At 37.5% G+C, this 106,144-nt stretch overlaps 2 protein-coding genes and 1 long non-coding RNA gene across 3 annotated transcripts; 1 reads left to right on the forward strand and 2 right to left on the reverse strand.

Annotated features, from left to right (window-relative positions):
* Positions 1-29,579: 29,579 nt before the first annotated feature.
* On the reverse strand, positions 29,580-92,151 carry LOC113635638. The gene is made up of 3 exons (XR_007138377.1): positions 91,937-92,151; positions 87,317-87,375; positions 29,580-30,993 (listed from the first exon to the last, which is right to left on the reverse strand). It is a non-coding gene; the product is annotated as an uncharacterized LOC113635638 (long non-coding RNA).
* On the reverse strand, positions 47,028-51,045 carry zic6 (zic family member 6). Its single transcript, XM_027135181.2, has 2 exons — positions 49,690-51,045; positions 47,028-48,339 (listed from the first exon to the last, which is right to left on the reverse strand). The coding sequence occupies exons 1-2, from the start codon at positions 50,648-50,650 to the stop codon at positions 47,750-47,752; spliced, it is 1,551 nt and encodes a 516-aa protein (XP_026990982.2). The 5' UTR covers positions 50,651-51,045; the 3' UTR covers positions 47,028-47,749.
* zic3 (zic family member 3 heterotaxy 1 (odd-paired homolog, Drosophila)) lies at positions 57,331-62,964 on the forward strand. Its single transcript, XM_027135182.2, has 3 exons — positions 57,331-58,624; positions 59,578-59,741; positions 60,142-62,964. Exons 1-3 carry the CDS (start codon positions 57,640-57,642, stop codon positions 60,322-60,324), a joined length of 1,332 nt encoding a protein of 443 aa, XP_026990983.1. The 5' UTR covers positions 57,331-57,639; the 3' UTR covers positions 60,325-62,964.
* Positions 92,152-106,144: the final 13,993 nt, after the last annotated feature.

Genomic DNA, 106,144 nt, shown 5'->3' on the forward strand with positions numbered 1-106,144 from the left:
TTTAATCTGTTTGCCTCTAATAATCACTTGCACATTTGTAGTTGCCATACTGTAATCTCAGCAGTCCCATAAATGAATTCTGTTTAATTAAATTTTATTTCTAGAGCACTTGGGCAAAGGATATCACAAAGCACCTTTATAGAAATATATACATTCAGGGTATAAATGTGTGTATTAATGTATAAATGTAACATTATCTTGCATTATCTTAAATGTAAAATTATCTTGCATTTACTTACATATAGTAAATGCACATTAGAAAGCATTTAGAATGAACATGCGGTGAGGTTGCTGACATCAAACCAGTCAGCAGTAAGGCTTTTTAATTCTCCAATTTCCCACTGGCCTTTCACTCAGACCGCAATACTGTTGTACTGGACATGAGAAGCAGCCTCAGCTGGGACAAGCTGTATTCATCAGGCCTGGAATATCAAGTCTTTATTGCAAGACTTTCAGAATAATAATTCCCCTGTGTGTCAGCAGGAAAAGCCAAATAAAGCCTGTTTGTTTCCCCATTACCCCCCTAACAATGGTCTTCAGCTTCTGTGCATTACTACAACAATGGTGTGAGCTAAAAGTACTGCATTACTGCATTAAAAACACTGCATATACTGCATTAATAAAAGGAAGTCATAATAGGAAGTCATTCATCAGCAAAGTGTAAGAACCTAAAAATGAAATTGACTCTAATCTTGTGTGTGAGATTCTGTATGCAGTGCCAATTTAGAAACATCCACAAAACTGAGGTGAATTAAAACTTTAATTTTACTGAAACTCAAATTAACATTCACCTCAGAGAAAAAAATAAGCTCATGTTGTCTATTAAAGACTTTCAAGAGATTCCTCCCTGCTCTGATTTAAACATCAAGGCTAACCTACCTTTTTCATGAATAAGGAGTTTATCAGTACGAGCCATGCTCAGAGCAGCACCTGAGGATTCAAACTCACACACAACCACATACTTTATTTCAGAAGTTTTATTCTTATGCCCATGATGGCATGTGACATCTGCTGGAGCACAGTAGGCACACACCCAACAGCAGTTACTGTACGTGTCTGGTAATTTTATGCGAGCAATTTCCAGCACAAGAGGGGGATCTGGATGAAATGGACTGTAAACTGAATACCAGAGCTCTGTTTCTGCTGGGTGCTGTGAACATGATGGCCATAGATGACACCATTTTGTAACCTAATGAGGTAGCAAATTAAATGTCTTATACAGCAGAAGAGTTGTTCTTTAATACTTGAATTATTTCTTCTTTGTCTTTGTCTGTGAATTTTATATTTACCAAGCAGCCATTAATAAATTGTCAGCATCTAAAGCAGCGAGAATCTGTGCATTCATTGTACTTGTGTGCAAACATTCAGCAAAATGATGTGTTTGCATGTGTGTGCACACATATTTTGCATTTTCAAAGGCTTTATAAAGATGAGTGGATTTATCTAAAAAAAAAAAAACTGCTAACCTACATGGTCTGTGAAATATCAGGAATGTTTAGCAGTCAGTTCAGGTTCAGGAGTGCACGGCAATGTCCCACAGCCAGCCCACCTGCTGCTGGCTGATCGATCAGCGCTGTAGGATTCCTTTTCAATAGCTCAGGATTGGTCCCTGCTTCTACCCAGTGTGGATGAAGGTCACGTCCCACTTGATCAAACCCCTTCTGTTTATGCTTTACACATGCTAACCCGAAAAGCAGTGTCATGGACCACCAGCTACGACTAATCTCAGTGTCCTTCTAATAGATGTGTGTATTCCACAATACAGCATCTGAACGAATGCTTCCTAATTCTTTTCTCCCAGAAATCACATAGCTTGTTCTCACTTGTCATTGTTTAGAGGAACAAACATTTTTTTTTTTCTTTTTAATAAAGCAGATAAGCATCTGTGTAGGAGCTTGTTTTCTGCAATAGAACATTTCCACCTTATCTCACATGTCTTTATGTGACATGTACATTCACTAAGACATTATCTCTGTTTGCTATGTTGTAAATGAAACTGCCTGCATAGCAGCAGCAGAGCATTACTCTTTGTCTAGACCCCTATTTCTCTCTCTCGCTATCTCTCTTCCATATTCTCTGTTGTGTCAGTGGTTTTACCATAAACTATATTACATGACTACAACTATTGGTAACACGGTACGATATTACCACAAAAATTACACATATATACATATACAAAGTATTTTAATAGCTTCCGTCTTCTACAGCAGCAACAAGCTGTATGTGTTGCACTCCTAAAGCGGTATTTAAACGGCAATTAAATGTGGAAAAACTAGAAGAGCGGAAGGGGGAATGCCCAAAATGGCAGTAAACAAGGGAAATGACACTTGACAACTTGTAATTTATGGATGGCATTTCAAAGGAAAGAAATTCACTGTTTTACAAGGAGAGGAGGGAGTACGCAAAAGCTAGCACTAAAGAAAACTATTCATAGAATGTAAGCGCATCAAAGCCATGCAGAAGAGAGAGAGGGACTATGGGAGGGAGAGACAAACAGAGAGAGGAGAGAGAGAGAGAGAGAGAGAGAGAGAGAGAGAGAGAGAGAGAGAGAGAGAGAGAGAGAGAGAGAGAGAGAGAGAGAGAGAGAGAGAGCAATGCTACTTCAAAGTCTGGGCGCAGTCAGCATTGTGCACAGAAAGCACTGCACATGATGTTAGAACTGAGTGAAGGGAGCCCCCTGGAAGCTTGTGGCCTTTCTCTTCATCTAATCTCACAGAATGCCAAATTACAATCAGCAGTTCACTGAAAAGCCACCATCACACACAATGGAGCAGAGTGAGAACAGGGGCACTCTCGCATAACACTCAAATCGACTAATAACACCACCTGCTTGTTTACTGCTGCTCTGAATACATGATGTGAAAGAAACGCATACAAATAAATCCTAACTCCTGAATCAGGTATTAAAAGAAGTTTACCAGTCAATGATCCTGTTTAAACCTATTGACTTTGATACATCTGTGGTTGAAATGTAATTAGAGGGTAAGTGAGTCAATTAAAACAAGCTTCCAAGATGCCATCAAAAAGACAATAAGCTCAGCCATTTTTGACTAAAAGAAATAGTGAAATAGTGAAGTTTGATGTCAGTCAGATGTATGGAAAGGATTGTGGATGTTCTGCGAATGTTTAGAAATGTGCTCAATAAATAAGAAGTGGTGCCAGCTCAGAGGACTGGGACAAAAGTGTATATGTTCCAAGGTTTATCTATGAAATTATAATTTTGGAAAGTATTATAAGGGGATATAAAATTGGTGGAACCCTGAGACACTAATCTGGTAATGCAACAAACAAGTATTTTATACTTTGCCTTAACTTTGTTTGATTCTTTCATAATATAATAGAATCTTCATAGGAAATTGTTGGAATTACAAACCCTCTTATTTTTTGTCTTACAAATCAAATTTACAAATCAGAGTTAAAACAATTTGACTAAACAAATTTACATTAGAAAGGGGAAACTCCACTGCAAAACTCCAACACCCAAAGTGTCTCCATTTTGATTTGGAGCTGGGATCTGACGTTACCATGGAGACATGGTGCAGGCTCCGTCCCTCTTCCCAGCTGTTGGGAGGTTTTGTGTTCGTAAAGGCCCAAGCGCACATTGAAGCTTTGCTCCCGTGCTGTTCCCTTTTCAGATGCCAGAATAGTGTCTCAACTAATCCGTGAAAGTTGCGCGGCTCAAAACCCCCGGCCAAGCCTTTTCCCACTGAATCAGGGAACCCGGGGGTCTGAGCTGCGCTTCACACTCGATTGGTTGTCACTGTCGAAGGCTCGTCCCCCTCACTGTGTTGCTCAGGCACAGGCTAATCGACTTCTCTCTGTCATAATTACTCGTACTCAGGCTAGGTCTGATGCAGCTGCATCGTCCCTTTGCCCACAAACCTGCACACTGCTGGCACCGATGTCCCTCAAGGTCTGGCATTGGCTCCTGGAGAAGCCATGCTTTGGATGGTCCTGCCCTGGAGCACTGGCAGTGCCAAAGGACAGAGGGAGGTGCCCAATTCTCATTTCAAACCCATCCCCCAACAACCTTCTATCTTCCCCTGCCCACACCCCAACTCATACTGCGCATATAAACACCAGAGATGATGAGGCTATTTTAGTGGAATATATAGTGTAACTAGAAAGGCACAGCTGCTGCAACCATCCTTAGCACAGACACAAAGCAAAAATACTGTGAAGCAACTGACCTTCTAAGAATATAATCATACAAAAAAAGAGATTGTGGCTCATATAATTTACCTGCATAGTTAAAAGGAAAATGGTTTCTTTATTACTGAGATTTTCTCTTTTGACATATATCTGATGTTTTACAAAGCATTTTGTTCTCATGCGTGATTGGCCACACATAAACTGTGTATGAATTCCTTTTCCAGATTTGGGCAAGATCAAACAACTCCTTTGAGGAACATCTTCATTTCCATTCAGCTGGCAGATTAGAGGACCATATCAATATTGAGATGGCCTCTTGAATTGCACTGCCACTACACCACAGCTTTTCAAAGGAAGATCTTGCAGATCACAGTGCAACTCAGAGGATGTCGGGCTTAAGGGGAGCGGGGATCATGTCACTAACACCAAGCATACACAGTGTTTATTAGAACCTCGCTTTTGTCTAACGTCTTAGCTTCATTTTTCTTGCGCTCTCCACATCAGTTGGCAAAATTGTTCTTGCCATTTGTAAGAGCCCATACTTTCACATATTTAAAAAAAGGCACAGATAAAAAGATATTTCTTCACATCTTCAGACATGGGTAGGGTGAGTAGAAAGAGAAGAGAAAAAAGAAGTGCCAGAAGGGGGCACACTGCTCTCTCTGTGCTTGGAGCTTTGGTGATTGATGACTTTTCAATGTGCCCTCTGCCTTTTTCATTCCTCTTTCCACTAGTACTCGGTGAAAAACATTAAAGCAAGAAAACACAGTGCTTCAAATTACCTTGTTAAAGTAAAAGTAAAATGTCTGATTTTTAGAAGCATAAGTTAGTAACAGTATGAAATAGTTAGAAGTTAAAAGTTCATTTGGAATGGTGTATGGACGGAGGAAAAATGTGTCAAATTAAGGTAGCAGGCAGAAAGACCCCCTGAAAGTAGGAATAAAAAGTGTAAATTTACCCTTTCAATTCTACATCTCAATCCATAATCCTGCCCCAAAAAAAGCCAGTGGAGAATTGCCTGCCACTCCCATGTCATTCTCCACCGGTGCTGGCTCAGCCTGAGTAGGTTTATAGTATTCAGATTGGTGAATTATTTGTCGAAGGGATATGGTGCTCAACTTCAGCCAGGTTTTCACAAGTTGCAAAAGGATGAAATGAAGGCACTATTTTATTTTATTTTATTCTATTTTATTCTATTTTTATTTATTTATTTATTTATTTATTTATTTATTTATTTATTTTGGGTAACGAAAGCCAGTAGCAAAATAAAGTGAGAACCAAAATAAAGGGCACTGAAAAATGGAGAGTACATGGCAATGCACGGTCAAGGTAAGTGCCTATGTGTGTGATATAATTGTTAAATAAAATGTTGTGTACTTGAGTCATTGCAGGTTGATAAAGCTGGGTCAAACTGGGCAGCTGAGCAAATATGTCTGTTTAGCTGGTGGGTGTGTATCTGTGAGAAACAGACACCTACCTACATTTCCACCAAGGATGACAGGCTTTTTTTATCAGAAGAAATTGCTATACCATTTATCAGTAGTGTACCACATGTACGATGTACAGCGAAGGAAAACAAATACAAATGATGCAATTCATTTATCAATATATTTTTTTTAAATCATAAATCCTTAAGGAAAAAAGTGTGCAACCATATGAATTTGACATTCTCTTATCCTCAGGGAACTTCAGAGATAGCTTACACCCCCGAGAAAAATACATTTCAAATGTTCTGATTGGCTTTCATATATTGTAATTAAGAAGACATTACATTTATGCAATTTGCCTTTCAAAGGGGATTTGAAAATGATTTAAAGTCTTTGAAGTCTTTCCAAAAATAAAGCAAACTACCATTTCTTAGTATTCAAACAGCAGAAGCTGTTGAAATGTGTCTTTATATCATTGCTTTGTTGAATGGCTACAAAACTGGCTGCTAAACCTTGCACATCTAACCATAAATCAAGTGTGCAATCTGATCAATTTTGATATAATGTGCTGGGTTTATACTGAATTTTGAATCAGTTTCGGTCAGGTTTGTATAATTTCTCCCAGTTGCACTTGGACATGTGAGGGAGCAGGTGTTTCTAAAGCTCATATTAAGCCCATGTTGTGTGCTTTTACAGGAAAGTGTGCCTGTACGTGTCTGCCTGTGTGTACGAGTGTGCAAAAGTAAACAGGGGGGTGGACTATTCCTCAATATAATGTCTAAAACATTTCAAAAGGAGTGAAGAAAGCAGTGGCACACACACTTATGAAGCTACCAAAGCTTATAACTGTGCATATGAAACGGAGTGTATTATATAGTTTAAAAAAGAGGAGCATTTTTGTGGACTGCGGATAGATTTGAATTCACATTTTAAAAAGTTATTTTACAGAGGAACACACACACACACACACACACACACACACACGTTATAGAATCACTGATATTTTCAGGTAAAGGATTTAGATTTAGAATTTAGTGATGCATCATATAGGATAAGGATGCATCATATTAGCAAGACTGTAAATCAGAAAAGCTCATCAGGTGATACTGCTGGTTTTTATTACTAATCAATAAGCTGGTTATGCAAAGTTTCTCTTATTTGTGTTTTTTTGTTTTTAGATTCATGCACACACCATATTGGCATCGGAAGAGAAAAACACGATGAAAGCATAAATGAAGTTCATCAAATGTTGACACTCGGTTCATGGTTCTTTATTAATCTAAATAGTTTACAAATGAAACCAAACAAATGTACAGATAACACATTACCAACATCTGTAGCTATTCATTTAAGCTTCTTTATTTGCAAGATGAGACTTTGCTCTTGAAATATTTAATAGTATTCATGGAAAGGTGAGAGCTGCATATCCTCCCTCATTATTCCTTTCTTTACTCCCAGCGAGTAAGGTTAACTTTGGGAAAATCGTGTGACAGTCATGTGTAATTGGAAATGAAAGAGTAGGGAAGGGAACTTTCTCTCCAGCACTTTTCACAGTGCTCTCAGGTTTGGAGAACTTGACAAGACAGACAGAAACTCCAGCAGAGTTAGAGCTCACTTTTAGCACTTCATACATAACTACAAATGGTCTATTAACATCATATGGCATTTGGTATGTTGCGTTCCCTCATTGTCATAAGCCTGTTTCAATGAAGAATTATCTTGAGCTGTCAGGTTTTCAGCACTAATTAGTGGTACTGATAAAACATCACATTTTAAATGAAGGCAGAAATCACAAGCAAAATAGTGTCTTTTTCAAGCAGAGTTTGATTTCCCCAGTACTATGAAACATGTAAAACAGATGGTTCATTTTTATTCACCCTTCTCTGCTTCTCTTCTCTCAATCACTGCCACCTCTAAATGTACGAGCATGATTACTTTTCTCAAGAAAACTAAAGAAGCCTTAAGGAATGTGAAACTTTTGTTAACAATCTCTCAAAATGAAATAGCTAATGCTTCGCTAACCTTTAAAGATCCACAGAAAACTTTAGAAAAAAGTCATCAGCAACGAATGACAGTGGAATTATCAAAAACTTAAACTTATATTTATTGCATAGCGCTTATCATAACAAGCTATTTGTTCGCTGTGACAAAAAGTCTATAGTTATGGATTTGCAATAAAAAATAATATTATTTTATGTAGGTTTTTTCCAGTACAAATAATTTTAAGAAAATGCTGCAACATTATGAATTTATAACCAAAATTAAAATGTTTTTTTATGAAAGTAAATAAAAAGATCTTATTGGTTCTTTTTTATTTGAAGGTTGCAGTATTTCTGTTATTAGCACTGCACAGGATACATGTTGGCATGTTTCTCTAGATTATAGTAATTTATAGAAATTGGAATTTATTTTGTACTTCATATGAAATTGACACTTAGTATAATGAGTTAGTATAAAATTAGTATACATAGTATATGCATAAACAGTCTGTATTTTATTGTCTATTGTATAAGAACCAGAAATAACAATTAGAATTTGTGTGATAACAGAAAAATAAATGAATGTAAAGTTTAATTGTGTTTACAAATTTAAAGGTAAATTGCCTTTTGTGGTACCATTTATGCCAGACAAATATCCAAAATATTCATTTATTTCAAACAAAATATAAACAAAAAATTATACAGATGTGTGTGTGTGTGTGTGTGTGTGTGTGTGTGTGTGTGTGTGTGTGTGTGTGTGTGTGTGTGTGTGTGTGTGTGTGTGTGTGTGTGTGTGTGTGTGTGTGTGTGTGTGTGTGTGTCTGTGTGTCTGTGTGTCTGTGTGTGTCTGTGTGTGACAAAATAATCAATATGTTCTATGCAAAAGTACCATGTTGGTAATAAAGTATTTATCGAAAAACATGCTATTATAAATATTTCTGTATTATTTTATATATTTTTTTTAGTCATATTTAAAAAGTAGAACAGTACAAAACAAAAAATGCAAATATTAACAGACTAATTTATTCTGTTTTATGTAGCCTAATAATTTAGCCTAATAATTTAGCCTAATAATTTATCTATGTAATACACTTATAGTAAGAAAACTATGTCACTATAATATAATAAATGCTTTTTCTCATGCCACAGATGAGGAATCACCTTTTTAACCATTTTGACCAGGTTTCGTATTTTCTCACATCAGACTCCGTTCACTCCACTCACTTAAATTTGTGCTAAACACATTCAATTTTTTATTCATTTTCTGTTAAGATACTGTGTGCAATAGTGATATGTTAGGATATGAACAAGTTAAACAGAGGAGACTTGAGATCTGCTGACATGTAGGTCTGTTTGTGGAGGCACTGCAAGGACTATTGCTGTCTAATTGCAAAAGAAGCAAAACACTACACATTTATTAATTATGCATGTAGAGAAGCAAAGATAAGGAAGCAAAGGGGGGAAAGGTAGATTATTTCTGTGATATTTCTGTTTAGTCTCTGGTAAAGAAAATACATCCTTTTTATTGATTGATTTTATTTTTTATTACTTTTCTTATCCTTTACTTACATTTGTTCAGATTCTCTGACTGAAGCCTTTGACCTGGCCTTTACAGAAAGCAGGTCATCATTATATAACCAGGAAGTAGCCTGCCAACATCCTGGAGCTTGTTTACGGTGACATCTTGTTGCCAGGGTGATGGGGTCCTGCCAGACAGCGTCTTCATTAGCAATCACGCATGGCTGAATCTGATACTCTGCTCAGTCATCCAGGGCTACAATTTCAACCTGATCTCACACAAAACTTGTTGGAACTGCAGTGAGTACAGGACACTTTACCGGAGTTAAGGTAAATTTATTTGGTGTTTTTTCAAGACTCAAAACCAAATTCACTATCATGACTTCAATAAGGTAAAGCATTTGTATTAAAGGCAAAATTGTGGAATAATTTAAGTGATGTTTAATGATTCAGTTTGTCTTTGAGAACGCAAAACAAGTTTAATGGCATTTCTATTGAGTTTTTGTTGCTGTTTTTTTTTTTTTTAATTTACAGCATTTGGCTTTTAATGAACTTTTTACTTAAATATTGGATGGCATACAAAAGTAATAATCAGGGGAATAATAGGAAAGAAAATTGGTATTATTTTGCTGGGAAGATTTTTGTTCTGTGTAAATGCACATATTGATGCATGTTAAAGTTCAATTAAGTTTTGAACTGTATACTAAAATAAAAATATTTTCATCCCACAGATAAATGACTGGGAAGTGAGGTTTAGCTCTTAAATAAGATAAATGACTGTTAGTGAGCTCTTGCATCTGTTGCCAAGAGGTTTTGTGTTTTAATAAATTGTGAAAGCATGTACAAAAATACCCCTGTGAAATTGGTCTGAAAAATTCCTGGCAAAATCTCCGAGCCAAGTGAACATCACAGTCTACAAGCCACTTGTCTGGGCACTGAAAAATCAGAGCAAATTACAAAATGTTCAATTATATGTTCAGTGTCATGGAGTGAAATGACCACAGCTTATTTTTGGTAAATAACAGTATACAGAATTATCAAAATTTGAAACGTGCTGAGACTAGCCACACTGATGGCTTTTTAATCTGAAGAATTCTGCAAACACCCACGTTTCCTCCAGGGAAAGCAGCAGGAGGCGCTGTGATGCTGTTAGCCTTCTAATAATGAAGCAGCAGCTAAAACAAACATGGATGATGGGGGAAGGGTCAGTATGGTGGCTTGTGCACATTAATGCAAGATTAACATCAAATGAGCAATGGAAGTCCATGGCAATGATATCAAATACACGGCCCCTACCTGTGAGGACTAGTAAAGAAGAGGGGTTCTGGCTTCAGTCTACAGTAATATGCATGATATAATTATACTAAATATCAATGGAAGCCATTGTGCTATATTACATGAAGTGCCATGAAAAGTGCTACATAAGGCTGTTTCAGTGAAGCTGTGAAAGCACATCCACCACGGTTGTTTTTAGCTATCATTGTTCCTTAAGTGTAGAAGTGGTAGCCTGAATCAGCCAGAAAATGCACAAGCTATGATTGTACTGGCCATAGCGTAGCTTGCTATTCCAGTTCAAATTCCTAATGCATTTGTTACTCTATCATTTATATTGGAAATTCTTGATATTTCCTGGCTGAGGATTTTAAAAACAAATTCAAAACAAAAAAATCTTTATGACAATTTTGCTAAGCAAGAGGAAGTTCTGCATTCCCATGTGCTGTGTCCTAAATTAATGTGTTTCAAGGCTTCATGTGCTTACTATTGCTCTGCCCTTGGATTTTTTTTTATTATTTTTTCCAAATATAGCAACTTCAAAAACAGCATCTATAAACTGATATAATGTGAAATTACACCACACTTTCTACTGTAGCGGATAAACAAATTCATCAGTAACAGTTCTGAGCATGTTATAAGATTAAATTAGTTTGTTTAATATCTATTTAGACAGAAAACGATGAGTGCCATCTCTTAAATCATTTTTAATAAGCAAGCAGTTCAGTAAGTAATACTATCAGTAAGTCTGATATACAAAGGTCAGTGTGCAAGTCATTAATATCTTGCTCACGTCATTAGCTTTTTTTTTAGTTTAGTTTAGTTTAGTTTAGTTTAGTTTAGTTTAGTTTAGTTTAGTTTAGTTTAGTTAACTTCCTGATGTTTTAATTTGTCACCTCCAGAGTATATAAGAACAAGACATCCACAGAATTTGTGAACTTGAACAGTATGAATTGTTTGTGCATTGAATACTTGGTAAAATTCCAGGTAGGTCTACCCTGCTGAGGCAATGGGACACATTACAACAAACTGAATGGCTGTTGGACATGCTTAACTAAAAATTAATAAAAAAGAAACACGAGCCAAAATCGCCGAAGCAGCCTCCGCATTGCACTGATCTCCTCTATAAAGACATCTGCTGATGACACACTTTGGAAAGGCCTGTTCATGCGGAGGCTGGCGAACAAATCGCTCTAACGAGATTGGGCTACATGACGGCCTGCTGTAAGAGACCGACGCGGGGTCCCACACAACCTGCCACTGAGCGGGACGCCACAAAGCTGCCTGGGCCTGTCACAAACATGTCTGCAACCCTTTTTGAAACTACACAGCCCACACAGTCAGGGTGGCAGAATACCATTAAGGCCTGAAATCCAGTCTACATGCTCTTCTCTTTCTGGCAACCACCGACTCATCAAGCTCTTCCAATGTGGCACAAACTGAATTAGCTGTTTTGCTCTTGTCCAGATTATACAAAAATACAGTGTATTTTTTATATTTTCTAGTAATACTTGGTGGGCTGCGGAGTAATATGGTAAGTAAAATGCTGACATGACTATCTCTGGCACATGTTGCTGTTTGAGCATCAGCATGTGTACTCGCAGGGTTTGCTTCAGGTGGCTAATATGTAAAACTGCTACAAGTTTCCCTGAGGGGTAGCATAGGGCATACCAGGTTACCAGGTAGAGTGGCAGACCCTTGGCCAGGACATAAACAATACATTGTACATATGGCAAGATTGCAAAAAGAGCCACAAACCACACAATAATCTGTTGCACTACAGCATCATAAATCTGCCACATATACAGTCAGTATCATTGCTTTTAACCAACAGTGATCCATGCCCTGTATTACATGACTTATTAAGGATTATAAGTCGGATGGGCCTTGTCCAGGACCTCAGCAGTGGGTCGCTATCAATTATGGACTGAGGTTTATTTTATATTTTTTTATCATTCAAGTATTTAATATCCACTGGCTTCACTACAGTATAAAAATAGGAAAAAATAGTTTTTTGTTAAAATATTTAATATCTGTATATTTGTATTATGCCTAAAAAATAATATATAAATGATATAATGGCCATTTAATACAGAAATGCAACTATTCATTGTCATCATCATGACCTTTATTTAATTACATTACTAAAAAGACTAAAAACACAATTGCAATCCACCAAGAACCCATTCGTGTAAATCGTGAGCCTCTATCGTGGCCAATTGAATTCAAAGTCATTAAAATGTGGGGACACAAAATCTGGGGAAAAACACTCAGAATCTTTTGCCAATACAGAAACTGCTGAAATCGGGAGAGCTGCAAAGAATGTCAGTATTCACATCACTGCATGAATTCCGTTTGACTACACATTTGATTTGTATAACTTTATAGCAGTATAATGCTAAATTGTTGGATAACTGCATAGATGCTTCAACTCCATATATTTCTCTTGACAGGAGGAGACGGGATTAAATGATGAATAGACAGATGAAAAGACAATAATGATAGCTGAGATTTCTAAAGCTGAGTGTTTGACAATACACGAGGGTAGAATATACCTTTGAATCATCACTAATTTGGAATATAATTTTCTTTAAATTTGAAAGATATTTTCTGTGGCTAATTGTTAAATTACTACATGAACATTTGCACCTCATCAACATGTGTTTAGTCATGGCAGATGCTATTGTTCGCTTTGCTTGTTTTAAGAAATGTGAGAATAAAAGCTGTGCAAATATTTTCTGTTTTGTCACAATAGTTGAGAATGCATGTTGCCATCAGACAGTGTTTAATAAATGTACTCCATGTGCGATCTTCTTAAGTTTGCCCTCTCCTTCTGACCTCTCACCCCTCCTTCTCTGTTTCATTGCTCTCTAGGTCAGAGACTGTGTGGAAATACAGATGCTTACACAATGCCGCAGCCCAGAGAGCACACACCCAGGCACAGGTGAGCCTGGCCTTGTGTGCTCCCCACCAGGCTTCTATCTCACTGTAGTTCAAGCATGGTCCAAGGGTCAGGCATAGAGCCCAGCATGCGCCTGATCTTGGTCACACAGGTCCAAACACCCCTGAGATGGGTTTGCAGACTGCCATGCTTGAAGACGTTTGATCTTGCTCTAAGAGAGGCTCCATTGCTGTGCCTTTAATTAACTCCAGCAGCTGCCACTTCCTGGTTCGAGGACCCCGCCACACTGCTCACAGGCAATAATCTTTTGCAGGTGACTGTCAGCTGCACATCAAAAGTCAGGATGGGCTAGCCTTAGTTCTCAGGTATTTCAGTTCATAATAGAGATGGCTGTCACTTCTGTAGGCTCTTTTTGGCTGTACATGGCAGATGCACTGAAGCTGAGCTAACACAGGCCAGTTGCAGTGTGGCTACCAGACACTGCTGTGATTCACAGTTCCATCTCTACGACCAGAGTGTTCCCAGCTTTCAACCAAGAAGGTGTCAAATTATGCAAAAGTATGTCTCCCATCTCCTGTCATAAGCTGATGATGTTGGCTCATGTTCTGTAATGCTTTTGCAAAAAAAAAAAAACAGGTCTGAGTTTGGGCAAAGTAAATGAAAATATTTTTGTTTCCAATAAAGATATTTTCCTTCTATATCCTCTCTGGCTATTATGACAAATATATAGACTGATTGAAATTCATTTATCAGTCACCTTTATCACTGCTAGACAGTAGATCACAATAGGTTAAGTCTGTCATACATGCAAAAAAATGAGACTTCATGGTCTACATAGGCATATAATACTCTACACTCATTAAATTATTGGGAGCCAGATTCACTTTAGCGAACACACACTATAGCTCTTTGAGTTTGCCAGGGCTAAAATGTGTGCAGTACTTTAAAAGCCCTGCCTGGCATATTAAGCGCATTTTAATACAACTCTTTTGAGGTTCCTGGTAGGATGCACATAAATTCCTTGCCTTTAAGTCCCCACACCTCCAAGTGATCTCATCAGATAGCCGATGGTGCATTAGACCAGGCCTGAACAGAGCAGGCACTGGTGGGAAGGGGAGGGAAATGTAAGGCAAATTAAACCAGCAGTCAGAACAGGCCATTCTTTCCTTAAAGACATGAATCCTTGAGATGTGGATGGTTGGCAGTGCTTTGATGTGGAAAAGATGCCCAGTTTAAGGTTCAGAAATAGAAGATCTTGCAGGAGATTTAGTGGGATTCCCTTCAGTGATCGGCGGGTGAGGCGGCCTTTTCACAGGTCAATCTTGCATACCAAAAAGGCTTCATTATGCCTCCTACGCATACCTAATAAATGGAATTCAAATAACTGATGTTTCTATGGAGTTCAGCAATTAAAAAATGCATCTGCTGAATGCAGAAGAGATAAAGGCCATAAAGGCTTCAAAGTGTATAACAATAGTCATTTTTCTTGACTAATCAAACACCTAGATGCACTGATGGACAGAAATTGCAAAGTATATCCAAAAGTAAAAAAAGTGATAAAAGTATCAATCCAAATACTAAAATAGGATTAAAAAGGCTATAGATTAAGGTGCATTATTACATTCATTAGTTGCCATTTAGCAAAAGGGTACTAGAATATAGCTATTGGTGTTCTGGTAAATGATTAAAAAAACTTTCATTATTGGTTTATTGGTATAACGGATGTCCCTCTGTATTGTCTCCTCAACATTTTTAGGACTGCGTGATGGCTGAAAAGATTTAAAGTCAATAGCGTAGCTGCTTACCTCAGGTAACAGACAGTAGATTTTTTTGACATGTCACAAGACTCAAATCTCCAATAAGGTTTAGAAAGGATAAAAACGACTGATTCATTGTTTTGAAAAATTACCTATTTCCCAAAATTTACTGGTAATTTTAATAATCTAAAAGCAAGAGGCAAGATGAAATACTGCAAATGATTAATGTTAGATGGCAGAAGCCAGCCTTAGGGCCCTGACACACCAAGTCAGTGTTGAAGAACTACTGAACACCTTTCACCTGATGGCTTCTGTCTTGCATACTGCAAAGACCATTGCTGATAGCTGGCATGTATAATCTATCTGTGTCTGTGTGAAAGGAAATAAGTCCTTACCAGGTGATGGCAGTAGTCAGTGATTGTAATCATTATCAAAGTATCAAAGAAAGAAAATAAGTGTGCTAAAAGGCATACAAAAGGCATCTGCATGCCATATAATATATAGCTAAGTAAAAATATGCTCACATCAGACAGGCTCATTGTGTATTTGCACTCACTTGAAATAATCGTTCATTCCTTTTGAATTTTTTTTCTCAGCTGCATGAATTTTAGCCACAAACTAACAAATTCTCAGCCTTGACCCTGGGGTACCCCATGTCCTGTACATTTTTGCATTAGCTCAGCCATAACATATCGGGTTAGGATCCCAACCCTTGTGCTTGACATGCTCAGTTCATGTTTAGTTTAACTGGTAAAGGTTTACTACTGCCAACAAGACTGTGTTTAATTAAACTGCACATACTACATTTAATTGCAAATGCCTGCAATGACATAACAATTGGTATAAATAAAAATATGGACATAAAATGAGTTTTAAAAATGTATTATTTTAGTTCAAACAATGTATTTCAAAGTTTCATATAGAAAATCAATTAAAAATAAAATCTGACTCTACAAGAAACAAGAAGGGAAAGCTAATAATACTAACAATGTAACATGGCAGAGGCCAGTCTTAGGGCCTTGAAACACCAAGCAACTTATTTCAACTTTTCAGTTAACATTTTTATAAGTTGCAGCACATGTTTTTTCGTATCTTTGTCTTGACTGAATCATGCACCATTTTCAAAATATCTTCTGGACAAGAGACTAATGCAGTTTAATGCACCGTTGCTTAATCATAGGCCACAAGAAGTGTTTGAATGTTGTTAACTAGGAAACTCAAATGTTTTATATCAAAGACAAACATCTGTGTCTAGCACATATGAAGTGAAATGCTTCAATGCTGTGGGACACTTAGCAGCTCTACTTCATATAGATAGTCGAGCAAAATTGCTTATGGGGCAAAGCAGCATAAGCGTAGAACATAGTTATGTGCATTATTTCAGTATTATAGTAACTTATTGATTGCTGTTCAGTATTCCAACAAGAAGTTAAGTGATTTTTTAAAACTGTGTTATTGCTAAATGGTGATTAGAAATACAGAAATCAACTATATACCTGTTTAGAAGAAGGGTGAGAACTTAAAATAAACTTAAAGTAAACGTTTCACCATGTCCACCATTGCCATTTCGGAGGTACCGTCAAAATTGAAGGTAAATATATTGAGAATGAAAAGTAAATTCAACAACAATAATCACACAGCGTGTTCATGTCCGTCAATATACAGAGGTAAACCTTATCGAGTTATGGCGTTTGGATCATTCTGTAAATCTTTAAGAACAAAATATTTGATCAGGATGCTGAACCTAATATTTTTGTTTTGTTTTGTTTTGATTTTTAGTTGACTGTTAAAGAGAAATATTAAAACAAATAATTGAAAATAATTTGTTAAACAGACAATTAGAGACTTAATAATAGTATATTTAAACTCACTTTACAACTAAAATTTATTATATATTAGATTCATCATATATTGTGTTACTGAAAATAAAGTACATGTTCAAAGGCAGTGGATTTCCTGTGCTTGAACAGAAGAGATTTACATAGTATTCAGATCTATACACAGATCTACATACAAGCTGGACAAATCAGTATGCACAAGCAAACGATATACAGAATGTTGAGGATTATAACACTGCAAGTCATACAGTTGCAAAAGCACTGCACATAATACAACAGTAGACAACATAGCATGCACAACATTTCTTGTTCTACTGGAAAGGAGTCCCATCTCCCCACTTCCAGCTCCACCTTTTTGGAGCATTTGATGGGTTTCGGGCACAGAGAGAGAGAGAGAGAGAGAGAGAGAGAGAGAGAGAGAGAGAGAGAGAGAGAGAGAGAGAGAGAGAGAGAGAGAGAGAGAGAGAGAGAGAGAGAGAGAGAGAGAGAGAGAGAGATCTGACCTGCTCAGAAGTAATGCCCCCACCCCCACTCATCTTTTTAAAGCCGGTCTTTTTTCTCCATCTCTTTGCAGTGGCTTTTGCACAGTGGTGGTGCAACTATGTGGATCACAGGTGGGGTGTCGGCCTCCATCGTATAATCTAGTTCACTAAGGATGGGATTTGGCGCTGTTATTTTTCTATTAGAGGGGAATTATGCTAAGCACTTAGAAGCCATCATGGCGTTGCTATGGCAGCCCCTACTTCCTGCAGGGTTGCGACCTTGAATGACTACCACCATTGCAAAGCCGGGTACCACACAGTTCCTTTGAGGATTAAAAATACAGCTTCATAGTTATGCAAAAGTGCTTACGATATGATTGGAGCTTTTGTAATGACAAGTTTATTAAGAAGATCTACTCACTATAATAATAATAATAATAATAATAATAATAATAATAATAATAATAATAATAATAATAATAATAAATTTTACTTCTAGTTGCTATTTTGTCATCTTGAAATATTTATTTTGTCTTGTTACTCATGCTTTGGCTGTTGCTATGACATATTGGCCTAACATATGCGTATTTCATTAGAAAATCCTTACAAACTGAGCAACTTACCTGTCTAGAAGCAGACAAAGGTTTTTTTAATTAGACGAATCTACTGACCGTGCTAATAAAATGTGACGTCATCATCAAGCTGTGCCGTGCAGATTCGGATTAGGAACTGTTTCCATGCACCACCTCACATTTTACCTTCAATACAAATTGCTCGTCTGCATAAAGAACAAAGCAATATTTTCCGTTATGTGATTATTTTCACCCTAAACTGTTCATCGACGTAACATAAACTGGAATAACATATCATCATTAAAATTAAACATTTGTATCCAAAATTAATTTATATGGAAAGGATTGTGAGCCTATAGTCTTTTGCCATCACATGTGCACAACACTGGAAAGTAATCAAGCTCAAAGAGAAGGCATAGGAATTTTTTATTTTTTATTTCTTGAGTTCTTTGTATATGCCTTTTTATGCCACTCTCTTTTTACTATAAACAGCATAACTGATTGTGCTTCTTAAAAAATCCAGCATGCACATGATTTTTAGAGTATCACAGCCTACATACAAAGTGCCACAATGCACAACAGGATCCGACTTTAAAGAAAGCAGCACTTTGAGATGGTTGGCCATCAGATTTGCAGGCTGTAGTCTGCGTATGGACGTGTAAATGACCCGTTGAAAGTCCTATAGAATGCTTTATTTAGTTTTAAATAATTCAATTGACATTCATTTATTATATATGCATTTGGAATTCACAGGAAAAATAAAAACCCAGATACTGTGACATTTGCATTTCCCAAATCATAAATCTTCAGTGTTCTTATTGTCCCCTAATGGAAACAAACAAACAAGCTACAAAGGTACAAGGAGATTTTCTCGAAATCATGCTTTCGTGTGATTTAATGAGGAAGGGATTTTGACGGTAGAGCACTGTGTCTGATTTCATATGAATGAAGTCGTAAGCAGAGCCGTAAGCGCTGACTCCGCCCCTTTACCCGACCTTAACCATGTTCAGCTTTGTGAGTCTTCCTGTGAATGAGAAAATGAAATGCAGTGTGAAACCGTGTGCAGCCTTCTCACAATTACTTCATAAGTTCTTAATTGTGTAAGGTAGGCCTAGTCCTTGGTAGCCTTGCCATTTTCTTTTTCACTTTTTTGGGGGGGAATAACATAACTACATAACATGATGTAGAACAGGAAATCCATAAAGCACTTAATATCCCCCCCCCCCCCAAAATACATTATTGTTGATGTGTACTCTATGTAATCATTATTCAAAGCTATTAATAATTACAATCTTTAAGGTGTCAAGAACAATTGTTCGTAACAATACAAATAAAGACACTAACATTACAGGTGCATTCGTTAATCAATAAGGAGAATGTTATAGCTTTACAGCCTTAGAGAAATTAAGTGCATTTTTTTACATACTGTCATAATTCCGCTTAGTTTTAAGGTGTGGGATAATCTTAAAAGATTATCAATTACAATCAGAGTTCTCTTTTAGGAAAGTGCACATGGTTGTGCCCCAATTGGTCTTCATTTCTACAAAATAATTATATGAGAGATTTATGCGACAGTTACTATTATATTATATTATATTATATTATATTATATTATATTATATTATATTATATTATATTATTAATTTCCCTGCTGGAATAGGACGGCAGTTGGAAGGGAATTTTATATTTTTTCTATCATCAGTCCATAAAAGCAATATGGCTCTAGCTTTGTTTGAAGCCCACAACTCTTCAAACAATGCAAACTTTTTTTGCAAAGTGGCAAACAAAAGTTGGACAGGTCTAACGTACATAGGTACATCGTATTCAAACCGTATACCTTTTATTAATGAATGTAATTCACTCAATCACTGAATTGTTTCAGTGTACAGATCTGTTAATATCCGGAATGTCCACGTTATAAATGGCCCCATCAATGTCTAATTGTTAAATTAAGAAAAGCCTTTATGGAAGTTAAAGGACGTTTAGAAAACATGTTTTTATTTTGTTCTGGTGAATATGCATATATGGAGAATATGGAAAAAATGAGCTGCACTTTATTTTCATGTGCAGGTTTTCATGGAATGCTGCAATGAACAGTTTCACATTCTATTTCGAAATTTGAGATTAAAAAAACCACTATAGTACTGGACTGTCTGAGAATGTCTCTCAGTGAAGAAACATAGAACAGTGTCGGACAGTTGTTGAAAAGATGACCGACTCAGTCTATTATAACTTATTTCAGTGCTCTGATGTAGGTTTTATGCGTCAGTTTCTCTGAAGTACCAATATAAACATGGCTTTTTTTTTTCTAGAGTTCAGCCTAATGCAAAAAGAATATTTATCGTTTGATAATTTGCACATTTGTAAAGTGTAAAATGTGTATGTTGTCTGCGTTTTGGGGTATTTATAAAAATTAGGCTGTTTTATAGGGGTAGGATTTATGATTTTATTATTATTAAAATGATTTAGCAATGACAGTGTAAATGCTATTTAAGTGAAAGTGGCTTTATTTGTAACGTGACACATTTTTTCCATTTTCCTCCAAAGAGTATTGTATATTATTCTTAAAAAGTGCAGCCCGTGTTGACCGTTTCTTTGCTGGTCCATATTCACAAACTGTAAAAGAGAAGTCGGAAAGAGTATGAAGTCGCCGTTTTCCTCCAGAGACTTTGCGCCATAATTCTGTAAATCAGTTATACAGACCTGTTATTAAGGTTGTCCATAGAAACAAGGCTCATCTCTGTATAGACTGCCAGAGAGTTCGCGTCTGATTCTGTTGAATGAATAAGATATTTGGAACAACTTGTCTCTGGACTGGTGTGTTTGGATCTCATTTCCCAGAGCAGATTACCTTCCTCCAGCAGGGTCGCCGTAAAAGGTTGGAACTTTTTCAAGGAGCAGAAAAGGGAAGAAGGGAAGCTCCGAAGCGAAATTTGGAAACGAAATTTGTCCAGGATGAAGTTGTAGGTGTAGAGTGCATAAAATCCTGTAAGGGGGCCAGAATTTCCGCTTGCGAACCTGCGCTCCAGGCGACGTCACACACTTCCCCATGACGTTATTTCGTTAGACCCACAGTCCTTAACGAGCACGGGATAAAAGAGCCTAACCACAGAGCACCACCTCCATCATTTAAACATCCCCAGCAAGGTGAAGTTTAGCGTCTTCTCAGACTTTAAACATTGATACTCTTGGATAGGTTAATTTAAGTGACGAAATATCTCACACATTAAACAGGGAAAATATTATTAATAGTCGACATTTATAAAAAAAAAATAAAAATAAAAAAAAAATCAAACGTGGACCTGAATAACAGCTATCCCCAGTGTTATTAAAATCTTTTATAATTCATAAAAAATTGTTTTAATAGTGTTCTGTTCGGGCGACATTAGTATTTAACGTGCCATTAGGGATAGTCCGTTATTGATGCTTTATATAATTAGACAAAGGTGACTAATACTCATGGAAATGAATTATTTCAGTAATTAAACAGTAAGAATTGCCACACGACTATCCGCGAAAACGTTAATAGCACATGTGCCGTTTACATCCATCGATAAAGTGAAATGATATTTATTTTTAACAGTGCTGATTTAAAAAAACTGCATTTATTTTCAGTACATTCGTTTGTAGGTTTTGTAGATGAGGACTTTTTGGAAGGAAAAAACAAAAAAACAAAACAAAACCAAAAAAAAAAACATTTTTCCCCCAAAGCAATTCAAACAGTGCTTTAAATATTTTCATGTTAAAATGTAACCACCTGTCTAAAAACATTTTCTGAAAACCTGCTATCCTGATCAACTGGATATGTGAATATAAACGTGCCCAAAGTTGTACAACAGAGACAAGAGTCATAAAGTCAGAAATAATATTCAAATTTTATTTGTCACGTTCACATTCATGCACAGTACATGGAGTGGAACTTTGATAGTAGAAATAGATTATGACGAACAATTTTAAATGAAATCAATGTTAATTTAGTTGACAACGTTACCATTTGCCATTAAAACATTAATTTTGAAAAGTTAAACTAATGTTTAATTACTTTTTTGTTCTTTTGCCAGTCATGTGTACGATATATATATATAATTATTAGATATTGCGGCCACAAAATTAATGATCGAACGAATGAATGAATGAATGAATGAATGAATGAATGAATACACTCAAATATTTGAAACAGCTGAGAAAAAATTATCAACTTTTAAAACAAGGAATTATATAGGATCTGTTCTCTCATTTAATACAGTGAAAATAATTTATTTACATTATATACGATGTTTAAAACATCTCTCATAGTAAAATATGACTAGTTAAATGATCTTTATTGATGTCGGTGTCAAATGCCTAATAGTCCTGTTTCTTGGAAGTTCATCAGGATGCAGGACGTTGTTGTTTTTATGTCAGGTGTTGTTGTTGTTGTTGTTGTTGTTGTTGTTGTTGTTGTTGTTGTTGTTGTTCAGTCTGATGCTAACACACAAAGATTCGGTTGAATGAGAAAATTACACAAAGTGAAGTGAAGTTTTTTAGTGTCACACGTGTTTGTGTAAATGTGTTTAAATGTGTTTAATTTCTTTCTTTCTGTAAAGTTATTTTTATAGTATAAAATACGCATTTCTAAATGCATTTGTTTTCATGAAGGTGTAATGCACATTTTGTGTACAACTTCAGTGCCAAGTACAGTTAATAAAATAAATTTCAACAATGAAAATGTTCTCTATTATTAGTAGCAGTAGTAGTAGTAGTAGCAGTAGTAGTAGTAGTAGCAGTAGTAGTAGTAGTAGTAGTAGTAGTAGTAGTAGTAGTAGTAGTAGTAGTAGTAGTAGTAGTAGTAGTAGTTGTTGTTGTGTAGAAGTTCATATGGTAAGAGCGTGTGTGCATATAAATCTCAACTAATAATGAGGAAAACGGTAGTGTTTCATTTTATTAGCTGAAATATCGATGTATTCCGTGTAGAGTTGATCAATGCATTGATGTAATGATGACTGAAGTATTCGCTGATAGAGGGCTCAATGTACGTTTGTACGTCACAGTGAATAAGTGAGTGTGTGCGTGTGTGCGTGCGTGTGTGTGTGTGTGTGTGTGTGTGTGTGTGTGTGTGTGTGTGTGTGTGTGTGTGTGTGTGTGTGTGTGTGTGTGTGTGTGTGTGTGATCCCAAACAGGCCCCTTTCACCTTAGGACGCGCCACTTGAGCTGTGGAGCAAAAGCAAGACCCTCCTTTACACCATGTAAACACGACCCTTTGCATTGTGTAAATTACTTGGATTAAAGCGCCTTTGTTGCTAGAACACTTACACCCTCAATGTACACACGGGCCCAATTCATGGCTTCTCCAAAGCCATTTGGCTTTAGCTTCCAGTGGCACATTTAAGGAAGTTACAACCATTCATGAGCCAGGCAGCACTGATGCTTTACATTTAACGAAGAAAGAGTTATTTTAGAGGTGCCAGAATGAGCTACTTTACTGGCTAATTCGCTTCATTGTCGTCTCCCTATCTTTACTCTAATGCCGAAGTTTGCCGAAGTTTATAATCGCAGTTGTTCAAGTGGGCACTTGGAATAGTCAGTAGGATAAAACGATTAATGGGAAAAGTAATTTAGCAAATATTATTTGTAGCACTTATTCAAGATCCTAAAACCAGGCTTTTTGATGCAAAGTTTTCTCATGCAAAAAATCTGATAAACTATAAACTAAATGATATGTATGATCTATTTGTCTTCTTTGACCATTCTGAATTTATATTGTAAAGTTAAAAACATAAACTATTTGTTGCTATTAAAAACATATATAGATTAGTTGAGCGTACCACTGAGAGAAATGTCTACAATACACTTTCACAGCCTATTTTACTTTAATTGTCATTTCTTGGGCTTTTACATCAATATTTGATCTAACATGATAAGCAATAAAATGTTTAGATTTGATGTGTTAATAAAAATGTTCGTTACAAAAGTCGTTCTGCTGAAATGAAATGGAAACATGAAATGAAACTGAGTTTATGAGACTAATTTTGGGAGAATAAATACAACAAATAAATACATTTTAGAAAGTAACAATCTTCAAAAAAAATCTTCGATTTTTTCTGCTTAAGAGAAATTAGATTTAAAAAGTCCATAGTATAGTAATAATTACAAATTATAATCAACAAATCTTACCAAATACAAATGTGCTGATACTTTTCTTGTGAAACTCTTTCTCATTTATTACGATTATTGTATCAGTCCACAGATAGCAGAGATTTCGCCATACACTTAAAATAAAGAAACACTTATTTTGACACTACTAAGAAGATAAAGTAAAATCGTTTGTGTTATAGAAACACGCTCGGGATTCTTAGTTATAGGGTTGGTTATAGAATTAAGGGCTCTAAAAAAGAAATATCCTACTTTGGATCTTGTTTTTAAACACTCGATACTTCATGGTAAGAATTTATTTACAGAAAGATAACAGAACATATAAGACCTCTGAAGTTTGTAAGAGTGCAGTTATAATGATCTTTGGAGCCGTAACACACATCTACTTTATCTCTTCCCAAAGCAGGTCCGTTAATGAGTAGCCTTTCCCATTTCTCTATTTACACCTACTTCAGTGCCAAAAGTCTGCGTTGTATTAATGCGCACAAACGCTCCCCATTCTGCGTCTTAGCGGCAAATTAAAGGATGAAGTTATCATTTCCGCAATACATATACGTAAATTTAGAGCTGTTTGAGTATAGATAAGTATAAAAAGAGCTGTATAGGCATTTATCTATTTATCTTTATCTATAGGCTATTGAGAGCTTTCACTTAAATTATAACCGTATAAACACACAGATGTCCACAAACGAAAGAAATAAGGATTGTATTTTAAAAATGCTTACGTTTCTTTAAGTAATCGAATCATATTTTCATTTCTAAAATAAAATCTATTTATTCAATCTGCAAGAAAATGAAGATTAATATGAAGTGAAAAAGCTTTTGTTTAAAGACGACACACTCCCAGATAGACAAGTTCCATTTAAACGTCGCACTTCAATTGATTGATTCATTCATTCATTTATTCATTCATTAGATATTTTTATTGATTAGTTTGACAACATATGTACCAGTGTTATAATATAGTTCGAATAAATAGCAAAAATGTATTTCTTATTTAATAATTTATTATAAAGTCATTTAATTTTTCTTCCTTATAATAATAACTAACGTCAAAGGTTTGCAAGAAATAACATGACTTAATATATGTGGCATAATCCTCCATGGGTCAAACAGGAAGATGACCCCCAAACTTGTTGAGGTAGTTTATTTATAAGGTTAGTGAATATTATGGATGTATGACACACCACACACCAATGAATAAAATATGAATTGATGGATTTTTATGTGCAGTAAATTGTGTTTCTTAATATGCATGGGAATAATACTGTCATCTGACACAGAAATTGGTATCCAGGTTAAATCAATGTCCATAGACCTATTTTATGTGCACACTAAGGTGTGTGTGTGTGTGTGTGTGTGTGTGTGTGTGTGTGTGTGTGTGTGTGTGTGTGTGTGTGTGTGTGTGTGTGTGTGTGTGTGTGTGCGTGCGTGCGTGCGTGCGTGCGTGCGTGCGTGTGTGTGCGTGCGTGTGTGTTTAAACATTTAACCTCTGAGCTAAAGTCTTCCTTCCTCCTCCTGCACACAGATATGTTAGCATTTTCTTCCATCCACCCACACTTTTGTCCTAAGAGGGCAATTAAGGAAACAAACGTATTTCCCCAGATTAGATGGCTGGCAGCTTTGCATGCTAATGTAATGCCAAGTCGTTACAAATAGTGAGTGCTCTAATTACAGGCACTGTTTTCAATCAGAAATTGCTCAATTTCCCAGGATGAGGCCTCTGTTGTAGGGGGAAAACTCCATAACAGAGGCATGAGACAGTGTGTGCATGTGTGTGTGTGTGTGTGTGTGTGTGTGTGTGTGTGTGTGTGTGTGTGTGTGTGTGTGTGTGTGTGTGTGTGTGTGTGTGTGTGTGTGTGTGTGTGTGTGTTAGAGAGAGATGGATGGATGAGGCCTCAACCTTCACTGAATCTAGTGAAGTATATAGCACTACAATTACCTCTTATTCACAGGCCAGCTACTTAAATGTATGACACATATGCAGCATGGCATTCCAAAATCAGATGGATTGCTTCAACCAAGCAATTTAATATAATTACTGTTCCATAGCCACAAATAATGAGAAAGCAGCTATTTCAAAAGAGGCAAGCTTTGTGTTGTTATATTATTGCCTTTTCTTCTTATCAAGGTAAAAGTAGTCATGAGACATGACAGGGAAGGTTGGATTGGTTCATTATGTGTCTTGGTTCTGCTTTCATCATATCCATTAAAGGTCAGTTGGCAGTGCCATAAAAGGCCATCAACAAGAACAATCTGTCTTATAGGTGTGCTGTAAAGGTAAAGAATTTTAACAAGTCAGACCAATCTTAGTTCATTGCCTTGTTTTATCTGTTGACTGAAAAACTGATGGTGTTGGGAATCAAATATTGTACACCTGCTATATGGAAAAAACTACACCAGAGCAGATGTATAAATAGCTTGTAAATAACAAGCCATTAAGCAGCACCATTAATAAACATGCATAGTAACAACATTTTTAATATAAATTTTCACACTGCTTGAACTACTACTACAAATAATTATTGGTATAATAATAATAATAATAATAATAATAATAATAATAATAATAATAATAATAATAATAATAATAATTCAGATAAACCTAGAATGGGGAAATTTCCTTCATTGTCGCTGGTCTGTGGCAATGCTACGGTACCGCTCGGTTTTTGAGGATCAACTTGCATAAATTATTAAATTGTTGTACCAGAGCGAACAGAGCACTGCAGCAAATTTCAAGATACAAATTTAAAAATGAGGAAGAAAAGCACTATAACGCAGATCTACTTTATACAGCCTGTTATGGTATTTCCAAAACTGTAAGGCTGTAAATAAGATATAAGATAAAATCACTTTCAGTGTGAGGAGCCTTGAATATGAATATGCAGAGATTGTACTTTTCCTATTTTTGTTAACAGAAGTGTGATACACATGTCTCAGCTGACCTTTTAATAGTATTACATATTCCCAGTTGACTCATTTATCAGTATGGCATGCACAAGCAGAAGGCTTGGTGCAGTTATTCACCCCAAGAGTGTGAAAATATATGTATGTGTATAATCTATGTATACCAGGAGAGTGCTAAGGTATGTGTGTGCTGTGTGTTGTGGTGTCAGTGGGCATAGCTGATCCAAACAGTTCAGTAAACACCAATGCAATATCACTGCCGCTATTAAAAAAGATATATACTGTATGAAAAGAAAGGCCCATATGTGGTTGACAGGGTAAAGATCTGGGCCTTTTATATCAACAGCTATCAGTAGTAACTTTACGCCAAATGATACTTAAAAAATTGCTAAGAGAAGAAAAAGCATGCATAGCAGAAGCTGACTTACCTTCACATGTAAATATTTGGCTTGCAGACATGTAAAAATATTTGAATAAACGAAATGTATGCAAACATATAATTTATGGATTGTATGTGCTTTATCAATAGCAGATTCTAAAACTATTTTATATTTATAAAAAAAAAATTGTCCAGTTTTTAGTGGATTTTACAGTTTTGAGTAATATTTGTTCTGATTTTTGCAACTCACCACATTACCTTACATGGCCCAGTGGTCTTTAGGTCTCCTACTTTAACAAGCCAATAAACCCTGCTATGGGTTACATAGAAGCTAATAAATAGTGTAAAAGTGGATAGGTATGCGTGTCTATGAGAGAGACAGAGAGAGACAGAGAGAGAGAGAGAGAGAGAGAGAGAGAGAGAGAGAGAGAGAGAGAGAGAGAGAGAGAGAGAGAGAGAGAGAGAGAGAGAGAGAGAGATGGGGAGAGAGAGTGTCAGCTTCCCTATCTTTGTCAGATGCTTCATTGCAAGAGTGGTGGCGCACACTCCTGAGCCTCCCTGGTTGGATTTCTTGGAATGTGTGAGAGGGAGGATTTTAGCGCCATGAGCCCAGCGCCAGAGAGCTGCAGACTTCATGCCATCTGTCTCCCCCTTCGCTCCTTCACTTGCCAAACTTGCCTTTTTTTCTTCTGCTCCCTCTCTTTCTCTCTGGTTGCATCCCCCTTTCATCCCCCTTCACAGAACTAAGATACATAGAGGGATCAAGCCATGGACTGGGGGCCTGGGCAGTAAAAGAATTTCATAAAGACAGGAGAAATCCCTTGGAGTTGTTCATTTTTATTAGTGGCTCAAGAAAGGATGTTTAATTAGACTGCATATATTGACAGCTGCATGAAAATAATTGCCTTTCTTTTCACCATATGACCAACATTTGGGAGAACAGGACTGCTGTATTAAAATGTGATGGCTAAATTATCTATTCTGTAAAAAGTAGCCAATTAATAAAACGGAAAAAAACATGAAAGGAATAAAACTCTGTGTGCTTATTCTCTCTTATAAAAGTAAAAATAATTTCAGTTCACATTAAAGAAAAAAATCCTTTCAACAAACTCAAACTTAACATCTGCAATACTTAAAATAAGCTGTCCTGACATAACAAGTGATGCAGACCAAAGAGTCAGAATCACTGCTCTCTGATTTCAAATCCTGTAAAAAAAAAAAAAAAAAAAACATTTTTATAATAAACATGGCACATGGAATAAATGCATGTGTGTGTTTGGTGGCACTTCATTAAAACCAGACTCAATCCCTTCTTCGGCTGAAGACCGGACAGATGGGCTTGACCTCTGACCTCACTATGCAGGCTGCCCAAGCCAAAGCCCATGCTACCCAGGTGCAAACTAAAGGGGAAAAGGAGGCAGCAGTGGCCTGGGTGGCCAAATGAGGGTCTTTGATTCCGACCTCTGGTCATTCTGCTCGGATAGCTTGTGCCATTGATCTGGCCTTCCACAGTGGGAAGGAGAGCCAGGTGCCCCAGTGCCGCTAGAGACGAAGTGCGAAGCTGGCGCAGGCCCGAAGGGGGCATGACCTCTCGGTGGAGCCAGATTGGATCGCTTGCATCATGGCAAGCACATAAGAGAGGATTCATTGGCTAGCAGGATAAGAGCCCTAAGCGCTATACAGAAAATGATGCTGCTTCAGTTATAAGATTAGTTTGGATAAATTTTGGTGCAATCCTATTATTTCTCAGACATTTTATTATAATGACAAGAAAAAAAGTATTTAATATAAGACTTATTGTATAAATATCTATGATTATATGATAAAATATAAATGCATACACAGAAAAAAGTAAACCGTTTCCAAAATTTCACATTGTTGCAAAATTAAAGGTTTACAACATTTCTTTATTCCATTTTCATCACAATTTTATTGTCTTGACAATTCACAGAGTAGATAAAGAATCTTTTAGTGTTTTCAAAAACAAGAAAATCACAAGAATTATGGCAAAAAAGATAGTAAGTGAACATTGTTGTTGATGTTAAATAAGAAATACAATTGTGGTGAACACTACAGTCACACAAAAATAGTTACAATCTCAGCTTCTTCTGTGTGGATCTTTATTCTTTTCTACACACAAACCCACCATATGCAAACACACACACACATGCACGCACGCACACACACACACATGCACGCACGCAAGCACGCACACACGCACACACACACACACACACACACACACACACACACACACACACAGAGGCACACACAGAGGCACACACACAAACACAAATTAAGCAGGGTGTGTAATCCTGATGCTCCCCCTGCTGCTGGTGCTAGAACATTGAGGGGCAGTAGGTTAGAAAGAGAATGTGTCAAATAGCAGGGTTGTTCTTCAGCCACTTTCTGAGTGCAAGGTTGAATTCTGGCATCACTGAAGTGCCTGTATGCTGTCTAATCTAAAGCCCAAAAACAAACCCCTGATGACCTGCTTAAGAGACTGAGGAAGAGGGAGAGAGAAAGAGGAAAAGTGAGTGAGAGAGTGTGTGAGAGAGAGAGAGAGAGAGAGAGAGAGAGAGAGAGAGAGAGAGAGAGAGAGAGAGATACGCAAAGCAGCATCCATGCAGTCAGAGGAAGCCACAGAGTGTTATTATTAATAAAGCATTAAAAAGGGAGCACTTCAAAGCCCAAAGGAGTCATGCTATCACACATGAAAGTAACATACTATGGCTTAATGTTTCCTAAGGCATGTTAGGGTGATGTGGCTTTGATTTAAAATGCATTGTGTGGCGAATGGATTTGTGTGAATGCAGAGAGGAAGTGCAAAGTGGGCATAGACCATAATTGACAATCTGACCTCACAAGCTCTTCAAAGCTTTGGCAGGTGCGGTTATTTGGTGCTTACTAATGGAGGAACTCCACAACAAATATATAGCACCTGTATGTTCAATGGTGCCTCAAATAGTTTTAACAGGCTTGGTTTTTTTGAAAGAACATATATACACTGATGTGGAGGAAACCTTCTGTTTTACACACAATATAGTGCCCTGTTTACCTTTTGTAATCATCATTAACAATAATTTGCTTACATAAGGTTTAGGTCTTAAAGTTATACTTACCTTATTTACTTTGATTTTGCTTGTAGACCATAAATTTGAAAACTCACAAAGTTCCACAAATTGTGATATAACTTGCATTTCTTTTAAAAGGCATCAATGTGTACATAGAATATTGTTAAGAAATGTTTTAAGACAGTGTGATGCTTAAAAATTACCTTTTATATTCTTCGAAATACTTCAGATATATAAAGAAATTTGGTTCAGCGCTTTTCCATAGAAGGATTAGAGGTAATAGAGAACCTACCTCAGCCTGATCAATTTCTCCTGAGTTTCTGACAGAAGATATCTTCATCGATCTTAACAAGTCTTAGTTAACTATAGAAATAGGGACTTCAGGCATACAAGGCCGCAGAATGTTGCAGTTTCTTTGTGGTAGGTACACAGTACAGAAAGGCCATCCCCTCTTAATTATGACAACTGATTGACAATAGCATAGTGCTTACCTTGCAGCTTGGAAAACAAGATGTTTCCAGACGGACTGGGGGTGGGCAGTTTGTCTCACTTCGCTTCCTCTGGCAAATGACACCCTTGGTGGTTCAAAAATGTTGGGGTCCCTGAACAGATTTCACAGTTTTATAAATAAAATGTGTGGCACAGACACAACGATGAGCACAATAAATCCCACTTTGAACCCAAAAGAGAGAATTGATGAATGCCACCCCACCCCCATGCCTTCTGTAGCATAATTGTTTTTAGAAATGTCACATATAGTCTAGCTATATTTAGAGAAGCCAAATCAATCATTTGTGTCAAATTCTGACCTTGTGCTTTAAGAATATGGAAAACAAATAATGCTTGGTAAACTGTAATCGATCAGTATGCATTTTCTATTGGTACTGGATATAGCAAGACATTTCAGTATCATTGCAAATTATGTTAATATAATTAATATCTGCTCATACAATAAGAGCACAAACTAAATGTATTAAACGTAAACAACTGGTTGAACAAAGTTAATCATTTATGTTACCTAAAAAACATACAAGACACAATCAATAAATACATTAGAATTTATTATTGGAACATGCTGTTTATATATATATATATATATATATATATTTAAAAAAACTTTACAAATCCTAGCATGTTTATTTCATTATAAATAACACATGCTAGGATTTGTAAAGTTATAAAATGAAAATATATTTTTTAAACAAATATGCAATAAAAGCCCCAGTTCTAAAACATAACATCTTAGTAAAGGCACTGTAAAGACTGAATGAAGTTTTTTGGTTTGTGTGATTAACAGGGGTGGATTTAGGAGGCAGATGAAGATGGGGTGTTTTGGGGGGCTTTGGGCAAAGCAAAGGGGGCTAAAAGGACACTGAATGAAAGAAAAATGTCAGTAGTGCCCACTCAGCTATTTTCCCAGTCAAGATCAAAGACTCCAGTGGACTGGCTGCACCGCGGGAAACTTGAAATATTCCCTGCCTTTGTTTGCTGTTGCTAGGAGACTTTTAGACGCAAAAAGTGTTTTCAGTAAGCTACAAGATCAAACAAAACATTTCAAATATAAATTTTAAAGCCTGCCATGTTTGAGGCCTAGTCTTGCAATTTACTGAGAATGTTCACTAGGGAAGAACTAAAGATAATGATCTTTCTATATCGTGATTCTGGCCATTGGCCGAAATGGGGATTTATCAGTTGTCGGTTTTTCTAGATTATAAGCTACAACAACTAATTGGAGAAAGTCCCATGTACTTCTTAGGTATTAAAATGCAAAGAAAACCTCTTTTTTCTTATAAGTTATTAGAATCCCAAAACCCACCCCCTTCGTCCCATTCCCAACACACACAAACATGCAGAGAGAAAGAAAGAGGGAGAGAGAGAGAGAGAGAGAGAGAGAGAGAGAGAGAGAGAGAGAGAGAAAGAGAGAGAGAGGCAGACAGACAGACAGACAGACAGACAGACAGACAGACAGACAGACAGACAGACAGACAGAATGATAGACAGACTTCTTTATTATAAATATGTTTAAGCAATAGTTCCAGTCAACAGTTATATGTATGTCACAGCGAAGTAATTAGCTTTTATTAGTGTAACACCCAAATAAATGTCAGAATGTATTGAGCAAGCAGTGCTAGTAATAAGCCTTGGGTATAACCACTAGCGTGGCAGCGTGGATTGGGATCAGAAAGCATATTCATGTATATTGCTTCCATACCCTGCTGACTTGATCTTATGGAAAATAAATTGCATGAATAATAAGCATAGGTGCTGAAATGATTTAACTTTTCTTGAATTAATTAAATCATTTAATTAGTATGTACATTTAAAATCCTATATTTAAACCATCACTTGGCCTTCATCAAAAGAAAATATTACAAAAATGATACACACTTGGGGGAGCACGGTGGCTTAGTGGTCAGCACGTTTGCCTCACACCTCCAGGGTTGGGGGTTCGATTCCTGCCTCCACCTTGTGTGTGTGGAGTTTGCATGTTCTCCCCGTGCCTCCGGGGTTTCCTCTACGTACTCCGGTTTCCTCCCCCAGTCCAAAGACATGCATGGTAGGTTGATTGGCATCTCTGGAAAATTGTCCGTAGTGTGTGAGTGTGTGAGTGAATGAGAGTGTGTGTCTGCCCTGCAATGGATTGGCACTCTGTCCAGGATGTGTCTTGCCTCGATGCCCGATGGCTCCTGAGATGGTGCAGGCTCCCCGTGACCCAAGAAGATCGGATAAGCGGTAGAAAATGAATGAATGAATGAATGAATGAATGAATGAATGAATGAATGAATGAATGAATGATACACACTTAGTCTGAATAGTTCTACACAAGACCATTAAAGGTTTTGTGTAGACCCCTATAATAGTGTTCCTCAGTTTGGAGGCTAGAAACACTAAATTATCTGGAGAACCTTTAAAAACACCTGAAGGATGTTTCTCTATATAAAAGTTTATGTCAAATTGCTTGGGCATGCATTTTGTGTGAAATGCAATACAGTAATAAGACATTTTGTAACACCTGGTTATCTGGATAACTTCATTAAATCACATAAACTAAAAACTACCAATAAAATCCTGAAGTGAACATTTTCACCAAAATAAAGTTTGTGTTTTTATCATTTAACCATCTTTCCCTAGAGATACTTCACAAGTTCAATCTATTGTCACAAATTCTGAATGACTGTAGCAGTTATCTGGTGTTCATCGAACAACAGTTAAATATGTAATTTGCATTGATTCCTGAACTGCCGTCTCGTTTAATCTGCGCTTCACTTTGAGGTATAAAATCCAGAGGTGCAGGTAATCTGGATGAGGGTATCAAATCTCTCTGTCAGTTGGGACAACAGATCTACTCAGGGTGGAATTTGCCAAGATGTTGTAGGACAATTGCCAACACTGTCATAGGTACCCTATCCAAGTAGAATGTTTGGCTTCACAGGGAAAACCACAGGCAACAAAAAAAAACAATGAATATTCTCCTTGTTAAACCTCTCCCAGATCTGGGTGCACACATTACTTTGCCAGGTATATATTACCAACAAGTGAGTTGCTCTCAGTGAGGGTAACAATGGGCTGGGGTGTTTTCATGCAAGGAAAGAGATTCATTATCCAACTATGGCATATCAATACAAACATGACAATGTTTCAAAACCAGGAAGAAGAATTTAAGGGCCAGAAAGAACGCAGTTTCAGTTGTTGGTACATTCCACAGCTCTTGCCCCCCTTATTGAAACAGGGATGGGTATCTTTATGTTTGTAGAGTTTAAGGTTCGGTCAGTTGATAACCCACTCATGTAAGGATTTTATTTTTAACAGGCCCATGGGAACAACTGCTGCTGCTATAGTCAGTGATTGTAATTTCTTCAACAGGGGTTAGTATTGCACATAAAGGCCTGTCTGGATCATCTGGAAATCATGAAAATGTCTGCTTCTCATGAGATAACAGGTTGAATAGCATTCCCAATTACTTTAACTTTACACCAATTAATTGTGTGTTTTTTTTCTATGTTAGGGCCTTTGCTGTGGCATTGAGCACCATAAGGTGTGTGAGGAAGGTGAACATGTATGATGTTATGTATTTACAAACATCACATGGGTCAGTCTTCACTCTAAAATTAGGATTTGCTATTGACTTCACCCCACACTCTGTACAAGAGATGTAAATGGTAGAAAATTCAATGATATTCAGCAGTGGGGAAATGTAGCCTAGAAGATTAATGGAAAAATGACCAAGTGGAGAAATTGGAGATCATTGTAAGAAATCTGACTCCATCCTAAGTATTGTATTCTCAGCACAGTGAAAAATGTAGTAGGCTAGCTATGAGAGAACTATGAGACAGTGGTATATGTCTAAAAAAATGTGAGCAAGTGGCAGGAGACCACATTACAGCCCATTGTATAAAATTGTACAGTAGTGGTATGGTTAACTTAGCAGGCTCAACAGTGAGCTACGGTATTATAATTAGGGAGACACACACATTAGCCATGCATAGCCACAACTCTGCTACTCAGGAGACTGCAGGACACTGCCACACTGCAGAGAATGAAGAGTAAATAGAGGTCAACCAACTACTGCTCCATGTTAATGAAGTGTAGTGGAGGAAGGAATCACTCAACTATGCTAGCAGCACTAGTTAACAGCTCACAAAATGGCAGGTTTGAGATCAGAGTGCGGAGAGAGATGTCAAAAGATACGAACTGAGAGCTGTAATGAGCAAAAAATAGTTTCTCACAATTTGCTGACAGTGTATTGGGAGACAGCTAACAAAGTTCACATGCAAACTGGATAACTCAACTTAAATGACGCTGTTTCTATATGACCTTCTTGGTTTCTCATTGCTTATGTCATGGTCTACAATGAGCATAGAGAGCATATATAGGATCTCAAATGACCATATGAAACATGGAACACCATGAAGGCCATCAATAACAAATAGAGAAAGTAGGGCACCAGAATGGCACTATCAAGAACAGAATGTCCCTCCAAAACTGACAAAAAGAAAAAGAAAAATCTGCCAAGACACCTAAAGCAACTTTAAATGAGCTGCAGGAATACCTGACAAGAACTAGTCATTCCCTGAATGTGACAACAATCTCTTGTATTTGTCATATAATTGAGTTAAATCAGAAAAACGTCCCTGAAAAAAAAGCCTGTGTAACAACCAAAAATGTTGTAAACGGTGTTATGGTCTAATAAGACCTAGGAATAACTATGGGACTGCTTCTCTTTAGCTCAGACCAGGGCTGTACTCAGGATAGAGTGAATCCTCGAAAACTCTAAATACCAATCTATCACAAAAGATTGCAGGCATCCATCAGACAGATAAAGATGAAGAAATAATATATCTTCTAACATCCAACCTGTTTTGCCCAGGCCCAGGTGGGTGCAGGTAGTGTAACGGTGTTGGAAAGGTTTTCTTGGCACTTTTTGGGCCAGTTAATACCAATTAATTATCATTTGAATGTCACATCCTTTTTAATTATTGTCGCTGATCATGTGTAGCCCTAAGTGGTCCAATCAATTTACCCATCTTCTAAAGGCAACTTTCAGCATGAGCATGCACCGTGTCACAAAGCAAAAGTCATCTCAAACTAGTTTCATGAACATCATAATGAGTTCTGTGTTATACAGTGGTCTTTCTAAAGTGGTCACCTTATCAATATTAGTAGTACAACAGGTAGTGCACCTGAAAAATCTGCAGGAAATATATTACATAATACAATCATATCAACCTCAAAGAAATATTGCAAACATCTAGTGAAGTCCATGTCACAAATAAATGATGCTGTATAGTGTTCCTTATAAAGTGTTCAATGAGTGTACATGCAATAGTCATGGTAAATTCTATGTCATACAAAGATGGATGAATTTATTCAACCTACCCTAGGAACACTGGGAATGAAGCAGGAATACACACTTGAAGAGACATCTGTCTATCAAAGGCACCATTCACACACACATTCACACTGTGGGTCAGTTTATTGCTTAATATTATTAGTATTAGTATTATAATTATTATTACTATTTACATACTATTTACAACAAACTGTGTAGTTAAAGATTTAACAACGTTTACACACACACACACACACACACACACACACACACACACACACACACACACACACACACACACACACATATATATATATATATATATATATATATATATATATATATATATATATATATATATGCTAATTCATCTAAGGCAAGTATTAGTATACACAGCATTACTCATTTAAAATAAGAGACATGCTACTTTATTTACTATTCACACTGTCATAATGATTTGAGAACACTTGGGTCTCATTTGGGTGTCCACACACATACATATAACCAAGAATCAAACTGTGACCTCTATATGTGAGTGTGAATGCAAAATCATCAACAGTAAGGGCCAAACCACATCTTTAAAAAAATGAATTGCTTTTGAATGTTATAAGGTTAGTTAACTGAAAAGGAAACAATGTTGTGAACACAAGAATGTCCAATCAAATGTGACTGTTCATGTCTGGGATGATTAAGATTATTATCACGATTGTGTAGCTGCTGCCTATTGTTCCAAAAAAGGGAGAGCCAGCTGGCACAGAATAGACGGACAAAAATACTCTCGCCAAGGGATTTCGGGACTGTCCACATCAATGCTGCTTTATAAATGAATAACAGTTGGATTTTTTTGCTGTTTCAGAATTCAGCTTTTGAACTAATATCAAGTTCCTGATTAATCAAATGAATGAACACACAATTATAACTGATCTTCAATCTTTTATTTTTACTTTGGTTTATATCCCAAATTATGTGCTACAGTATGCACAGTATGCAATTCTTAGTAAACGCCCCCATTTGTTTACTCCAAGTCTGTAGTCTCTTTTCACTCTAATTTTTGTCCCAGTTGCTGTACACACACTGCCACGGATGGGATCCCCCTGAGTGTGACATCACCTGCCTACACTTTTACTAAAGCAGCATCAACCTGAAGACCATCCCTGGCATGGGCACAACCCACAGGCACAACAAAGATGTTTCACAGGCAGGGCATCAGAGCGACAAACAGATAGGAAGTTTTAATGCTGAAAAATAACAACAAATAAGAATAAAACAAAGTTATGCAATCATTTAAAGCTCTAAGAATTATTCTACATTTTAACTTACCTAGGCTGCAAAATGGTGAAAAACTCCCAGTAACGCTGTTAGGCCATTTGTGCCACAATAAAACTTCTTGCTCTTTTCGACTGGAGCCACAATGGTTTACTTTCCCCGCATGTGACTGCTTTGTGAACTCTATAGGCAACCCCACGGTGACAATAAAATGCTTCGCTTCTTCTGCGTTCCGTGAAGGTTCAAGTGTTTATAACGTCGTGAGGAAAAAGGTAGTTGGGAAGGGAAAAGATTTAGTAATGGCAATTAAGAGATAGGATTCTTGACTGAAAGGTCCCAGAGGCCAGAGATACTCATTCTACGGGCGGCTACCCTAAAACAGTTTAAAAAGGGGTTTGTACCTTAGAAATAAGGTATATAGCCTATTAGGGATATCTGCCAAAGTCGTCCACACAAGCTTACTTTATGACATTGTTGATCTTTTAATTGGACAAACCGGGAACACTTTATTGCTCCATGTTAAGTAAAATGCTGTAATGACCCCATGACCAGTGCTCTAATTCAGTGTTTGAACATTAAATAAAAATACCTGAGTGAATGCTTTGTTGCTTGTAAAGTTTAAACGTGCTCAAAGCACCCAAGGACAGTGTGGCACAGTTTAGGGGCTAAATACATTTCCTGAAGTTGCATGTCTGATTAAACAAACAGGTCTGAATATTAATACTTTGCCGACTGGTGCACAAGAGACAAAGAGGTGTTTTTAAAAAATGATTCACCCTCTGTCAACTGGTCTAAAAACCGTCACATTTAACCGATGTTGCCGCCTTCATTAGTTTGGTGTGGAGGATGTGGTGTGAGATTCGCTTCTGTATGATATAAAGAGGCGAAAACTATGGAGGCAGAAGCGCCAGGCTGACGTCACGCGTCCAAGAGTCACCCGCCGTGTGCACGGCGTCTCCGCGTAAAGACTCACCGACAAAGAACGCAAAGGTTTCGGCCAACAATGTGGGTGGACAGGGCGTGAAACTACTATCATCTTCGGTTTTGAATGAAAGAAAGAAAACATAGATTGAACAAAAAGAGAGCCCCCTTCCATTTCAACTGCGTTGTTAGGACAACGGGAACCATCCCTCAGATGATTAGTTCCACTTCAAAAGAATTTACTTTCCAGCGCAGGATAAACGTCCCCCTTTTGTGTCGGGACACAGTTTTCAGAACGAAAAGAAGAATTGTCTGTTTGGTCGGTCTGTTTATTTTTGTTCACCATACAATTGTATTAAATAAACAGAAGAGTCGCCACAATGGCCTAGCAAATCATAAACATGTGGATAAATTGAAACTAAATAAAACACAAACACAAAACTTTGCAAATAGAGGCTTACATGTGTTAAGTCAAATATGACGGTGTTAAATCAAATAAGAGTTTTTAGAAGTGTGCAACAAACCAATTTGCCAAAATGACAGCCTGAGTTTAGAGCACATAGCAATCACAAAATTGAGCTCATGGTTGATTACAGGATAGTGTCCTCAGTAAGTGTTGTCCAAAGTATAACACCTTTCTGCCAGTCACAGACAGTGACACTGTTCATTTCCCACAGACTCATATTAATGTGCACTTTTTGGATGCCTTTACAAAAAACTAGTTTTGGCAGTTCAACCACAAGAGTGCACAACTCCTTAAACACCCTTTACAACCAAAGACATATAAATAACAAGACACTGCTGTCAATTAACTTTAATTTGTTGCTCTTTTTATTGAACAGAGGGTCATGCGTATAAACATACGGAAATATGGGACATCTGGCACGATTTTGCACTGATTGAAACAGTTGTGTGCAGAGAAGTTTTCCCGCCGAAGATTTTCAGAGACCAAAAGATGTGATATGATAAGTTATTTCAGCAGTTGTAGCAGGTGTAGTAAATATTACTAGGGCACTTCTGTGGAGGACTCCAATCTATTGAATATGTCATTTAATTTAAGTCAAACCAAGTTTTTTTTTTATATTGCAACAGTCTCTTGCCTATTAATCAGAGCAAAAAAATGTTTTATGCTCCTTGGGTTATAGATTCTAATCAATCTTGCAAGGTCCTGTCTTGAGTGGCGGACTAAATGAGGTGTAAAAGAGAAAATAAGGCGGGGGAGTATTCAAAGAGAAGCGCAGTGGATCCGAAATCACAAGTAGCACAGTCAATGATATATTGATGTATGTAAGAGGCCTTAAAAAGGTAATTCTAGAAGTGTGACTGTACAATGCGTTAATGATAATGTAATAACCCGAAGTAGTAGTTACTATCAGGATCAAATAAGCTGTCATGTTTACATTTGAGGAATACTCTGCTAGGAAATGTACATCTCAACTGTTACTAATAATAGAGAATCCAGTTGTATTCCTTACAGACAAGCACTGAAATGCAAAGCTAGGCACAGATCTGATATATAGGTCACTGGAAATTCTAAAAATAAGTATGTGAGAGGAACAAAAAGAGAATGGAAAAGAAAACAAAATACACAGTGTTTAATAAAGCTCTAAAGAATCTGTTAAGGAAATATTTTGGATGAATAATAGAATAGAAGCTTAATTTCCACTATTTGGTTTGATTGAAGGACAATATATCCATGCTGGAGTAGGCCTAATTACATCAAATATCATTTCAGTCCTATATTTGTCCTGCACAATGAGATCTTTAAAGGTACAAGCTAAAACGAGAAATAATACCTTATTTTAAGAATGCTTTCTTTCCAAAACAAATAGACTATACTGGTTAAGCTATTTTATATGTATTCCTATGATAATGGGGCATTTGGTCTTCATAATGGACTGCAATTCCTAACCATCTGCTTATTAAAATAGCCTAATTAACTAAACCCTACTGTATTGCACAAGGACTCCTCCCACATGAAATCATTCCACCAATCTGAACGAGGGACTGCAGTGTCTATATAATTGTCAAGTCAAAGCAGATTTCTACAGCATAGCACAATATTTTCATGAGACATGATGATTCTTTTGTTTCTTTTTTGACCTCCTTTCAATCATAGGTGCAATTGAACAACAATGTAATGTAATAGTGAAGATACTAAGCAGCACATTCACAACAACTGCAATTCAGAATTATGTTAATGCAGAACAAATGGTTGAATCTATAAATGGATAAATCTCTTATGGCGGCACTAAATATTTATTCTTATTCCAAGAAATACATTTTATCGATTAATGCAGCTAGGTTTGGTTCGGTCTCTTGAAAGCCAGGGATTTACTTAATTCTGCTAAGCTATTTAATGACTTATGTGTGCATGGCAATTGGGAAGAAATACACATGTCAGGTGAGCAACCAGTTCTGAACTGTGATCTACTAAAATAAGTGATAACTAAGGAACTAGATATTTTGCTTCACACTGCCAAATTGCCATGAGCAGGATTTATTAAGATTCAAAAATATAAGATTGTGGATTATTTAAGAGATGAAGGTAAATTCCAGTGATTTATCTTTCTCTAACAGAGCTCATATTACCTGTTCTGCTTTGAGTCTGAGTATAAATTAAATCCAATAATCAGGTTACCAAATGAAATAACTTCAATAGTTAACATTCTAGAAGGTTGCATATATGCCTGGTTTTGTTTTTTTTAGATATTATAAACTTTTATTTAGCAAATTGAACTGCAGTGGAAAGATGCCTTTGGAATAAGTACAAGAGGATTTGGTATATTTTATTCCTGCATTCAGCTGTGGTCTTCAGAGTGAAGGGTCAGCACCAAACTAAATCCAATTAAACCACATATCACAGAGAGCTTACACAGACTGTAATAGAAAGGGCCTAGAGATAAATTCTGAGTTTCACTTCACTCCTACAACATCCACATGAGTAGCTATCACAGTAGATTGTGGCCCCAGGTGGAAGTGTAATGCTAAAAGGTTAACAGTTAGACACACCTCAGCAATGTGCACTTTCCAGAACCACTGTAGGCCAGACACCCACACACACCTGCACACTCATATTCACCACAAACACACATGGCTGTGTAAAGTATACATGATTTCAGTCACTGCAAAAAGGAAGTCTGAAAGTGTTGACAGAGAAACTCAGAGGATTGATGAAAATCAACAGGGAAAGTGATTAGATGCCATCCTTCCTATCGATGTTGAGGTTTGATTACACAACCCGCTTTGGAAACATGTGGCATCACGCAAAATTAAGCACCCACAATTACACAGGATTTTGAAATGATCGGAGAAATCCCTGATTTAAACAAAATCTCAGAGACTGTGTTGAGGAGAGGAAAAATAAGAATTTCTTGACCTCCTTTGTTTAATTGAAACGTTGCTGTGCTTTATACATCTTCATCAAAGGTATTTTCTCATTCTTCTGTAAGTATTCTGCAGCATTCTAAATTATAAATAAACAGTTAATTGTAAATGTCTATAAGAAATATGCATGTAAATTACTCAGTTCCAGTGCAACCCCGTTCTTCCCCTCCACCCGTTTTAGCATGTTTAGCTGGCCTTCAGCAAGCATCAGGTCTGCCAGCATGCACTTGCCAAGGCATAGAGGACACTGAACTGTTCTTTAATGAAAACAATCTGGAGAAAAGATCAGAGAAAAGGATTTATGGCAGTGGTCACCCATCTGAAAGCATGGAATACTCAAAGTTAGCCCCTTTCTAACTGAGTGCATTCAAGTTAAAAGGATTTACATTGCTCATTGTATTCTTGTGTCGAATGTAAACTTAGCTGAGATTTCATACCCAACCTGTTGCAGCATAATGCCACAAGATCACATGTGTGAACAACAAGGTAGAAGAGCAAGCCGACTGCATAAAAACATGTCTTTTTGACATTTCCCCTTCAGACCCGAAAAGGCATGATCAAAACCTGTCATATACTGTATGTCTTATGTAAGGCACGGATATCAAACACTAGAAAATTTGGCACAGATTTCCACAAGAGTAAATAGGAAAGGTCAAAATGAACAGGAAAGGGAAATACAAAAGAAAAAGAAAACACAGATATTGCATTGTTTGACAATAGAGCTGAACATTTCCCCAAATGAATAGGCTACTTTTTAAATAATCTGCCTCTGGCTTAGCTACACAGGGTACTGGCACCAACACTAACTCAAGAAACTGACCTGCTGGTGAAAATGAGAAAAAATGTTATTAAGCCTGGGCTGAGGCACACTAAACAGCTCTCATCTGTCATTTTGCCTGTAAAATAGATACGATATCTACACAGACATTTTCCATTCACTCTTAAATTATGCAATGATTTACAAATAAATGGGTATACTGCTGATACATTATTTTAAATGTCTTAATCTAAATGTCTGTTGTGTTTTTCTGATAAAACCAGAGACATATGCAAGAATAATTACCTCACACAGATTACATGGCATTCAATGAGACAACACTTTAATCGAGTTGCAGTTCTCACTACTGTTCTACATTTCATCTCTTTGATGGGCTCATTACAATCTCACCTCTAAAATCAATTTGCCAGCATCACTAGCATCATTCTCATTACTCACAGTTAGCATCAGACGAATGCGAGATTTCAAAGCGGCACATAGCCTATTTGGAAATAGATAAATGAAAACTACACTAATGGTGTGGTTGTGCAGCAATTTGGGAAGTCTAAGCTTAGATGCAACTATATAAGGCATGAAAGGTCTCAAGTTTGGATGATGTGTTTGTATAAGTGTAAGACTAAGCGTGGGTGGGTGGACACACGTGCACATGAATTTGTGTGTGTGGTGTTTGTGTGTATGTGTGTGTGTGTGTGTGTGTGTGTGTGTGTGTGTGTGTGTGTGTGTGTGTGTGTGTGTGTGTGTGTGTGTGTGTGTGTGTGTGTGTGTGTGTGTGTGTGTGTGCACTTGTGATATTGTGATAAAGTGATATTGAAAATTATCTGGTGGAAAACAGGAAAGAACAAGGCAAGCTTTCAAGCGTAGACCATCAGAAAGTATGTGGGCTGTGGCTTAGAACTTCCACCTGCTACAGGACCACACTAAATAAACACACAGATTAAGGGGCGATGTGAGAGATGCAAAGATGGGAGTTATGTGAGTAGCCAGGAGTGCAAAGCGGCACAGAGATGTGAGAAGGGAATGTTGATCTCCATCAGAAAGGAGGTTAGGCAGTGATGGATAAAATAAATCTCCAGCCAGAGAGCACCAACACCAATAGCTTGACCTGGGAATGCTGGAGAGAAGCTGGAATCCAATTAAAATAGTACCCCATCAACCTATATAGCTACCACTCCCTCCTCAAGCTGATGCAACCTCACACAGCTTCTGATTGATGAATGCTTTTTTGATGCAGTTAAAAAGCAAAGGGCATAGAGATCTCTAAAGCTACTTGCACTTGAACTGTACGTATCAGTAATGATATATCACTGTCATGGTGACACTAAAACCTTTCCAAAACAACAGGGAGGATGCACCATGTTGTGTAGAGGGAAAGAACAGGTCGTAAGAGTCACTTGCTTATAATTTTGAAAATAGAGAATGGATGAATAAAAAAGGCAACCTGAGGTTTTAACATATAAAGATTTAGTCAAGTTAAAAATTACCTTACAAATGGAACAAGGTTGTGTTTGGGCAGCTATTCATGGGACATTGCAATAGATTTACCATTTGGAAGATACAAAGCAAACATTTCCAATAATGTATTCAATTATGTAAAGTGAGAAAGGATAAAACTCATTTGGGTTTGTACACACAGTGTATATGTTTCTGTAGCACCAGCAGGTTAGATCTATAACAGGTTAAGTTATTAATCTCAAGTCTAAATGTTTATCCAGCTCATTTTTACATATAGCAATACCAATATCTGCTGAAATCTTCAGGAAGTAAAAAAGCCAAGTTTAAAAAATGAAAACCAAAAGTCTGCCTCTACCTTGGTACTGTAGCATATTGGTGTGATAATATTATTAAACATATGTCCTAAATGCAGAAAAATCAACATTTTAATAGTTTAATGGTAGATTATTCATTAATTAAAAAAGAAAAATATAGTCTACATTGTTTTGATTAAAAAAAAATATTAAAGACTCTACCTTTACACCCATCATGATATTAGAATAGCTACAGTATGTGGAGTATACCAAATTACAACCATACAAACAAGCAATCCAATGAATTTTACTTCTCATCATAAAACAAAGATATATATTTATACAATATAGCTGCACTCTGAAAACACTGAAATGATTTTTAGCTTTATTACCAATCACGCTAGCCGCCCTTGAGGCTTTCACTGGCTAAAATAGTTTTCACTTTAAAGGCTGGGTGTCTGATCATGTAGGTGTTATTTTTATTTAACATTGTTTGAAAAATATAACAGCTATGAAGTATACAGAAGAGAAAACTCACAAGAATACAAACTCTATAATGTATAGTGTGCGTACTGTATGTCCCCTGAAAACACTCATGATCTCAAGAGATGGCCATTATGTCTGATGATAGAACTGGAAACAGATGGCTTCCATAATTTTTTTAACCTAATGTTATTAGTAAGACACACATATCAATGTAACTGAACTACGTAGGCAAATCAACTGGTAACTATTGCAAAGCACACTTTTAAGGAATTTTGTATTGGATTCAGTGTGCATATTTATGCCGACACGTGTATTGCTAGGGCAAAAAAAACATACAGATCTAGACATATTCTACTCTTATAGCTTGACTTATCTTAGGATTTTGTTAAATCTGAGTCTTAGTATTGAGTATTTTCATTTCAGTTGGCAAAATATATTTGTGGCTTCTGATCCAGAGTTGTGAATATTAGTGCTGAGTAAAGCTGCAGGGATCAGAATGCTGAATTGTCCTTGTGGATAAAAATGTGTACATAATGCATTAAAGGGAAAAAAAATTAATTAAAAAAAATATAAAAGAGATATCATTCTTCACCACCATCACAACATATATTAATAGTAATACAAATAAATAAATTATAAGTATAGGTATATATTTTGAACTAGAAGAATGGTGTACTATCTCTCTAGTTCCAGGTTTTACGCTGTTTAAACCATTTATATATTAAATCTGTCTCATTAATTCTTATGACAAACATATATGAAAGTTCAGATACAGGCTGAATTTATTTCCACAGGAAACCAATATTCTCTGTTTTGAGGTCTGCTATTAAATGCAACAGGGCTACTGTAATAAATAAAAAAAATGAAAATAAATCTTAAAAAAGCCTAAATTCTGCCATATCTAGGGTTCAAGATATAAATAAAAACTAGCATGTTCTTACACTTGCAAACGCGTAATTATTTACACAATTTTATTACTTGTATGATTAGAGTTAAGATCGTGTCAGGGCCTGAGTTATCATTCATACCTCTTGTTACAATCCAAAATGAAATCTATCCAATCAACCCATCCATTAGATTTCATACGGATTCCTCATTAATGGCTCATGACAGCATAAATAAATCAAAAAGTCAGAGTAAATAATATACTTGTAGTCAAGATCAGCAGAAACACTTGTCATGTCAGGAAAATAGGGTTAACAAACACTTATTGCCTCACCTCCAAAAACATGTGTACTAAAACATCTATGGACACTACATTCAATGTATGGTAATATTGAGTCCAGAACTTTAAACAGTCTACCTTAAACATAAATGCATTTGTGAGTAAAGGAATATTTGGAATCCAACTTTACAGCTACTCACCCCCTCTATTGTAGTATTATTGGACTACTTCCACAACAGCTGGTTCAAGCCATATGGCAGAACTCATTTTTTATCTTTTACAGAAAGTTAACATAAAAACACTGTTTCTACCAGTTAATACATTAATCATAGACATGTGACTTAAATTTGTACAAGAACAAATTATTTGAAACACTTTGTTAATTACTTAATGAATTCGGCATAGTCCATTAAACCAGCACACATTAAGCTCTAATGGCCAAGCTAGTAACTATTTGGTGCAGCACATTCATAGACAATTTACAGACGATTAGCCATATTATAGCCGGGCTAATGTCTAAAACCACACTAGATGTGGTACTTACAGTTTCCCTAGGCAATGCCTTTTTTCCAATGAACCCAACGTGTGCATGACTCAGTGGGCCAGGATTTCCCTTTCAGTACTTGTTAGTACAGATAATCTAGGGTGATCTCTGAACATGATTATTTTACTAGACATTTTCCAAAATTATGATTTGTAATAAGAAACTACTACAACAAACACATTCAGACTTTTGGTATAAACTGTGTGTCGAAGACATTTAAAAACCTTTTCTAGGTTATTAATATGCAATTAGTTCAACTTTTGTTTAATTAAGCATGTTATATTTAGTTTGTAATAACTTTAGTGTTGGTCATTTTGGAGAGTAAGCTATTGTTCTGATCATAAAGGTTAACTGATTGCTTCTGTTATACCTAGTTTTCGTGCAAGTCACTTCCATGAAATGTTAATTTATAAATATAAATATACTTGTGAGGAAAAACATTCACAAAGCACAACTCTAACACCACCACGTTTTCTTCAAGAATGAGTGAATTTAATCAAACTCAACCTGATCAAATTGAATAAAGACACTTTAATGTTGAATACCGAATGCACAATTAATTGTACAGTAGTCTATATACAGTGCTATATATTTACTCACACACATAAAGGGAAGGGAATGGCCTTGTGGTAATACACAACTTCTGTTCTCTGAACTGAACACAGGCTGAATATTTTCACAACAAGAAAGCAATAACTTGGCCACTCGGGCAAGAATGAATAATATTTCTTTTCCTTAGAAATGTGCATGAATTAACATTGATTGATTTTACAAACAAACACTGTATTACCAAAGATGAGTCAGAAAACACAGGATTACAAGATTTAAATACTCTTCTTCAGTTCAGTTCAGTTTTAAGCGCAGTAGGCCTCACCGTCTTCCCAAATGATCTGTTCTCTAATCAAATCACTTTCGAATTATGAAGCTATCTGGTTTTTCCCCCTATTTCTATATACAGAAACACACACTGATGACCAATATATTAGTGTATGTTGGTCTCAAGTGTATTTTCATTTAAGGAATCTCACCAGCACAATGTATTTTATAATATATTTTCAGTAAAGACTATCACCAATATAATCAGCCTTCAGCCATGAACTGTTTAGCCAAATTATAAATAGGACATAGAGAAATGCATCGAGGAAAAAAAATGTAAAAATCTTTTAATATTAAAAGTCTGAATTACACAACCTGTCCCACGTGTTTACTTCTCTTTGTCGCCATCATGAACAATCATTAATCATTGCTACACGGCTTAGACGAGAAAGGCTGGGCACCGCTGTGACATGTGTACCAGCCGTTTACAATGCTTTTTTGGAATGGAGAGTTTGATGCAAAATTCCTGTGCGTATGGGAAAAAGTGGGACTTGCTTGGCTGCACGCGTACTGTGCCGTTTCGCCTCTGTAACTGCCCCGGTGCAGCAAAAGAGGGTCCAAAAGGGACTGCGGCCTGTGCGCCGTATAGTCCAAACTGCTGTCAAACGTGTGATGAAAGCGTGACCTCATAGTCTCGGGGGAGTCCTGAGAGGGAGCAGGCGGCAAGGTCCGCGTCACCGCCGCAGGGGATGATGGGACTTGCTCTCCTGCTACCTCGGGAGACCCAGGCTCACCGTCCTCGCCCGGGCCCGGTTTAGCCGTGTCGGCCTTGCAATGGAGCTTCATGTGTTTGCGCAGCGAGCTCGGATGCGTGTAACATTTCTCACAGCCTCTGACCTTGCACATGTACGGCTTGTCGCTCGAGTGGACGTGCGAATGCTTCTTCCGATCGCTGCTGTTTGCAAACCGCCGGTTGCAACCCTCAAACTCACATTTGAACGGTTTCTCACCTAAAGGAGGAAAAAAATGAACCTCGGATTATGGGTGAGGTCAAGGCACTCTTCATCACGTCTGAGTGCTGTTACAAACGGACTGAAGGATCATTTGGACAGGAATATTAGTTCAATCAAATGAAGTCTATCCATCACTACGACACGAGAACATGTGTTTGGATCTGTTTTTTTTCCTTCCAAACATAACACATATCCCTATAGCCAAACTACGCAAATGATCCATTCATATTCTGCTCTGACAATATTTTGTACAATAATAAATCAAATAAAATTATTTATTAAAAATCAATTAATTTATTATTTTTGTTGTCGATTGATGCAAGTTTTGGAAGTACTGATCTGACTGAAATTAGAGAACACACAACAATTACACACAGCTTTTGTGATTTCGCCGCTGTGTTCAGCTCCTCGACGCATAATAACCTTAAACGCACACACACACACACACACACACACACACACACACACACACACACACACACACACATATATATATATATATATATATATATATATATATATATATATATATATATATATATATATATATATAAAGTACCTCAGAGTGACTGTACTAAATAATACTAAAGAAAATGGGGAAATATATTTATAAAAAGCCTATAAAACACAAAAAAATGGATGTTGATGCATAGAATGTTGATTTAGCAAACTAGGCCGACGCAAATAAAAATGTAAGTTTATATGAATTATGTGACGTCAGTTCTAGGTGAGAAGCACTGGATTGCTGAGTTTAAAGCATGCTGTGAGCGCGCATTTAGTCCTACTGAGGCTTCAGCTGGCCACTGCGTCAGCGCTACGTCACACCTCTCCGGTGTCCCAGGCTTTATTTATTTATTTCACTGCTATAGTCAGAGGCACCCAAACAACTACCTCTAACAGCTGGTTGAATTTTAACCACAGCTACTGCTTTAACTGAATTGCCAATTAACAGAGATAGCATCAGTCTAAGGTTGAGTAACAAATATTTGTTGAACGTGCATTTGTAATGATTCAAAAAACATTCCGTTTAGTGATAAATAGTGGATAACAATCACTGACCAAATAAAGTATTTTCAGGACCTTTAAAACGTAAGTTACATCTATAGTTAATAAATTATTCGATATATGGTGCATGCATAAAATATTTATTGGTTAAATATATATATTTGTTAAACAATTTCTAAGTTTGACACGTACCTAAAATTATAACAAATAATTATAACCGTATTTTTGTGAGACTGGCAAAACTTTTAAACACATAAAAATATGGCAATAAATTATTATTATTATTATTATTATTATTATTATTATTATTATTATTATTATTATTATTATTATTTCACTAACCTGTATGAGTTCTCTTGTGAATCTTGAGGTTTTCGGATCTGGCGAAAACTTTTTCACATCCATGAAAAGGACAGGGAAAGGGCTTTTCTCCCGTGTGCACTCTGACATGGTTGACCAGCTTGTATTTGGCTTTAAATGGCTTTCTGTCCCTGGGACAATTCTCCCAGTGGCACACATAGTCAGAATGTTCAGGTCCCCCGACATGCTCGATCGTCACATGAGTGACAAGTTCATACATAGTCCCAAAAGTCCTGGAACATGGCAGCTTGCCAGCGCTGTCTTGGACATCACTCCACTTGCACACTAACTCGTGTGTTAAAGTCTGTCTGGAGCACCTGAGGAATGCATCACCCCCTCCTCGCTGCATGGCCATGTTCAGGGGTTTATAAAGCCCCAGAAACTGAGTAACAAGCTGTTGGCTGTTGGCCCGAGGGCCGCTGTGAGTTTGTCCGTATGGATGTGCCCTGGAGAGGAGATCTCCTGGAAGACCCAGCATCACCTGACCATTCAGGTCACGGTTGGCATCGACAGAGCTGTGGGCCTGCTCCGGATATGTGGTAAAGAAAGCATGACTTCGGCCATCCCTGTAGCCATAGAGGTCACGGTACCTACCACTAGCGCCATGTTGGTTAGGTCTTGGTGCCAGTTGATCTGTAACTGGTGCCATGCCTGTTCCCGACAGGTTTGTCCCAATGATAATGCCTCTAGGGCTGGCGTCTAGGCAATGGCTGGTGTATCCCGCGTCTGGAAAGTGAGGCAACGAATGGTCCACATAAGCGGTGGCCCTTGTCTCGGGGTAGTCTAGCAAATTGTGCGAGGGGCAGAGTTTTAAGGAAGTGCCAGTGGGGTGCCCCATGTGCTCCCCTGCCAAAGGTGGCAGCACCACACTGGGTTCAGTATTGCTCTCTCCAGGGTTTACGCAAGACGAAGGGCAGCCACTAAACCTTGAAAGGGTTGTCATGATTTTGTGGTTGTTGTTGTAGTTGTTGTTGTTGTTGTTGTTGTAAGTGTGCAACCGCTCAAGATTTACCTACTAATTGTGTCCCCATTGTATCGCCATGTATCATCTGCACGTGCCGGTCTTGGCTGTAAACCTCGCGGTCCCATGAAGCGGACGCAAGTTCGTAAAAGTTGGTGCGCGTCCCATGCCGTTCACTTCACCCTCTTGATTTGTGGCAATAACCGTGGTAGTAAAATGCTCCGAACCAGGCCGGGCTGCAATATAAAAGCACAGCGGGCAAACCTGGTTTTGAAAAAAGGGCGTTCAGGGATTGGTCGGAATGCCCGATGATTGACAGCGACTGGGTTTGTTTTAAAAGGGACACGCAGGCGTTTCACCACACGACTCCGTTTTCAATCTTGCAGTAAAAAATGCTTTGATATCTGCCGCTTTTGCTCTGACAAATATTGTTGGCTCTTTCGGCTTCAGAACGTCAGATTACAACTTAGAAAAACATCTCAGAATGGAACTGAGACCTTCAACTACAGACATTACCCTATTCAGTCGGGCTTCTGCTGAGATTTTGGAACATAATAATGATTTTAATATTAAATTAATCTTTGATTGTTCACTTTTTACATTATTTACTTTATTTATGACGCATCACTGTCAAGTTTTGCTCATAAATAAGATCCCAATATGCTTACAATAATTTTTAAAAGTCCAGACCTTGTTTTATATTATAAGTGAAAGTGAAAATGCTTGAACTAAGCTACACTTGGCATAAGTTCATAACAAGCGACAATATAATGACACATTTTATTTTCCAGGTGGTTTTTAATGCTGACAGCGGAACTCAGGGGGTTTGGACATATTGCCTTGGATTTCTTTTTTCCAATTCACAGCGCACCAATGACGTCACAAAAATAGTGACACCGACAAGACTTTACACTTTATTATAAATATAGACGAAACATTAACCTTATTAATTACCCTTTAAGGTCCACTGCTTTCGAATCACAATAATTGCGCGTAAAAATGATGTTGTACTGGCCTAAATGACCGAATTCTTCACCTCAGTAGGTGACAGTTTGCAGTTAAAACACTAAACACTAAAGGTTTTTGACAAATAAAGCTCCTGAAACGCCCCTGTCACATTGATCATGCCAGGAATAATATTTAGTCATCTGATTTATTCAGAGCGCTCACCGATACCCTGTGCTAATTTGTGTGTGTGTGTGTGTGTGTGTGTGTGTGTGTGTGTGTGTGTGTGTGTGTGTGTGTGTGTGTGTGTGTGTGTGTGTGTGTGTGTGTGTCTGTGTGTGTGTGTGTGTGTGTGTGTGTGTGTGTGTGTGTCTTGCGCGCGCGCGCGCGCGAGAGAGAGAGAGAGAGAGAGAGAGAGAGAGAGAGAGAGAGAGAGTGTGTGTGTTTGTGTGTGTGTGTGTGTGTGTGTGTGTGTGTGTGTGTGTGTGTGTGTGTGTTTTACCCTCAATGTCATAAACCACTCATTTTTATCATCCATCATTATTCCTCTACCTTTGGCTATTACTTTAAATAAGCTACAAATAAAATTATTTATGGTAATCAAATAGAACTAGATGTTGTCTCAAATCATGTAGAGCTATTTCAGGTTCTAAATTAACGCGGTTTATATCCCAATAAATAGTAATTACTATACAATTTCACCTGTAATAATTAAATTAGTAAGCGGGGGATTTTCACTGTAACTGGCCTTTTTACAGCGACAATGAACTATAAAACAAGCCTTGAACTGAATGTTTCGTTATGAAAAATACACGCATGTAAGATAAAGGGTTTGACTTTTTTTAACACAGTTTTTGTCAAGAATCTCTGCAAGTGTGTTTCGTCTGGATAATGCCCACAAAGCGCCCGTTATATGTGATATTTATAATAATTATTATCGTAGAGGTTTTACCCTTTTTTAGTGTTCGGTCAAGTTTATGAGATGTCCTAATGACACGACCACATCAAGATGCATGTATTTTTTTTTTCGTTTGTTTTTTGTTTTTTGTTTTCTCGTCAAAACTGGCTGCAATGAACAAATTCAGAGAAAAGTGTCTTTGGCAAAAATGCAATATTTTATTATATATCTCATCTCACTTTACTTACTTTACTCTTGTCTGCTTAATTGATTTTGTGGTGCATTTCACTTGCTGAGTTATTCGTCCCTCTATATTGCTTCTTTGCAGCATAATCGCACCTTTTACTTTACACATTAACAGTACAATAAAAAGTTGTCCAATCCCAGACAGTGTTGTGGATGTGTTGGATATGCCTGTATACTATACTTCTATTATGTACGTTTGATAGAGAAATGAGAGTAAGTGATTGAATATCAATTGACAATTGCTAAATAGATTTTTTTTTTTATTAATTATGCGTTTACATAATTGGGATCAAACGTGTGAGTTGTGTCATGTTCAGCAAGTGCCTGATCCATTCGTAAAATTTTTTTTACAACTTTACACACTGAAAGCGTTTAACGATGAAGTGCGCACTCAGATGTATCAGCGCAGACTGGCTTTTAGCGACAGAGAGTGCAGTGTGTGTCTGTATGAGTTCCACCTGTTCCAACATTTAAACAGGGCAGCCTATAACCTTGAGTATGAGACGTATATTAGACTATATATGAGACTATACGGTTTTATATAGATGTGTATGATGACATGCATGTCTATTAGTCTTTTTCAAGGAAGTTATTTATTTTGCATCCATTACAGATAAACGAGTTATGGCCCACATGTCACCGTGGTGTGGTGGCGATAAATTATCATAATCTACCGAACTGAGTTTACAACGTAACCTTAACGGGAATCAGTGTGATACATACTAGAATTTACAGATAAGCTAATGTTTTCCCCAGTCTGAATTGTCACAAGGATTGCATATTGATATTTCAGGGAAGGTCCCAAATGCCAGAAGCCTTTATTGTATCTTCTTATAGTCTTTCTTATATATCTTTTTTGACCCACAGTGTACTTGCCATTGCCATGACTTCTATGACCCATGAGTGCCAAAACGCAAACAAATTTGCCTTAGAATTTTCTCTATAATGCGCGTGCGTATGTAACGTGTAGAAGGTCATATTCTTCAAAACGGTGACAACCGGGTGTGTCATAACTATTCAGACTAATGGGGCACGCGCCCCCAACCGCTTGAGCACTGTAATATTTGGCAGTTCTTTATTTGTTTAGAATACTTTATTTGTAATAGTACAGTTGATACGCCGCTGATCTCCATAACACAACAACCTAACCCCAGTGCATAGCCGATTATATACGGTTATCAAAAAAAGTATTGCGTCTTACAACGTTTTCTAATCAAATGACCAGTAATCACGCATTATTGTGAGTATCCTAAATAAAATTATAACTATAAGGAATGTCTATCAATCTATCATATTTCACCTGTCATTGTTGATACAGTGTTCAAGTGTTTTATTTGTGATCTGTTGCTATTAGTTATCAGGAAGATTAGCGTGTCAACTATCGAGTTAAATGGCCGATTTTCCTCCTGGGTGGCTTTAAGGGAGAATGGATGCTGTAGTACCGAGTCATCAGTTAAAAATGAATGCTGTAGTTTTAGGGGGGTATGCTAGTTATTAGCACTTAGCATTTTTAGTGCGACCCTGAAAACAACTCTATCAAAAATATGCAAAATATAAACGAACTTGAAAAAAAAAAAATATATATATATATATTATAAATACCGGGTTTCTGGACCTGGTAAACTTTATTATTAATTAAAAACTATATAAAAACTAAGGAGAAGTTTATATTTCACAGGAATTGGCTATATGCTAAATGTTAAATCAAAATAACCAAGATAACTGAAGGAGAACGATGAGTCGAATATCATATCAAACATTCGGTGAACAATTTGTTATGCCATAGACTACATAGGAACATTGGCTAACGCTGATCTTAGTTGATAGGTTGTACAAACAAAATGATTTCCCATTAAGTTAATTAATTGGTAAAGAAAGCAATTAAAAGAGAATAGTAAAAAGAAACAACATAAGCCTGACCTATTTCATTGCAAAAGAGTATTTGCAAAAGAGTAATAAATATGGCTATTAGCAATACCTAATCTAAAGTCTTATGCGCATGCTCGTAATAAGCATGATCAGGGGAATGGGGAGCCCCAGGCCACAGAATTAACATATAAAATATCATTTTAACAGACATAGCAAGAAGAAGAAGAAGAAGAAGAAGAAGAAGAAGAAGAAGAAGAAGAAGAAGAAAGAAAGAAAGAAAGAAAGAAAGAAAGAAAGAAAGAAAGAAAGAAAGAAAGAAAGAAAGAAAGAAAGATAGATTTTATTGTAACATTTCTATTAAATAATTAAATAACCACTAATTTGGTTGATTTTTAATTTTAATTTATTTTTTACTTATGTATTTTTATTATATTTAATAATATGTTATAATAATTAACGCACACATATTTATTATTATTACTATTATTGTTATTATTATTATTATTATCTGAAGAAGAAGAAGAAGAAGAAGAAGAAGAAGAAGAAGAAGAAGAAGAAGAAGAAGAAGAAGAAGAAGAAGAAGAAGAAGATTTTGTTTATACGGGGCAAACATTTTTTTCACACTAGCATGTATGCTAAACTCTGAAATGTATCACAGTGTCCTATAATGGGGTATGTGTTTAAAAACAGGTGAAACTAGATAGTGTGTTTTGACACTCTTATATTTATCAAAAGAACTAAGTCTACATATATTTGACGAATATGAGGTAAGAAAATATAACGGCACAGGTCAGAATAATAACCAGTAACCAGAAAGGAAAGTTTCTGTCTGTCACTATAAATCTCCCTGTTGCGCGGAGTGTGTGTGTGTGTGTGTGTGTGTGTGTGTGTGTGTGTGTGTGTGTGTGTGTGTGTGTGTGTGTGTGTGTGTGTGTGTGTGTGTGTTTCTGCGTGTGGGAGGAGGAGGAGGAGAGGGAGGAGGAGGGATTTAAGAGAGATTAAACGGAAGGAGGATGCTGTGCTAGCTATATATAGGGATACATGTTAGAGATAAACAATAATTTAATGTTAAACTTTCTCATTTTTATTATATGTTTCTATATTTCTGTAAAGCTGCTTTAAGACGATGTCTATTGTGAAAAGTGGTATAAAAATAATTGTAATTTAATTAAATATATAGATATACGCAAAGGACGTACTTAATTGCCAGTTTCAACGATAATTTACTAAAAATAATATTTTTTTTTTTTTTAGAATTTCTTTATTGTAAACTGCAACTAAGCCTGCAATTTCCTCTTAAGGTGCAATATCTGATAATATATGATAACTTTGTTGTTGTTTTTTTGTTTGTTTGTTTGTTTCTTATGAGTGTATGGTACCATGAATGCACCAAGAAAAAAATTCTAAAACATGTAAATGTTTATTTCGAATAAATTCTGCTTTATTTTAATTCAAATTATACAAGATATAATACCCACTTTCAAACAGGTTTTGCTGATGTTATATTTTATAGGATTGAACACAGATATCTACATATTAACTACACATAACTTTCACATCTTTCACAATATCACAAAAAAGACTCACCTTCAAATCAAATTTGGCTACACAGTTCTTTCCTGCAAAAAGTGTGTTGCGTGCGAATAGACGAAGAACTACGGCAGAATGAGAGACTGATTTGAAGATTTTTCTTTTTAAAGATCTTTAAAATCCAAAAATGTGAGCTACTTTTTGGAGACAGACTGAGGGGGGGATGTGAAAAGGCTTGGCGTTATAAAGCGCTGCTTGAAGCACTCAACGCGTCTCTGAACTTGATCAGATTTTGTGTCCTGCAGCGTGTCAGCAGCAACCCTGTGAAACTCGCTGAATAGCACGGTTTTCTGGCAGACCAAAAAAAAAAACTCCGTACACATTACAATTACTGCCATCTTTCTTTCTGTCTTTTTCCCTGCGTCCTGCGGCCTGTGCTGCTTAAATCGCCTCATTTCCATGAGCCTTCCAGAAAGATACACCTCGGAACACAGCCAGAATGTAATTAAATAGTAATTAGATAGATAGATAGATAGATAGATAGATAGATAGATAGATAGATAGATAGATAGATAGATAGATAGATAGATAGATAGATAGATAGATAGATAGATAGATAGATAGATAGAACTGTCAAACTAAAGTAAAAAGAAAAAAATTGAAATATCAATGAAATACTGGGTTTTAACTTTATTGCTAGAAACACTTGGTTGAGTGGTTTATGTTTGTTTGATGAGTGCGTTAACTCCCGCATCTTTAGCAAGGCTAAAAACTAGTGAAAAGCTAACCTGTAAATTCCGCATAGCCAAAATTCTAGCCAAATGTTACATAGCAGTGTTCAAAAGTGTCGAATTTGTGGTTGCTTTAAAAGTGTTCCACGTTCCAAAAAAACATCCCCAAACACTGGAACCCTGGGCAAGTTTTCGAGCTGAGAACTGGAAATAAATCACGCTTATGAAAATAAGCCGAAATAATACCGCGCTGATTTACCTGCAAATAACTGCAAAACTAGCCAATCACATTTCACCGCTGAAACCAACCGCTATTTTTAATTCCAAACGGTGTCAATCAAATGCCATCTAACCAATGGACTTCGTTCCTGGCTGCCACGTGACCAAAAGGGAGTCATATTCTCATTGGTTCCCGTAGACCTGCCTCCCGAACTCATTTATGTGCAAGGAGTGAGTGATTGACTTTATCAGTCCAAGGACATCATTCATCTGCAAAGGGGGGGAAGTTTGATCCTCTTTCTCACGGATCCCACTAACGGGAGTTTCTTACCCCCTGCTCGCCGAGCCTGGGACTATTACCTGGCGTTTTCCATATTTTTTCGTGAACTATTTAGTTTATTTAATGTTTTGTGTTAGTTTAAACGAATTCTTCCTTTTATTGCGTGTTTGATTGAACTTTTATCTGTTAAACCTGGGTTTTGAAAGCTCCATCCCTCTTCTTCATTTAATTTTTTTGGGCGAGCCTCATCACTATGCTCCTCGATAGTGGTCCACAGTTTCCATCGCTTGGAGTTGGAGGCTTCGGAACGCCGAGACACCATGATCTCGGGAACCGAGAGCACGGACTGGGGCTCAACCCATTCGCGGACTCGTCCCATTCAGCTGCGTTTAAAATTAGCTCCGTTACACACGATATCGCCCCGAGCCAGACGTCGGCTTTCACACCGCAAGCAACTGGATATGCAGCTGCGCTCGGACACCACCATCACGGTGGGCAGGTCGGTTCCTACGGTGGAGGCGCGTTTAACTCCACGCGAGATTTCTTGTTCCGAAACCGGAGCGACTCGACGGCCACCAGCGCGCAGCACGGGATCTTCGCCGCTTCTGCCGGGAGTCTCCACGCACCGCCTGGAATCTCGGACAACCCGGGCCACCTTCTCTTCCCAGGACTTCACGAGCAAAGCGTGAGCCATACTTCTCCAGGAGGACATGTAGTGAATGGACAAATGCATATTGGTTTGCGTGGGGACCTTTTCGGACGGCCGGATCCGTATCGTCCTGTTCCGAGTCCGCGCGCGGATCCTTACGGCGCCGCTCCGCTCCACAATTACAATCACCCCATCAACATGAACGTGGGAATGAACGTGCCCACGCACCACGGTCCAGGCGCCTTCTTCCGCTACATGCGGCAGCCCATAAAGCAAGAGCTGTCCTGCAAGTGGATAGATGAAAATCAAATAAACAGGCCCAAAAAAACTTGTGACAGAACTTTCAGCACCATGCACGAGATGGTCACGCATGTGTCCATGGAGCACGTCGGGGGGCCCGAGCAGAGCAACCATGTTTGCTATTGGGAAGACTGCCCAAGAGAAGGGAAATCGTTTAAGGCCAAATACAAACTAGTGAACCACATCAGAGTGCACACCGGGGAGAAACCGTTCCCTTGTCCTTTCCCTGGTTGCGGGAAAATTTTTGCAAGATCAGAAAATTTAAAAATCCACAAGAGGACTCATACTGGTAGGTTTTCATTCTTCCTTATTCTGCTTAGAACAGCTACATTTAGATAAGTGCAAAGGAGGTACATACAAAGTTTTGAACACCCCCCCCCCCACACACACACACACACACACACACAACACTTCGGCCTACAAGGCCGCATTATTTTTGTTGTGGGAATCGGAGTGAATCACTTGACAATATTTGAGCTGAGCAACTGTTTCATATATATATATATATATATATATATATATATATATATATATATATATATATATAGAGAGAGAGAGAGAGAGAGAGAGAGAGAGAGAGAGAGAGAGGTCTTGTATACAGGAGAAGCACTGAATTCGTGTGCGTAAAAATGAAATAAGAATTTTAGGGGGAAAAAATAGGATATAGCCAAAGATCGAATCTTGGCAGTGAATTTGTGAATGGTTGTTGCCATGTTATTTGCACAGCTACTCCTGACGTTTGTGACTGAAAGTTGTCAACAGAATGCCTGTTTGGTCAGTCCATGAAAAAGAAAAAAAAACGTGCGAAACAGACAAATTATATTTAGTCTGATGGCCCCTGGATGGATATGTGTCAGAATCAATGACCCGTTACTTCTGAGAATCACACGCAATGTAAAGCAAGCTGTTGAAAATGGCTACAGTTGGCAATTTGATAAGACCGAATCACTGTTTAGTTATGAGAAAATATTTTACAGCAGCAATATTAATTTGAGGTTCGTGCAGTGTTAAAAGGCCATTTCATTAACCTAGGAAACAATTTGACTATTTGTGAATAAGAAAAAAAACAAGCTTCTGATGTAACAGTACTTGCGAGTCACAATAGCAGGGTGTGAAAGCGATAGCCTGTTCACACTGTTTGCATATTCCACCATGTAATTTACTCGCCGTCGTGGGACCTAAAAAGCTACGTATAATGTATAGCATACACTCTGAAATCCCGTTGTTTACTTTCTGTTTTAGGCGAGAAGCCGTTTAAGTGTGAGTTCGAGGGCTGCGACAGGCGCTTCGCGAACAGCAGCGACAGAAAAAAGCACATGCACGTGCACACGTCTGACAAGCCGTACATCTGCAAAGTATGCGACAAGTCCTACACGCACCCAAGCTCACTCAGGAAACACATGAAGGTAATTAAGTTCTCATATCTCTATATCGTAGCATTACTGGAAAATATGCTTAATCTGGTATAGTATTCAACTTGCTATTTTAAATAGGCCTTTATTCCTTATTAGCATTATACCCTGTCATATATGATTAAGATATATATACATATGCATGTGTGTATATATATATATATATATATATATATATATATATATATATATATATATATATATATATATATATATGCATGTATGCATGTATGTATGTATGTATGTATGTATGTATGTGTGTGTGTGTGTGTGTGTGTGTGTGTGTGTGTGTGTGTGTGTGTGTGTGTGTGTGTGTGTGTGTGTGTGTGTGTGTGTGTGTGTGAGTGAGTTATGCAAGGCACTTTGTATTTATAGTATTTATATTTTTTCAAAGGTGCACGAGTCACAAGGTTCGGAGTCATCTCCAGCAGCCAGCTCCGGGTACGAGTCCTCCACGCCGCCTGTGCTGGTTTCAACAAACTCAGAAGATCCAACCAAAACGCCTGAAACCACCGTGCAAAGCGCATCAGCACACAGCGACGCATTAGCGCCCAACTTCAACGAATGGTACGTTTGAAGATCCGACTAGACTCTTATTGCGGACCAAAAGGTTCAGACAACCTTTAAAAAAACACACAAAACACTATTCACACCACGGTGAACAAAATGACAGTGGAACAACACGAAGAACTGAGAGTTCGCCACAGCAGGCCTCGTTCGTTCTCAGGATCCAAATGTTGACTTTTATTCCGAGATCGAAGGAAAAAAAAGAAAAAAGGAAGAAAAAAAACAATAAATACTTACTTACACTTTCTATGAATGAATAAAAAAAACATTTTCGGTTTAGTTTTCAGATTACAGATAATTATTTTATTTTGAATTTTATGTATTTTATCAAAAGTTTATTTTAAAAATAAACAAAACTGAAATAATATTCCACGGTGTTTTTATATCGGTGACATCCACGTCGCCTTCTGATTGTTAAACTTCAGACAGTCTTACGAAACGTGCCAAAGTCTTTGTCTTGAACTTGAACAAGAGCAGCAAGAAGAAAAAGAAAATAAGTATATAGCCTAATCGTGAATGTATTTCCTTGTTTGATGGAGTCGAATCTGTTGTCCACGTCTGTTTTGAAATGGAGAAATGTGCTAGTACGATTGTTCCAGTTGACTATGATATTGCCTTTTGTTAGTAACGATGTAAATACATATCCATGATGCCATATTTATCGATTTGTAATTTAATTGTCAGCAAAGAGCTGAATTTTAAATGATATTTATGGAAATGTTTTCTAACTAGATTGTACAGTGTTGAGTCAGAACTTGACCAGCTTAACATTGAAACAAGGTCATAGACTCTAAAAGCTTCCTTCACGCGATTGTAACTTTTTTTTAACCAATAAACGTGTCTTATCTGGATCAAAAATATCAACTATTAATATAATCAATTAACTTTTTTTAATATTTTTTTAAGTTTATAGTATTGTATAGGTTATTCCAAGTACTTTGAGCTCTTAAGAATACTGATAGAACAAACAAGCAAAAAAAAATCTCAAGTGACTGATGAATAGATATAAAGTTATAATTACATTCTTGTATTCTATAAACTCTTAGTACGGAGTATATTGTATGCATTACCATAAAGATCTACTAGGGGCAAATTGGAAAGGCCCATTAACCATTTATTCGCTGGCTTCAGAAATTTCGATAAGATTTTCAGTTGCTTTATGCAACAGCATTTTTATTTAATCCATGAACTTTTTCACTTCATGAGTAAAAACACTCGATTCCCAGAGCAAAGCCCAGTCATTTGGGTCAATTTAATATTCCACTTTTGATGGTTACGGTACTATATGTTTTCTGTTTCCAGCAAGAACTGTCACAACTAAGTAATCGCAAATAAAAGTTTTTTTTTGTTGTTTTTTTTTCAGTCTGTCAGTTTGCATTGCTTTAATTTTAGGGTAGATCTTATTTAAATATAAGAGTGTTCGTCATGAGTACTGTCGTGTTATATATGGAGCAATACACATTTGCTCCAAATGTTGTGGAACAACATTTTAGTTTTAAGAAATCAAAAAAAATATGTGTTTTAAGGGGAATTTATGTTTAGTGGCACTAAGAATTACAGCATTGCATTGTGTGTTTTTAGGAATTAAATATTATGCATTCACAGATTTATTGTGCTTTCGACTTCAGACCACCAGCAGTACAGCAAAACAAACTGTATTAAATACAGTACCTCGCAAAGTACAGTGATGTATTGAATACTTTTATTTAAATAATGTAATAAATATGTTTTATAAACTCTTTTCTATATCTTGGTTTTAAAAAAAATAACCTTTATTTCAACTTTCCTCTCTGTATCAGCCGTAAACTCAGCAAATCTTGAATGTGACAATGTAACACCTGAAGATATTATTCCTGAAGAGCAAATGTATCACTAATAAAATGTGACCCTGTAGCACAATCAGGGCAAGCAATGCGATTTCAAAGAGCCGATTAGTCATTTAGTAAACTATAAAAAAGTGAATTTTCGAGCAGTCCATATTTGCTTGTGGGTTTGTTTGTTTTACAGACTAGAAATGAGGGGGTGGGTGAAGTTTTGATGAAGATTAAAAACGTTACAAAATGTGTCCAATGACTGAATTCACCTCTTCTTGTATGATTTTGTTTAATCAGATCGTAAAAGATCTTACATCTTACTCAAGAAGCCTTCCTTCTCTTCCGTGTTTTGTCTGAGTGTGCAGTAGACTTGAACTTGGCACTGGCTAAGACGCCATCTTAGCATTTCGCTTCTTAAAGGGGTGGAACAAGTTTTTGTCTGTATACACAGCGTGTGGTTTTTACTTTTCCTTAACACGATGGCAAAAGAGAAGTTTGAGGATCATACCTTGACCTTTAAATAGGTTATTTTTTGGAAGATTTAACACATTTTATTTAGAGCTGTAGCATTCTGGCACTGTAGCCTGTGAGTTTTGTGTACAGCATAAATGCACAAGACCAAAGGGGAATAATAACTATATGACATCATAATGTTTATGGCCATTTATTTAAGCCTCCATAGCATACTGAATTTCTGACCACTTACATACACGCAGAGTCAAGCTATTTATTTTCTAAACATGGCATAATAATTTGCAAAATATTGGGAATAATTTTATGCTAAGGCATGTCAATATCATTCCTCTTATCATACACCGAACACGTGAAATCAGGCAATTGAGTAGCAACAGCAGAAGTATTAAGTTCTTCCTCCTTCTATTCCTTATTTCTTATGCATTAATATAACTTATAAGTTTTGTGCAAATCACTCTCATGTCCCAATGTTAATCGTATAGAGCGTTTATTGCAGGTGCATGTTTTTTTTCGTTTGCAAATGCAAACGCTTATCCATTCCCAATTTTATTCTTTTTAAAGAGAGAAACAGATTTGTGCACAGGCACAATTGCGTCATAACATGGCGCCATTGACGCCACTGAGTTTCAACTGCCGACTGAACTTGACCAACAGACACAAGTGTCTGATCTGATATTCGCAACCATACTAACGTGTATAGGCTCTACATCTGCTGGTGAAAACGAATACGAATGAAATTACGTCGACGGCAACATGAAAAGGCATAGATTTCGCTTCATGTCGCAAAAAGAAAACCATGAAACCCCGCTTTCTGTGGTTTCTCAAAAGGATTAGAAAGCTTTTGTAATCACGTGGTAGGAGTTTTGTACTAGCGAAGCTGTTGCTAGACAGAGGTCATGTAGATCAATGCATTTTTATATATAAAAAAACAAAAAACCTGAATAGTTTACCTAAATTGACTAAATAGTAAGTTCATTGTAATTAAATAATAAAAAGTTTTTAAACTAAGTTGCATCATTTAATGCATCATTTAATGCTCAAAATAATTTCTTAGAGTTTATTCATGATCCTTATAAAAATAAAAAATATATATAAAAATAAAAGTTACTATCACTGTGTTGGTGTTTTGCGGCAATGCAGTTTTTCGAATGATAGACTTTTTCATTTTCCCCTTAAATAGCTTGCCAGCAATAGCTGCCTAAGGAAGCGTAGCATGAGGATAAACCGACACAAGCACGTTTATCATAACTCATTTCGTGATCTTAGTCAGTACAAGCTGTCTGATGACTAATTTAGAGAGAAATCTAACATTTTCTGCTATTCATTTATCTGTGCATTTCATGTCATACACTAAACGAAGCCTCTGTGAAACAAGCGCGCGCGCACTCCCTCATATTGTACAGTGATGTCATGGGATTTTACACACGAGGGCGTTTCATATAGACAGGGGTTGGCCCCTGTATCTGCGGTGTGTGAGATCACTAGGTCAATTTATTTACAGCAACCGAATATAATCTAAAAGATATTTTACTAACTTATTATTTAGAGAAAAACAAACATGGTGAACAAAATGCCCCAAAGCTCACGAATGTTATGACAATATTATGGGTATACACTTAATAATACCTTTGTTTACATTTAGTCTGTTCCACATGTTTATGACATATTTCAGTGACAGTGATATGCATTATTATACATTCTACATGGATGTAAACATGAACATGTTCTCATTCAGGTGCACGTGTAAAAGCTATTTAGACCAGCCTGTTAACCTCGTCTGACCTATTTATACTTACAATAATGAATACAGTCGAACGTGTTTGAATCGACCAAGCTCATTGTTTTTGTTTATTTTATTTATTTATTTGCTTATTTATTTATTTATTTTAATTACTCAAATCATTTATATTATTGATTGTTAAACGCAGTAAATTGAATTAGAAAGGTGTATTGTTAGGAGGGTGAGAAAATATAGTCTGAGCCCTCCGATGGGTCATGGGAGCTGAATCGTGCTTTATTTCCCTTTATTTATTATCGATGCCTGTTCATCTATAAGGATATTGTAGAATAGGCAAAGGTCCACATTGAATTTCGGACTTGATGCAAGCCAAAGTTTTAATGATAACTAATAATTTACACATTCGCATCAGGAAAAAAAATAGATTTTATTTGCCTTTATTTGCTAAAAATATAAATTATTATTGACTGACAAAATAATCCATAAAGGTAAAATATAATAATAATAATAATAATAATAATAATAATAATAATAATAATAATAATAATAATAATAATAATACATAGTTTTTAGTGTCCTTCGTTGTGTATCAGAAAGTGTAAAGTAAAGCCATTTAGAAATCTAAGGATCTTTAACTTTCCAAACAATTCTTGGTTCTTTCTTTTTCCTGTAAATATACGCAGGGTTATTTTCTAAATATGTCCTTCAAGCAGATATTCGTAGAATCTACGTAGAAAACAGTTGTGTATCCGACATCATTTGCTCGGTTCCTGAATGCGGGGTTTGGAGGCTGTGTCTATGATGATGTTTACCTTACATGATTGTTTCTTTTCCAGGGTACTTTTTTATAGAAATATACTACAGACTCATTACACTCATAATTAATTTTTGGACAAAATCATCTGCTTGTTTCTACTCACTAGAAAACGAAAGGTTATCAAGAGGAACTGCAGTCAGCTTTTACTTTTAAACATCTGTAAGTTCTTTTTTTTTTTTTTTTTTTTTTGACAAATCTATTCACCGGGTGTGGATGGTGATGGGTCTCCTGGGTGATTGTAGTGCTTTTTAGAATAAAGCACGTGTGTGCAAACGGTGTGACTCTTGACATATTCATTCCTAGGCCGAAGGAAAGTGTCAGAAAATATTGTATGTTTTATTCATAATTCATATATATCTATCCACGCACACACACACACACACACACACACACACACACACACACACACACACACACACACACACACACACAGAGAGAGAGAGAGAGAGAGAGAGAGAGAGAGAGAGAGAGAGAGAGAGAGAGAGAGAGAGAGAGAGAGAGAGAGAGAATTTCTAAACAAAGGTATTACTTAATAATCATATATCGCTTAGAAATAGATCCCATAGATCCCATATTAAGCTGTTAAAAACTTCTCACTTCGTCTCACATTACCTCATCTTCACAGCATAATATGCCATTTTATTTAGCACTTAGGAGAGGACATACCACTGAAATTATGTTTCTCTACCTTTTACAATAGAATCAATGGACATAGATACAATAATGACACGTTTAACAATAAATCCCACTAACAAATTGAGATAATTCTGCTAAAGCCTCATATTATTTGAAGTGAGTAAAAGTGGACTTACTGTTAGGCTGTCAAACCTCAGTCACAGTTTGTATGAAAACCAATAAATATAGTATAAAATTTTACTAAACTATTCAGCAATGAACACAAGACTACAGATGGAACCAGAACTCCAATGTAGTCTATAAAAATGTGTTTACTGCACAAAAACATGCAACCATTTGTCTTGTGCCTAAAATAACATTGGAGACCATCTGTTTAGGCTACACCTACCTGCTACATGGAGACCTGAGCTCAAGAAGATAGAATAATATTTCCCCTTATATCATAAACAAATGATATATAAATCAATATGCTTATATTTAACATGTTATGGTAAAAAAAAATAGAAGCTCTTATTAAATGTAATCAAATATCAAACCTCTGATCAATACAAGATGACCAAAAGAGAAAAAAACAAAACTTACTTATAGCCGGTTCTTAATTTCAATGAAATAGGTTTGTGGAAGTATTTATTCACCAATATCAAGGAGTTAGATTAGTTCTAAATCCGTCACTTAGTTGGGAATTTAACAATTGTTAACTAAGAAATATAGTGATGTTTATCATTTTTTTATTATCTTAAAGTGCACAATGTGTCTTTATCTCAAAATAGTAGAGCAGTTTTAAGCATGATAAATTGTTGTTTTGATACATCTTTTAATCATTCATTTTAACCACATTATGAATATAATAATGTCAGTGTAGCTTCTCCCGCCCTGTTGACATTTTTCTAGATGAACGCTTTAAGGCAATCAACATTTATTTGTAACTTTTACCTTCATTTTTATGTTAAAGTTTTTTGCCCCAAACAAATGATCTATTGCAATTCTACATCACAGTGGGAACAGTGTTTAATGTAGAGCCCACAAATAGCTACAAATTTACTGTAACTGAAGATCATTTTGGGGTGTTCATGATAAGTACTTTAAAAAACGCATAAAGCAGTATCGTAGCCATAGAAGCAAAAATCCATAGTGCCACGGAATGCATCTCATTCATCTCATTTCATAAAACTACATGTAAATTTAAGTATTTCGTGAGAACTAGCCTTATAGACTACATAATCTGCTAAACATATTTTACCTTTTTGATTTCATACAACAGGCTACATTATGCATAGTTAGTCTATACATATAACTAAAAGTAAACAAAATTATTATACAACCTCTGCATTGTTACTTATATTAAATCTCGGGAGCTTGTATACAAGGTTTGTATATTTGGAATTATATACACATCATGTTAACTACATTTTCATATTTCTATTTAATATTTATTGTGTCAAATAAATTCAGAATTTTGCTGTTTGTTTTTTCTTTGTTTGGACCTAGGAGTAAGGTAACATCTGCCTTTAAAAATATATCAATGAATATATTGTTAGAAATGATGGGTTAGGGTTTCAAGATTTTCTTTTTAACGAGCAGAAACTTACACTAAATACAAATAAAAAAAAATCAGATTGTATTTGATTCAAACATTTGATTTGCATTTAAACGTTTTTTTATATTCTGCTGAAATAGCAAAATTTCTATTAAGCAGCTAACATTGGCTGTTACCTGCTAACACTTTTCAACAAGCTAATGTTAGTCGAAAAAGTGTAATTTGCTAGATTGTTGCCTGTAAGCTTACTCTGGGAAAGTACTAAGCATCAAGCAACAAATTAAATTTACTAAACAGAAAAAAATAATAATTTTAGGTATATTTAATTCAAATGTACCTTTCTCATAGTTAAATACTTCCAAGCTCCATATAAATCACTGTTAACTGTCATTCACCATCTCTTTAATTAAGTGTGAAGGTTCATGTTGCAGTTCATGAACTTTAACTAAGTGTAGTCCTTATTTCCTACCTATTCACATTTACTCTTTTGTTTGAGTTGTCAAAAGCTCAACAGGCCCTCAAAAGTAGAAGACTATAGCAGGGGAGATGAGATGGAAGAAGGCACAGGTAGACTGACCATCACAGGGGAGGGTAAGCCAGATGTCTAGTTGAAATTGTCAGACTATTGGCAAAGCGACCTCATGCCAGGATAATACAAGGTCCATAGGTGTTTCTGAGTCAGTCCCAACCCACATGCTGATAGCCTTTCAGTGTTGCAGGGACAATCTCCACAGTAATTGCTTTTCCTCTGTTTCATATTTTTCTTTCTATGGACATCCCCGTAAAAAATATAAAAGGTCATTCACTTTGTTTTTTTCTCAGCTTGCAACTAAGAACAAATGGGTTTGAAGCTACTTACAGATTGTATTTCTTGAGGTTGTTCTTGTCTTGACAACCATTCAGTGGACAATTCAGGCACAGATCTTATATAAACATCAAGATTTCTTTTGGACTAATAGGCAGTTGTAATGTTTCAGGAATACTATGAAAATAAATTCTATACTAAATGATTTTTGTATTTCAGGAATATACAGATGTCACATGGTCCGACTTGGTCCTACATGGTCACATGGTCCTACCTACAGAAACATGCTTTATATTCTCTCTCAAAAACATACTGAAAAAATACTGTCAAGCTAAAAGCTTGTTAGAGAAGAGGAAGAACAACAAGAATAGTAATATAACAGTAACCGTTCAGTTTTTATTTTAATTAATGCTTATTGAAGTGCTTAGTGCTTAGCTTAGTAGTAGACATAGTAGTAGTAGTAGTAGTAGTAGTAGTAGTAGTAGTAGTAGTAGTAGTAGTAGTAGTAGTAGTAGTAGTAGTAGTAGTAGTAGTAGTAGTAGTAGTAGTAGTAGTAGTAGTATCAGATACTACATTTGCCCAAATGAGCAATTATGTCTCTATACCTTTAACATTAAAGTGAAGTGAAGTGAAGGAAACATGGATCACATTCTGTAGTCTCTCAGTCTCTGTTTACATTCATCTATGATAGATAATGATATGCTGCAATGAGGCTTCTTTAGGGAAACATGCACAAAAGCACACACACACACACACACACACACACACACACACACACACACACACACACACACACACACACACACACACACACACACACACACAAACCCACACATACACACACCAAATATACTTTAACTGTAAACTCACACCATCGCCCCCCTTCGATTTTATTCCTGACAGAAAATACTAACCTCATAAATTAATTAATCACCTTGGCAATTTGCCTCACATTTAATAGCCTCTCATTTAAGCATTCGAATAAGGTGAAAAGAACAAGTGCTCAACAAACTGCTCTACAAGTTAAAGTGATATTATGAGATCAGGACAAAGATGATGTGCCAGGCCTTTTCTCAACCATCAGTGAAAATCATCTGAACTGCAAGGAAAAGAAAACACCTAGATTACAATAACACAATGTTAACCAAACACCATGCTCTGCTTTCATAATTGTCCAATAAAGACTGCAAATTTGCAAACTAAGTTTTGATCTCCCAGATATTTTGTCACAAATTAGCGAGTAGAAACAGCTATAGCCTATGATTATGAATATTTTACAGCTGAAGACATCCTACTTTAAAAAAAAAAAGCATATGTGTAGAGGATGTTGTTTAATTTAGCTTGTTTCCTAAAAGTGATTTTGTTACATTACCTAAATAAGGTGAAATCTAGGGCAGGCAGATTCAAGTAGACTGGCTGTCGGAGTCAGTGAAGTGTGAAATTGCAACCACCAGACAGCCAGCATAATAGCTCAGAAGGGGGCTAATGTTCCTGCTACATTCACAGAACATTTTTGTAATGGCTAAATTAAAAGAAAAAAATATATAGATTTATTCTGGGCTCAGTTTTCCTTTTAATTCATTGTTTCATTTTGCATTCTTGTTTCAAATTCCTATTCATGCCTTCCCCCATTTGCCCCTTTTCTTTCAACAAGATCCCACGTAAATGGACTGATGCTTATTAAAAGCAAAGGGCCCACAGTTAGAGAAAGAAAGTGGAAATCAAATGGTGGGAAGAGGAGATATGTGAGGTTTGTAATTTGGGCCCCCCGCCATGTATAAGCACCCTGACGTGTCAGCAAGGGAAGAGAAAGAACAATTTAAATTAATAACTTCAAGCCGCCGTGTTTTTGCGGAACCCCATCCCATCACCCTGCGCACACACACTCAGTCCCACAAGGTGAGGGAGCAGCTGATCAATACCAGCTGAAGGTAGCTTATGTCACAAACGCTTTAGAGGAGATCTCTTTCTCTAGACAGACAGACAGACAGACAGACAGACAGACAGACAGACAGACAGACAGACAGACAGACAGACAGACAGACAGACAGACAGACAGACAGATAGATAGATAGATAGATAGATAGATAGATAGATAGATAGATAGATAGATAGATAGATAGATAGATAGATAGATAGATAAATAGGTTTCTCAAGCAAATGAGAAAATAATAGAGAACCTGCATGAACTTTTGCAAGCATGTGACTAAAGACCTGTCTCCACATCTTATCCTGTTAAGTCTGTTAAGCAGCATATAATGCACAGTAAATTGTTCTGCTTTGTTTAATGATGAAGAACATTTCAAGCAGATGAACTACTGTCTAAGCAGAGGACATGCAGATGGAAAAGACAGAAAATGAACATTAAGAAGATTTAACCTTGTTTACAATCATTAATCCACTTCTAATTCCAGCTGCCTACCCCTTTCCAAGTCATTTGTAGGGACATCCGGCTAACAGAAAGGGATGCTTTGTACAAGCCACTATGCTTTCCAGTATATTGTAGTGATTTTAGTGAATATTATATATATTTATAGATTTGCGTTGCAGACCATTCACTGTTTCGCTCAAACATTATCAAAAATTATCTTATTATGATACAAAAAATGGGCTCGGTGGTTTTGCTTTCGATAAGGCATTAACATGTGTAAGAAAATTATTTTCTGTGTTTAGTTTCACATACATTTTAAAATGTGCTGTTTAGACAGAAATGTCTTCAATCATTGCCATGAAAATAGACTTTTTTGAACATCACCACTGAACAAAACTTAAACCTACACAATCACTATTTTATATTCTGGATCTGCACAGGTTACAAATGTGTGTGGCTCAATAAATTAGTAAAAGCAGGTCAACAAAAAGCATTGACAATATGACTGAAGCCTTTAATAACGTACATATGTTAACAAAACAGAATATCATTTCACTTTGTGACTGAAAGTTGAAAAGTTTTAAATATCGCTCATTCATCTTCTGTGTCATTACCTTGGGTGATAAAAAATTTTGCCTGCAAGAAATACATTGGCATACATTGGTAACTAACATGTTAATGGGTTATACAGACAGCATGGCCATACCCGCAAAGCATTACTGTTTCCCTTGTAGTGGCATTTTATTATGCCATCTCATTCACACTGATGGTCCATCTCTCCATTTGATGCATTTTCTTGCAGATGACAGACGTGTCATCTCCTATACTGCATACACTCCTGCTCTTCTGGCAGAAAATTGCACTCCAATTAAAATTAATCAAAGACTGCTAAGTAAAAAGCATCTCGCCATCTCTGCTTTTAATTTTGCCTTTTTTTTTTCATCTGGCCGCTCATATGATTTTTTTGAGTGATGATGGATTGACAGAACAAAAGAAACTCTAGTGTAGTCGCTTATTTAATCAATTATTTATTTATTTTAATGTCATGGCCCTTTTGTTGTGTCCTCACTGTAACAGTGGATGGAAAATTACTGTGATTAGTCAGAGCTATCCCTCCTGCCCTTACAACCCCATGAGGGCCACAAGTTTTGCATCCACAAACTGATAGTTCAGTCAAAATAAACAAATACATTTTTAAAAGGCCAACTTTATGTCACTCTGTGGGATACTTTTCTGGTTTATATGATAGTGTTTTGGACATATCTTGTATCTTAACTACTGTATGTAAATGGTTCTGCAATTTCTGGAGCTCGCTCCCAAGAATTTCACTCACCATGGCACATAAAGGTGACTTGACTTGACTAACAAGAATGACACCAAATAATCGAGAGGTGATTTACTAATAACTATCCATACCCATTCTTTCTTTAAAGAAGATAAATAAGTTGGCTTAATTGATTTCAGTTCAAATAAAACATTAAATCTAACTGTGATAGGAAGACATGAACACCAGTGTCATCTCACCTTTTATACGTACATTAAGTAAATAATTTTTAGTTAGTGATAAAGTAGGAGATAAACTTGCATTGTTTTTTTAACAAGCCTACTACTACAGTACAAGATGGCTCTTTATGAGACGTTATATCACATACAATAATTAAGCAATACCACATGAGTTGCTTTTGTAGTGTAGTAGTGTTACACTCACACCATTAAAAGCATGATGGGAAGCATCACAACCTAGTTTGGGAACAGCACCAGCATGACAGGCGAGAGTAGAGGGTGCAGATGGTGGTGTGTTAGGCTGAGCGTATCCTAGCCACTAAACTTCCTGACCTACAGTCAATCTACAGTTAGCAGTGCTGGAGCAAAACCAGCAAGCACCTCAGCCTCTCTGTTCGCAGTCAGGGAAGCACTTCCGGTTTTTGAAGGCAAACACACAGAGAACGACTGGACTTTTCTACACAACACTGAGTATCTCAGGCAGACTTTTTGCATAGAACATGTTGAATATATTTTACACAATCACATGCAGCGGCACTTTATTCTCAATTCTTTAGTCATACTGTTTCTGAGACCAGTCCATATTTATATATTTTCCCCTTTGCTTTGTAAAGATAATTCTATTTCTATTTTTAGTGTTATTATTTGTATTCTTTGTTTAATCTTATTTCACACACCTTTTTTAACAGAACGTACTGCTGACAAATAAAATTTGAATTTCTTTCGTTCTTTCTTTGTTTTGTAATGAATGTCATCTCATGACTATGATTGTGATATTCTGTACAACTAAGCAATTACGTATTGCTGAATTTCTATAAACACGTCATTAATATCTTGAAATATTAAGTATAAGAATAAATATGTAATAAGAAATTAAGTAAGTGACAGTTTGTGACATCAACTCAGATAACACCTCAGAGAAAAACTGTGGGCCTCCACAAGTCTGGTTCCTCTTTGGGAGCAATATCCAAACAACTGAAGGTACCATGAGCATTTGTACACACATCAGTGTGCAAATCTGTAAATTTTGGGACCAAACAGATGTCAGCACGGAGACGCAAATAAACCCAGAAATGAATGGACTTTGGTCTGAAAGGTTAAACCTAACAACAAGGTAACAAGAAATGAAGTGGTGAAGTAGTTTGAGGTATCAGATAGTATGCACATCCATTAAGAAAATCCCACAGAAGCCTAGGCATAATACATCTAATAAGATTAGAATAATGCACTTCTGCTGATCTGGTATGAAACAGATTCAATAAAATATAGAGATGGTCTACTTTAAATTCTCCACCGCTTTTCAAAAATATGATAGATTTAAACTTCCTGTGATGTAAACTATAAAATCACCAATACATAGTTTATGTAAAAAGCAACAGTGTGTTGTTAATGCAATTTTTTATTAATGTAAAATAGTAAAATTCTTCTGTCCCATTAATTTGAATGGATATGTTAAAAGAGCCAAGGTGAAAAAAAGAAAAATAACATTTATGAGCCCTATTAACAAGTGTAGATGTTCTTTCTGATGGATTCGTCTTTTTGTTATACTTGGCTGTAAGTGTTGAAAATTCTAGCATTTATAGTAAGTGGAATAAATCAAATGCTCACTTTACTGCCATTTTTCACCTTTTTAGGCTAACTGGAAGTCTCCATCTACGTCTCTATCCATGTTACATAATCTACCACTAATTCACAGCAAGTACTAGGAAACAGTTTCTAAAACTAAGTTCATACTATATCCATATAAAATGATTTTCAAAAGTAAATAAATAAAAAACAGTCACAGCTTCACATGCTAATCGCTAGTGAACACATCTGGAGCTACTCTTGGGACATGAGACACAGCATGAAGCTACCTGTATAGTTTAACACTCCGGATCTGATTTAGTGAAGCATTTAGCACATGAAAAATAACCAAAATAAGATGGTGATCAATCAAAGCATTTGTCAGTCTCTACACTCTGGTGATAAGCCTAGCAGTCAGTGCAAAAGACTGTTCTGGAGCAGCCATTTCTCATAAAATAATTGCCGTAAAATGTCATGAAACACGAACAGAGGAATAAAGCACACCTTTGAGAGTGGATAAACATTGCTACACTATTCACACCTTATTTCACCTTTTTACTTATTTTATGTACACAACCTTATACAGGTTTATATTTAATGTCTACACAGACCACATGTGGAGTTATGAGATTTCCAGCAAGTGTGAATTTGGTGAGGACACAACAGTATGACATTACAACTGTCCCCCCCCCCCCCAGACCCCTAATGCTCTATAGATGGGGGATTTAAGGCACATATTGCACAATGTGTGAGCTCAGAAAAGGGAGTCAAAAAAGAAAGTTTTGTGTAAAATGTAACATTTCTCACTTTATGATTGTACAGCCTAGCATGAGCCTAAGGTAAAACGGAAGAGTCATAAGCACTACATAACCCCTGGCATCAACCCCAATGGTTGTTACTCTATTAAGAAAGTAGAAAGAAGCTTCTGTGCACTTTATTCACCCTGTCTGGTCTTTTCCAGATCCAACCGAATGCAGTACGTTCTGCATTTGGTCGTCTGCTCACACAGGGGCCGGGAGGTACTCATGCTTCTCATTACTGGGGCATGTTGGGATTTTATGGAGTCTTGTAAACCTCTGAATTACTGCACTTTAAAATAGATTTTGACACTGTTATGTGAGTGTGCTTATGGAAAAGCCTTTCATTGCTGGATGGAAGACTCATAATGGCAAATGACAAAAGAGCATGACTTGTTAATTATTTTTAACTGCCGGATAAAATGATTATGAACTGGGTAAAATACACAAAGGGCCAGTAACTGGAGTAAGACTCACATGAGGAAAGAAATCACTGACATTTTTGTAGAGAGAAAAGAATGGTGCTTGCAGTTGTTCAAAGCAAAAATGTCAGTACTTTAAAGAGTTTATTATATTCATTCTGAAGATTTTGATACATAATAATAAATTCATCTGAACACCCATCGCCAGAATACAATGTGAGATACAACAATTATAGACCTAATTTCTCAGTGTTTAGAGACTAACAACACGCAATTATAATGTTTGGCATGCTGTGTCTTAATTAATGCAAGACAATGCAATATTATCTAAAATGAATATTAGATGAACAGATAATTCAATAATCACATATTAGTGGCAGAATGTCACTAAAAAGTCTCCATTTTCAAAGTCATTAGTAATTAAGCAAGATAACATTTATACTTTAATTGTAAACCGCAAATAAATTTTATATAAATACATTTTGGCTGCTGGATGTGTGCAGGTCTGGTCTGTGTGTCCTCCTGGGCTCTTTTAATGCAGACGATGTGTACAGGGAGGCAAAGCAGTCAGAATAGAAGGTGGCAGCCAGTCAAAACACTGCCTGTTCTTCCAGGCAGGGCCCAAGTGCTGGTGAAGAGCTTCTTTTCATGCACCCATAATGTGGTAAAGTGATCTTCTGCACAATAGGTACACTCAAGGAGGCCATCCCCAGCAAACAGGCCAAAACAAACAGCTCCCAGAGGCCCCTCTGCCTCACCCCGACCACACTACCTCTTAGCCTGTCTCTCTGGACTCACAAATGGAAACATACATGAACCTGATACACCTGCACTCGCACACACATCACCCCAATTTTATTATAATAACATGGTGATGTATACATAGTGGCAGCATAGTAGAATCAGCTGATCCAATGACTTGTCAGTGGATCACATGGACATTTGATACATTATTCATTCATATCATCCATGCTAATGGAAAATATGTTGAGTAAACAGTTTAATTTATCAGAACTCTGTTTGTAAAAACAACAGCAGCAAAAATCAAGGAAGAAAACCTCATTTCCAGGCCATGCGAATGCTAACACATGCTATATAACATAAATCAGACAGCCTAAGGCATAATTTTTGTCAAGATATTTTCTGTCAATATTATTACGTCGCAATGGTGTTTTACAATTTTACACCAGGTATAGAATAAAATTATATAAAGCATGTATGTACTTTGGGACATCCAGTTCATAATGTAAATATTTTTCCTGGAACAGACAAGAAAGTGCTTCAGACATGATTGGCGGTCAAATATTTTAAAGAGCAAATCTTTCCAAAATGTGTACATATTTAGACACAAAATATAATACCATATATCGCCTTTATTTTTCATTAAGTAAAACGTCTCTAAAAAAACACAATGTTGGCAAGTGTAGTTCTCACCTGCTCTTTTACCAGGTCACTTAACCCATATTGTAATATAAAAATAACTTAGAATTATTTTTATTTTTAAGTGGTAGTAGTAGTAGTAGTAGTAGTAGTAGTAGTAGTAGTAGTAGTAGTAGTAGTAGTAGTAGTAGTAGTATTGTACAAAGATTAAAGTTTCAATGTTGTTTAAGAATCCTTACATCATTCCGCTAGTGACCTGGGGTGTAGGTCCAAGCTTGACTGGAAGATGGTCTACAGGTTTACTTCTGTTAAAGAGTACAAGCATGTGAGCAAAGGCCCAGCTGCCCTTAGACAATCTAGCTGATAATGTCAGAAGAATTAGCACACACTTTTACCATCCCAGCCCCAAATTACTTTCTCCCACTTGCTAAAATAGACTCACTAAACTGAACAAGTGAATTCAAAAAGAAACTTTATATGAGGTTAACCCAGGCTGAAACAAGCCTTCTCCTCAGCTACCAGAAAACCATGGTGCTAAAAAAAACACTGTTTACGATGCACAGAAAATCACAAGCATTACAGCAGACAACTCAAACTGTTCCTGGATCAGACTCATTCATTATTCTACGCACAAAAGTGAAATAATGAGAATATAAAGCAAGGGATTTTTTGTCTAGTCCATCTTCTTCTGCATTTTCTCCTCTTTTTCTCTTAGGCTCCTTGTCGGCTAAAACATGTGGTCAGCTGTTGTGCTTCCATGTGGTCAGATGATCAAAGGCAGAGCGGGGTAGTAATTGTCTCCCGCTGAAGCGCAGCTCAGGCCCTGGATCAGGGTCCCAGCAGGTGGGGGACAGCCATGAGAACGGCCTGAGAGGCTGGAGGAACGCGAGAGGCCCTGCCTGGCAGAAATAAAGACTTCCTAAGGGCTCCTCACTGACAACAGAGCCGCTTGGGAAGGGTGAAAAATGAAGCCTCCACATATTTTTGTTGAAGGGGAAAAAAGGGGCCAATGTGGGGGGATGGGGGATAAAATGGATGCATAAAAACAAGGGATTATAACATTTATAAAGAGAGTAGGCTTTGATGAAGTGTTAGTTTTAGATGTAAAATTACAGATTACTTATTCTTATTCAGTTGCTTCTTGCATGGGTCTTTTACTGTCGAATTACAGAAACTAGGCCAAATTAAGTACTGAAGAAAATTCTGATGTTCTTACAACAGTCAGGCTGAATATACATTCAGGACACCCACTGAAACCACAGAATGTGTGTTTACCTGGTGACCAGAGGGAGCTGCAAAGGTTCACAAGTTGGGCTACTTCACATATATGTGGGAGCCCACAAAACACTTTTCACCGCTGTCTGTCATTTTGATTGCCCAGCACGACTCCCTTCGCTCTCTCACCCCCTTCCTACCCTCCCTATGGCCAGATGGCTTTTTTTTTTTTTACTGTCTGTGGGCTCTTGCACCTTCCGTCTAAATCCCTAGAAGGAGCAGGAGAAATGGGCCATTGGTGTAGTGGCAAATGGTTTGGAGGTAGCCATGTAAATAAACCAGATTAAGGAGGGCTCTTTCACAGATACATACAAAATCGTTTTGGCGCTTCTCAGTCCCAGCCCTGATAAGCAATGAAGATCGGCCAACCGGGAGGGGGGAACATAAAATAATAAATCATCTGAGTGTAATTTTATTCACATTGAAAGAAAACAAACTGTTTGCAAACTTTAGTTGCCTAAAAAACATGGTTTAAATGTTTAATCCACAGTTGACCAGTTTTCTGTGACCAAAACAAGCCTTATAAAATTGTAGCCACAAAACCGTTTGTATATGACTTATACCATATCTTGACACAATTAAGTTGTAAAAGAGGCATCGAATTATAGAGAGAAAAAAGAACCTGCAATCTATCTATTACTAAAGAACAACAAACAATGTTTTAGTTTCTAAGTAGCACCTGGAAGGAAAATATACCCAAACATGGCAGATCTGTTAATATAAAGTCAGTATAAAATTCTGCAAACATTTCAATTCAGTGCTTTAGTGACCTGAAAGGTTTGCTCCTTGTCTACTCTGACTATGCTATATATTTTAGACTACTTTACATAGAGAGTGACATATAACTAGTATGAACTGCATCAGTCTAATCCATCTTCGCTTCTCAGTGTCTGCAGGATTGTATAGAATTTTCCCAAGTTCCCTATAGCAGATCGTATACTGCACAAAAGAAAGACAGTCAAATAAAATACGGAAAACTTTAGGACAAGAAGGGTTGAAATATAATTATCCGATTGGGTGTCATCATGCCACTACACAGTATGGCATGAATGATTTCCTTGAATAAAGAAAGATATTTTGGGTTGGCAATCAACAAAAAGCTGCCATTTTGTACAAGTGATGAACAAGAAAAACAAAAGGATTTAATAATCGGTCCATTCCTTGTGTTCTTGTCATTTCAAACAATCCCCTTCTGCAGAATAGATTATTATAAAACCCCATCTCAATCACACTATTGAGTTAACTATTGGCAGGAAATCTAAAACACTCCCAATAATTGTATAAAACTGCTTTTTAAAATTGCTTCAGAAACTCTATTGTTACCTTTGATTAGCACACGTCCTGCTTCCCTGAGCTATAAATATGGGGTTACACACATATGGGGTAAAATCTCTTTGTCACCCATCAACAAGAGGGAAAACAAAAGAACCTTCAATATATAAAAAGGCAGATGGATGATGCTGACAAAAAAATTAAATGAATATAAAATATAAAATAATATACATAATACCCAGCCCACCCTCCAAAGAAATACTGTTTAAGAACTGCATAGCTTAGTTAATTCTTGGAATTATCAATCATCAAAAAATACTCATAGATGCTTTTGTGACAGCCAGCAGTTTGGGAAGATTGAACAAAGGACGTCTACCATAATACATAGTGGTCTGTGGTCTTTTGTGAAGTCTGATGACATGATAAATTCTATGCACCAGTATATTCTCACCCCCTGGGTGTCTCTGCCGGAAAGTTAAGATTTGATAGTAAATAGTTTTCCGATCATTTTATGGGCCCAAATATACAGACAAATCAGCACAGGAACAGTTGTAGGAGCACTGTTTTGGAAAACCCTACTGAAATCTTCTGTTCTGAAATGAAGAAATCAAGCCATATGCACACATGGAATAGTCAATTCAGTGTAATCATTTAATACAATTTAATCATAATAGCCCACTTCTCTCATTCTTTGCTCCAGCTGACTCAGTTCACAGAGCCTGTCTTAAACGATTCCCAAGTTCACCATGGCAAGTTACTACATAATCATTCAGGTCACTCAGTTAGTCAACCACAACAACAACAACAACAACAACAACAACAACAACACCCTGCATATAGAAAGGAATACCTATCCAAAGCAATGCGACATAGCTACTTCAAGGAAGCTAGCAATTCAGCCGTCTTCTTTACACAAACTGGGTGTTACTCCCGGAGCTTTTGTTAAACTGGCTCCTTATTAAACTATTGCCTAGGTATGGTTTAACATTAACATATGTGATATAATTAATGCCATACATACACATCAAACTTAACCTTAACCTCAGCAACCAAAAGGTAACCTTTTGGCTTGTTTACTTTTTTAAATAAAAGCTACAGTTTTATGTATACCAGCATTTGTCCTTGTGGGGTCTAGCCAAATGTTCCCACAAAGTTGAACTGCCAGATATTGCTATGCTTAAGGAGACATTTGGTACCAACCAAGAACTAAAAACATAAACCAACACCACTACTACCACCAACAAGCACCCCCACCCACACCCCGACACATGCATACAAATATCCGCAAACAAATCTTTTACTTTTGCATTCATTGCCATGAATGCATCATAGCCAGATTAGATTTTCTCTAGATGTGCTTTTATTCCAAAATACACAGAATATACAAGACATCTGTTCACTGAGTGCAGCACTTCTGCAAGACAAGCCGGGCCGATTTTTCAAAGGCTGTTGTGACATGTTTAATAACATCTGGCTATGATTATGTCATTTTAGTACATTAAATGATGCTGCTAATGAATGCCAGTAAAACAGTGAAGCTGATCGTCTAAATCACAGGGCCTCAGAGACCTATTCAAGCACTGTCAACAGCCTCAGCCATCCCATCCTCACCCACCGCAAAAGCATCCACCATCAGCAGTTAGCACTTAGCTAATGGCTCCCTTTTGGTTGATATAATTGCACAATGATTAGCTTTGCGCCCTCAAAGTTTCACACTTCACCTTGTGTTGCTGCAGCACAACTAGCACGGCTCTGGCCTCAGAACATAAGTGACAGACTGCATGCTAATAGCGATGGCACTCAGACACGTACAAAATGACACCTCGCCTTGTTGATTCTACCTGTGTGTGCACATATACATTTAATTAACACTAATCCAATTGACAACCCTTACTTCCTGCCAAACAAGGTGTCAAGAGACAAAAAAGTGGTTATAGAGAACAAATTAGATTATTTTTAATTAAAATGCGAGATGCAAAGGAGGATTGTGTAAATGTATGAGTGATTAATAGAATGAATGAATTACTTTTTTTGTTAAGTTTCTGGCCTTTTGTGCAACCAATCAGCACTGCATTTGTCTCAACAATTATGTTCATAAACTAAACTTTCCAAAAAAAGCAACAACATTTTTAAACAAATAATATCATCTTAATATAAAAACCCCTGCTGTAGCCCCTCCTTAAAATGTGGGGGGAAATTGCTGTCAATTTGAATGTCTGATGAGATTCACCACAGTCTGTTTCTGGCAGGCTGAGCATATGGGGGTGAGAGGGGACTGATGGGGTGAAGAGGCTGAGCCATCAATCTCACCTACTCTTCCCCAATCAGTTACCACAAGGGTTACCACCTCTTCCTACGGTTGTTATTAGGATATGCTACTCTGGGAGACCCATGCAACAAATAAACTAACTGCCACCACTGTACAAGTCAGCGGGGATGGAGTTTAGTTAGTGTGATTAAGTGCAATTAAATACAATACAATACAATACAATGAAACATTATAATCAACAGCATCATTTGTGTTTATAGAGACCTTCATGTGAAGAGAACAACAGGTAGTATGTAGTAAATAGGTAGTATTATAGTAGTAAATAGTAAGTATATACTATATAGCGAATAAAGATGAGCATAAAGTAAAATGTGCTGCTATGTTTGTTGGCAAAGTCTTTTTCAAAATAGTGCTATTATCGTACACAAAATTCCAAAGGCTGCATAACATGGCCAATGGCAGTCGGCATTTTCAACAGATGAAGTATTGTCCAGATCGTATTTTTTTGGTCCTTCTACAAAAATGTAAATGTGAAACATGTTAGCAAATGGGAGCCCTGATGTCGCAGCAAATGACCAGTTTCAGCGGGAGCTGATAAAATGGCTGACAGCTAAACAGACAAACACAGGGATTTTGCTATTATGAGCATTACAAGAGCACACACAAGCACAATCACTGTAGACCTTATTCATATGTTTTCCCATTTTCGTTTAATATTGCATCAGTGCATGTTCTTGCAAAGATTTCATTTCATCCATAATCTTCTCTAAAATATACACTATTGTAACTTTTCCTCAAATCATCAGTAGGGCTGTAGATAAGAGAAAAAACACCTGAGACCAAAAGACACAGTGCCCTAACCCTAGCTATTTGTTCAAAACCTCTGGGTAAGCTCTTAAATGCCAAGCGTTTGCCCCTTCATTTGCCCCTCTCCCACTTGCATGCACTAGCATAAAAACGTCAAGTTAAATAGCACCCCTGAAGTTAAGTAATTATTTCTTTCCGAAGCCGCACTGCATGTTCTCCAGGAAGCCAGGAATTGAAATGCATAAAAAAGCCGGTAGGGATAAGCTAAATGCACCCCACAGACAGACCACCTCGCCACGGAGACACCTAAGCAGCCATGGCTTTGACATAATTTTTCATCATGCCTACCACCCGCTTTGCCATCTGCGAATTTGCCCAGGCAACATCACACTAATCCTGAGAATTCAGAGCCAGAAGAAAAATGGAGAGAAAAGCTGATGTAGACGAAGGGGGCACTGTTATGTGTAGTAGACTGTGCCACTGTCACAGGTTGGGTGGCAGAGCTTAACAACGCAGTACGACTGAGCCACCAGACAGGTAATGTTTTTTTCCTCACCAGCTTTTTCAGTTTGGTGCCATTGGTACTGCCATGTGTGTTGGCGGGGCCGCCCTGGCCGCCAAGTCCGCTCACATTCGCATCAATTACAGCGGATGAGCCTGACAGCCATAATTACACACCGCTGACGCTGATTATGCTCAGCCTGTCATGGAGACTGGCAAGGCACCTATTTTGGTGCACTCGTTCAAGCAGTCAGTTGTCAGGGCAGAGTGGTGGAGCAAGAGCGGACCCTCCGCTGGGGTGAGCAGAGGGGAATTTTTTGGAGGCGTAGGCGGTGGGTAGAGAGCTTACACTGCAGTTCACTCCTTCATCCTGTGCCCTTCCTCAACAGGCTGGTCTTGGCTCAGCTCCCACTGGCTGATTAAGCTTATGCATGAACATCCCCTGTGGTAGAATTTTAATTGATAAGGATTGATAGGGATTTAAGTGAGGCAGATTCCTACTCCTTCATCAAACAACAGTCAAGTGTATGCACAAGACATGTAAGCTGAAGAGGATGGATCAGGATGGAATGTAAAGATAAAAAATAAATGAGAAAATGGATTACAAAACAAAAATAGTAACCTGGGTACAGCTGGAGATAGAGCTCGAGACTCCCAGTGAATGAATTGCCATCAATATTTAATCTCCAGTCTGAGCAAGGCAAATGAAATATTCAATGTTTGTATGGGGAAATCATGACCATGGCATAGTGTTTGCTAGTGTCTGTGGAAAAATTACATATCTGAACCTCGCACACATACACACAGTGTAATCCTGAGCAGTTTATATCTTATCCAGGACTTTCTTAGCCACCAGATCACACCATTTGAAAGTAGAGGTCAGTGTAGATGCACACAGTGGCAGAGTGCACTATAAATCTCTTTGAACCATCTTATCTTCAATAAAAAGCCTTATCTTGGTCAGGGTCATGGTATATCTGCAGTCTATCCTGGAAAGCCAGTTAACCTACCAGCATGTTTTAGGGTGAAACTGATAAGACTGGAAAACCCAGAAGAAACCCATGCTGATATTGGCAGAACATTGCAAACTCCACAGAGTTACAGTAACCCGAGTGTAGGATCAAACTAAGGACCCTGGAGCTGTGAGTTGTCAATGCTTCCCACTGTGCAACCATGCTGTCCACAAACCTGAACAATTTCTGCAAGTCTGGTTAAAGAATATTGTCTTTTGATTCCTACTCTTCCCTGAAACACACAAAGAAACAAACACATCTCAAACAACAAACACATCTACAGTTAAACAAACACCTAAGCAAATTCTTAATTTCTGTATTCTGCAAAACCTCCGGCTTAGCCACCATGGGTCTAGTGTCAGCTCTTCTAAAGCCTGCAGACATACTCACATCATGTCAGCACATGACCACTGTGCATTGCGTACATAAAGCAATTGTTAAGCAGGAAATATGTTAGTGTTTTACATTTTAACCTTCAATGTGTGTTGCCGCTCAGTGATATTTAATTAGGCTGTAGAATATAATTTTGTGGACACCATGTGCAAAAAAAAAATTGGATGAGTGATGGAGTCCTTTTGAAAGAAGAATACTACCCAACCATAAGATGAGACATGATGCGTATAAATCTTTGATCATATTTTTCAAGGCCTTCTATTCTTTTGAACTACCCATGGAAGAAGAGCATATAATAATTGTATGCATTTATAAAGCCTCCACGGCAAACATATTTAACAAAGAAGGGTGTTGCTGTATTTTTAGTGGTATATTTTTTTCCCCACAAGTTCTAAAGACTTATTTACACCCTTCATATTTTCTATATTTCATGTTTAAGATTTATTTATTTATTGCCATATCCTTTTTCTTATTTCTTTTTACTTTCCAAAACATTTAGATTCAAAGCATCACAATAATGAAATCATTTTACTTTCCGCTCCAATAAACAACAAACAAAAACGCAAGAAAATATCAAATCAGATACCAAGAAGCAGGCCAAGATATTTGCCCAGAAGTATTATGGTGATAAGAGCATTTAATCCTTCCACGTCTGTTCTCACTCTGACTAACTCTACAAAGACAGAAACACAGACACAAGCTCACAAAGGTTGTCTTTTACTAATAATAATCTGCCAAGCCCTTGGCCTTAAGGCCTTGCTTTTTATTTCCAGTCCATTGTCATATTGCCTATCGACATGTTAGATTAAACAAAATTTTCACGTCAGTTAAATGAGTGCCGCCTGCATGATTAGCAGATCCCACTAATTCCGCCCCCCTTTTCCACCACCGCCATTTTCCACTTGGACGAGCAGCAAAGAGGGCTTTGTCCAGCAGGGCCCCCATCAAACATGTCAAAGATGGGTCTTTACCGCCTTCTCAGCCTGCTCCCATTCTCCTCGGGGAGAAGATGAGGAAGACAGGGACTGAGGGGAGGAGTGGAGACAGGATGCGCTCTGATTGTGAGGGGGTTGGACTCAGTGTTAAGGGTGTTCCCCGTGGTCCAAGGCCGCCCATTGACGGGGAGTAACGAGAATGCAAACAGTGTGCACTGGACACCCATGCAAGGGCTACATTCACCTACTCCCACACGTGCACCATCATCAATAATTACCCAACCAGCCAAAGCACTCTCAGTACCCTCCTCTCTCCTCAGACTCTTTGTGTCTTTCTTCATGGGCATGTGTTTGTTTGCTTCGCCTTAATTGACTTGATCTCTGTCGCATCTCTAAGGCTGATGTCCCAGTGTCTGGCAAACTGGCAGTGCATTTGAGATGAAGCCTAAAAATGGTCTGGACTAACGCTTGTTACTTGTTACTTAAGTTAAGTGGTGTACATTTGTTTTATGGTCAAAATAAAAGATGCATGAAAGAGAAAATATTTTTTATAAAAATGCAGAAAACAAGCATGATCTTTGCATGCAATTTCCTCAATGCTTTAAGAAATTTAATTTATTTTTTTTAATCAAAGTTAATAATAGTAAAAAGCCAAAATTTCAGGTTTGTTTTTGACAAATCAAAATCTCTTTCAAAATCATCACCAGCCACTTTTCTATCCTTCCAGATGCCTCATGAAAAGCCACACAATGGTTTTCATTTGTGATGGTGTTAGACAAAGATGAGAGAAACGCCTGCTTAGTTTGCACCTTCTACAACATACAAGAGAAAACACTTCTAATACAAATTTGCACATTTTACGCATCTAATACAAATTTGCAGAAGGTTTCTTTAAGATAAAACTAAAGACTGAGGCTGTGTGGTGCAAGAGCATTCATGCAGATGCATTTTGTAAAGGAGGCTGAGTGGCAAAAAGAAATTTCAGTCTGCTACTATGGGAAGAATTATATATGCACAGAATTGAGAGTAAGATGAAGCCAGTCAACATCTCTGGAACAGTCATTCATTCAGAAATCCTCTCTAGACACACACACTCTCTCTCTCTCTCTCTCTCTCTCTCTCTCTCTCTCTCTCTCTCTCCTCTCTCTCTCTCTTCTCTCTCTCTCTCTCTCTCTCTCTCTCTCTCTCTCTCTCTCTCTCTCTCTCTCTCTCTCTCTCTCTATACCCCCCCTCTCCTGTTTTTCACGGTGTTCCCTGCAGGCTGTGTGAATCTAGTACATCAGTCTGTGAGCATGTGGAGCACCACAGTCAGCTCTGTATGTGTGTGTGTCTTGGTAACACCCAAATTTGAAGGTATTCTAATTAATGAGAACTGTTTCCTTAGATTTCACCTCAATTCATTTGTGAAAACATTAACTCAAACCCTTGTCCTATATACAACTATATCTTTTCACTTTAACGTACCACGTGTAAATCCTTACAAATGACGTTTACACAGAGTGTGAGAAAGAGAGAGAGAGAGAGAGAGAGAGAGAGAGAGAGAGAGAGAGAGAGAGAGAGAGAGAGAGAGAGGGAGAGAGAGAGAGAGAGAGAGAGAGAGAGAGGGAGAAAGAGAGGCCTCTTGATTATATAATTCTGCTGTCTTTCACACATGCTACATTCTACATGAACTGGGTAGACCCTGATTCTAAGAAAAACTTAAATATTAATGATCAGTGTTCTATTCAATATATTTTGGGAATCAAGGACATGCATCTGTTCCAGTGAGATGCTTACATACTATAAATATATCTACGCCTTCTGTTTCTAGGGGGTAAATTAACAGCTTACTATATATTACCTCATATATTATTACCTCATAACTATAATCTATCTAACCTGGCACAAGGTTTAATTTTTTGAGAACAAATGAAATAAAACACTCGATTTTCCTCTCTATGTTTAAATGTGCAAAATTCAATGAGTATGAAGTAAATGCTTTTTTAATTGTTGCAAGCAAACTGAAAACAACAGTCGTCAGTAATACTTTTTTCTGTTTCAAACAGATTGATCTGCTCTTTTCAATTCTAACAGCATACTGCTAAGGGAATTACAGTCTGAGGTGACAAGACACCTATAGATTATATTTTATGTGTGTCAGCAAGAGTAGGGATTGAATGTAAATGTCAAAAATATGATTGTGAACACAACAAAGAGAAGTTCAGACGTGTGTGTGTGTGTGGGGGGGGCGTGTAATTCTGTTTCTAGACTAACAATGGGGTACAGACCTGATGTTATTAAATAAATCATGGAGAAAAGTACCCCATGTGTCCAGAGGAAGTTGGCCTTGGTCTGGCACTAATTGGAAGCGGCGACATGATCTGATGAAATTTTGTCATAATTAGTACACTTAAGCATGACCACAATCACTTCAGTCTTAATTAATGTATGGACAGAACCCAACTCATACACCAGAGGGTCACAGAGACAAGCTGAGTTTAAACACCAACCTTAACCTTTACCTGTGCAGAGTGCAAAGTCCTCTACACAGTAGAATTACAGCACAAATCAGAATGATGCTAGGTTTTCAAGAATTTCCTTTATAGGAAAAAAAATCACAACAAAAGCTCTTATGACTCAGAACGATCAAAATGGGGAACACATTCCATCAATAGAACGGATCAATATAGCGTCTTACCTCTCGGAGCACTCAATCAGACTTGATATATGTCTTGTGTGGGCAGGTTCAGTGAGCCTCTGCAGAGAGAAAACATAAAAGTCTGTTTTCAGCATCTGACACTAATAGCACATGATCAGCCTCAGTAACCTTATGAGATAGCTACTCCCTTTCTGCCCATCATTCATAAGTACCTCCGAATATAAAGTCTATCAAAGCCAAATCCCATGCCACAGCCATCTGCCAAGGGAAGCAATTGAAACTTGAATCATCCTTTCCTTGCTTTTATTATTTACTGGATGAATAAGATCGGGTGCAATATGGAGGAAATATTGAGATATTTGCAACACTATTCATTGTTTTCATCTTGTAAAAACTACCATATGATTTAATAGAATTGTACAGCAAAGCAATTCATGCTGAATCATTTTGATATACAAACAAATCTAGCTCAAACCACAGTAGAAACTTTAGACTTTCACTTTATGAAATACAATGTTAAATTTTAGGGTTTTATTTTACTACAATTATACATTTGATTCAATGTTCTAGCTGTTATTTCGCTGTTAAATTGTCAAAACGAAAAATATTAAAAATGATGTGAAGAAGTAAAGAATACAGAGGTCAGATGTCCACTGGCCCAACCCTGTTGAAAGTGAATTGATGGTTTACATGTGTGTTTTGAAACAAAGATAAACTGGAATGACATAAACAACATAGAAAAGTATGACTTGAGCTTTAAAAAACTATAAAGATCCTTAAATAAAGGTAAATATGTACAGTATATGTGGCTATTCTGGTAGATGTGGTAGCCTTCTCCACCTTTATTTAAAATGTGAAGCATGCCCATGTGATGTCCAAGAATTCAGTTAAAAAGACAAGTTGTGTTGGAAGTGCATCATCCTCGTAACCTGTGGTGGATTCAAAGTTTCTATGAGAAAGATAAAGAACCTTCCAAGCGCACCCATCCATGGCAAACCCCCTCCACCCCAAACTGCATGCTGTCCCCCAGGGGGAGCTGCACCTCCTGACCTCCTCCTCCATGGGGGTCAAAGGGAATTTAACACGAGGGTCCCACATTCCTCCAAGGTGATAATTGCTGTTGCTCTCTGCAGGGGGCCTTCAGGCAGTGGGTAAACAGGAGGAGAAAAAGACCCACCCCCACCCTACACACACACAGAGAGACATTTAAACACAACGTGCCCAGATGACACACGTGAATTATGGCATCAACTGATAGTGTGACGCCAGGCACAACGACATGGGGTGGTGACTTTTTTTTCCACATTCTCTCCCAAGTGTGCAGCTGTTAGGCCCAATGTAAACAGTGCAGCACATCACACTTCCAGCCAGACTCCTATGAACACTCTCCATGTTAATAAGATTTACTGAAAACTTCCAGCAAGGCCCATCATAAGACAAAAACATCACAACGACTTAATTACCCCCTTCATCATCTAAACCGCACACCCAGTGGTCTCTGATGGAGAAGTCCTTGGTGCTAGCTGATTGATGAACCATGCCAAGGATGAGCTCTCTCTCATTCATCCACTGCTGAGAGGAGGTGCACTGCTCCTCTCCTATTGTCATAAGCATTAATGAAACTTGTACTAAAAGCATAAAATTTTGTCAAATACAGCTTTAAAGTCTTTTTAATCAGCAAGTGCTGATTTTGCAGTGATACTAAACTCTCCTTCCTTTACTTAGGACATAAAGTCATAAGAGAGAAAAAATTCATGCATGGCCTATTAAGAGACTTCTGTCTCCTGAGCCTTGACCCTATTCTCCAAAACCAACACCATGCAGGAAAATAAGCTCCCCAGTTTCCGCCATGATCTTTCTAATCATATCTAATCGCTCGTAAACTACTGTACAAGCACAACACAGTTTAGTTAGTAGCAGACTGCCTTGAGCATTTGGTAAAGGCTATTATTTTTTAAGGCATTTCCCAGCCTATGCCCACATGTGGTTTCTGCAAGCCACACACTGAGGCTTCAGGGGTTATAAAAGCTGAGGTGGTGATTAAGAACCAGAAATAATGGCCTTCACAAAACCTGGAATGCTTTTCCAGGACAGATGAATTGCTGAATTATTAGCCCCTCAAACTATGATCATTAGTGAAGCTACATGCCATGTAATAAGAATAAATTTGATGTTTTTTTGCCATTATGTAGAAAAGGCCTTGTGGGCTACAGGCTATTTACTAATCCTAGTTTTGCTCTTTTGCCTAATCTGACTACTGATTTCACCTTCACCTCAAATTTGAGTCTTTCTACTCCCTAAATCTGGGATTAGGGTGGAAAGCAGTCACAGTGAAGCCATCTCAATCATGCCTGGACTCTATTTAAGCTTTTCTCCCCCTCTCTCCAATTCTCTCACTCTCTCTCATTCTTATAGATGCACGTGCGAACTCACACACACGCTCACACACGCACACAGACCCCATCACTTTGCTCATTACAAGAGCTTAATACCTGTAAGGGCTTTATCTGGGATTTTCTCCAGCCACTCACTCAACATCTCTGGCCCAGCAGCCTGCAATCAGGACCTGGACCTGGACTCTAAAGTCACAGCTTTGTACCTTTCCTTCAGCAAACACACCACTTGTCCGACTAAGCCAAAATCATTAGAGTTTAGTAATGCTCTCGAGGCTTCCATCTACTGCCCACACTGACCTAAGCTAATGATTAGAGAGAGAACGGTTGGCATTTTATGTCCTTGTGGTTAATAGCTGTATCCATGCACTGTTACAGTATGTCTTGTGTGTGTGTGTGTGTGTGTGTGTGTGTGTGTGTGTGTGTGTGTGTGTGTGTGTGTGTGTGTGTGTGTGTGTGTGTGTGTGTGTGTGTGTGTGTGTGTGAGTGAGTGTAAATGTGTTTAGGTTGTGTGCATCTAATTGAGATGTAAGCAGTTTTTTTTCTCCTTCAGAAGTTTCTAATAAATATCCTGGATAATTTTAAACACCTGGCCATAAACCTTGTGGAATGCTAAATAAAAGCAAGGTTTCAGAGTAAGACTCCTGTCTGGCTATTACTCACAAAGACAGCAGGATTTGTAATGGTTATAACCTGGATTAGCTAGTTGAAGCAAAAATCCCCTAGTCGATCAAACAAAGCATCACAATAATGTGTTTCTCACAGAAAAGCTTCTAAAATGAAACAAAATAGAATCAAATCTGAGGAGTCTATCTAAAGTATACAGATAAGTAAGTACACTTGTATGAAGTGTTTGTACTCTTTACACTTTACCATACAGTAGAAATAACTTTCTGGGAGCATGCTTACTTTCCATCAGCTGCTTCAAACTGTGAGCAAAGCCAGAGAGGAAGTGGATCTAGCTTTCTATTTTGACCCCCATTCGGGCCCCTGAGGTGACCCAGGGGACCAGATACAGCCCTGCACTGTGCTGCAGCTCTAGTTTCGATTGCCTGACTCCTTCCGCCACTGCACCTGTCACCCGTCAATAGACCCCCTGCCCACACCCTTTCAGCATGCTGAATATATGGCCAGGCTGAATGCCCCCACCTAGCTAATTACTGCTGGCTCCTGAGGTCTGGCTGCATTACACTGTGTGCACTACAACATCACAGCTCCAGTGTGTGTCTGCACTGGCCTGGGTACTACACACACACACACACACACAAACACTCAATCCTTCACACACAAGCACTGTGACATGATGACAGATTAACGAGTGCTGTACACTCACAAACACTAGGAATAGAGTTATCACTCTGGACAGACAGACACCACAGTCTAGAGGTTTAAAACTTTAAAAACTGGAGCTACTGGCTCAGTTAAAACATATCAGGTCAATATGAATTTCCAACTTTAAAAATATGTACAGATCAAAACGGAGATAATATGAAAACATCTGAAAAGGACAGTGTTTAAAACCCTACCAAATGGATGCATTCATAATGCTTGCATTACGCTCTTAACTAAATGATCTGTTCGTGTAGAAAAGTTAGTTCATATATGGCTGGCGAAGCGGGTGGAATTCAATATGTCCCTTGTGCACGATTCAGATCAGAGTTGATCTTGGATCTACTTGTACACAGATGAGTAAACTCTAAACAACACGTGATGCAGCGCGCATGGAAAAGACGCGCGCTCGCTCTGATTGGCTCGCTCTTGTGTCTCGCAGGGACTCAGACTGGGACGCGCTTAGAGGCGTCACGCTGCGCAAGTCGCCGCAGGTAAATTTTCGCACGTTATCGAGTGACGCTTGACTCGAGAAAGCCGCATTTGGGAAGAAAACATGACATGATGCACTACCCTACCCACATAAAACAACGTTTCATTAAAATGTCGGCACCGCAGTCCAAAAGCTTTACTCTTCTGATTGTTTCCACACTACCGCACCTGCTGACAGACACCAAGCTGAGACTGAATATCTCTGCGCATTCTCTCATCCTGGTGACGTCCAGATCATTTTGATATCCGCCAACGTGAAATAGTGGAAAAGCGTTTTAAACCAGAGCCCAGTCGTCTTGCATGTGAGCCGAGACAGATGCTTACCCGGGATCAGAGAGGAAACGAGAAGTGCGACGCAGCACTTGACGTGAAAGAAAAGTCATGTTTTTTAAAAAACAAACAAAAAAAAAAACACTCCGCCATGGTGTGACTCGTACTTGGCTACCTGTTTGCGCGGCTTGTCCTCTCTGCATCCATCTATCCAAACGATGATAACGTGCGCAAAGCATCCTGTATCCTGCTCTGCACACTTTTTTCTCTTTGTATTTTTTTTTTATTTTTTTTGTGTGTGAGTTTTTTTTTTTACTTTACTTTTGACCCGTTGATGTCATTTCCTGTATGAGTAACACACAGTGAACTAAGCTCAATAATACCTTTAGGAACGCGTAATATTTCGGAAAAACTTCTTGGCGCACGGGTTCACAAGGTCAACAGGAGAAGGTCGTAGTGCGGCGAAGACAAAGCAGTGATGTGCATCATCCTGTCTATGTTCATCCTGTGTCACTGAAGTGCATATAACATTTAATTCAACCTTAGTGACTTTCAACAGATTTGCTACCTCCAAGTTTATAGCCAAAAATATTGAAAGCAGGTAAAGATGGAGTGCTTTAGAAATATTACTCACTGTCAGAGAATCTCAGTTCTAATGTTAATCAGAAATCGAAAAGTAAAAAAAATAAATAAATCCGAACAGTATAAATAAATAAATAAAATCTGAAAAAAGGCACAACGCCTCATCCAAAAAAAAAGATAAGTAAATTCCAGAACAGACAAAAACCAAAAAAAAAAAAAAAAACCAGCAACACCAAAACCGAAAAACACCACTAAAAACGCAAAATACAAGATCCAAACATTAAAAGAAAGCACTTTGGAGGGAGCTCTGTTACAGATTTATTATCAGCAAATGATTTTACTTCACTTTCTTCAGTCATTGCCCCCCAAATTGCACAAACAAAGTGGCTTAACGCTTTCTAAAAACTACACGCACGTCAATACAAAACCATGAACATTCATTTTAAAACGAAATATACACATCAAAATGCTATATACACCGGTGTGAATTTATAGAACAAATAATTTTGCATACTTCTTAGATTGTAGGATCTGTGACCTTACATTTATGCATAAAGAAATTCTAAATAGATAAAAATTACTAATTATCAATAATGTCAAATAAATGACCACTAAATATATCAATTTGGAGATAAGAAAATGGCCAAAAACTGTGCAGCTAGTGAAGTCTCTCAACATACAATACATACAAATGTATTTACAGGTCAGGTCATAAATAGAGAGCATACACTATAGATATCACTAGCAGAACAATCACCAAGTAACCTTTTCCATTGTACTGCTGTTATATAATGAGAAAAACAAGGCATGAGGAATTTTTTATAGAAAACATAATACAAAGAGGCAGAGACAGCCCAGAGCCTAAGAATCAAATCTATAATTAATGTATCAATGGATTTAATTTGAAAGAATGAAAAGGGTTGTGTTTCGTAGCACTGCAAATGAAAAACTTTTCATATTCTGTTTGCTACAGTTGATGCACACTGTAACCAATTACATGGTTATGCAAACTGTCTTCACTTTGTTGGGTTTTTTTCTTTTTTTCTTCTTTGCTTTGTTTTGCAGATCACGGCTTCTGTACAAATGCCCAACAGGAAATCTTCCAACAGGCTTGGTATGAAGGGTTACACAATCGTACAGCATTATAAAAAAGGAAGCTATAGCAGACTTTTTCACATGCTTTTTATGTATAATCCTGTATCATTGGTCAGCCTTCATTAGTGGAGGATTGTGATCCTTTAATAACGGTTAAGTAAAGCTATGTGTATTTCACACTATCCCAGCTTCACTGCTGTCTTTTTTTCGATGGACATAGTGGGTGGTAGGTGTTAGAGTTAGTTACAGATAGGACCCCTACATGGTGTGGTATTTCCTTACTCCTTTCTGGCTCCCTCTGACTCCTTTACCTTTGAACCTACAGAAAGGATCACCATGAGGCAGCCGGCAATGATAGATGACCGTTGGTCTGCCAATGTGGCACAATATTTCAATTTTCTGCCTGGGATGTGGTGTTCCAGAGGTTGAGAAGAGTTCAGCTGCACAGTGTGGTGCCAGCATCCGCTCCCAGTGCCCGTGCTGGAGACCCAAACACAAGTTTCCAGCACATACCACAGGCCCTACTGGTGTCAGTGAAAACAACTCAGCTTTGTAGTATGACAAAGTCCCAACTGATTATTTATGAGACATAACACACATTAGACTGAATGTTGCTTTCTTTATGAAAGAATATCTGTTTATTGTTCAATTGTACATGTGGATGATGTATATAAACTTATTTTGTGATACTTGAGAATAAAGCTAATCTAATCTATTCTAGTGTATCATGATGTATTCTATTATCAAATTAAATAATAGCATATTTTACAGATGAGCATGAAATGGGTTTAGAAAAAAAGATCAATCCTCATATTCAGTCCATTTTAATAACAGATTATGCTGGAGGTAGTAATGTTTTTGATAAGAGTTAGATTAAATGTGATAAGGCAGTGAACAGTCACACAATTCAGGAAATCACTAGGGCTTAGAACATGTTACATCAGGCAAAACAGCTGACAGAAATTGCTGGCATAAGAGAAATACAGCTTGGCTTTTCAAGTTCTTTTACTTTGGAGTCTGCCTCTCCAGCATGGTGCTCTTTCCCAAAGCAACCAGAATATGTTCAGAGAGACAGAGAAAAATGAGGCTTAAAAAGGAGATAAAAATATATGCAGGTATGAAGTCGTGCATCATACTGTGATGCATGTCTTATATTTTGACATTGCTATCTGGGTCAGTTATATTTATGAGTATCATGGTGTTACTCTGAAATGTGATTATGCATGTTTATTTTATGTGACAAAACCAGGCTGATATCTGGTAAGTGTGCACATAGATGTGCATGTCTATCTGGAATTGAGTATTTCTTTCTGTCTGTGTGCTTTAGGATGGGGGAGGGCAGTATGCCTTTCAGCTGGAGCACTGTGATTGGTCTGAGTGAATGTGAGGCCTCATGGCATGCAGTGCACCCTAGTGGTGAGGAGGAGGATCAAAAACAAACACACCAAACATAACCAAACCTCTGAACGTTCCCTCAAAGTATATACATACAAGCAGTCTCATACAATATTTTACACCTTCCACACTGAAACAAAGTGTTCTGCAAAGGTTTGGGAGCATCAAGAACCTTCCTAGAGCTCTATAATAACATAAATAACCATGCAAGCTGTAAATATGGATCACACACCTCTAATTCATTATAAAAGCAGGATGCACTAATGTATGAACCAGTGTGCAGTCATGTCAAATTTACTCATAAGATTGCTAAAATATTTATCACTGCTGTCAGAAAAGTAGTTGTACTGAAAAAAAAGTGTCCTCACTTAAGCTAAATGTATTTTAAAAGGTGTATTTAAGATGTATTTAACACAAGACTGGTTGTGATATAACACCAAAATCTTTTCATCTTGAGTGAAACTACTGATTTTCTTCCAGTTGTTTTTATAAAATCTAAATAAAGCATACTAACAGTTGTGTTAAGCATTAAAAATGGTAAGTTAATGGTAAGCATTAATTTATTATTTATTAGTCTGAAAAGCCCTCCCTTAAACTGGGAGCCAAACCCTTGAAATTGGTTCCAGGATTTCCAGAACATGTCCAGCACCCTTAGTCAAAATTCTAAATCATTAAACTTTGTTATCGAATGTAAAGTTCCAGTTGTTATCAGAGTAATGTAATATTGCTTACTTCATGTTTGTTTCTACAATTTCTGCTAGCAATTCATTAATTGAGTGTGGACGTTTTCATGTCGCCATTAAAATTTTGAAGAATGACCAAAACTAATTCACACACACACACACACACACACACACACACACACACACACACACACACACACACACACACACATATATATATATATATATATATATATATATATATATATATATATATATATATATATATATATATATATATATATATATATACTGTACTGTATAAGTTGCCTTCTTTCTAAATCAAAATCTACCTTAAAGAGCAGAAATAAATATTAATAAACTGAACATAGTCTATATTTGGTGTGATAACCCTTTGCCTTTGAACATGTTTTAGTAGCTTCAGGTACACTTCAAACAGTTTTATGTGAACACTGGCTTAGTGTTTTCTAAGCATTTTGGGGGAATGTTCCAGAGTTCTTATGGAGGTTTTGACTGTCATACTTGCTTCTGTTTTTGCAGGTAATCCCAGACAGACTTCATTACATTTGTTATGAAGTGGTCTATTATGTAGACCACTGAAAAGTGGTCTATGTAACATGTTACTTAAATTTCTTCACTGACATAAAAAAATGGGGCAAAAGATTTTTTTTTTTTTGAGGAGTTGATCATGCTCTTTTTTACAGACCTGAGTATAAGACCACATTTGCATTTAATTAAAAGCAATACGCTCACTAGCTATTACCTCTGCTCATTCTTGTACTTATACAGTCAGCAAAACATGTGGCAGCTGTGCAATGCATAAAATCCTGCAAACACAGGTCATCAGCTTCAGTTAATGTTCACATCAAACATCGGAACTAAAAAAAATGATCTCAGTGACTGCATCAGGTTCCACTCCTGTTAGCCAGGGACAGGAATCTGAGGCTACAGTGGTCAAAGGTTCACAGATATTGGACAGCTGAAGAAAAGCATCACCTGGTCTTTTTCCAATTTTCACCTGCCAAATGACTATCATGCCCATATGTGCTTTTTAAACATCCCATGCCAGATTTAGTCCCTCTTTGCTTCTATAATAACCTCAACACTTCTGAGAAGGCTTTCCAGAAGATTTTGGAGTGTGGCTGTCAGGATTTGTGCTCATTCAGCCACAAGAGCATTAGTGAGATCAGGCACCAATGTCAGATGAGAAGGCCTGGTGCACAGTCAGCATTCCATTTCACTGCAAAAGGTATTCATTGTGGTTGAGGGCAGGGCTCTGTGCAGGACACTCAAGTACTTCCATACCAATCGTAATAAACCATTTCTACATGGAACAAGGTTGGACCTCACAAAGACATCTTATAATTTTGAATATAATTCTGTGCTTCCAACTTTGTGGCAACAGTTAAGGGAAAACCTAATAATCAGTGATATTGTGGTGTCCATAAACCTTTGGCTATATAGTGCATATAATAAAACAACTTCAGAGGTGTGTAAGAGATTAGGGAACAAAAATGAATACATAGCTTTCTAAATGTACACACCAAACACTAAATGTACGCACCAACGATTATATAAACTGGTTATAAGGATGTGTATATTGGGGTATAGCTGAAGACTGTAGACCCCTCTTTTCCTGGCAAGGGGATTAATAATGAATTAAGGCATCTAAACCCCACAGAGCAATCCCCCTGCCAACATGCTTTCCCTAAAAAAAGAAAGAGGTTCATGCATACTAATGTATCCATTATTTATAGTGATTGCACAGCTGGGCCACCGATGTTAAAGACAAGGAAGGAGGGGAAATTGTTTGCTCCTGGATGGAAGTCCCAGACTGAGAAGCAACCAGTTATAAGGTTGCTAAAGTATGAGTTATAGTGGCAATTGTATGGCCATATCTTGAATAAAGGAGGGTGTCCTTCACTGCCAGACAGTCACGCCTCATAACAGGGGATGAGGAGGCGAATGCTGCTGGGGGAGGGGTGGATTAAACAAATAAATACATGATAAGAAATAATCATGCTGGGATAGCAGGGCTCGGTGGAGACAAAGAGACTATGGGGGAGGAGGTCAGGAGTCTAGCTTGAATCAATTCACTGCCTTGTCTACAGATTACAGTCTGTGGTGGAATGAACATTGGGTGGGTATAGCAACCTTTTGACCTAATTTGAAGATTTGTGATCTTGGGTTCGAGCATTTAGCCAAGCCAACTTCACAGGAAATGAATAATAAAAGTATGGAATTAATAGCAGATTTATGTACTATGTGCCCTGGATGTGTGTTGGAGAAGAAAAAAGAGAGGATTAGAGTTAGCAGACAGTTGGAAGTTGGGAGACTGGAATCAGCTCACACATCAAGCATGATAAGATGATAAGATAAGTTCTGGCCAGATGAGCATACGACCCACTGGAACTTTATATTTGCATAGATAGCAAGTGATGAGGGGACATCTTGAGAGACGAACAGACCACCACCAGAATATCCTAGATCTTTACAGATACCTACAGTTCTGTATCAGGCCACAACTGATTTGATCTCTTAGAGATCATGATAGAAATAATTCAAAAGAGGACTTCCCATTCAATAAAGAAAATAAATTAATGACTGATTACACTGTGCACTTGCAGATGTCCCTATCAAAGGAACTGATTTGAAACAAAGAGATTGGGGAGTCTCAGAGCATAAGGACTATGGAATAAGAGCTGTACAATAACAATACCTCAATTTCCAACATGGTAGTAGTCTTTTATAAAGAGCAGGCGTGTAGAAATGTATTTATAGTGTTTTAGACTGAGTAACTGAATTTTTTGAAATTATCTTTTCAGATTTCATAATTTATCTTGTTCTTCTTAATAGATTTACACTATGGAATAAGTTCTTATTTATTTCTGAATTAAGGTTTTTGTGTGTACATCCATCATTGGAGGAAATAAAATGAATACTAAACTAATCCAGGAAGAAGAATGGGTCCTAATTTACAGGTAATAAGGTGATTTAGCTGAATTATCACCTGAGGCCAGACCTCCCAAGAGAGAATGTACATTGTGCAAACACTGCAACCTTTATTCTACTGCACAGACAAGGACTACTTAAACCTTTTATGCTGAGTTTTGCCACACACAGGAAAAATCCATAAACTTTGGAATTATAACAAAATAACCCATTGAGGTTTTGACAGATTGGATTTTCCACTGTTCAAAGTCAAAATTACCCTCCACAACATCCCTGCCCCTCCATTTTTATGGCAAATACAACAGCATCCTAATTATGTGTGTGGCCACCATGGTAAGAGACATCTTGTTAACTTGTACATGCTGTGAGCTTGTATAAATGTGCTACAGCCGCACTTTGGGAGCTTTGCTTCCTGCTTAGTCTGCCATAACCGAATCTCAAATCAGAATCAAAACAGGTTACCTCGTCATTCAAAACATGTATGCATTATCCCGGACTTTCTGTGTGTATATATGTTTGGAATCTGATTTCAAGATGCAGTTTTTATAGTTTTTAGAGGAATTATGGCAGACAAAGATCCCAAAATGTATTTGTAGCACATTAAAAAAGCTACTTCTAACTATGGAATTTCCTTTTTGAAATTACAAAGCTTGCATATCCTTATGTATTTACTTTCAAAGACATGCCATGTAAAACAAGGTCTGGGTGCTGTAATTCATTGCTTAACCCTGAGGTCATGGATGTTGTCCAATGTCTGCAATGGGTAGATCAGAGCTAAGTCCTAAGCTAAGTCGCCAGCTTCAGAATGACAGAGATTCTGTGTCTGAAGCTTACCCCAGGGTGTCCGAACAGAAGGCTTTGAGTGTCCTAAAGACACAGAACCACAAACCTGTTCCTCAAGAGGCTTTCATTAGGTTTCAAAGGCTTCCTGGTTTTAGATTACTGTGCAAATACATGTCTAGCTGTGTCCACTAGTCACTGAGTGCTGTGAAGATTCAGGCTGATTGAACATGTTAGTGCTCAACTTCACTCTGAATCCAGGAGGAACCCATTTATATTGCAATTTGAAAAGAAAACTCCTCATACACGGAGGTATGATTTTCATTTTGTAACCTTTGCTCATGATGAAATCTTGACATTTGACTTGGTTCAAAGGCCAAATAGGAAAGCTAGCAAGTGCCAAGATCCCCCATGTAGGCAGTCGCCAGCCTTCTTGACCCGTCCAGATCTTTTTTGACATGTTGTCAATCTTAAGCCAAGACTTGCAGGGGTTAAAAACCAAGCACACTTTATCAAGCAAAGATGTGCCTCAGAGAGATATACAACCTATGGTAATGTAAGGGGAAGGCACAAGGTGATAGGACCCTGAAAGGTGCCCCATTTATCTTATTATGTCTTTCACCCATTGTCTCAAAAAAACCTTATGCTACTCTCAGTGTGTCCTTTAAGGGGCATGTTAGGAAGGAAAAAAGTGGCCCACGAATTCCCTAGAATGGTTCACATTCATTATGAGAGTCCTTTAGCATAAGAATGGCTCCTGCCTGCATGCATAATTCTGCTGAGTAATTGTGATGGCCTTTTCTACTGGCTGCTGACAAAAAAGCACCAGCACGGGGGCTATTGTCATGGGCGCATCCATCTGCATCCAGGCCATTAAAGGATATTTGCACTTCCTCAGGGCCACTGGACCCGGGTGGGTTTTTGACATGTAGCAGAAGGCTGTGGACTTTGGCCACCAGCTCTTGAGGTGCAGATTAGGGCAGCATAAGGGGCTGTGCTCCTGTCAAGCTCTGTGAGTATCGGAGGGACAAAAACAGGGGCAAGGGACTGACTAAAGGTTGAGTGTAAAGGAAGAAACAGTGTGTGGGGGTTGTAAACTTAGTGAGGATGTTTTTCTTTGAGTTGATACATGCTGTAGTCTGCCTTCTCAATGCAATGGTTTGGGTGGTTGAATGAGCATCAGACACAAACACACGCAGACAGACTGACAGATGGGAGAAGCTGGCTGCATTCTGGAAATTTGTGTACTAGCTGGAATCTTAGTACCTCACTGTGAATGATGTATAATCAGGAGGATGGGATAATGCAGTAGGTACTTAAACATAACAAACATGCTAAATTCATTAAAAACTCACTTGTATATCAACTAAAGCAGATAATGTGCTAAAAAATTGTGTATAATGGGTAAGTTACGAGCCAAGTTTCTCTCCAAAGTTTAGCTAAGAAATGCTGAGTAAGCCAGGTCATACAAATATGAACAAGATTTCTACCCTCAGCACTGACACAGATCATAGTTACACCACAGATATCATTAAGTGAAGTCATGTTTACAATAAGCACACTGACAGTTTTTGCAACATATACTTTACAAACCTGCACAACCTGTCAGTCCATACCTTACAAGTAACAAGGCTTATTACTACACTTTCCACTGATGGAATGTTGAGGGATAGGTATAAAAATGATTGAATTACGGGGTTGTGGAAAAGTCATTGTGTGTGTGTGCAGTCAGCACTGCCACTGGGCAGGGAGTACCTGTGGGCTGGCTCCTACTGGGACTCATTTGGATCTGACAGCTCCCAATGTGTTCATTAGGGCTCTGATTGGGCCCTGCTCCTATGGGGAGTGCCTGCCAGCCCCATACTGAATAGTCGTGATTGTGCTCAGCATAAATCGCCATCTGTTTCAGCAGGAGAGAGAGAGAGAGGCACAGAGAGAGAGAGAGAGAGAGAGAGAGAGAGAGAGAGAGAGAGAGAGAGAGAGAGAGAGAGAGAGAGAGAGAGAGAGAGAGAGAGAATGGGCAAAAAGCCACTCAATTTTTAATCCATCTACATTTTGTGGGTTTAAGTCAAGTAAAAAAAAAAAGAATAAAATCTGTCTCGTAGGAGGTAATGCTAATATATTAAACTGCATTTGGTTTTTCATCATAACTGTCAGCAAGGAGCAAATTTAAGACTACGTTACTGATATATTAGTAGTACACTGGCTATAAGTATAATTGGTAAATAATAATAAATTATAAAATTATAAACATAAAAACACTATTTCTAGACACATGTACAGTGAATACTGTTTCTGATCTTTCCAACACCACTGAAAATGTTAAATACAGCATGATATATGAATATACACATTCTAACTTTTAGTGTAATATAGAGTGGGGTCCAGTAGACCAGTAAAAACCTGGATGAATATTATTTTGAAATATTTAGAAAGAATTTGAATAAAGAAAGAAATAATTCAAATTCTTGAATATATCATTTTGAAAATTCTGCACTCCAGGTCCTTATTTAAATGTAGGGAAACTTGTGTTATTGACCATGACAACTGCTTTGTACAAAAGGTTACATTTCCTCATGAATAATCTCTATTGATGCATGTGTTGGGGTGACACTCCAATGGATTTGATGTGAAATGGATCATACGGTTTTGCACAATCTTGTGTAGTCCATGCTAACTCAAGCACATACTGTCTTCAAATAAAAAAAAAAAAGAAAAATACCAAATACTAAGAAATCTTTTTTTTTAAATTCTACTTTTCACTCAAGTTGTTATCAGTAATATAATTTGTAATGAAATTGTAACTACATATACATATATAGGTAGACATACATATACACATGTATGGTGCTCTCCAGCATAAAATCAGGTTTCTATTGCTGCACACATCATACACACTTGATTGCTGCTCAGTCTTTCTTTTTGCTTATTTTCTCTCACTCACTCAAGAAAAATGGAAAGAAAAACGAAACTGCCGCTTCTTGCCGCTTGGGTTTTTGAAGCATCTTTATCAGGCCTAGCAGCAGCATTCTGTGTTTGCTAGCCTTACTTTTCATCCTTTGTGTCAGCCAAGGTGTGACCAATGCATAGGGTATTTGTATGGGGTAGAAGACGGCACATTGCATTTGGTCTTCTGTCTAAATGGAAAAAAAGGAGGGGGTGAATAGGGGGAAACGGGGATGAATAAAAGGCGGTGTGCACAGGGCCCAGGTGCTTTACAGCTCAGCTACACAAAGGCTTATGAAGCGTTACTCCATGGAGAGTCATGTCAGATGTAATTGCAGGGTTCTCAAAGATAGTGAATCACATGCAATGCATTGACCTCGCCCTATGATGCCATGAAAGAGGCCATCTCCAGTGCCAAAAAAAAAAAAATTAAAAGTTTTCCTGTTATTTGATTATCCATAATCAGGAGTGTAAATAAGCTGTCCTTTGGGACACCGTTACAAATCCTCCACTTGCTGACTCCAAAAGGCAATTTCACACGTTGACATTGATACTGCAGAGAGAATGGAGAACTACACTAGAATACACAGGGACGGGTTATGTACCAATAAGTATCGAGCATTTTCAAAAATTACTTCAAATTTTCAACTATTTGCTTGTTTAAACACTCTGTTTACTTCCCTAAGTTCTATCTGAACTATTGATAGCCTGTGATGTAGATATGACATTGATATGCTGCCTCTTTGCTAGGCAAGGGAACGTATAGGCAGCACTATTAGAGATAGGCTTTATTCATCTTGATATTTCCCATAGTGAGCTCCTGCTGAGATATAAGCACATGTGCTTTGGAAGTCTGAATATGTTTCTGGGCACCAACAGTTTAAAATGTGGCAGGTACTCAGCAAGCCCTGCACCTTTGTGTGACCGACTAACATTTAATTGGAGGTGACCAACAAATGGGTGATAAGACCTAGGGGGCTCCAAACGCTCACAGATGGAGTTCTCTGGGGATCTAGGTGTTCCTGTGCTGTTGGCAGCCAAAGTTCCATGCTCCCCTACATTGGCACGTCTTGGAACAGCTCCATCCGGCTCACCACGGGTGGGCCTACAGACACCGAGGGCATCTTAGGCAGCTGGCACCGGTTCTGATCAACAGTGAGGAGTATGTTCACACTCAGATGCTAAGCAGGAAACTCTTGAACTATGCTCCAATCAGACATCTAACTTCAGACCTCTCACTTACAGCACTGGTGGTACTGTTAACAGTAAAGTGAGCCATGAGTTGACCATGTTATTCCTTGGCAAATGTTGTGCAATAATCATTAACTGGATGTGAACGGTTGCAATTAAGTTCTTTTGGCAGAGAACTGTTGATAGTTTTTGCTTCATATTTCTGTTGAGTGATTAGATTTTGTGGAAAAAACAATGACAGATTTATTTACAAATCATTTTTACAGGGTACCCCTTAGTAACTGATACAATTTGCATGTACACGTGCCCTCACAAGGTTATACAGGTATAAGACACATACACTATCTCAAGTGAAAATGTAGTCTGATTAATATGGACATGAAAGATGCCATTTGGACAGACAAGAATTTCTTTGTCATGGAACCATCACCACATTTATGAGGTGTAGGACCACTATGAAGATTCCACAGGTCAAGCCAAAACAATGGTGGAAAACAAGCCACCAACATTCTCAAATTCAATGACAGTGTATAGAGTGAGAAAATGAGCTGTAGATATGAAATATAGTCCAGGGGTCAGATGTGTATATTCGAAAATTGTGATTTATTACTACTCATTTTGAAAGACTTTGTCAGGTAGGAACAGCTGGCCAAGGCATGTCCAAATCAGTAGGAAGGGTTTGCTAATGTTGCTAAAAAAGTTATTTATTGATGAGCGCTTTAGCTGCTTTTGCCGAATAGGCATCTTGGAAACGTGCTCTCCTCTCTTGGGGGAGACGGACATGAACTTCTAACAGCCAAGGAGATCTGTAGGGCAGGGAAAATGTACAGTATGCCCAGAAAATGAACCCCCTACTGTGTGTCTAGTAGGGGTCCCTAATGGCTCCATCTAGTTCCATATGGGAGTCTAGAAATCAGTCAGAGATTATAGCTCATAATATAGCTCACAACTTCATTGGGTTCCTGACCTGTTCCTCTCACAAGCAAATCAACACACAGCCATATTTCTACTCAGGTTGTGAAGTAGAAAATTCCACCAAATGAGAGACAACTAGGCACAACTAAGTTCATCAGCTAAGTTGCATCCATGGTTATTTCTACTGACAATATATACAAGCGCTTTGATATGTTCACACTTCACCCCAGACATGTGCAAAAAGAACTCACACAAAACAAACCAGTCTGTTGCATGCAAAAGCTGAACTGTCTTTTTGGACAAAGACTAGATTAAAAAAAAAAATCAAACCCGGTTTCAGAGGACCAAATAAGTCTTACTTCAAAACTGTGCTGCCAGAAACATTAAAGTTTATTTAGAGACTCTACCATCTCTAATGAAGCAATTAAAATCTTTGATATGCCTATGATCATGTAATTGCTCCTAGTCATACTTTCAAAACTGATCACACATTTGATCCATAGGTTTTCTGCAGTCACAGCAAAGTTAAGGGAATATTATTGAACTAGTTTTGCATACTTCAATTAGAAATGAGATCTTGAACTAAAGTCAAATTGAAATGCATAAACAGGCGAACATTAAGACATTTTTAGAACAGAATAAAGCTGATGAACATATGCATACATAACATGTTGAGGCTTAGGCTTCCTGCTGGGAGCAGGCACGACAAAGGCTTTCTAACAGGAATACCTCTGGGATCGCTAATGATTAATTAGCTTGTGTCATTAAGTGAAGTAAATGTCATGGTAGCTTCCTAGGGAAGCGGTCACACCATGTGCGTGCTAAAGCGCCCCAAGGGACCATAGGCACTGTAGTCAGGGGAACACTGACATCTAGTGGCTGGAGTTAGAAGTGATTCTTAAAGCAGTCAGCAGATTACGTTTTAGAAACAAAGTTTAATGAAGACTGCATATCTACAGCTTTCATTCTTTGATCTAACTTTAGTAACTTTTTGTCAGCGTCACGATAGATCCAGAGTCTATTTCAGGAATTCTGTGTTTTTTCGAAAGTGGGGGGAAAAGGAGAACCATGTGGAAACCCACAATAAATGCACTGAAACTCAACTCAGACAACACAAGCTCAACAATGCTGCCCCATGTGCAATGGTGGCACCCTGATGAACAGCATTTAAAATATTCTTGTGGCAAAAAAATATATATATTAATTGTTGACATGGCTCTGTGACACTGTGACTTAACATGAATGCAATTTGGTTCCATGGTCATATTCCCTTAACCAGTGTACCCCCAAAATGCCTAAATACAACAAGTAGAAAAATCACTAAGAGCTGTCAATAATCAAATTAAATATATGTTAACAAAACACTGGAAATGTCCTTACCCATGTGGAGAAAAGGCCTATCAACTGGTGCAGCAGATTCATACCTAGATGGAGACCAGATACCTGGTCACTATACTGTGGTACATAATAACATTTAGCTTCCTAATTTGTTAAAGTGCATTTCCCAATTCTGCTTTCGTTTTCTTGCTGTGTTGCTTCTCTGATATGCCTGAGAAGCGGAATGGAGACTGGTGCTGGCTCTCAGGCTCATTAACTGTGAGCCAGAGGCTTTTTCTCTTCGGGATGGTTATGAAGGCAATGGCGGAAATAGAGGGAGAAAGAGAGAGAGAGAGAGAGAGAGAGAGAGAGAGAGAGAGAGAGAGAGAGAGAGAGAGAGAGAGAGAGAGAGAGAAAGAGAGAGAGGCTGTTGGTCTGTTTTAAAAGACTCATGGGTGATAAACACATTACCAGCAGTCACAGAACTCCCCTGGAACACTCTTACTTCACACACACCCTCACACACA

Source organism: Tachysurus fulvidraco, chromosome 17, assembly GCF_022655615.1.
Source record: "Tachysurus fulvidraco isolate hzauxx_2018 chromosome 17, HZAU_PFXX_2.0, whole genome shotgun sequence".
Taxonomy (NCBI): Eukaryota; Metazoa; Chordata; class Actinopteri; order Siluriformes; family Bagridae; genus Tachysurus; species Tachysurus fulvidraco.

Excerpts from the sequence above, each read along its gene's own strand:
- zic6 (XM_027135181.2), bottom strand. The coding sequence starts at position 50,650 with ATGACAACCCTTTCAAGGTTTAGTGGCTGCCCTTCGTCTTGCGTAAAC. Across the intron at positions 48,340-49,689 it reads TCACAAGAGAACTCATACAG|GTGAGAAACCGTTCAAATGT; the intron begins GTTAGTGAAATA and ends TTCCTCCTTTAG.
- zic3 (XM_027135182.2), top strand. The coding sequence starts at position 57,640 with ATGCTCCTCGATAGTGGTCCACAGTTTCCATCGCTTGGAGTTGGAGGC. Across the intron at positions 58,625-59,577 it reads CCACAAGAGGACTCATACTG|GCGAGAAGCCGTTTAAGTGT; the intron begins GTAGGTTTTCAT and ends TTTCTGTTTTAG. Across the intron at positions 59,742-60,141 it reads CACTCAGGAAACACATGAAG|GTGCACGAGTCACAAGGTTC; the intron begins GTAATTAAGTTC and ends ATTTTTTCAAAG.